General features: G+C 39.1%; 4 protein-coding genes, 1 long non-coding RNA gene and 1 other non-coding gene across 23 annotated transcripts; 3 read left to right on the forward strand and 3 right to left on the reverse strand.

Annotated features, from left to right (window-relative positions):
* Positions 1-247: 247 nt before the first annotated feature.
* Positions 248-4,342, reverse strand: LOC104022472 (uncharacterized). Its single transcript, XR_015708931.1, has 4 exons — positions 3,530-4,342; positions 2,682-2,800; positions 1,554-1,660; positions 248-410 (listed from the first exon to the last, which is right to left on the reverse strand). It is a non-coding gene; the product is annotated as an uncharacterized LOC104022472 (transcript).
* A 2,126-nt stretch (positions 4,343-6,468) lies between these two features.
* On the forward strand, positions 6,469-8,558 carry RPS27A (ribosomal protein S27a). Its single transcript, XM_009476137.2, has 5 exons — positions 6,469-6,661; positions 7,019-7,073; positions 7,221-7,306; positions 7,939-8,070; positions 8,376-8,558. Exons 1-5 carry the CDS (start codon positions 6,614-6,616, stop codon positions 8,523-8,525), a joined length of 471 nt encoding a protein of 156 aa, XP_009474412.1. The 5' UTR covers positions 6,469-6,613; the 3' UTR covers positions 8,526-8,558.
* Positions 8,559-9,171: 613 nt separating this feature from the next.
* Positions 9,172-22,818, reverse strand: MTIF2 (mitochondrial translational initiation factor 2). Of its 6 annotated transcripts, none has more exons than XM_087773882.1 (15): positions 20,995-22,818; positions 20,415-20,568; positions 19,494-19,725; positions 18,880-18,985; positions 17,439-17,610; positions 16,810-16,970; positions 16,214-16,390; positions 15,532-15,671; positions 14,146-14,270; positions 13,170-13,374; positions 12,044-12,296; positions 11,189-11,329; positions 10,190-10,354; positions 9,832-9,972; positions 9,172-9,425 (listed from the first exon to the last, which is right to left on the reverse strand). In XM_087773882.1, exons 3-15 carry the CDS (start codon positions 19,716-19,718, stop codon positions 9,256-9,258), a joined length of 2,181 nt encoding a protein of 726 aa, XP_087630008.1. In that variant the 5' UTR covers positions 19,719-19,725; positions 20,415-20,568; positions 20,995-22,818; the 3' UTR covers positions 9,172-9,255. The 6 variants fall into 6 exon arrangements, with proteins under 6 accessions (XP_087630008.1, XP_087630009.1, XP_087630010.1 ...); XM_087773883.1 differs by lacking the exon at positions 20,995-22,818 and adding an exon at positions 20,709-20,978; XM_087773884.1 differs by lacking the exon at positions 20,995-22,818 and adding an exon at positions 20,944-20,964.
* LOC148053063 (uncharacterized) lies at positions 10,349-19,692 on the forward strand. Of its 2 annotated transcripts, XR_015708043.1 has the most exons (6): positions 10,349-10,799; positions 14,949-15,044; positions 16,229-16,381; positions 17,870-18,175; positions 18,505-18,662; positions 19,558-19,692. It is a non-coding gene; the product is annotated as an uncharacterized LOC148053063 (long non-coding RNA). The 2 variants fall into 2 exon arrangements; XR_015708044.1 differs by lacking the exon at positions 16,229-16,381.
* Positions 22,819-22,955: 137 nt separating the features above from the next.
* On the forward strand, positions 22,956-24,379 carry LOC104022413 (prolyl-tRNA synthetase associated domain-containing protein 1). Its single transcript, XM_009476138.2, has 2 exons — positions 22,956-23,137; positions 23,851-24,379. The coding sequence occupies exons 1-2, from the start codon at positions 23,051-23,053 to the stop codon at positions 24,286-24,288; spliced, it is 525 nt and encodes a 174-aa protein (XP_009474413.2). The 5' UTR covers positions 22,956-23,050; the 3' UTR covers positions 24,289-24,379.
* A 150-nt stretch (positions 24,380-24,529) lies between these two features.
* On the reverse strand, positions 24,530-109,268 carry CCDC88A (coiled-coil and HOOK domain protein 88A). Of its 12 annotated transcripts, XM_087773869.1 has the most exons (35): positions 108,140-108,901; positions 107,921-108,021; positions 89,193-89,301; positions 84,878-84,947; positions 80,189-80,247; positions 79,322-79,405; positions 78,615-78,755; positions 77,268-77,437; positions 73,344-73,425; positions 72,553-72,711; positions 68,713-68,859; positions 67,540-67,684; positions 66,570-66,754; positions 64,243-64,380; positions 60,641-61,711; positions 59,949-60,076; positions 55,850-55,991; positions 55,002-55,178; positions 54,304-54,465; positions 51,119-51,396; positions 50,775-50,918; positions 49,562-49,748; positions 49,047-49,192; positions 48,320-48,412; positions 47,906-48,120; positions 42,111-42,194; positions 40,868-41,071; positions 40,486-40,557; positions 39,856-39,942; positions 39,655-39,711; positions 39,424-39,504; positions 37,740-38,005; positions 35,538-36,027; positions 31,133-31,232; positions 24,530-30,578 (listed from the first exon to the last, which is right to left on the reverse strand). In XM_087773869.1, exons 1-34 carry the CDS (start codon positions 108,200-108,202, stop codon positions 31,168-31,170), a joined length of 5,802 nt encoding a protein of 1,933 aa, XP_087629995.1. In that variant the 5' UTR covers positions 108,203-108,901; the 3' UTR covers positions 24,530-30,578; positions 31,133-31,167. The 12 variants fall into 12 exon arrangements, with proteins under 12 accessions (XP_087629995.1, XP_087629996.1, XP_087629998.1 ...); XM_087773870.1 differs by lacking the exon at positions 39,655-39,711; XM_087773862.1 differs by lacking the exons at positions 24,530-30,578; positions 31,133-31,232 and adding an exon at positions 109,137-109,268 and having other exon boundaries at positions 31,263-36,027; positions 108,140-108,521.
* Between the last annotated feature and the right edge of the window lie 24,715 nt (positions 109,269-133,983).

The raw sequence follows: 133,983 nt of genomic DNA on the forward strand, positions 1-133,983 counted from the left end.
CCGCAACCAAAACAAAACGCGTCCTTCAGAAGGAGCTGTTGATATTGCTGGTTTGGTCTATGCTTTTATTGAATTTAGGATTTAACAAAAGAATAAAAAGAGACATCCATTAATATATTTTTGGTCGTGTTTTGTTTGACAGGATTTACTTTGAAGAAAAGGCAAAGCCTCATGACTTGGGAAGTAACAGAGGATGGCACACCCCTCCGCCAATCTCAGTGCAGAAGAACCACAAACCTTTGCTGTTTAACCCAGTGTGTTACCAGATGGAATTGCTTTTCAGACAATGCACATTTGATTGCTTCCAGAGTTATGGCTGAATTTGGAAGGTGTCCAGCTGCAGTACTTGAGATTATCAGTGTCAAAATACTTCAGCAAAGGGAGATTTCTTCCTTTAGGGCACCTAACAGCTAAAGGGATGAAAACAAAAGTCATTGGCTGAGCACCCAGAGAAGTATCTTTCACTATTTAAGACTTCTGAAGTTTTAGACTTTGTTTGCTGATACCCACCAAATGCTTCTGACAAAATTCTGACTAAATCTTTTGTGAGGCTGAGTCATAGCAGATGCTTTGTTAATTACTCCAAATGAAGGCTGGTCAAAACTGAAGGCAGAGGGCTCATGACAGTATTTTACCATTGACAGGTAATGATTAAATCTCGGGGGTGGTTGTGGGGTGCTGGGGTCTTTAAAACATACAGTTTTGCAAGTCAGAATACAGAAAATGTAACATCTGCTGCTGAGACTACAAATTTTTTAATTCAGATCCTGAATACTAGCTTATCACAGTCTTTCTCTCACTTATTGCCTTTAAAACTTGAACAAAAGCCAATAAAATACGCAGAGGAAAAAAACCCACTGATGTCGTAAAGTTCAGCAATGCTCCCGTGGCTCCTTCCAAAGGAAGGACAAAATACTCTGCTGCTTCCGTCTCTGACATCACCAATGTCAGTGACTTTTGTGTTTCCAAATGCAAACAAAAACATTGAGAGGAAGATGAAATTGTAAAGACTATTTTGCATTTATCTGGGATATTTAAAATCATCAATAGTTTTTATATACCTTAGATTTCAGAAACGAATTTTAATGAATCTAACTACTTTATGACTTTATGACTGAAAAGACTAAGCTTGAGTAATTAACACACATAAGAATAAGGATGGGACTTTCAAACTAGCGGGTAGACCTTTGCTTTTGTCTGTTGTACACAATTTATCGGTAGAAATAAAACAGTTTCAGCACTGCGTTAGGAACAGCTTTATACTAGGCCTTAAGATGACTGCTTAACCCAACACCTCACCAACAGTAAGAAAAGCAGTGGTTGTCAGCTTGCCATCTCCCTCTCTGCCTCTTCGGGCATGTCCTTAACATACAACAAAGGAGGAAAAAAAAACCTTACAGCGTTTCTTATCTTCAGCTTGGAATATGAAACATAAGCTGCAAACCCACACAAACAATTCTCATTTGATAAAGCCCAAATTCCTAAGCACTGAAATTACTAGACTGACATCAACTAAAATCCTGTAAGAACGGACCTAATTATCAAGTTCTTACGTTTAAGATACTTCAGAGCTGCTTTGTTACAGAGAATTCCCCTCAGAGAGTTTTCTGTGTGAGTTGCCGCAGCATCATACTGACCATTTGAAAGTAATTCACTGAAACTAGGAAAGAGGAAGAAAAAAAATACAGAACATTAAACACTAAATAAATACACATATACATACATAAAATGGTTGGCCGACGGTATAGCATTCTAGTCAAGAAGCCCAAACACTGAGAATACATCCCTTTAAAATATACATATTTAAACCTAGTATATCTTCATCACACCGTTTTCCAGTACAAAGCAGCAATTTTGTTTCCAGACATCCAGTTACATGTCTTCTGCCTCCCTAGCTAGTGCTTCTGGAGGCGTCCATAACGAAAACTTGTGCATTTTCACCTGTGCGCACAGAAATATATTTCAGATTAGCTCGTCAGCTTTCACAACACACAGAACAGCCGGTCTCCTCAATTTCAGTCCTTTTAGAAAAAGGGCCAAAGAAGAACCTCTGAACATTGATAAACAATTGACTTCACATGCATGGCTGCAACCTCAGCACTTTTTACCAACAGCAAAAGGGTCACAAAAAGAACGTGTCCTGGAAGGACTGCATTCAATATGATGCATTAACTACGATACTGCAAACTGCTAATGCAGAGCACAATAACCACATTCTTTTTACCTTTCAAAATATTCAAGTGAATCTTCAGACATTTTACTAGGGACATCAAGAGCTACAATATAAAACATGGCAGTCGAGGATAACCACATTACTGTCTCAACAAGCAAATCAGTTAAAAGTGTTAGAGCATTTAAAAAATAACAAACAACAAAACAAACAACATGAACTTTATCAACTGATACATTTATATGAAAACTTATTTTTTAAACTGAAAATATTTTCTTTTTTTTTTTTTATTTTAAAAGAACTGAAACCATCTCCTTAAGCAGATAATTGTTTAGGAAACACCTTTTACAGCACCAGTAAACTCAGTTTTGCCGCCAGTGTCCTCAAAAGTTACCAGATAGGAATAAAAGATACCATCTTAGAGACTAAACTCTTAGCCCACTACTGCCGATTGCCTAGTCTCATACTCTTATCCTCAATTGTTCTGACGTTTCATTTTTAATGACTTTACCTCGTTCATCTTTTTTATTTTTCGTGATCTGAAAGCAGAGATCTTGCCAGGTGACAATCTTGTCAGAAGACAAGAAACATGCAGAAACAGCATTTGCAACTAACAAAATTCCAGCATATCTGTGAATAGTTAGAGGGAAAGATGTACGCGATCAGCACAGCCATCCAAATCAAGAAGTCTTCATCATAGTATCAACAGTACGTATGTTCATAATTGATCAATGTACGGAACCTCAATCCATAAGACCAAAAAAAAAAGTCTAGGCGACATAAGGAACACATCTAAATTAAAAATATTTGCAGATATGGACTTGAACCTGAGCTTCAGCTGTTCTCTCTTTGCTTCAGCTCTATCTCATAAGGCCAGTAAGTGCCCGAGTTTTTGTTCCAACTTAGTCTTTTTCTGCCGAGGGATAGACTTTTTTTCCCCCCTTTCTTTTTCAATTCCAGCACCTGTCAGTCTAACTGAGCGAGATGTTTAGAAAGGGAATCCAAGCTGAGTGATTCTTCTACGCTCAGGCCTGTGGGCGAAGAAAATGCCTTTCATGAGCTCCCAGCTGCGGGCAGCAAAGCCGGCTGGTAAGAGTAATGCAGGCTGCACCTCCCCTCACGGACAGCTTCCCACGACAGCAGAGACCTGCTGAACACCTTATTCTTCCAGTCTGCACCTCCCTCTGTCTACTGGGTCGCTGCTGTTCTGCATTCCAGCAAACGGATCTGCATTTTGCTGATACATTGCACTATTCTGGGTGGCTTAGTTTTTTTGTTTGGTTGGTTTGGTTTTATATCATTATTTAAAAAATACTTAATCTAGAAGAAACTCTCAAACCAGCAGAAGATTGGATTTACCTGGGATGGGCTTAAGAGGATGTGCTGTTTTCTCTGAGGTACCAAAGGTTTCAGAGGGTATCTTTCTTACATTATAAATTTCCAATATTATGTTTTTAATTTTTGCAGAATTCTTCTGAAGAGCTTTTATTCTGGAGAAAAAAAGAAACGAACCAACAAAAAGCCACAAAAAAGCTCCCCAAACCCCTGTAAAACAGGAGCTGTTACCTTGTTCTTCTTATGCATCAGGTTGCAAGGATATCAGTACCAAAAGCTGTTGAACTAGGCTTGCTGTCGCACTGTTCCGCTGTTCTCAGTGAAGCCTGTGCCCCCAGTTAGCCATATTGTTCTACTTCAGACTGCATATGGCAAGGTAACTGGCTCTCTTGAGAATCCTGCTACATACGTGCAGCTACACAATGTCCTCAATATAAGACAGTAAATGAGAAAAGTGCACAATTCGCTCACTTTTCTGTATTTCTCTACCTCAGACAGTGCACTTCAGCAACGCAATAGTCTCACTTGGAGGCTATACTGTTTTTACAGGTGGAGAGAATCTGTGTGTGTTTAACTTCCAAGCCGGATCCTCCAGTTTTTCTGCAAGCAAAGCCTTTGCTGATTACACCTCAAGTTTGACTGCACAAGAATCAGCACCAGGATGAGAAGAGCAGAAATCTAACACCACGTTAGCAAGGTTTTACACAATCATCGGCAGCTTCCATATAAAAACAAAACAAGAATTGAAACATTTAAAAAATACAAACGAGAGAAGCCAGCTACAACTAAATTATTCATGTACTAATTAAAACAACGTATTTTGCTCTAAACATTACTAGAGATAACTAACTTGTCTTCAGGCTCCGTTGCTCTTTTTCCTATAGTATAATAGAGTCGTGGACTCAGATTCCAGAGCTTTTAATCTCCTGTGAAGGAAAAATGCATTCCTTTGGCCATTCTTGATTCTGGCAACAAATGCCTCATATTTCTGTTTGATTGAAGTCGGGATATTCTTGTATGCAGTGACGTACTCTATTACCTGTGAATGTATTTTTGGACACTATATTTATATGGAGAGAATGAACAGAAGAACAACTTTCTGGAACCTTCTAATAAGCATGATAGGTTCAAAATAAAATAAATAGACAAAATAATACTCCTTAGAGCAAGCTCCACAGCACTGCTCTAATATAATAAAAAACAGCTCCAAAAGCAAGTAACATTCTTCAAGATGATGAAAATACAGAAAAACTTTACATGGTGAAAGACAGCCCCTAAACTTACCTCAGATTCGATCATCACAAATGTTATTAAAAACGAAGGCAATCAGCATTTATCTAGACAGCTGCAGCAACCATTTCCATGTAATAAAAGACATTTTCTCTAGATGGGCACTAAATGTCCTTAGCACTTACAGGTGTGGAAAACCAAGGAGGCAGGGGCTGTGCATTTTAATGTCTTAAAATAGCAGTCCAACTCAAGATTTAAAAGCAGACCCAGCAACCCATGTTCCCATCCTCCTCGAAAAACTGAGAATCTTTATTTATTCTTGGCATGTCTCATCTCCGTCAGCGTCTGAAAAAGGCAGACACAATGAGGCAGGCAGGCGTCCTTCAGGAACTTCAGCAGTAACAACTGAAGAGCCGTTAATGCTAATACAGGGCATATGGGGTACATGTCATGGGTCTTGCTAGTTATGTAGATTTTCTCCTGGTTTAGGACAGCTTTATAATGCTTTTATCATTTCAAAACTGCCATAAAGTTAGGAAAAGTGGTTATCAAGCATGAACCCCACTGTTAACTTCTGGTGGTATGAATTCATTGTAGTGGCTTCTATTTGACCGCAATATAGACGGGGCACAAAAACCAGGTGAAAATACACCAATCTTTGATTTCTGTAACTACACCAACAGGTCACAATCAGTCTGCTTATACCCTTTTCCCCCAGAAGACAAAGAAGCAGCAAACCACTTTTTATTTATTATTGCTCATTTACCTGAAAAATATTTACCTTGTCAAATGCATTACTGTATATAACATAACACTCCTCAGACGGTCCTTGCGCAGCACAACCCACTTTCTCAGTTTCTGTCAATATATACATTCGTACGCTCTCCAGAAATCCCCCGTCCTCCTCAAAAAGGGCGGGAGGGAAGACAGAATGTTTCCCTGCTCCCATGCAATGTTTGGCATAGCAACTTAGCACCTTTTTTACACAGTTTCGTTCCTCCTTTGTTCAACAACTGCCTCAGATCGAAACCTAGAAGAGTTGGAATTGTTAAAATAGCATCAGCGGATACTCATGTATTCAAGCAACTCTTCACTCTGCTTTAACCCTTCCCATATTCAATTCATAAGAATAAAACCACCTCACAAGTAATTTCCAAATTAATGTGACTCTCAGTGCTTCTCTATTCCTAACTCACCTATGGCTTTTCTAATTCCAAAAATATTCACCTACAAACCCCGATAATTTGGCTTTGATCTTGGGGAGCCTGCAGGTGGCAAGGCGGCTGTAGGATGTTTTTAAACTGCCTCCGCAGGGCTAGACCGAGGGGAGGACACCCATTTCTGGGACTTCACGCTGCAGCGCAGACCTGTGGAGACGCAGCTACCTGAAAAACCCGCCATCCCCAAACCAAGAGCCACCGCCATGAGCGGCTCTGGGGGGTGCAACGCTTCCCCGCCCGGCCAAGCCCGCCGCCGCCGGCTCCGCGCAGAGGCCCTCAGCCGCCAGGGAGGCTGAGGAGCCCCTTCCCTCACGGCCGCGCCCGCTCCTCCCCTCACGGCCGCCGCGCTGCACTCTGGGAGCTGCAGTTCCCCCTCCCCGCCGCGCCCGCTCCCGCCTACTCCTCCCATGGCGCCCCGCGGGCGGGACTACGGCTCCCGGCAGGCGGCAGCGCGGCCGGCGGCGGCGGGGCATGCCGGGAGCCGTAGTCCCGCCGCGCCGCCCGCCCCTCCTCCGGCGCGGGTGGAAACCCCGTGCTGGCCGGCGCCGCGCTCTTTCGGGGCGCCGCCATTCCGCGAGCAGGTCGCGGCTGAGTTCTCGCTCGGCGGCCGCACGCCGGGCCGCGTTCCCCCCTTCCCCCCGCAGGTGCCGGCCTCGCCATGCAGATCTTCGTGAAGACCCTCACGGGGAAAACCATCACCCTCGAGGTGAGCCGCCACCGCCGCCCTCATGGCGCTGCCCCGGCGGGCGAGGGGAGGCGGGAGCGGTGCCCGGGGAGGGTTCGCCCTGCGGAGGCCGGCAAGGCCTCGCCGCATCCCGGCCCCATGAGGCGGCAGGGCCGGGCCGGGCGGTGCCTTCTGGTGCCCCGAAATGCCGGGGTGCCCGGGGAAAGGCGGGCCCCGCCGCGGCCCGGAGCGATGGCGGCCGGGCCTGGCCGCCCCGCGGGGGGCCGCAGTGGCCCCGGCACCATCGGTGGTGTCTGAAGCTCCTCGTGGTTCTGCGGCTCTTCTGGGCGAGCGAAAAGGCGAAGTGCGTTCTGACCCCGTTGTTTCGTTTCATAATAGGTTGAGCCTTCTGATACTATAGAAAATGTGAAAGCTAAGATCCAGGACAAGGAAGGTAAGCTCAAGATGCACTTACTCTTCTCTTCTCTGTTGGGTTGCTGCGTATCTTACACAGATGTGATGCTCTGCAGCAACCTGTTATTTTATTACAGAATGACACAGTTCACGTTCCTCATGTAATCTTGATGTATGTCACCATTAGGCATTCCTCCTGATCAGCAGCGACTGATTTTTGCTGGTAAGCAGCTAGAAGATGGACGCACGCTGTCTGACTACAACATTCAAAAAGTGAGTAGGAAGGACGGGAGGGGGTGGTGTATACAGTACCAGCTGGCTGGCACTGTCGGAGCAGGCTGGCCTTTGCTGTTGAGCCTAAGAAACGCTTCACACAGATTCAACCAAATCAGTCGATTTAGGGGCGGGTAGCACTTCTGAACGGGCAGTTGCTGCGGCCCAGTCTCTAGTTTCAGGTCAGAAGAAAACATTTCTGACAGCTTCCAGTGCCAGTGCTTCCCTTCTGCCAGCCCTGGCGCCTGGCACTCGGCTGAGCTGCGTTAGGGGGCTAACGTGAGAAACCCCGCTCGCTTCTGCCACATCAGCCTGACAGCGGGGCCGGTGAGTGCCACCAGAAAGCAGGAGCCACAAAGAGCTGTCAGTTTGGCCTGGTTACATCACGAAAGGATTCTGCGGTTGCAGTTAGAACTGAGGAATATAGTCACGACAGATTTCACAGTAATTGAACCTTCTGGGGCTTAGGATGCAGCAGCCCACCGCTCTCTGGAGCCTGTTCATTTGCAGACTTGATCACAAATAATCCTTTTAGAGCTTTCCCAATCACCTGGCGCTCGAGATCTACTTTCTAATTGCTGCTCTTGTCTCGAGAAAGCATTTTGAGTCTGTTCCATGTGCTTTACAAATAGGAATCAACTCTTCACCTTGTGCTGAGACTTCGTGGCGGTGCCAAGAAAAGAAAGAAGAAGTCTTACACTACTCCCAAGAAGAACAAGCATAAGAGAAAGAAGGTTAAGCTTGCAGTGCTGAAGTACTACAAGGTATGTAGAACTACCTCTAGGAGAAGCTTGATGAAAACTTGGCTCTCGCCAGGCAGGACATGAAGCCTGTAACGCCTGCATGCAGCCTGGCCTATTTAAAGTCCTTCTATTTGCAAAAATCCCACCTCTTAAATGGAAGAGAAACCGACTGTTGCAGTCGGGCACTTCTGAACTTTGCTTCAAGAAGTTTGATGTAGTAACTGCCGCGAAAACTACTTTGCCAGAGAAAAATACTCAGAATTGTCACCGGTGCTAAAAGGTGGCTAGTACCTATATGTGAGATGTTGCCTCTTTGCCCTTCCCAGGTGGATGAGAACGGCAAGATCAGTCGTCTGCGCCGGGAGTGCCCCTCTGAGGAGTGTGGAGCTGGCGTCTTCATGGCTAGTCACTTCGACAGACACTATTGTGGCAAGTGCTGTCTGACATACTGCTTCAATAAACCAGAAGACAAGTAAATGTACTAGGCAATAAAAATCTGAAGTTCTGTACGGTTTCAGGATTTATTTCTGCTTCCTGTGGCACTGTATTTCCTCTCTGCTGCTAAGCGAGAAGTCTGTGAAACTTTGGATGCTGACTGCCAACTAGGATGAAATACTTTGACTCTAGAACTGAAGCAGCAACTTTTAAAGAGTGGCTTTGGTTACTTAAGTCTCCTTCGAAGGAGATAATGGGTAGCAATCACAGAGGGGGAAAAAAAACCACAAGCCTCTAGCTAACCTTAGAAGTGGTCTCTTTAAACATGAGAGGAGTAGACAGGACAGTAGTTCTGATCTGGGAAAACAGGAGATGGGGAGGTGTGAAGTCACGTCTACAAGCGGGTCAATGCTAGAGAAAAGGGTAGTAGGCTCCTGCTAACAAAATGCAAACTACACACTGAAAAATTGGATAGCAGCACCGAGGGGGCGAAAGAAGGTGGCTCGGCTGTTTTGGAACCAATAGACAGTCATCAGAAATAATTACATCGTGATGGCTTTACACACTTGAACTGCTTGCAGTTCATTGTTGTAGTTTATCCCACGTTCCAATGAGGTAAGCTGGTTGCTTGACAAGATTTACAAGCAGAACATTGTTAGACAAACATCAGATATCAAGAAGCTCATGTGCATCTCTGAAAGTTCATTTAATGTCAGGAGTTGAGGGCCAGCCAGGAATAATACATGTCCCTTAGTGTTATTCAAATGTTCTTTAAAATCCTGGATCCCAGGAAGTTGTCTGTTGAACTTCTTTTTCTTCATAACAGATAATTTCATCTCCAATATTGAACTCTAGATACTTGTCCAGACTCAATCCACAATCCATGCCCGCTTTTATTACCTGGACGTCATCTTTATGATGCTTCAGTGATGACAGAGATCCTACAAGGAGAAAACGTGTCAGAGAAAGGGAGCCCGCTAACATCAGAGCATAGCAGTGCTTTGGTTTGCCCTTCGTAACAGAATTAATGTTTCACCTTGTAGCTACAAAATGAAGGGTAGAAAAGGGATTGTGAGCACTTGCAGCTAATGAGAGTCAGACATCAGTCTCCTCCTCAGCAGGTAAATCCTGCGATGCTACTGCTTTCCCGGCAGAGTTGGTGGTTAGAAAAAGGCCCGGGTAACAGCACGGTGACATTTTGCAGCTTCTCTCTAGTTGCAGCAACTCCACCCTAAACAGCACGTGGGATCGCCCTACCATCAGCTGCCTACAGCTTGCGCTAACCTCACGGGGAACTAGCAGTGCCTAGTACTGGATGCAAATCTGTTTTGTGGCAATTACACTTACCTTTCCAAATAACATCCCCGTTGCGGATTAACTTAAATTTCATTTTTTTGTCTAGCAGCCCCTTATGTACTCTGCATCCAGCTACTGGAATTTTGCTTTTTCCTACTGTTACAGAGAAGATGTTGAGAACAGAAGCTTCCCCTAAAAGAAAAAAGAGAAGTTGTATGAAGTACACGAGAATAGCAAACTGGCAATACGTAGCAGCAAGCTACACTCTTCCGCTTACCAAGCTTTGTAACAAAACAGCAAAGCGGCTACAGAGGAATATAAAATATTTGATATAACAGGAACACTTCATTGGAGAATAAACTGCAGGCCACGTTGCAAAGCAAAAATTTAACAGTCAATGAAAACTCACCTATTGTATTCTCCACCACAGACGGGGGTAGTCTGCTATTTAGCTCCTCTTTCAAGTCGTCAATAAGTTTGTAGATTATATTGTGAAGTTTAATTTTTATTCCCTTTTTAGCAGCCAGCCGTTTAATACTTTCATTGGCTTTCACGCTGAATCCAAATATGACACCTGATAAATAAAACAATCGGCAAGTGATGACTACAAGAGATCACTTGAAACAGTAAGTGAAAGCGCCTCTTCTGTAATACTGAACTTGCGGCACAGATCAGAATTAGCGGTCAGCAAAACAAGAAGGAGCATTTTACCCCTGCTTCCCTTTTAAGGAGGGACCATTTACTTCTCCCGCTATCGCACATCGACTGCCACTAACCTTGGATCAAGACAAACAGCTCGGAAAAGCCCTTGCAGAAAGTTCCCTGATGACAGAACTGGAGGTACGAGAGAGAAACTAATGCTTGCACACAGCTCACCAGAGCTTGCGTACAGGGACGAGCACCTCCGATTTTGGGGCTGGAAAAACAGCTTGGTTGTCCAAATCAAGCTGGAAGTCAACTCTAAATCCTTCTCATCCACTTGCGGACTACAGCAGGTCCCATGACCCCCCACACAGCAGGTGAGAATTACGGGGTACGACCGGGAACAACTACTGACAGCGTTGTTCCAATCGCCTCCCTGAGCAAAAGGAAATTCTTTTGTAACCTGCTTTTCTAGCTTTGCCCTGTTTGAGCACCATAAAGCAACCTGAGCGAAGAGTCAGAGTTTAACCTTAACAATTCAGCTACTGGCAACAGCTTGTCAAGAGTCCTTCCATTTTCATGACATTTCTAGCCTTCCCTGCCTGCGCTACTGCTGAATGTTAAAGGAAACATTTTTAAGATACATTTAAGTTTACCTTATTGATGCTGCTAATTATTATTGAGAAAAACAAAACCAGAATGAGACCTACCCATTTCAATAAAGAGTTTGTACTAATTATAAATTGATTTTTAAACACACACTCACCATTAAATGCCTCAGCGAGACTTACATCGCTTTCACTGATATCTCCCATTCCAAAATGAATGATATCCAATTTACATTCATCGTCAGCATCATAGCTCTCCAGAATGTTCAGAACAGCTTCAACAGATCCATCCACATCACCTGCGTGTATAAACGGAAGTCCTGCTGGCTTTGTACACACCCAAGAAACGCTGAAGTAGAACTAAGGGAACGACAACTCCACGCTACGCAACATAAAGTCTTTTGACGTCTATCGTTCTTACTCTATTCTTACTATATTATATAGTCTGTTAAAACACACCTAACAAATCTACTGATTCCAAAAATGAAGTGAATAAATACAATAGGACCAGAGGCTCCACACCTGCTGTCATTTCCAGATCAAGTTTGCACGGTTTTTCAGCTACTACCATCACTGCTTGTGTATCGCTAAATGGGAGGGCAAGCCCAGTTCCTCCTGTCCCACTTTAACTAACACATAATTGTTCTTGTCCTCCATTTCGCTGATGCAGCACTGCTGCTCATATAGCTTGTATTTGATTTTTTTTAATATACATTTTTTTTAATTCACACACATATCTAGGCACTTGTATGGGTTTTACTCAGGAGTTCCTGGGTAAGGGGGTCAGGCTCACATTGTCCTGTTGCTCTGGCCCTGCTGGAAGCACATCATTCTAACCACCGGGTGTTTCCTGATGCCCCTCCCCTTACTGAGAGAAGTTCAATAATCTGTTCAGTTTTAAACCAATCAAACTTCTGGTAACGGAAATTTTGTCAATAGTTTAGGGCTACGCTTCAGACTGAGCGCTTGAGCAGCACAAAAACAACGGCGCAGTAAACAGAATAGGACAGCACCTTTAACAATGACCGACAGCACATTTTTGTCCACCTCTGTTCTCTCTTTAGGCTTTGAAAACATTAGATGCTTATTGGCCTTGTACAGCACCGCCTTCCTCTGTCTCCAGGTCAGATGGGCTAGCTTCTGTTGCTTCTGCTCATATTCCATCCTGTGTTCCTTTTGCTTTGCTTCAATAACTTCCACATCCCTTTTCATCCTCTCCTGTTGTTCAACATAGGTTCTCCAAGCCACAACTTCGTGCGCCCTTTGCTGGGCGGGAAGAGACAGAAACGTTACCTTTCAAAGCACTGCATCAGAAAGCTCCACATTAATGCAGTTTCATCCTTCTGCATCTTCTCTACAGGCTCGCTCACTTTCTTTCACATTTAACAACAGATTTTGCTGCAAGGATGGCAGAGAATGAGCACAACAGCTTCCTCTCTGGGCTACAATAATATGACTCAAGGCCTATTTTTATGGTATCGCTGCATTGCAGAAGAGAATTATTGTTCATTCTTTCATGTGGTATTTGTCCAGCTCTCACACCACCTATTTCAAGCTCTATTTTATGCATATTCTTTTGTCAGAAACTAGTTCTCTCATTCTAAAACTGAAACACTGATACCATTAAGTGCTGGATTGTTCTCCAGGTAGGGTGACAGTGTGATCATGTAAAAGAGAAAAGTCTTCTGTGCCTTTAGAAAGGGAACACGTTAGAACACACCCCAGGTTACCCTCGCAGAAGCCGCTCAGGACTGCAGTCACTGCAAACGAAGCATGGAGGAAGGCAGGATGACCCTGAGAAGCAAAAGCATGAACCAAAGGTGGCTCATCTGTAATTCCAGAGGCAGCCTGCTTTCCTCATGTGACTGCAGAGCAGGTTAATCTGGACGCATGGAGATGAGGAGAGGGCAGCCCGGCAGGGGAGAGGTGGGGGCAGTGGAAAAGAAAGAGGCAATATGTACAACCTCACGCCTTTTACAGAACACCTAGTTCGGGTCTCTTAATACCCATGCTCAGCCTTCGTCTTTCATCAGGTTACCCTGGTTATTTAGAGTGAAAGCTACCACTTATTTTTCACTCAGCTCCTTCCCACCCACCTTACTGCAGTGTAAGTTTTCCATTAAACAGCTCTTTCTGTACCTCAGATTCCACTTCAAGGATTTCATCTCCTGCCGAAGGGACTTCCTTCCAGCCCATGATTTCCACCGGGATGCCTGGAGAGGCTGCATCTACAGCTTTGCCATTCTCATCAAACATGAAACGCACTTTTGCCCAGGTCTTCCCTGCAACCAGAACACAGCCTTTTCTCAGAGTTCCTCTTTGGATGATGGCTGTGGTAACTGGCCTAGTGAAGAGCGGAGGAGAAAAATAACAGACAAAATTAAAGTCACTCTTCTCCCCGTTTTCACGGTTAGCGTAGGTAAGCAAACACAAAACAGAACGTACTTGTGATTGATCACAAGCAGAATATTCCTGTCACACATTTTATTAGAATGCTAATAAAATTTTAAAATTACTTGCAAAAAGCCCCAAACCTGTACTGTACTCTCTTCATTTCTGCAGATCAATACAAAATTTGGCATTTGTGTAAAATCAGTCTGTTGCTAATTTCACATTAAGTGACCCCCAACCAAAAGAAAAAAAAAACCAAACCCCAAACTTTCTAGAATTCAGTTCATTTTTAAGGAAGGCAGAACACATCTTGTTTACAGAGAACCTGCAAAAGCACTAAGGTCATGTTACACACAATTCACCAAAAATTGTATATGTATTATAACTATTACCTTCTTCATTCCTACTTTTTAATGACATTTTAAAAAATACATCTTTTCCAGCATTTTAAGCTAATTCTCTGTGCTTACAGGATTTCATTTCAGTCATATGATGAATTTTGTCCTATCAGTTTATAACTTCTTTTTCTGGCTCTAGTGCTGTAGAATAACATTTCAATGCTTTAGTTTACAAACACTGCAAAGAAACTGTTACAGTTTTATCTAACAACAACAACAAAAAGTTCAACATTAAACATAAATATTGAGGTACAAACCACCTGAACAGTATCTCTGCATTGTTACAAATTGCTTCATTAACGTTGTAACGGCGGCAGATTACTTACCCTTTCCCTTTGTCTTTGCGAGACTCAATTACGGTCCCCTCTACCAGGCCTGTGGAATCCGCCTTCAGTTCTAACATCTCTGCTAAAGCAACAGTTGCTTCTGCTAAAACCATGAGGTTTTCACCCTGCATAAAACCATACACACAAAAAAAATACATAAAGAATAAAGGAAGTGCCAAGTGCTCAATTAAACTAAGACCAGAAGTTGCAGTCTTAGAAGTTCTGACTGAAATGGGGGAATTTGGCACTAACAACGCAATACAGTCCAAAAGCACGGGTGCTTTTGCCTTCAAGGCAAGATGGCCCTAAAGCAACGAACCATTACGACCGCTGTTCTGCCAGTCCAGAAGGCATGAAACATTAGGAAGGGCAGTTTCCTTGCTTCTCTGTTCATAGCATCCAGGTTGCAAATGCAGAAAAAAACCTTGCAATATTCTGCTCCAAGTATATTAGGAATGCAAATTAAAAAAAACCAAAAAAACCCCAACTACCTTCCCCTAAAAAACCCCCAAACAAAACACCTAAACAGCCAAATTGAAACTTGATGACATCTACCACACAGTCAAGAGTCCAGGACATCAGAGACAAAACTGTTGGTCTGTTTTCTTTTTTTTTTCCCCTTTGTTCTAATCACATTTTATTTTTGAGAGCAGATACAACCAGCTAGCTGTCAGTCAGTAGATCCAGATCTGCGGGAATTAGGGCAACAACGCGTGCTGCAGAGGTGAACTGAGAAGACATTTTTATGTATGCCTATTTTTAAGTGTAAGGGCACGACTTCAAAAACTTTCCTTGAATTGTAGAAAATGACTTGGGATGCATGTAGAAAGACAGCAACGAGCCTAAGATCCTGCTGCATCGGTTTGGACAAAGCAGCTTTGGCCACCACAAAACTGAAAGTAAGTACCGAAGCTCAGATTTTTGTTCAGTTTTTAGCTATCCGTTGTTTGCAAGGATAAGATGGTAAATCTTGTAAGACCACTACAAAACTATGTTCCTGTGATTAGGCATGTGTTACGAAAATATTTATTTACCCTCATGTGATTTTCTCCCTTCATGCATAGCATTATCACCAACCTTGATTTTGCAATCATTTCGTACCATGAGCAAGTATGAGGAAACAGCAATTAGAATGAATCTGAAAAATATTCACTAAATTTCCAGGAGAAAAATGAGATATTATTGCTCACTGAAGGTCTGAGCTTCAAAATATGATAGGAGTGTGTTTCAAATAATTCTGGTGAGAGCCAGCAGCACTTAGCTCACGGTAAAGGCATCAAATACCAGGAAGATAAGCACTTATTTTCCAGCTGCCAAATAAAAATGCATCTGTATGCACATATTAGACGCCCACGAACACCATCATTTTTTCCACCAAAACTTTACCTTGAGCGCAGAAATATTTACAGCTTGAACATCACCTCCAAACTCTTCACAGACCACATCATGAGCCAGCAATTCCTTCTTTACTCTTTCAGGATCAGCTTCAGGCTTGTCACATTTATTAATGGCGAGGATAAGAGGAACTAAAAAGAGACGAAAAACAAACTCATTACCAACCTAACCAAAACTACCTGCTATTAGCACAACTGCAAGAAAAGGTTAAACCACGTTATGACCACTTTGAACAAATCATCTCACTTGGCGCCTATTCCCTGAGCAGCCATCGAGATCTGAGCTACCATGAGTAAAGCTGGAGGAGTTATCCTAGTAGGGAAGGGAAAAAAAACCCAGCAATAAACCCCCCCACACCCCATGAGTGTTTTTCTCGCAAAACTGCAAGTCCCGCAAAAATATTAGTATTTTAATGTCTTTACGTATTACTGCAACATTCAGTGTATTTTCAAACACCTTCCCAGGGGAGAAGGAAGGGGACTACGACAGTTACTTCCCAAGTTCCGTGGATTCCAATTCAAGGAGTTTCTTTTGAGAGGTGATGTTTGCAAAAGCGCTCATTATTTGAGCTGCACAGTAACGCACGTCTTGTGTATAAACTTGGTGTACTGGGCTTGCCACTCACTTCAAAATGTAATACTAATTAAGAATATTACGAAGGTAAACACCATACCTCCTGCGTTTTTAGCATGTTGGATGGATTCTATGGTTTGTTGCATCACTCCATCTTCTGCCGCTACAACCAGTATGACGATGTCAGTAACATGGGTACCTCTTGCTCGCATGGCCGAAAAAGCTGCATGTCCAGGAGTATCAAGGAAAGTTATCTTTTCCCCAGAAGGTAAATGCACTGTGAACAAATGTACGCGGCACATTTTAAAATCAGCATTTCACATAGCTTTATTTGACCTATTGTAAATCAAGCATCACTCCTTTGAGAATTTTTTTAATAATAATGACATATTTTAGGCAGACAGGTAACTGTTGGCATGGAGGTCAAAGGTGCCTCAGGAAAGAAAAAGCGTCCTGGGATCCTTCATAATCCAAAAGAATCTAAACATAATTTCAACTGTGCAGACAAAATCCACTTCCAAGTTCCATCCACATATTTATGACAGTTATCACAAGTTACGAGTTCCTTTTTCACTGCTTACATATAAACTGTTTATGTTGCGACATTTTTCCCCAATGAACTGGCAGCAAGTTAGCCCATTATATAAGACGGAGAGTAAACTGTTTTATACACGCGCACATAGGCTTGAATCATACCAAGAAAAGCACCGATGTGCTGTGTAATGCCTCCTGCTTCCATTGATGCCACTTGAGTTTTTCGCAGACTGTCAAGTAAGGTGGTTTTCCCGTGATCAACGTGGCCCAATATCGTAACAACCGGGGGCCGTGGGGTCAGTACTGCTGGGTCTGCAGGAGGCCTGCAATTAAAACAAAAACGTGTTTTTTAAATACCCAAAAAGTTCACTGAGCGACGTGCATGCCCACTATGGCTAAGGAAGAGCCGTTTACCAGAGCTCAGTGATGAAGAGGTGAGCCTAGCTTCTCCCCACTGAGATCACAATCTTAGCTGCACCACACAGTTAGCCCTCTTAGTACTCAGTCTTACTGCTGCATCAATTAATACAGCAATTCAGTATATCAAAGAAGAACTGGCTTTTCTTCAGAAAACAGCATAGAAAAAGCTCACCTAAAACAAATCAAATCCGAGTATCAGTTTTAGGGCCAAAGAAATCAAAATAGTAAACTCTACCTTTTAAATATTATCAGATTGTGACTATATCAGGTATTATCAGCATACTATCAGAACAAAGAAAATACAGTGTATGAAAAACACCTGCAGAAACAAACAGGATAAAAAGAGCCAGAAAGAACAGTTCACAACTTACCTTTTCACAGCATCTGTGTTTTCTCTTTCTTTTTCCTCCTTCAGTTTTGCTGATTTATACTTCATTCCAGATTTTTTAACAATTAGCTTGATATGGTCTTCATATAAGATGGAATCTGGTTCTAGTGAATCAAGGTCAATGCCTGTGTATAGCAGCGCTTCATAAATATGATCTGTAGAAAAGATAAAGGCATTTAACAGTTACATCCACAAAAACAAGTGGGATAAAAAAGCCCCCACTTCATGCAGTTTAAGACTTCTTCATTAGTAGCTTATACCCTGCTAATAAGTTTAATTCCTTTTTCCTTTAGATTTATCTACAAGTTCCTGTTATGCTACATACTTGCAGAGAAGAACTTGATTCAGAAAGACTTACTAAAAATAACCTCCTCATTAGATGCTACAATCTTATTTTCACTCCGATTTTCACAGCTTACTTTTCCCTAAGAAGAAAACAACCGAAACTCATCTAAACCAAAGAGCAAAGAAGTTATTCAAGGAGGAAGGAAATTTGATATATCCGTTCATACGCCACTTTCTTTGGTAGCAGAACTACAGAACATGCTGCAGTAATCAAAAAATGTTACACGTTGACCTGAGTACCATTGCAAATCTATCTCAGAAATGTACAGCAAGACATGACAGACTTTTCTGCTTCGCCCCTCATTGCTGAGAGGGAAGCTTGCCAGAGAAAGTAGCCAGCTGGATAAAAAGAGACTGGAGATGGGTATGATACAGGTATGGAATTATTTCAAATGTCAACAGTCAAAACATGCTAGTAACCCCCCCAAAACATCACTGGAAACTGGGCAAGCTGAGCCACTATACAACCAGGAATGGTTCATGGGGTTCAAAGAACAAGCCTGCTCCCGTAACCCAGTTGTTAGGGCGGTCACCTAAAGAGGGGAGTGCTTCCAGACAGGTCCTGCCCACTCCCAGTTAATCAAACGACTGTTTTAATGAAATAAATGTTGCTCCTGAATCCAAGATTCCTGCTCCCAAGGCTGGATTACGGGCTGAAGCTCTTTTGCGCCTTCTCTCTTTAGCCATGAATTCTTTATTTGCAGGGGTCCAGCTGCGACAAACCAGGGTGCAATGTTTTTCCTTCCAGAATAATTTAGCACTTAGGAAACAGAGTCAGAGAGAGCAGCCTACATGGATCTGCAGCCTTTCTGCTGGAGACGGAAGAGAGTCCTGGCTTCTTCACATTACAGCGTCTTGCCTGGTAATTTGGATGGCCCAACTTTTTTTCTCTTTAGTCTGACACTGTGTCTACCAACATTTTCTTTGGTATGGGTACGATCTACCTTGCTAAGGGAGGGATTAGCAACCACTAACTAATGCCATCGTAGACATCTTTGCCTTTACCACTCATGAAAGTGGCATGATAGATTTTAACTGTTGTGTCCCATTCAGTCTCAAACAACAAAGCAGGCTCTCACCTACGTCTTTACCCATAGCTCGTGCCAATTCCTCAAGAGTCATCTTCTGCCTTATCTCCACTTCACCTTTTGTCAGTGGTATCTTCTTTTTCTTCTTTTTTGTCTCCTACATGGAATTAGACACGTATATAGGAACACATAGCTGGCATAAACTAAGAAATAATAAAAACAATATTAAAAAGACAGTGGTCTCAAGCCATATGATGTAAACACATCTTTTTTTACTACGATACTAATGAATTACGATAAATGAACAACTTAACACATCATACTGAATATTTAAGATACATGGCATGCTACATTTAATCTTTTTTCATTTTTAATTTTTCAAGACAAGGAAAAAATCAACAAAATAATTATTTTTTTTTTGTTTGTAATAATTTCCTCCTGTCTCTGCAAGATTTGTGATGCTGCTGGTGTAAGCACTTTAAGTCAATATTTGAGGAGTCACAATACAGTCATAGATTAAGTACATTTTGTCTTCTTATAAATTTATAATAACTTCTCTATATTCATTAATAAAGCTCTTTTTTTGGTAATTAAAATGCTCAAACTGAGCTCTTGTACTTTGAAATTTCACATAAAACCAGAGATTACTGGATTTTGTTAATTACCTCCTTTGTAGCTAGATGTCTGTGTTGCGACGAGGCGACACTGATTAATTTGTCTCTTTGCCAGAGCCGCGGATACAGAAGAACGGACCACACGGGATGCGCAGATGACTGCACAGGCTTCCATTGTGCTCTGTAAACTTTTCTGTAGGAGAGAGTACACAGCTGCCGGCAAGCACCACGTAACTGGACCAGATTTTCAAACTTTAGTATCAACCCTCGATTCATTTCCTCGCTGAAAATACAAAGGACACACTGAAATCAGTCTCAAAGCTGAAAGATATTTATCTTTCCTATGATAATACGGACAGGAACACAACGTACAAATGTTAAGTTTCAAAACGGGCTTTTTAATGCTGAAAAAGTTGAACTATTTAGTAATTGTTCCAGTTTTTCAGTTTCCTTAAGCGCTTCACCTTTCTCCACTATCCCATTACAGACACACAGATCTGCTAACATCGCCGCAGCTTACAAATCTTTCACCTACCTCCAATGATCTTTAATACAAACTACTAAAATCCCCATTTCTGGTTCTCTGACACTACCTAGAAAAAAAGGGACATTTGCACTCCTCGTGCTATACTGATAAGAGTTATCCAGGTGCAACCCACCTCTCTAAGCCAGTAAAACACATTTGTAAAACCCCGCTTACACAAGCGTGTACCACCACTAAAAGCCTGCAGCGTTGTAGTAATATCAGTGTTGCCACATGGACAGAGGCATCCTTTGAGGCTAAGCCCTGGCTTAGCAATTAAGCTTTCCAAGATGCTTCTGTCAGATCATCCCATGTCTTGTTTTAACCATCTTAACTTTGGTTTGAGTCATTTTGCTCATTATTCCGTACGACAGTCTCCTATTCGAACTTCTGTTCTTGCCCAGAGTCGCCTATTTTGTCTTTCTGCTCAGTGACGCCATTCTCTGTACCTTCTACGCCTTCTCTCAAAGGTGGCTTTGTACCATCTTGCAAGCAGCTCCCAGTGAGCGAGAGGCTACCAATTCCTCTCAGAATGACTGAAATGCTACCAATTCCTCTCAGAATGACTGCGGTCCCTTTAAGAACTCTCTTGTATCCGGATACCTGCAGGAAGTGAGCAGATGACAAACTAACCAACCAAAAACAACTTTTTTTTTTCTTTTTTTTCCCCTGAAGAGTGCTTTAAAGGGGCAGAATCAGTAAAACCGAGGAACCCCTAGGAGCTGCCGCAAGACGCTGCATACCCCGTACACTAACGTAAGGTGAAGGCGAGACTGGCCAAGCTGACGGAGGAGAAGTCCCCGCGAGGTTGCGAACCGCAAAGAAACCGCTCTCGGGGCCCGCGGGCCACCGGCGGCCGGGACAGCCTGCCTCAGGGACAACCTCGGGACTACACCGCAACGACGCGCAGTGCGGGGCCGCCAAGCTCCCGGCACCCGCCAGCCGCAGCCTCCCCGCACCCTTCCCGCCCTGGCAGACCCGCCGACGGAGGCCCGCCGCCATCGCCCGCTCCCCCCGCGCCCTCCATGCCTGAGGCCGGGCGAGCCGCTCCCCGCGCAGGCGCCGCGGCGCTCGGCTCCCCGGGCGCGGGGGCGGAGCCTCCCCTCACAGAAGGCGGGAGATCGCCTCACTGGGCGGCGGGGCGGCAACCGGGTCTGAGCTCTTCCCCTCGTCCTGGCGTTTTATTTTTTTAATATACACACACACACACACACAAACTTAGGGTTCTCCTGCCTACCAGGGGATAGCAGCTTTTCTTTGCAATATTCTCCCACCCATCTCCAATCTAAAGCTTTAACACGGCTGGTTTTTTTTTTTAAGTTCTCTCTTAAGTTGGCATCTCTGAAACAGTATTGTTGTCCCCCAAAAAAGAAGGGTTCTTTTACCCGCTGTGCAAAAAGCCGAATAACACACAGGGTCAAGATATTTGTTTCTCTCATGCCTGCGCAGAGATGGGTGCTGGGCGGTAACGCCACAAAGCTGACGCACCTCGGTTAACACACGGCGAAGCTCTGGAAGCGGTTTCTGAAAAACCCTTAATATTTCCTCGTTAACGCCGTTTGTAAAACCCAGAGAGAATCCCCAGTTACATCCTCGGACATCCCTCAGCCTCGGGGTCCGCTTGGCACAGCACTGCTGCTACGGCGATCTCCATCAAATCGCGTGTTACGAGCAATAACTAATTTCCTCTCCGTACGTTGGAGTTGTGCGTTTTACAGGCTTTACCCGTAACGCGGGGCTTGCGGTAGCTCACGCAGGTGGTTTTCCACACGCTTGTAACAGGCTGCCCTCAGTACCTCGCTATTGCAAGTATTTGCTCGTTTATGAGGCCGAGTATTGACCAAAAAACGTGTCCTGTATTTGAAAGGCCCCATCTGCTGATGAACATGCCGGGCGCCAACAGAGATCTTAAAATGCACAGGGCCCTCGAGGGTTTCTCCAAAGGTAAAATGGGAAAAATAATCTCAAAAATAAACCGTAGTAAAAAAGCTTAAATATCAAAGCCTGTGTGCTGAGGGCGACGCGTCCTTCATGCGATGGGGTTGTCTGGCGAGTCTGGGATTGACCTGAAAAACGCTTTATTTGAAAGATAAATTTAGCACGCGAAACAGTCACCAGAGTTTACTGCAAATCTGCTTTTTGAGTTGATCTTCCGCTGCATGCCGCCTGGAAATCTTACTGTGCGCTGCTGTAAGGCTCTGGGAATTAGCGCGGGATCGTATTTTATCCATGTCTCCTAACCACAGATTCATACTGTTTTAATTTAAAGCTTTATTATAGGTTGCCTGTTTTTCTGAAGGGCAAACCGAAAATAAATAATTTCTGATGTCATAGGTCAGGATGACGGTTTGGGTTGTAGAAATATTTTCCACTTAACTATGGGGCCGTTAATGCTTGGCTTTGTCCCTTAGTTGCAATTCTTCGTTATTATTGGTTGGCTTTAAAAAAAAAAAAAAAAAGTTTGATTACGCAGTTGCTGTTTTTAGTGTGCATAATTAGATAGTTTACCTTATTTTGATTTTTCCGCCCCTGAGGAGACGGCAAGCTCTGGTCCCTGGCGGCTCCCAGGACTGCGGCGGCGGGAGGGCGGCCCTGCAGCCCGGCTCAGGCCCTGGCTCCGCCGGGCGCCATCGCGTCCCGCCGGGTTTGAGCACCTCGGCAGATGGAGGCCCTGCCGTCTCTCTGCGCACCCCGCTCCCGCCTTTGGTTTTAAGGCCTCGGCAACCGGCTCCGCTCTGCCCTGCTTTCAGTTCGACCCGATGGCCAAGACTGCGCGTTCTTTGAAGCGCACCCTGCGTTCACACGCTTCAGATCTAAATTAGAAAAAAGAAAAACCAACTCCCAGATTAGAATCTTAGAGCTAGAATCTAGAATCAGAGCTCGCTTCGTGCTCAAAAGCCGCCCGCGGCCCTCGCCCAGCCCCGCCAGGCCTGCCCGAGCCGCCGGGGCTCCCTCGCCGAAGCGGGCCCAGGCTGAGGGGGAGGCCGCCATTTTGCCGCCGCTCGGCGGGGCGCTGCCCGACGGAAGGGGCGGCAGCGGCGGCGGTTGCCGCCTCCCGGCCCGGCCCCGGCGGGGCAGGGGGGCGATGGCGGCGGCGCCGGAGCTGCGGGAGGCGCTGGGGCAGCGGCTGCGGGACTTGGGCATCGCCGCGGTCACCGCCGAGCACCCCCAGGTAGGGGCCGCCGCCGCCTCCCCCCCGCCCCGTTCGCGGCATCCTCCGGATCTTTGTTCAATCCGGAAATAAAACGCTACGTACTAACAGGACAGGCAGTTTTAGGCCCTGTATTTTTACAATTATTAATTTATTAATTATTTTTTAACCCCCCCCTTTTTTTTTTAGCATAATCAAATATCAATATGGAAAGTGTCGGACTTTGCTAAATGGACCTACAGGTGCTGGGCCTGGCAGGCAACTTTTGGGGTTCTGTGGGCTATTTCGCATCGTTCCCCCTCCACGTTTCTGCCCCCCAGACCCCTTCTTCCCCTCCGGCTGGCAGTTTCAGCAGCTACAGTGCATCCACTTCTTCACGGCGAAGCTGATGGCATCTGAGATGCTTTCCAGACTTTTTCTCGCTTCCAGTTAAAAGTGCATGTGCCACGTCATTCCAACGTGGCCGTGGCAGCGCCACAAAAAGGCTTTTTTTTTTATTTTTAAAGTGTGATATTCTTGCTGTACACGAGACAGAAATGATTCGGAAAGTGTGCAGGAGCAGTATGTCACATTTTATTTGTGTTCTTTTAAAATTTCTTCATAAAAGGGTACAGTTTTTAGGCTGAGCATAACATTCATTATTTTCTCAGTATTTAACAGAAGATACCTGCCAGCACGCAACTAAAAGGCTAATGGGATATCGAGTCTCACGCTACACTGGTTGTATTTTCCAGGTGTTCACTGTTGAAGAAATGATGCCCCACGTCCAGCACATGAAAGGAGGTCACAGTAAAAACCTTTTTCTTAAAGACAAAAAGAAGAAAGGGTTCTGGCTGGTGACTGTTCTGCACAACAGGCAAATCAATTTAAATGATCTTGCTAAAAAACTGGGTGTTGGAAGCGGAAACCTGAGATTTGCTGATGAAAATGCCATGCTGGAAAAGCTAAAAGTGGGCCAGGGCTGTGCGACACCGCTAGCCCTCTTCTGTGACCAGGGGGACGTGCGGTTTGTGCTGGATGCGGGCTTTCTGGAAGGTGGCCACGAAATGGTCTATTTTCACCCAATGACAAATTCTGCAACCATGGGCTTAAGCCCCGACGACTTTTTGAAGTTTGTGAGATCAACAGGCCATGATCCCATCATCGTACATTTTGATGAAGACGTTAAGTAGATGAAGTTCACATTTCTATTGCTACGCATAGATTTTGTAGAGCAGAACTGGCCAAAGTCTCATTACAAATAAAATTTGAAAAAGAAACCAGGCTTACTCCTCCTTTATTTTTTCAATTGCGGAAGTTTATATTGTATAATCTGGTGAGAAAAAAAAAAAATACTGTCTTGGGGTTATTAAAAGTTCAACAGAATATTCTTAAAAAGACAAGACATGTTTGCGATCTACCACTAAGGAACCAGTCAGTAGAGGTGGTGGTATTTAAGTAATGTTACACTGTTTATTAATAAAATGGATAAAACCGGAAATTTGTGTGTGGTACTGGCCTTGAAGGTCTAAACTTAAACCAACATCATCAGGAAATAACAAACTATCTTCAAAGTTCTAAACCATTTGTCAATACACACAGGGCAGAGACGTCTGAATTGTGTACCTGTACCCATTTATCCCCTACTACACGTTGTTTTCTTTTTATTGTTTTTACCTAGAAAAAAACCCCAACTTCGCTACACTACAGAAAACGCATTTGATTGTCTACGTTTTTAGTCGCATTTTCACTGTCACAGTACCCTCAACCCTTGGGAAGTTATTACTACGTCCTCTGGTATGGCTTGGCTACTGGTTGCCCCCCGAGGACGGGCACGTGCTCGACGCGTTCCTAGCGCTTCTCCAGAAACGGCGGAATGCGAGGAGCCGCCTGACAGCCGGTGGCGCGGGGTGCGAGCCCTGGTACCACCCTCGCTCCTGGCAGAAGAGCTCCAAGGAACAACGTTACCACGCATTCCTGACCAGGTGTAGTAGGTCCTGGTGACTTGCGGGAGGAAAGTTACTACAACCCGGAACCGTATCAACTTTCCCGCACAATTTCTACGGGTTCAGGAACCCAGGGAGGATGTGCCTCACCTCGGCTGGGCCGCACCCTTAGCCAGCACCAACAGGAACGGAAGGCATGGTACGACAAACGGCTGTGCTGGAGCTCTTCCCTTCAGAAGGGGACCACACGTACAAACACCCACGTGTTTAAGAGCTGGAGGGAAGGCTGATTTGGCTTTCAACAGATGGTATATATTTAGTATAGAAAATTATCTACTATCACAAGAACAAGACCAGTACATTCTCAACATTAAAATTTCTAATCTAATTCTTGCTCCTCCTCTCTCCTGCCTAAATGAATAAAACCCCCTTCAAGCAGATTTTTGCGTTGAAGAGGGAAGCAGCAGAAACTCCATGAAGTCCAGGAAACGTACTGTGGCAACGAGTGCCCACACGAGCCCAAAGACGCGGGAGCAGTGAAAGCGAGGGACAGTCTGGAGATGATGGGGAGAAGGACTTCTGGAGACAGCCCAACGGAAATGTCACATACAAACCATGCCTGAAGGCAAGCAACAGCGTCAACACAGGTTGCGACAGAACGGACATAAAGGATACAGGAGCATGAAGAAAAAACGCACAAAAGGACTTGCGATCTTGGACGACTATTTGCTGCTGCAGCACGCTAAAGGATGCAACGCTAACAGCGATAAAGGGAAATGTTTCAAAGAAACACAAGGCAAAAATCAGCCGATTTGACTCCGTTTCCTTCTAGACGGCCAAGACACTTCTATGAGCTGAGAACACCACAAACATTTGTGTGTTGGATTGGGTTTTTCTTCCCCTGTGAGAAAGTGAAATCTTTAATTCTACAGAATGAACACCTACCATTAACTGAGTAAGAAAAAGCGTCTTCTGGGGCAAGGCAAGTTACTTCACAAACAGCCTTACCACGGTTTCCTTAATTTCTGAAGGATTTGGCACCTGTTCTCAGAGACGTGACCTTAAAAACGGAGTACTTCATGACACAGCAGTTTAAATTCTCCCCTCCGCCTTAGAAAGACACAAACCAACCCCACCTATCACGGCAGTCGTCTCAAATGGGAAAGTAGTGACCTAAAAACATTGAAGCTATAGGAAGAGTCACAAGAAAGACGTCCAGATCCATGTGATTTTATGTTTGTTTTTAAATAAAAGGCTGAAAGGAACATCTGGTACTTGGGAATATTGGGTTGATTAATGAAGTCTGGATTGACAGATGCGTTACTAACTTAGCTAGATATTAAGATACAGTCTTACGTGTCTTCAAAAGTAAAATTTCTTACCCCTGTGGCTGCCACTCACTCTCCCTTCCCTTTAAGGCTTCTTCTTTGTGGTACCCCAAAATCCTTTATCACTTAAAAAAAAAAAATTAAAATTGACTTGTCAAGGTTTCTAAATCCAGAAAGCTTTAAATGTGAAAAATTGTTTTAAAGACACGTGCACAATAGCAGTTTACTATGCTTCACGAATCTTAAAATCTGTACTACCCGAAACTTAACTACCTTTGTCCTCAGAGGAGATTGAGACTTGTCTCAGCAAAAACAGCAACCAAGCAAAATCAAAGCTTCAAATACTACATTTGGCAAATCTATAGTGATTTCTTTTTGTATTTACTTATGAAATTAGTGTCTTTTTTTTTAAATAATATCAAAATAGTGTATAGTTAAAAGCTACACAGGTCTACACAAATAACACGGAACAAACTACACGCTGTCCAGAAGAATTCTGCTACCGTTTTATGGGTTTCCTTCCCGAAGAAATACTCACTGACCACACCAACTGACCACGACGCCATTACCGAACACCAATATCCTTCCAGTAACATCACTTTCCAGAAAAAGTGTGTATAAATGTACACACAAAATAAGAATAAAAATTATTTGGTTTGGCATTTTAATATCATCATTAATAAATGTATACAATGGCAAACATTAAAAAAACCCAATATGTAAAGGAAATTACAGTTTTAAATAAGAGCTTTTAAAGTTTTGTTTCACACCTAGGTACATTCCTTTAAGGCAGTTTTATTAATATCAAAGCGTTATTTACATATACATTACCATCTAACTCTAAAAATCATACATGAGCTCCTTTGTTGAGGCTGCCTCATGTCTTGGAAAAAGTTTAGGAATAATATGTGTTTGGAATGTTACTAAACCCTCAGCAGACTATCAGACAAGTAAATCAAAATTAGACACTGTATAGTACTACAGCCGCTTTTGTCATCTTGAACTAGCAGCGACGGGTTTGGCAACTCTTGCGGTAAAAAGCTGTGTGTACTCAGGTTGTATGCTGTCCAACAGCTGCCGCGTTCTTCCCCAGGAGTTTGTGTTTCGGAAAACGTGAAGCGGCTCCCAAATAAAATTTACTTTTTTATTTTAATGGCACAGACTGGAAAGATTAAGAAAGGATTTTTAAATTATTTTCTTTTTCATCAGAGCACAGATAACCTCCTGACTGCTATTCTGCTCTGAAACTTCTTTGCAGAAGAAGGTGCTAGCAGAAGTAGATTCTGACCTCTTAGCTGCGAATGGATCTGCAGTGCTGCTTTTGGCTCGTTTACCAAACAGAACCCCAAAATCCCACCCTGGCCTCCGTACTGATGCAGACCAAGTGGGTCAAAACCCGCTTACAACGGCGCGGACGGGCGTTAGCCAGGACTCTGGCACACGGATCTGACCTGCGCTGGACTCTGACCTGGCAGGATGAATTCTGCCCCCAAACTCCTCCCGATTCTCTCATACGAGGAAACTTTGCTTCGGTTTTTGGAAGAGGAGGGTTCATTTCTAATACACGTTATCAGTTAAATAGTCATTGTAACGTTTGTGACTACACCCTGGCTGCGATTGCACAGATGAGTTAAGAAGGCGTAATAATAAGCAAAAACACAAGCGTAGAAGTTGTGACGGGTAATCTTGGACAACGGAATGAATACAGAAAAGAGCTGAGCTAAACGAAACGTCAGGAGATGCCCGCGCGATGAGAACGACGCAGCCACGCGTGCCCAGCCACGCTCCTGGCAGAGACATGTGTGCCACGCGGCCACGGCGATACGCCGCTCTTGCCTGATTCCCAGGGTCTCGGAGAATCTGGTATACCCAAACACGCACAACTGCTCGGACGCTGTGAATACAAACAGCATTTGGCACTACAGTTTAAACCTGTTAATTCAAGACACGCGTGGTCTTTTAAAAATAGCGACGCTACTAAATGGTTAGGGTTTAATAGTTTGAAACGCATCAGTCCTCTGTTGTCAAAGAGAGCTAGGAGAATCCAGTCACAATCAGACCCTGAAATGAGCTTGACAATGTCATAATTTACAATCAGCTATTTTCCTAATATTTATGCTATTTCAATCCTCTTTCCTAACAGCTATGCCTTTAGTAGGGGCTACTGGCATTCCAGATTTTTGCCTATGAAATTCTGTAAAGGCAACTTTTCCTCCAGTCACTACCTATATTGCAGGGCAGCAATGGCACAGAAACCAGGCTTGACATCAAAAACGTGAAATCCATGAAAATCTTGACACTAAGGGACCAGAAATGGATGCTAGTGTGAGCTGGCAATCAAAATAAACCAATGATTTTAACAAAATACCAGAAACGTCTTCAGAGGAAGGATGGAAATTCTATATGGTGAAGAGCTGCAAAATTTGTCCTATTTTCACTTGAGGAAAAAAAAAAAGTTTAAATTCTCTGTGAAAACAATCCCAGGCTGAACCAAGTATTTATAGTGTAAAACCAAAATATTCTGTTTAGATCTAGATCTCTTAGCACATTTTATCATGAAAAGTATTTCAGAAGGAAGTCACTTTAAGGAAAAAAAAAACCCACGAAAATTTCCCCTTCTAAAGCTTATTGAATTTTCCTTTTTCCCCTCTTTTTGACAAAATTTCAGTAAAATAAAAAAAAAAATGACTTGCCAGTGTGCCTTTGAATCTGTTGAACTGCATTCTCTCTCCAGTGAAAAATGACTCTGTTCCAACTGTCCCTGACAGCTTGAGACTTCGTTAACGATAAAAGCTGTAAGGCTCAAGAAAGAAGCCGTCATTAAGCTGAAGTCGCCGTGGCTCTGCCGCACAGCCGAGGCAGCGGGCTGGGCACTTTGCAGGCAGCCTGCAACCCCGGCCTTGCAAATCTCGCATGCTTACCTTTACTTAGGTGAGTGGAGATAGCTGTAGGCGAAAGTTAGGTACAAGCCTGTTGGAAGAGGGGACGCTAGGAGGTTACACCGTTAATTTAACCCTTTAGAACAGGAATGTGAATGTGCTTGCTGGTTTGTAATAAAATGGAATTATGAGAACTCATTTTGGATCTGCTTATAAATTCATGTAGGCTTCCTTTGAGCTCTCTGCAAATGCTTTCAAGACACCAAATGTATGCAACCACCGAATGTACCAATAACATTTGTTGACTTTAATATAAATCAGTAACGAACAAAAGGTATCTTACTAACAAAAGATAACCTTAAGGGGAACTGATTGTAAAATGCGTATGATATTATTTACATTTCTTTTTGCCATCAAGAAACCTCCTAAGCCACGATCAGCTCATGTCAAAAGACAAACAATAAAAAAAAAAAAAAATATCAGTCAATACACAAACATCGTAAGACAGTCTTATCCTGGAAATGCCATTTGCTGAAAACAGCCTTATATTAAAATAAAAGTTATAGAAAAATCATACCTGACAATTTCCTGTCAGAAACATCTGAACATATATATGCAGAATAACTTGGGAATGTGAAAAACACAGATGACAAACCATTTCTGTATAATGCGATTATCCCAAGACTCCCACTTTTGTTAGTTATCGAACTTTTTCATGTATGTAAACAAATTTTTCTCTCGCAGTATGCAACAAAAACCAGCATAAACTTTTTAAAGAGCAATTCCATGCAGATTATGCTAACCAAATAAGGCAGTGAAGTGCCAGTAAGCTGTGAGGTTTTTGTATCTGTATATACAGTCAATTTCAACAAAATACTACAGCATTTATTTTACATTTACAGAAGTAAATATAAACTGCTAGTTATGGGTTTTTTTGGCTAATTATTAGCAGAAGCTTAAGCAAATCAGCGGCTAATTTCATAAACAGAAGATGAAAGAAGTATTTTTTTTTTTCCTGGAGTAATTCTTGAGACCTTAAAATTCTTGGTCCTTAGGGAGATGAGAACTGTCCTTTATTCAGTAGATCTTAACAGTGCAATGTGCAATAATTCCTAAGACCATCTACAAATTTTCGGCAGTAGACTCCAGTAGAGCTCCTTGATTCAAGGAAGGAAGGAAGGTAGGTAGGTAGGTTTTTTATTTCTTGCCTGCTCTAGTCACGAAGAATGTAAAAAATTCCCTTAATTTTTATTAATGATTCCTACAGTCGCTGTCTTGTTACTTCAGATATAAAGGCTTCATACTGAGATACTGAAGGACACTTTTCTCTCTGTGTTCAGTTGAAAGGCAGAAAGAGAAAAGAACATAAGAAAAGCTTAAAGTGTAGAAATATAAAATACAGAGTTAAGTCACTAACAGAACTAACAGCACTAATAGCATGCATCAAAGATGTTTTAATGAAGTCAAGAGGAGGACAGAACGCCAAAGACAATCTTTATAAAAAGGCAGTTTCCTTGTAGTATAGAATACCTTATATCTTTTGTTAAACTGGTCTTTTAGGTTTATCTGTCCCTTTCTGAGAACTGACTTCAATATTACTTCTTAATGTGATTTCGTTGAACTCTCTTCAAGAGATTTGAAAAATAAAAATAAATGAAATTTTTACAGGCAAAAGGCTAAATGGGATGAAGTTCCCTGCCTACACAGGGAAAATAACTGCTGTAAACCAACCTGTTCTGGCTTAACGAATAAGCAAGACAGAAGCCAGTTAAGCAAGCAGTATTTACATCTGGTTAATGCAATGTGCACTTGTTCTTAGATGTAATGCTGTTAGTTTGTTGTAAATGAAATTAATCTCATTTACATTTTGGGCAGGAAACTCACCACTTGGCCCACATCTCATGTAGTGGGTAATAGAATTAGGAGCTTTGTTGCTCCCTAGACCTGCTTTTTGAATTTCTGCTTTCTGGGATAGCTTCCACATCTGCAGAGAAAAGCATTTCATGTTATTCATTGTGTTTATCAGGACATGAAAAAAAAACCCTCATGCATAAAATACATTCTACTTATTAGTAGAGCAAAAGGATATATAAACACTTTTTTTTTTTTTTAGAGGAAAGGACAGGAGAGGGATAGAAGAAACTCACTGGAAGTGCCTACTCAACTACGCTCATTAAAATTCATCTTAGCATTTAGAATAACCAGGTATTATTTTCAAAGCCACAATCAGATATACTTCACTTTCAGATACACTAACCCTCAATTTCTGCCTGTATGAAAAGGGAAAAAAAATAATCAGACGTAATCAAGGCTGACTGAACCTAGCAGAGAACTTAACTCATCTTTGCATTTTTACCTGCTACACATCGACAGAAATGTTCACACTCAGTTCTGCAAAACGGAAAATTATCTTTGCATGCAACAGCTTGAACGTGCAAAAGGCAGTATCTTAATTTACTATTCACTTAAAGCAAAGCATCAAGCAAACCTGTATCTGCAAGCAAATTATTGAGCCTGAACAACAAAACCTTTTTTGGCCAGCAGCCACGTATTTAGTGTTTATAATTACCATGCAAAGTCCTAACTTATCATTTTTAAAGGCAGCAGGGACCAAGGAACGAGCAAGTGCACCAAGTGTTTTACAGTCCGCCACCTGAACGGCCGAGGAGCAGCAGTGATTGGGTCTGACAGGAATTTCACAGATCGTATTTGAGCATAGACCGAAAGAGACATCCATGATGTTATCGTTAAAGCACAAAGACCAAAAGGTGGAGGAAAAATAATCCCTCTCTACGTGAAAACATTTGTTTTCTTTCATATATAATAAACAAATGTTGACAATTTATTTTTCAGAGACATTAAAAAGTCTCTGGCAGCATGCTTTCGCTGCTGCAGCTGAACTCAACAGAGCAAAAACAGGAGCACAAACAGTTATTACCCTCAGCACTGCAGTGCAATTCATTATGGATTTATAGCAATGCAAACAAGTAGCTTGAGCTGGACAAGGTTAGTCTAGAACGCCCGTAGAGGATCCGAGACACCAGTGCTCCGAGACACTAACGCTCAGTTATTCCGAAGCCCTTTGGGTTTAAGAGAGAAGCAGTTTTAATGCTGCCCCCCGCAACGGAGTAAGGTAAAACACAGGCTAAAAAGGCATTCAATATCAGGCATAAATACTCACTATCAGATTTGCTTTGTATGTGAAAGCTTAGCGCTGTGAAAAGAAATGAAACAATGCAAACCAAAGTGCCCCATGGGCAGTGGTTGGGGGAAAAAAAAAAAAAAAAAAAGTATTTTGTTGCCTTGATAGCAAGCTTTAATTTCACTCTACAGGGGTAACGTTTAAAATGGCTCTTTTGACCTTGGCCTTGCTCATGATTACAACTGGGGTTCAGTGGTCATGCTGGAGAGTTCATAATAAACATAGCTGGAGACAATACTGGTATTTTTTTGTAGCTGTGACAAGGCTGCAAACGAGGTAATAGCATGCCTGAAAGCTTATCCGATCTCTCAAACAATAGCAGCTGATCTAAATAGAAGATACTACCTCTAGCTACAAACCTTGTTCCAATCGTTACAAGCAGTCTCACTGCAAGACACAGGCTTGCAATCAGTTAAGGAAAATACAGATACTGGTAGCACAGTACGAGTTTATAGTAAGTACTATCAGAGCTAAGAAGATTTTCTCTGTAATTCCTTAAATAACTTGCAAAATGTATTACGCACGCGTCACTTCAGGTAACAGCACTGTTCATCTCAGAGCTAAGTCAAACACATCTATAGATGAACAGAAATGAAGTCAAATGACATGACCCAAGATCAGAACACTGATCTCACTGTGTGACAGTAAATGTGTGTGAAATTAAGATTATATTTCAATTATTTTTTTTTTTTTTTAACGGTGAGACAATTCTAGAGGGAATACCGCAATAACTAACAGCACGCTGTGAACAACATTGAAGAGAAGTGAGAAATCTATCAGCCCAATAACCATGGCTGCCTGCAGACATGGTAAAGGATGGCTGCTTTATGTTTTGAAACAATAATTGTACCCTCCACAGAATGTCTTTGAAACATCCCGTCTTCTCCCCTGGTTCCTTTTCCCCCCCTGGAAATGCAGCTGGAGCTCTGGAAAGGGCCACCTCTGCATTTTACTAACAACTCTCCTGTAGGAAATGGAGGCCTTGCAGACTAACATACAGGACATCTGCTGCTTTTCCTTGAGGAACCGTCTGTTTGCAGCACTTCTACCCCTCCCCAGTTCAACACTGAGGAATTCAAGTTCAACCCGTACAGCAGTACCATGACTGCCACAAGACTGCTGGCAAAATAAATTCCATTGTAAAAATCAGAATATGACACTCATTATTTTCAATATTTATTTTCAATTTTAAATATTTTTCCTCTAGATGTATTTTCATTCAGGTTTTTTATAGCGTATGTAATTTTGGCCTACAATAACTGTCAGTAACTATTGCCTCTTGCAAAAAAGTGCTAATGTCTAAAGCCTTGTGTAATTATAGTTTAAGTATGATACAATTTTAAACTCTGTTTATATTTACCATTGAGAAGTTTCAAGCAATTGCAGAGACAGTGGCATATTAAGTAATTACTTTTCAACATTTCTCTTTAGCTGGTCATCTGGCATTTAATGAGTTATTCGCTTAAGCATTCCTCACTCCTGTAATTTTGCAAGCAAACTTTGTTATTTTTTCTTTTATTTAACTGTGTTAATTTAAGGTTTTCTGTTATTTCGTTACACATCTTGTTTTCTATTATATTAGCGTCACTTCTATTAAGAAAAAATGAATTTCCACCATAATCGATACAGGTTTTTATTACCATACATCACAAGGAGTCTCGTATAACTCCGTTATTTGACTCCTAATAAAACCGTACACTTCACCTCATTTGTACACCAGACGTGGAAAGACAAAGCATACAAAAGGGAAAAGGTGGAAAGGGTCATTTTTTCATTACAAGTGCTGCATATCATGTGACTATTTATTACCTCTTCATAAGAATTATCATTTATGTTTAGGATTATGAATGGTCTTTATGAACGTTCAAATATTTTAATAAGTATGAACAGCAATTCACATTTCTTATGCAAGCTGGAGGCACTGAATTATTGGGCTATAACTTGTTCCTTGTGCAAAGTGCATTTATGCCAGGACATGGCATAAATGAAAAGGGTAAGACACTGAAATCTCTCTAAATGCTTCTTTTCATTAGTATCTCATTTTTGAAAGGGGGGGAGGGGAGTATTTTTACTCCAAATACACAATCAATGTGTTACTGATACATCTGAAAGCACGAGCACAACTGAAAAGTACTGTCTTTGTACCAGAAAGTATGTTGTTCACTGTGCCATTTCTGGCAATGCAGCATGCGATTGGTTTAACATGCATCCAGTAACGTACAGGAAAAAAACCAAAATATTTGTAATGCTGACAAATAAAAATATAGCTTGTATTATAAAGACTTTTAAAGGCATGCAAAATATATACAGTGCAATTAATGTTTCATGCAAACTTTGGTGAGGTTACAATTTTACATTCCAACATGCTAGAGTACACAACTGAGCCCTATGCCACTGCTCTTCGAAAACAACAGATCTAACCCACCGAACTAACAAGAAATTACTTTTTCATTGTAGTGAAATTTTCTCTAAATCCAGTGGACATTGAGAACACCACCTATATGTCATATTAGACTCTATATATGTATATATATTTAGTAAAACACCTTCGTTATCATACACACCCATACTCATACCACACCGTTGTATTATCTTCAGAAACCAGTAGCGGGGATTCAGCCTCACTAGTGTTTACACAGGCGGTAGGAACAAATTCACTAGCTAGAACTGACCGTAGGTCACTCTGATCAGATTTCTGATTAGCAGAAGGCTGCTCTTGATTTTTCGGTTCTGATCTAAATGCTGACAGGTTTGCCTGATCAGTTGTTTGGGATGGAGATCGTTGAGGCAATCCGCTTATATTACTAACTAATTCAGTGTTAAGGGATAAAAATGGCTGAGTCACAGTAAATGATCCTGTGCTGTCATTACCAGCTATACTGACTTTATCATTAAACACACTTGTGCTTAGCAAAGTTCTCCCACGACAATTTGACCTTTCCATCCTTGAAGTCTTAGGCACATCAGAGTTACATCCTAAATTACGTGGTTTAACTGTATTAGCTGCATCGCTTTGCGGAACACAATCTACTCTGTAAGCCACACAGTGAAAAAAATTAGAGGATAACTGGTGTGCCGAGTACTCACTAGAGGTTGCTGGAACACTTCTGTCAGCGGTGGATGGTGCTGGATCAACTGATACAGGTTGCCTACTGTCCTTAGACAAAAAATCATGAATGCTTGTCCTTCGAGTAGTTCCTTCCGCCGTAGAAATCACGCTGCTTGCACGAGGTAAGGTAGCATAAGGATTGCAATCTCTTGATTGTCGCTGTGATACACTTGCTTGGATCTTTTCTTTAACTGATTTGGCCTTCCCTTGAGCGCCTGATGTAAATTTTATTGGGGAGCTAGTAAAGTAGGTATCTTCAGTTTTACGAAGGCTGGGCCTTACAAGTTGTTCTGGTTTAACGGATCGTCCATCTGAGAACTCAACTGTATTTTTTACACTTAGCGATCTCACAATACCGCAACCGGCAGACGGCTGCTTTCTTAGCTTTTCCTTCCCTGTCAGCTCCGCAGACTCTGATAAGCTTTTCATTACTTCATCTAAAAGATTTTCTTCACTTGCAGATTTCATCTGTCAAAAATACGAAACGTCTTATAAATTTATAAATTGTAAGTTTGACCTTTTCTTAAGCAGTCTTTGTGGACATAAATGAAGAACAACGCTAAAAAGTGTTTTGTTGGGTTTTTTTGTTTTTTTTTTTGTTTGTTTTTTTTTTTTTAGCTTCTCAGATGTAAAAGCAGCATTCACCATTTACGGTACATACTCATGCGTTTTCTGTACAGCTTACAAGCAAGTACTTTGAAAACTAGGTGTCAGACAGACGCTATCTGGAATTGGCTCCTGTAATACTGATCAATGCAACAAATCAGATGACCAAAACTTCAAGTTCATCTTCTCGCCCGCTTGCCTTCTGCCATCACTCATCAATACTTCCTATGCAATCTCATGTGGACTATTATTTTAACGTATACCGACCATCTGGAGCTAAAAGCTTAAATTCTCTATACGCTCAAACAATAATGAAGACAAAAACCTCAGAACGTAACACAAAGCACATAACCTTTAGGTACCCTTGGTGCCTAAATTTGGACAAGACAGCTCCCAATTTTTTCTTTTTGGAGAAAAAACTTCAGAGCTAGGAAAAAAAGTTGAGGTGAATACTATTCACAGACTCAGCAGAGAAGGACCACAGTCTCTTTCAAAATGGTAAAAGAGACAATTTGGAAAGAATTAAGCTAAGAGCATTAAGGAGATGCTCTGGGAGAAGACTGGAAAGAGACTTCTTGAATACCCTTCCAACCTGAATGATTCTGTGATGCTATGAAAGGGATTCTGTGATTCATGAACAGCAGTGGACTAGACTTGATGACTCAGGCAGCTTCTTTTATTTCTGATGCCAGGATAGAGGTACTGTCTAGTGCTTAAAAAACAAAAATCCTTGTCGGAGAGACCATAGGTGAGAGGTCATTTTAAGTAACTAACAAAAAATCCAGAAACTTAGTCCAGACTCAAGTCACAGACTACCCCAATCAATTCAGCTGTGAATGTATATTTTTCAATTTCAGTTGTGTCGTTAAAAATAGATGGAGTCTGATCCTTACTCTTGCTAGGCCCTAGTCACAGTAACTGGCTTGCTTTATCCTAGAGCACTTCTAGGTCTTGGACAGATCTCCTCAAGAACTAACGATGAAGAAATTCGAATACTAGCAGAGACAAGGTGATTTTGGGCTTTAACAAACTGTCACTGATTTAGAGAAACATTCTCTTTGTCTTATTCCTCTCGGATTTCAGCGAGCTCCAAGGTCAGGTTTTTTGCCCAGTAGAGCTAAAAAGATGAAACTGAAGCAGACAAGAGTCTCTCCCGAGGGAATGACGTAAAGCATCTTCCTTCCTATTGATGTAAGACAGATCTGACAACAGCTCTTACTGAAGCCAAGTGCTGAACTGGAAGAAGAGAAGTAAACCTACTCTGAGTGTATGGCCTTCCATCTGAACTCTGATGAGTGCACCATGCATCAGTACGCTGGACAATTTTGTGCAGTAGAGACCGACTTTCTTACCTAATTCACTAACCTGGAAAGGGTCAAGCTGCAAAATTCCAAAGGATTTTGTGTGCAATTCAGCAAGTACAGTTTATCAGGATACAATCCACACTACTTCTTAATGCAGGCATAACCACTATCTCCACAAAGTTTTAAAGCAATTCTACTCACTCTAAGTCTTCTATTAATTCTGTGCCCATCTATGGGATAACATATAGTTAAAATATTTCTTAAACTAACCTCGCTTGAGGTACTCTTGTTGCTTTCTTCTAAAAACTGTTGCAGGGTAACAACTTCGCTTCCAGGAGAACCAGTTTTGATCTGTTTTCCACGACTATCCAGTGTTTCAGGCGTTCTTTGCTGGAGCACAGGACTAGACCTCGTGTGACCTTTCAGATACTGAATAGGACTGCTGCTGCTGCTAGACCAAGCCTCATGTTCATGTAGCAGACTAAATTCTCCGCTGCTGTGGCTTTGCGGCCTGCTTTGATTGTTAACTGCACCTGCTTTTGGGGTAAATGGTATTAAGTATTCCATGAGAAAAATCTATGAAAGCTGTTAAACAGTATAACCGTACTCAAATCTGGAACATTATCAGATTTGGTTAACAACAATACTATTTAAAAATCCAGTTGTCCTTTTTTACTCCAACCAAATATATTAATACAATTGCACTCCCCCGACTTACCTCTTAGAGTTCTTTAAACATGACACGACAGCTTTTGAATGAAAAACTACCTTTCACTTATAATCTGGGCCTCCATTTACACAATACTATATTCCAAGAGGCTAAAGATACGCTTCCACTCTTGTTCAGCATCACTGTGAAGCACGCACTCTGATATACTGAGTTTTACATTAAATGAAATACAAAGGATGGAATGGAAAGAAAATATTCTCTTCAACATAGTTCTTCAACAAGAACTATTTAGGAATGCTTCTTCTCCAACAGTTTCTGCCATTACTTCTAGTTTATTATAACCATGACCTGACGGAAGCAGATGGCATTAAACGCAAAATAAATTCCACAACAGCAATTCTTTTTATTTTTCAATAATTGTGAATTGCTTAAAAATACTGATGACTAATCAAGTATTTCCTACTTCATGTCACTCCTACAAAGTGAACTTAAGCTTGAAGGAAGAGAAATTGTTTACAGCAGAAATTTCTAATACTGTATAAAACTGGGGCAAGGACTACCTCAATGAATCTTTTACAGAAGGGTGTAATCAAACAGACAGAAAATAAAACTAATAAAAATCTAAGCCAGCATTCATCTCTAAATTTTCAAACAAAGAGATACTGTTTAATAAATGCAAACCATGAATATTAAATGAAGTCTTGAGTTGGCAGCGTTCTCGTTTGGTATGTAGCTAGAATGGCCATTACAAACAAAAATATATCAAGGCTCGTAATATAGGAAATTCGGAAAATATTGCTAAAGCCAGGAACATTATTCATCTTTTAAAAACAAAACGTAAAAGTTTACAGGATGGTATTACATATGCCATGTTGTCTGGTTTGTGTTGTACCCTATAGAGCTTTGCAGCAGCAGCGCACATGTGGCAGGACGCCAGGAGAAAAAAACGGAGCAACTTCTCTGCTTAAAACCAAGCGATTTTAAAGTAATTTGGAGGAAATTCTTATTTTGTAACGTCATTACTTGGGTTAGGTTTGGTTTAAAATAGTTTGTATCTTTTATACTAATATCACCCTTTTAATATTTATTAAAAAAACCCCTAAGTTCTACTAATACTTGTATCCTTTCCTAATTTGGGGCATGAAGGCTATAAAATGCTTAAAGAAAAACATGCTGTGGTGTGTTGTGGGCGTTTTTTTGGTTGTTCTTTTTTCAACCTATATAGATGATCTCTCAGAAAAATCATGGAAATGAAGCATGTATGTAAAGTCACCTACAGCATACCTTTGACTTCATGGAGTGAAGCATTGTTATTGCTATTGCTAGTGGATGTTCTGCCACTATCAAGGCTGGCTGGTCTGGAAGCTAAATGGAAAATTAGGAGACACCATGATGAACAAAATTTTAGCAGATGACACGGTACCTTTACATTCTGATCACAGAATGCTCAGAGGCAGGAATCATGCACTATTTCATAGGCTGAGCATGCCCATTGTCAACAAAGTGGTTTCTTACAGATCAGAAAGCGAAGGGATTTCCAGGCAGTCCAAGAGGACACTTTAGAAAAGGGCACTACAGGAATAGTAAGGTACAAGGGAGAGGAAAAGAGAAATAGAGTGTACATTTAGAATTGAAACTGATTGGTTAGTGGGAAACCAGGATTTTAGAGATGAAAGGATCGGCATGCAGAAAGCTGCTCGTGATTAGGTCACTTACAACAGATTTGACAAGGAACCTTGCACATTGTTGAAATGCCACGAACAGGAGGAGCAAGAGCATCTGCACAGATAATGTCCTGTACTCCTATCCAATACAAGGGAAATGCACTGTTATTATCTCCAAAAATGTTTGTTGCTCATACTAGTTTTAAGTATTTACAGAAGAGTTAAAACTTCACTTTCTAAATAATCTATGATAGCTTTCACTTCATAGCTTTCCTTGAAAGAACACGTAATGGTTTTATAAAACAGAGTACATGACAAATTTAGGTTTCACTGAACAACAAACACTGAACAATCAGGCCAGATTTGGATTTGGGTTTTTTAGGATTGAAATTGGAACTTCTTTTACTATTAACTCCAAATAAATTTTTAAAAGGGAAAATGTTTTGATCCTGTTCAGATGCACTTCATAGATATTTTCTATTAGAGATATAGAACATCTATCTGATGTAGTAGTAAAGAAAGAGAAGGTTAATCGGAAGAAATGATACTATACATTCAAGAGATATGCAAATCACAGAAAACATGCTCACTTGTAATGATGCCATTCACTTTTTTTTTTGCAAACTTCATTAACATTCACATAATATATCCTTAATTCATTTAATTAAAGTTCACATCTTACCATGAACTCTTGATCCTGTACTAGAATCATCACTAATACCTTGTGGACTTACATCTTCAAAGGATGTTGTATCTATACACAGAGACATAAAAGAAGATGTAAAATAAAATAAAAATAAAATATTATTGAAATATTTATCAGCTGAAAAATATACTAAAGTATTTTTCAAACCAATCCATTTTTACTTCTGTAACATTCTGTAGGAAAAATCCTGAAATAGTTTATAACTGCAGTTATTAAACCTATTCAGTATCTTAGCACTGCAACTCAATTATTCAGGTTGCTTTTTGCTGAAAAACGTAAAACATAAGTAAACCCAATATTGATATGCAATTGCTGTTACACATAGTCACATCACAGTGCAGAAAGCTTCCACCTATACCTTTGTTATTTAGCAACTGCTTGGATCTGAAGCCTGTAGAAGAGTTGACAGTTGCAAAGTTGATAGCTGTAGTGGAGAAGGCCATAGCTCCCAATTCTTTCCTCCTTTTACCCGTAGATATATCATCAGGACCCTCCAGATGCTCAGAACTACCTGTCCATTGTCCTCCTGCTAGGACCATGGACTGCACCAGGTCATTCATGGCTGGGATGCAAATGAAAGCAAATGATCAGCATGGTCAATGTATTTGCTTCTGTTCTTATTTTGTATTGCAAAACATTTGACAGTTTTCTAAGCATTAAAGCGCGTTGAATACTGGAAGATATAAACACAAGATCATCCATGTTATGACATGCAATCAGCTCAATGAATGAGAAGTGTTATAAGTCAGAGACTTCTTTCGGCTCAGTATGGTTCTTAAAACTGATCTTATTAGGTCTAATCGCCATGCTTGCGCTGCAATGATGCGTAATATATATGTTAGAAGCTTTGATATACTGTTTGCAATGATAAAATGGAATGAACAAGGATAAAATGGGTAAAGGTGCTAATACAACATAATGTCAACAATGATATGGGATCCTTGTACAGTGCAGGTTACTGCAGGGATACTGTATTTTACATAATAACAAATAGAAGGATCTGAAAAAGATGACATCTGATGATATTCACCTTTACTTCACAGAACTAGAGAAAATTGTCCACCCCTCATTATAAAATAAAACAAAATAAATCAATAGAACATTTTGGCAACAACTGATGAATACTTGAAGAGTGACAGACCACCATATAGCCTTGCACTATTTTCTACACTTTCTTTAAACAAAAAATTACAGTGATTTCTTAACAAAAGGCTTATGAAATGTGTCATTTAGAACTATTTAGGTTAACACAGTGCACTGTAAACTTATATACACAGAGACGTGTATATAGACAACTACGTATACAAATATATGCAATCACAATGCACTGAATATATATGTATGTGCGTGTGCTTGTGCATGTGAAGGTGTGGGTACGTGTGTGCCCATGTGCACATATATAAAGTATTCAGTGCCAAGGTTTAAAAAAAAAAAAAAAAAAAGAAAAAAGAAAAAGCTCCAGCTCCTTGCATCGTAGCAGGACTCGCACATTGCCAAAGAGGAGGAAAAATACAGCGCAGTCCAGGGAGAGGTTAGTGAAAAATTAGTAATGGAAGCCAGTGTAGCCATTTAAAAGAAGCTGAACTGTCATAAAGTCTTACACATGGAGCGACGGTAGAAGGCCTTCATTTTGTCTTTTTCCTTCGGTCTGTTCCTCAAAAAGGGCAGTCTTTTCAGTGCAACCACTTTTATGTCATAGCATGAGGAAAAACGGAAACAGGGAAATGAAAGAAAAAAAGGGAGAAGAACAGATGGAAGTTAAATGTTGAAACTAAGGACAGAAATGAATGTCTGAGTTTAAGCTATGTAAGCTATGCTAAAAACTATCATTCTCATGCTTCTGTGTGATAATGAAATATGAAAACTACACTGAAATATGAAAACTACACTGTGAAAATTTTAATATACTCAGAAATGCACCGAAAATAATGAAGTGTAACACAGTTTGAAAGTTCTAACTGCCAAGCTCTTGAAAAAATAAACGTAACTTCTGCGCAGACGATTACAGAAATTGACGATGATGTAGTTTTTACTGTGAAAAATAACATTTCTTGAACATAAAGAAAAGCGTGAAGCAAAAAAAAGCTTAAAATGAAAGCAACTCTAAGTACAACTTCTACTTTAAAAGATGTTCACATCATTATTTTTTGAGATTAATAACTTTTGTAATATTTTGCCCTGCATCTCTAGTAGGACACAATCTAATATCAGTCTTCATTTGCTACACATTTTGTGCTCATTAATAAATTTTGGTCATCTGCTGTCTTGTGGAAGAATTACATGTGCCTTATGTTCAATCTGCTGTTTGTGTGCAGTGACTTTAACATTTTACTGAAATAATCCACTTCAAATCTGTAATAAGAAAAATATAATCAAGACATTGGCTGGAACGGTATACACCAAGTTTTTTAGCTGAAAAAATACCGAAGATTAAAAAAAAGGCAAAAGAAAATCCCAACGTGAGCGTTGCTGTAACATTTTGGGAGGGCTAAGAGAAAACTGAGATACGTAATATCAGGAAACAGAGTTAAAATTACAAATAGTATTAGAAGATGGAGGAGGGGGAAATCACAAGTTAATCCTGTCCTTAGGTTCAGCTATTCTGCATTAGTCACCGATTACTGGCAGACACCTGCATTTTGAAGCATCAGGAAAATGTGCCAGCTGACTGCCAAGCATACAGGAGCCACATGCAAACAACCAGCACGTAAAGATCCAGAAAAAAAAAATGCATAATGAAATTACCAAAAAGTTCTCATTTATGCAGATATGAAAGCAGCGTAGTCCAGTCTATCAGCCCAAGATCTGCTTATTTTATCTCTCTGAAGTCACTTTTGGGACACGTGCTTTGTCCTTTGCCTTGGTTTTCTGCTCAGCCAGCAGCTTGTTATACAGCAGTTTCTATTTGATACAGCAGTACCTATATACATACGCATTTACAAGTGCACATGAACCACCTTGAAAGAAATCTCCCTCTCCATCATATTCTTCTGTGTTTGCACTTCAGAGTGAGAAGTTTACAATGCAATATGTTTTACAGCTTCCAATGAACGCACGGTTGGCACAGCCACGAGCGTCAAAAACAAACACAAAAGTTTTCACAGTCGCAGAATATAACTGTCTTGACCAGAGAGGGACAAACACCCTCGTATGCCAAGTCCTTATGATGAAAAGCGGGGAGAACAGGTAGAAAAGAATGGCACACGTGCTACCTATGTAAAATAAAAGTACACAAAGTACAATTTCACCTTTGAGTTATTCACTACATAGGTATACAGATATTTTTTTAATTATGTAGGTAGGTACTTGTAGGTACTTCAAAACAACCAGTTTTTTTGTTTGTTCTGTTTTCAGATCAAGAAAGTATTCTTCCCCTTGTTGATCCTGAGGAAATAAGCCAAAACCAACATAAACACAGATGCTGACTGGCTCAAAAAAAAAAAAGCGGAGAGGCCACTAAACCTCCCATAAAGGAGACATGCACATTGTCTACCTTATTGTATATAGAAGTATGTAGCTTCCAATAGCTCCCTGCCAAAGGAATCTGAGGCACAGCATCAGCCTATTTTTCTAGCAGGTAAATAACTGATCAGTTTTAACACTAATGCCAAACCAAAGAGCTAATTCTGTCCTATTTCTACTACTTTTCATCATCATGGTGAAACGTGACTCTTGTAACTTCTATAATCCTTTTAGACAAGATAACTGATCCCTCTTAACTAAAAACGTCCATTCTAATCTTATTAAAAAGTAACCAGAGGATGTTCAAGAATCATTTGAGTCATCTGTGATGCTGGTTTGTTAACACGGATCACCTCCAAAAGGACCGATGTACGGCTCTCAGCAACTGTACCCAATAGAAAACTCCGCTGCAACTACTGATGTCCTGGAAATGGTACATCAAAACCTGACCTTTGGTAAAATGCAACCTCCTTGAGAGGCTACGTAAGTAGTTTCTGCATAGAACGTGACTAACGTCTTGCAAAAAATACTGGAATAGCGGAGCTACAGAAGAAACAAATGCGACACCACAAAGTTTAGCTTAGGCAGCTTTCACTCTTTACACCTTTATTCCAATAGACTTCAAAAATGGGATGGCAGGAGGACTATTTTGGTCTTAGCAATCATCTACTCTAAGAACTCTAGTTACGATTCATAACTTTTCTTTCTTTTTTCAGTATTCTATGAACACGGTCTTGCTTTCTGAGCTGAGAACGAGTGATGAGCATTGCAGAATTCCTCCACTGATCAGGAAATCTCCCATTTTGTAATCCTCCTACCGTTTGCTAGAAATACTCCGGGGAATTCTGTATGGATAGCATTAAAATTCCTAAATCGTTTTGTTCATCATGCACACAAGAAAATGTTAGGCAGACATCTTCTAAGTGTTTTGGTAATAGAAAATGGAGCCAAATATACTTATTTTACTTCCACTATGATACAATGTGTCTGCTACTGGTACTACTATTTAAAGATAACAGGCTTACTAATAGCCTTAATTCCTTGGGATGTTGTTAATAATCCTAAATGGCTAAAGTGGAGGCTAGCAATAGTAATCTGTTTTTCTCCACAGGAAAAAAAAAAATTTCCACTTGCCTGCCTTGGGTTTTCTATGCAAAAGCTCAGAATGGTATCCCACCCCCCTGAGAAAAAAGGCTCTGCACAAAGCGGATGTCAGATCTGTGCTACTCACCTGGGTCAGCCACTGAATACAGATAGAAAAAGCAAAAGTGCAACCCTGCAGTCAGAGGAGCATGCAGTACCCACACCGCCTGCAAGATTTAACTTGTGCTGCATGCGGTAGCAGCCAGACAGGCACCCCCTCCTTTCCAGAGGGCCTCTGGAATCAGACACGGGCTCCACGCACTCTCGGAGACCTCAGGTGCTGTCTTCTCTGCAGAACAGGGTAACCTGATTTTTGCGCCAAGATCACCTATCTTGGTAAGAGGATAGGTCTCTTGAAAACATTTGCATGAGAAAGCGTCCTGTATTAGGAAAACAGTCTCCATCACCACCTTCAAAAGAAGAAAATCTACAGATTTCACACAGCAAATCTGTTTATCCATAGTGGTAGCAGCAGGATAATTCACTTTGGAATCAATACGTCCTCTCGTTTTCTCTGACAGGTGATATGGGATAGGAAACCTATACATCTCAAAGATCACTTTACGTCAGATACTCTGTCCTCTAGCTTTTGAGAACACCACTGATTTGTGCCAGTGACTGCCTTCTCTGGCCTACTGAATGACACGCAGGACACTTCACCTCAGCAGTTCCCTCTGGAACCACCGCCATTCCCAGATGCAGGAGATCAGGGTGGAACAGAACCTGTCTCTTCCCGTACCCAAAACTGCCTCCAACCAGCGTGGAAAGCTACAATACCCGAGCATTTGCACAGACAGGCGGCACCTTAGAGGTTTTCTCTTTCTTGTAGCTTCTTTCAGTGGAAGCTGCGCTGCCAAGCCACTTCTTACAGAAAAGAAAGGAGCCACAGTATCTTGATATTTAGGATTTACAGTTATTCTAAGAGCAGAAGAAATATACTGCAAAATGTGCACCATTACCGGTACTTCTCACACTGAGATATTCTCTTAACTTTGTGAGACACAAACTGTCTCGGTAAGATTGTCAGCATTGAATTGGCACATAACTCATTCAAATTCTATCAAAAACTGTGGTTTCCATGGTGACACGTGCAATGGAGGAAGGCTAGGATCCAGAATTAGATCAGCCCTTCCAGTTTGTGGATAAATACACTGGGATTAAGGGGAACATGAACAAGGTCCACGGAGTAGAAAATTAATGAGGTCTGAACAACTTCAAACCTCTTTTGAGGATCAGGCACCGTAACTTCAACCATGGCTCCACCAGGAGGGTAACTGCACGCTACAAGGTCCCAAGTATCATGCAAAGAAAACTGTCACATAAAAGAGCCCTTCCAGAACATGAAATTGTTGACAGAGATGCAGATGGTCTGAACCAAAGCATGCACACTCTTGATTCAAGCTGACACGCTTGCAAACACATCCACTACAGCTTCAGTCACTCCTGAAGTTCACAAGACTTCCAGTTTATACGTAACAGCAACAGTTGCTTTTAAAAAAAGTCAAAAGTACCTGTTTTGAACCTTAACAGACATACACTGAAAAACACTAAGCTTCCCAAATTGACAAGTCAGCAGCTAAAGTGATAATATGTACCCTCAAACTCACTATTTTCTTTAGTTATTAAAAAAATACTCACAAATCTGATTTTAAGTTTCCCTGAAAGAGTGTTTTTAGATGTTTTTAACTTTGACTAAGCTTCTGCAGTAAGCACAAAAGAAAAAATACATCATAATGGCTTTAATAGTTTCTAACACAGCAAATTCATAGCTGGCACAAAACCCAGAATATTGATCTGCTGTCTTTCGAAACCTAAGACATTAAATTTTTAAAAAGTATTGCAAAGATTTTAAGTGAATGTTAATGCACATGTATTCTGATGCTTTTACATACACAGCCAAAATGCTATTGGTGCATAATTACTAAATAGAGCCATTACAACCAGATAATTTGGCTGTAATATTCTCTCTCAAGTTGTGAGAAACTGGGCAGTTTATGATTCATGCCAAGGGTGGATAACAAAAACCAGAGATAATACATGCACATGCTGCACAGAATCTGGCCTTTTTTTTTATACTGCGGGCATCCTAACATGACGGCTGTCAGGCTCTTCCAAGGTTAGCAAATTGTGCCTGGAATATTTGATCTATCCACACCTCTGTAACCCTCCTCAGTCTCCCTGTCAGCCACTTAACTCTAATCTTTAGGATCAGTAATGATTCACATCTTTTTAACAGGTTATGTCTCTACATTAACTCTTCCTATTGCATATTTAAATATTATCAAAATTCTTCATCGTTGGTTTTGTGAGCTGCTGGAGGAACACCTTCAGACAGAAGATCTTTTTAGCAACTAAAGGATGTTAGCACAGCCACAGCATGGAAAGCACTTCCAAGACAAGGGGAAGGATTCATGCTGGGACAAGTGGGAGAAACAAAATAGGGTACTGGTGGTGGCATCTGACATTCTATCCAAAATTCTGCTCGTCTGACCCAGTAACAGCACCTGCTTCATCTTACCCAAGCACTGTAAAGCACTTTAACATTTGCATTTAGAGCTACAGAAATGCTAAAAAACAGTTCCTGCCCAAACACTCAAGGAGTCTGCAAGAAGTCGGTATAAATCTGTCATTAATAAATGAGTTCAGGCTTCATTCCTAATGACTTTAAAAATTATTTTTAAAAATTCTCCAAAACACGCAGCCTTTTCTGAGCACCTCTTAATTTTTAATCATATCAAAAAGACATTTAGCCAAGGATTATCAAAAGAAAAAAATGTTTTGCAGTACTCACTACTACTCTTTTTTGTCCCCAAGGTCTGGCCATCTTCGAGAGAGTTTGAGCCCACAGAGGAACTATCCTGACTGTCCTGGTGGGGCAGCTGAAGAAATCCTTCACTGGATTCTGAACGGGTAGGCGTAAGGGTCACGGACTTCAAACGTTCTCGACTAACATCCTTCTTAGATTTTATCAGCTTCCTCATTTTCAGAGTAATCCAGTTGCCCCTTCTGTTATCAATAATACAGTACATTTATTGCATTTACAGTACGTTACTTACGCCTTCAGACTTTTCCTAATTTGTATGCAAGAACACAGACATGATTCTGCTCCCCTGAAGTTTAAGGAAATCTTGATTTTTCAGCCGGAACAGAATAGGTATGTCATGTTTTAGATTTGTGTTTATTTTTATATCATGTTCATCAGTACCTTCTTGGTGGAGATGGTTCATAAAATTTATACTGATCCATTATCTTTTCCTCCAATTTCTCCTTCTGTCGCCTTAATTCATTTAGCTTGTCACTGTAAACAGAAATTAATGATAATGTATGCTTCAAAAACATACATATATATGTGTGAGTAGCATGTTCCTTTGGATATCTGTTATCTGAAAGGTGTCACTTTTCATGAGGAATTCTTATATAACACTTGTTTCTTATCGAAAAACTAAGGAAGAGATACAGCAAACAAGCAGTCTCATGTTTAACATTATGATATAAAATTGAAAAAATTTCCATTTGCTTTTATTACACAACAGAATTTCCCCCCTTTTTTAATAATAAAGAAGTGCATATAGACTAACAGAATCATTTAGACAAGCACATTTTCTCTTCTCTCAAATTCACTAAAAAAGTTTACAGATTACAAACAAACCTAGGAACTTTGCTTGAGGTAGAACGAGGAACAAATAAGTTTCATTCCTCATTTGCACCATCAGTAATGAACACAGTTGCACTGATCCTTTAGAACTAGAACTATAATGTTCATAGTTTGAGTTACCTGCTTTTCATATATCATTTAAATTTTTATTTTAAAAAGATAAACATTTCATAAGTAGCAGACACATTAATTTCTATATAAAACAAGTTTTTTCAAAAGAGATAGGTATTAGTGTAACTGCCCTAATCACAGTAATTTCATTGTTTTAAAAACTCACATGTACTGCCTTTGCTCTACATGGAAGAGATCCTTGCTTTCCATATTCTGCTCAAGTAATGTTCTATTCTGTAGCATTAATGTCTGAATTTGATCTAGTAGATGTCTGTTTTCCTCCTCCAGATTTCCTTTAAGCTGGCTAAGCAGCTGTTAAAATATATGAAATGGTACATGCATATATAGGTGAGCATATTTTACACAAAGATAATGAGATTATCAATAAAATTTAGGTCTTCAAAGGATTCTGATAGTCAAATCAAACAGAAAACTAAATCATGACTCAACTGATAAAAGCCTCTTTGATCCTTTAAATAACTTAAAACAGTTTACCTCACATGTGAGCCCCCATTTTTGTATTGCCTGTGCAACAAGCAAATTGTCTTCAGACCAATTTCATTATCTATAAGCCAAATGACTCATTCTCAAGCACTTCATATAATTCTACGAATCTACAAATACACTTACATAAATATTACAGTGATACCAGTCATGAAAGATAGCGTAATTCTCACATACCTCACATTGATTATTTAGTTTTGTAGATGTAATATCCAGTTGTTGGTACTGTTCTTTGAGTTTAGAAAACTCAGCTTCTAACCGTGTTTGTTCTAGTTTGGAATTGTTCAATAATGTTTTCAAATTCTTATGATCAGTTTGGAGAACTTCATTCTCTCTCAAGAGCTGACTGTATGTATGAGCAAGCCTGGAATTAAAAGGCACCATAAAAGAATATGTGCAGATAGAAGGAAACGTATTCATGACCCGCATTCCCTCTGAAGCATGAAATTTCCAGGACTCTATACTACTCCACAGAATACATACAAAAATTTCTTAGTATCACATGCTGTAGCTAACTCATCTCTTAGTCTGATTTTCTGAGGTATGCATTCTGCCTTTAAGCCGAACACTCCAGGTTCTCTGTATGTTTAAAAATAAAGCAGGATTTCTAAATGCAGACATCACAACTAGTTTTAAGATGCCACTTTTCAAAATACAAGAATCTTCCAAAATGGCTTGAATTTCTTGCCAACACAAAATAGTATGGAAATAGGAACGGTCCAAACTTTGGTAACCATGAAGGTTGCACATATTGATTCTTGGGCTCCCTTTGTCCCTACTGGGCCCTGCCGGGTCCCTTTCTAAAAAACAACCTCCAGTTCCTACTAGTCGTCCTCACACAACAGCAAAGGTAGGAGGCATTTAACTGTGAGCCTCTTTGCCAGATGAACAGATCTTAATACCTCTTCTTGAGGGGGGAAGAATCATGCTATGTAAATATTACTATTCAACCTGACTACTTACAGCAAGCTCTACCCCAGCTGCAGGGGTCAAGCAGGGCTTCGCCACCCACTGCATTTCTACTCCTACCGGCATTAACCGCGGTTTATCTTGCCCGTTAAGCAACTCGCGCAGAGCGGCTTGCTCCCTCTACAGCTCACAACCATACTGCACAGTGCTTGGCCTGGCATTCCTCAAGATGCTATGTGGAATTCAGTATCCTCAGGATATAAATTTTTTTTTTTTTGCTTGAGTTTTTTTTCCTGTTCCGTTTTTCTAAAATGACTCTATCGCAGACCAACGGAGTGGAGTTGCTATAAGGTATGGATTGTAAGTGTCCTGTATTGCAGCATCAGGTGTTAAGAAATGGTGAGAGGATACAACACTTGTTTAGACTGTACTGGCAAGTGCTCAGAGCTCTACTAATACACGTATCAGACTTCCCCTTTACCTTTCATTTTCATCACGAAGTTTTTTATACTCCGCTGCTACAGTTTCATGTTTTTCATTTTGCTGCAGCATTTTCTCCTGTTCTGTCTTGAGTACTTTCTCCAATTCTTCCAGCTGCACTTTCTGTTTCAGCAACTGATTGTACCTGCGAACAAAAATCACATTTAAGTTTCTTTTTTTGGAATGACAAAAAAAACACGGAGTTTTTTTGAAAAGGTGATCTTTCAAAGTTTTAAGACCTTAATGTTATATTTAAGTAATACTCATTTTATTCATACTAATTATACAGCATGTTTTGCTTAGGAATCACGGACTCTCATTTTACTTATGCATATTAGTATTTACCTATCTTCTAAGTCCTTATGCTCCACCTCCAGATTTTTGTGTGCAGATTTAAGACTTCCATGTTTAGCAATCAGAGATTCATACTCGGAAGCTTGCCGTTCATGCAGGTGTTCCAGTTTTTCATGATCTTTGAGAAGTGAATCATACATTGATTTCAGATCCTCACGTTCCTTGAGCACGCATTCATTCTCATTTTCTAAAGCAGACTGCTGGATCAACAGTTGTGCATTCTGATTCATAAGAGATGTGCTTTGAGAATTAAGGGTGGAATTTTCAACCTGCAGTCATAAACATGTGACAAGAGTTGCAAATTAATTTCATAGCCTGGATTATCTTGTCTATCTCCTCCTACTGAAAGATTTCTTCAGTTTAACCCTTAGCATCTTAGCAACCTTCTAGTTATTCCATTACCTGACAACTTTTAATGGGAATATTTTTTTTCTTATATCCCAACAGACAATTCCAATTCAAAATATTCCAAGAATATTTTTATAGCAGTATTGCAAGAAAGCACTTAAGCATGTGCTTAAACTGGCAGGCGGGGAAGAAATCAAATTATTATTTATCTTCAAGTATCTGTTAAAGTGCTATCTAGACAAGAGGCACGTTTTCCTCTCAGCGTTGACAACTCTAGTATCAAAATATCTTAGAGAAATGGATCACCAGTGATCCTCATATAGAAGCCAAATAGAAGCCAACGATCCTCACATAGAAGCCAGATCTGTGACATGACTAAAAGGAACTTTCATATTGGCAGATATTTCAAAAAATATATACATCTTTATTGTACAGAATCTCTGTTGTCACCATAAAACCATTATTGTACCCACATATCCGTTACAATGAGACTTCAAACAGCAGCATCCATTTAACAGAGAGAAAGGGAAATAAAATAATAGCTCCTGGAAGGAACTACCCATATTCTGCTTTACTGAGGAACTGCCATTCACAGTTCTCTTCCAGCAACAGGAATGTCAGTTGATCACTCTATGTACGTGTTGCGAGATCTGGTGGAAAGGACTCTTTTATAGAAGAGTACAATTTCTCCAACAATTATGTCAGAACAGTATTAATGTCTGTTAGTACATTAAAGCCTTCAGCATTAGACAGATTAAAAAACAGAACAAACACCAACTTTACTTTGTGTGACTCTGCAAAGATTAACCTAATCTAATCCCTGGATATCTTAAAGAATTGATGATACCTAACATGCTTGTCATCTGACCTGTATGAGGCTAGCTTCCTTCTTCCTATTCAAGAGATGAAAACCACACACTACTGAGGCTTCTAATACCCTCAGGGTTTCTGTTGGGGGGGCGGGGGGGAGAGGGAGAATGATCACTCCAGTGCACGCTGTTACTAAGGAACAAATCCCTTTTCTGTGGGAACTGCAGCATTCTTTGTTACAGATGAGAAAGCTGAACCTTTCACTGGAAATGAAGTAATGTCTGATGGCATGTGTATGCTGTGACACTTCCCAGACTGAATCCCGAGTTTGATTTAGTTCAGAATTCCCAGTTATCCTTTAAGGCATCCTTTCTCTTGTATGGTCCTTACAGGTATCAGAAGGAACAGTAGAATTACAGTTGCCTAAGAACAGTTTTGACATAGTCCAGGTAGACCAGCGTAGTTTGCACTTCAGATTTAGCTACTAGTTAATCACTCTTATTTACATGAACATATTTCAGCATTCATTCTGATTTAGAGTTGATGTAGAGTTGTCTTGCAACTTGCCTGAAGCTATGAGCAAAACAGCTGAATTCTCAAGGAAGGAGAACAACTCCCTTTCTCAGTGTGCTGGGTATAACATCATTCAGTCGACCCCAGCAACAAAAATTACATTGCATGGTTGGGTTCAACACAAAAAAAAAAGAAAAAGTATTAAAGGTGGAAAACGCTTCCTCCTCCCAACTCACTGCCTCAATACTTTCAAATATCTACAGTTCATTCATTCTCCACCTTTATCAGATAGGAAAGGCCCGTGCTGTTGTGCAATTCACAAGGCAAAAAAGGAACTACATAGATATTCCTGGTTTTTTGACAAATGGTATCACAAAATACTCAAGAGTTCTGAATCCCAGAGATATATCCTCATCTGTTTAAAATGGTATATTTCCATGCCCACGTCCACGAATTTTTCATGACTAGATAAGCCACAGTGTGTGCACAAATGTTCTGTTTTGTTCATAGGCTTGCCACCCACAAAGGGGAGTACTGTGCACTAATTAGATTTCAATGCGGTAGCTAGAAAGTGCATTTGTGGTACAACTGCGCTCTGCTCTCCAGAAAGAAGCAGGATGATAACTTGAGGCATTCACAAAATGCATTATTTGTCGACTTGTTTAAAGACTCCTTCACTCTTTGATTTCTATCCCTCCTCCATCATTTCTCACATTGTTTACTATTTCTCCTGAATTGTGGACTTTGTATTCCCTCTTTAAGTAGTTTTGATTCTTAGAGCTCCGAAAAGCATTAACAAGAACATTACACATATCGGGGGGGGGGGGGGGGAAAGGTATGTATTTAATAACCCTGTTAAAGTATGAAGAACAACATCTGAATTTTGGCCGTAAGAGCTGCAAGACTCTGTGGGTGACCATTTTTCTAATTTCCACGGTCACACATTACCTTTTTTTGCCTCTGAATTATCTAAATTCAATCTTCACATATTTATGTAGTTTTCTACGTTTTGTTTTGTTTGGTTTTTTTTTTTTTTTTTTTCTCAAATCTTCTGTACTTACCAACATCTTGATTTTCCTCTTAGGTATGGCTTTTAGGTTTTTTTTAACTCTATTTATAAAAACAGATGAAATACTGAATTTACTAGAGCCTCGTTGGACACACTACTTCCCTGACCTAATTTAGAATTAAAAAAAAGAAATAAAAAAAAATTATCTTAGAAGACTGGGTAAGAGATCTACTCTACTCCTAAGTATAAAGTCAAGAGTTTAAATTGGACAAATATAAAGGATTAAACCCAACCTCTAGAAATGTTATTATTCATCAGCAAACATAGTATTATTTGGCTGCCCTTATGCAGATTATTTGCACATTACATTCTTTTCCATGTCTGTACCAGAAGCGAAATATGACTTACAATATGTTATTGCCATTAACTTTAAAGCTTTCATTCGAAAAAACTTTGAATTAATTTTATTTTTGAAAGCAAAATAGGAAAATATTACCTGCAGCTTGGCATTTTGAGTTTGTAGAGTTGTATTTTGTTCCTGTAGAGAAACAGTCTGTCTCTGAAGTGCAAGAATCTGAGCCTGCAGATTGCTATTCTGTGTCTCAAGTTGCTTTAATTGTGTCTTCAATGCTTGCTTCTCTGCCTGCAGTGTAGCATTCTTTGAACATTAAAAAAAGAAAAAAAAAAAGGAAAATGAGTTCACAGCTTCGAGAACTTCAAGAAAAAAACCCCTGTTTCTCCAAAACAAACAAAGCAGCATGACTTTGCTGAGATTTACAGGGTGGAACAAAATGGTACACCACCTTCTATGACAAAGTATCACACAGTGATATTATCACTACGGGTTAAGATTGAAGAAATGGGTAACTAATATTGTGCCTATGGAGAAACAGTTAGAGAAATCTCCATGGCTCACGTGAATATGGATTACAGAAGAGGGACTTAAGAGATATCTGTGGATTCAAAAGGGCAAATTCAGGTTTCCACGTTTCCTTTCAAATGCTGGTCAAGTGCTTTACAGCATCTGTCAGTGCAGAATCCAACTGCTTCATAAATTATATTTAATTCACATTCTGCTTGGTATGTAAACTAGGTAATAAATTTTATACTTTCTTAACAATACTCTCATTCGTATTACTGGATCAGCTCACAACAAATAATTCAAATCAGAATAATATTAAAAACAAATCTTACATTCCTTTCTACTTCAATTAATCTATCTTTAACTTTCAATAATTCTCTAGTAGTTTCCTGATTTTCTTTCTCCCACTTATTGACAGGTTGATTGTCTTCTCCGCTTCTTGGAGGAGAATTCTGAACCATCCTTTCTTCTTCTTGTCTTTGCTTGAGAGCTTCATAGTTCTTTTTTACCTGAAATTATTTAGGACAACTTACATTAGGTTTAGAATTTTCCATTTTGTACATCCTAATTTATTACATGACCACAACCACTTTAAGAACAGAAAGTGCTACATATATGTTACTGTATTTGTGAATTTGGTTTTTGTGTATGTTTGGGGAGATGACATACAAATAATTTATGGATACTGATAGCTTAAGCAAAATAAACACTTGGGCTTTTAGTCATACTTGTCTAACAGAAAGAGACCTCTAGTTTCTATTTCATTTCAGTGCTTTCAGCTGTATCCCCCAAGTTTTATTATGAAGTACAACCACCAAGGAGATTGTATTTCTTTTTTTAACCAGCCCACCGAGGCTGTTCAAGGTAGATCAGGAAATGTAACTTACTAAGAAATGACTATTTTTGGCATCCCAAATCAAATCAACTTCAGATTATTATCCACCTGACATAGTCAATGACCAATCAGTAAACTCATCAACAACTTTTCATGTGATTTCAACACTGGGCCTGTATTACTGCAGTCTTAAAAAGCAAGCAGTCATACCTTTGTCCCGCCTTACCCCAACAATGCCCATCTTTTGCTGTCTTACACAAAAGGTCAAGTGTAGAAATAACAATAGCTGGTATAGGAGTAATTTAATCTTATAGAAAAAAAAAAAAAAAAAGTCATTCTCCTTACTGTTTTAAGTTCCTGACGGAGTTGCTGGTTTAAATTTGTTGATTCTTCTAAACGAGCCTCCAAAGCAGCAATTTTTTCTTCTTTTATTTCGAGAGACTTCTTAAGTGTGGATTCTAATTTTGACTCCAAAAGCTTGTACCTACTGATCAAGGACATCACACACAAAAAAGTCTGTATTTCAAAAAATTATTTGAGGTATTTAAATTCTAAAACTTTCTGAACAGTAGCCTCATAGCTACATTTAAAAACGCTTGAACGCTGCCTCTATTCAAAAGCATGAAGACACCTCAGTATTAATGTCAAGTCCTATGTCTAAAACAAGCAGAAGATGGTAGTCAAAAACATTTTTGAATTCTTCTTTCTTCTACAACATATTAGACATACAAAAAGCCACGTTCAGCCACACCGGTAGGGTGCTGGCTTTATTTGGATCATTAGCGCGCACGCGTGTGTGTGTGTGATGACAGCACTCTTCCTTCTGGCTCCACTCCAGTGAATCCAGCGGGGACCTGAACTAAATTAGAATGTGAAGTATTTGGAGAGCAAGATTTTCATCAATTTCTATTTCCTGCCAGCTCACAAAGAGGAGGCGCTAGGGAAGGAGAGGGAACACAGTACTTTGCAGGTGCATACTCATTTGATGTATGAATGTGCAAATTGCTCACTCAGCCCAGCTGCTGATATTTTAAGACTGTTACCACTCCTGATGTGTAATGCTTCTATTTTTTACCGTATTTACAATATTGTAGGGCACCTGAAAAACCCAACCGCATATTTGGGAGAGAAGTGGTCATATTTAGAAGATAATCGGTTTAGAACAGTATCTTCTGAAAACTGCCAGTGCAAGATACTCCAATGCATTATAAGCCCTTTTAGAAAATACTGGAAACCACACTCGTTAATCACTTTCAAGCACTTCAATCACTGTACATGTGCTCAGAATGTGGAAAACATCCCACTTCTCCCCACAGCAGGATAAAATAAACCAAACCACTAATATCCCCCTTTTTAATTTTGACAACTGAAGAATCTATCAGTTTAGTGAATAGAATAGATTGCAAGAGACTCCTGACTGGACAACAGCATTAGAGCTAGTCAGGAACTGGAGCAGAAGACCAATGGTAAGAGAATTAATAAGCAGAAAGCTGTCCAGTAGCATCATGTAGTAGGATGAGAATCCTAGATTTTAAGGTATGACAAGTAATTCTCAGGAACTTAAGAAACAGTAGGCAGTCTATGACTAGTAGAATAGATGGCATTTCATCTTCTTCAGCTGAAGCATATATTCAGCTGCAAATAAGAATTTCTGTTACTGAGAAGTTATACAATTATGTAGAAAACAAAGAAGGAAAAAAACTAATAGCAGAGACCCAATATCCAGTTTCCTTTTGAACACCTAATAATTGAACACCTAATAATGGAAGATGGTACAAATTTTCCAATATCATTGAGATTTGGGTATTTCAGATTCAGGGTCAAAATCCGTTAAGTCTTGTATCTAAAGACAACAGTCATTTGAAAGGCAAGAGAAGATGGAAAACATTTCAAAGTTAACTCATGAACATGGTCAGCTTAGGCCCTAATAGAAAGCCTCTGAAGTGCTATCAGGAGCATTTAACAAAAGAACACAAGCAGCTCTCTCCAATCAGGGAGGGAAAAATTGTGCATTTTTCATTTCTGTCATCAAAATGAGAGAGGCAGACCAAAACCACACTGAGAAGTAATTTTGGCCATAATGAAGCTCGCTTCCTACAGACCTGATGAAACCATTGCTAATGGCTCACCTAGGTAATAATATTAAGAAAGCAATCCAGGTACCTTTTGGATGAATGAAAAAGTTGAGAATAATAGAAAGGCAGGACAGTGGCAGAGCACGGTTTCAAAGCAACCACTTGGAAAACAAATATTCCACATTCACAATCGTCCAGCTCTACGTGAAGTTGTTCAAGATGGGTCTACATTCTGGTTTGAAACAAAGCTCAAAACAGTAGCATAGCCCATATTCCTTCACATCTAAAACTATTTTGTCACAAGCCTGAGCTCAGAGGTAGGCTTTAGATAATGTTCTGGGTAAGCTTCAAGATACAAAGCTTACTGCACACCTCCCCAGAGATCAGCCTGCATAGGCACATCATAGCCAGCCTGATATCCAAATATCTTGTACAATCAAATATTCCATCTGCTTTTGTGGTGCTTTCACATGGTCGGTGCCGGACAATCAAGTTTGCCATGAACACCTTTCTAGACAGGCATTATCTCCTGCTGCAAGGCAATCTGCAAAGAATTAAGCATGAGCCTTTCTTACAACAGTGCAGCTGAGCAGCAAATTACAAGAGATTTAAGGCCAGCAGTATACACCTGCCAAGTGCAGGTCCACCAGTATGCAATGCTTAAGCCTGCTCTCTGGGCTGTGCTCTTAATATGCAATATATAAACAGCAAACAACATGCACTGATTCCTTGAAAAAGGAATACTCATTAGAAGGTGGCGGGAATGAAAAGAAAATTACTTATTTGTGTAATTCCCACACACAGCTAACCTAGAAGCAAAGGAAGAAATGAAATAGGTCATGACAGGTGCCAGAAGTACGTTAAAAGTTCATTTACAGATTGTAATTTCATGAAAGCTGGATAAAACTACCCATTCCACAGAGACATGTAACTGCATTTTCTTCCAAATTATAATTTATAGATCCATAACAACATCGTTCTGTAAAATGTGAAGGAAACACTAGTATTGTATGGCCCAAAGTCATAATTCACATAATGTCACAAACAACTAACCTATGAGAAGTGAACCCACAACATCTGATCTTTAGAAGTACGAGCACTTGTAAAGCACAAGTGCCATTGTTGCGAAAGTTGAAGACTCCTGAGTCTCTTCATGTAGTATAATTTGCAAAAGCAACTTTGCAGAACAATACTCTCTCCCTTTGCAGGGGTGCTCACTCCAACCACTTGAAATCTAGAGCGTGATTTAGAAAAACATTGCTCAATCTGGACTTCTTCATCTAAGCAGTTTAAGCTTCAACTCAGCTCAAGGACCGGTTCTTCTTTGTACGGTATATTCACCTAAGGACAATCACACTAGTCAAAGTTCTGAGGACTTTTCTTGACAGAAAAACTCCTCATCTGTGAGCTGAGAAAGGTAGATGAAGGACACTAACAGAAAACAAGAGGTGGTAACAGATTCTCCCTACAGGATTCTGGCACCACCCCAGTAACAGAGCACTGGCAGCAAGAAAGGGAAACCAAAGGATAAAATAAAAACATTGTTTGGTTTTCTTTTGCTATAGAAGGCCCAAAATCAATCTACATGTTCATGATAATCAGTTGTAGTAACAGAACATGATAGCATGACAGCAGCTTTTTTCCTTCCTCTTTTTTTTTTTTTTTTTAAGAGCACAACTGAATAGCATCGTGAAATAAAGATTGGCCAGAAGCCCATACTAGTCTCCTTTTCTCCTGTCACAAATTTTCCCTAAATCCCTGCAGGATAAGACAGAACACAACATACAGCTGAGGAAACAGATGTCAGGATAGCAGCTGCTTTATAATGGCAGGTGTGGCAGAGTGATAGAGCCAGTACGAAGTTTTGGAGACGCTCGAGTATTGGATACTTCCCAGCCTGTGTAAGTGGGAATGCAAACAGTTTCCTTTTGGTAGGAAGAATTAGAAGGAAATAGTTGTAAGGAAAGAGTGAGACAGTTTAAGGTAACCATTATGTGACAAAAGCATAAAAACCATTTCTATCACTTAAGCAGTCAAAGAGGAAAAAAAAACATTTTGGGCCCATTATCTTTTACCGCTACTGTTCCTGCTGCTAACTAGAACATAAAACGTTTTAATTATGCATTACCTGTACCTACTGACATACTCTTAGCAACAAAAAGTGGCAACTCACTTTCACAGACAGCTGAACGTAAAAGCATGTCAACTACCCTATTAATTTCAAAGAACAGTAAGTTCCATTGTGGGTCTATTAATGTGCCTTAAAATCTAAGAGCATGCACAAAACCAGCCTGTAAAACCATTTTATCTTTATGAATAAAAAAGACCCTCATTTCTACACTGTTCCAGGTAGGCCTTGACATTCTCACCTGTCATCACTGCTCTGTTCATCATGCAAGAGGCGTTCCTTGTTTAAGCCTATTTTTTCAAGTTCGTGGGCAAGTTTTTCTAGATCATTGTTCATTTGTTGAGTCTTCAATTTTTCATTCACCAAGTCCTTACACAGAAAAAATTACAGTCAGTATTATCATATAAATAAAATAATGTAGTCTTAACTCTAGAACTGCAAGGCAAGAGTATTTTATCACTACGTGACTCGAATAACTCAATTTTACCCCTCCTTTCCTTCCAATTGCGAGCTTTCAGCTATATCAGACATTACATTGTTAACTATAATATGATTTCACTGTTGTCGTTTACTCCCTTCCTTTTGTAGAACTTCCCTTGCAAATTTGGTCTTGAACATTACGGTGAAGGAGAAATGTTTCAGCCAGAACAAATACTAACACGAAGAATCTGACCGACGTTCATTTAACAATGGCTCCAGGACAGTCTGTAAGCAACCTCACAGAATTAAGTGTAATATGATTATATTATTCAGCTTATTACGATTATATAAATTTTGACTATCTAACACTTTCCCTACTGTAACCATTAAAGATGCTAATAGTATACAGATTAAAGCATAAAAAATACAAAATACAACCTTTTTTTCAAAAATACAGATATAATTTCTCTACATTACAGATTATGACGGGAATGGTAACTAATTTCTGTTTACCTCTCGTAAAGTGACAAGGGTTTTCTTATCAATGGTAGCTCTTTTCACGAGTTCTTTATTTTCTTTTTCTAGTTCTTTCAGGCGTACGCATGACTCTTTATATATAACTATTTCTTTAAATAGAGATTTATTTTCCTTTTCCAGATTACTAATTTTTATGTTGTTTTCTTCTAAAGTACTATCTTTAATTTCTGCTTGTTGTCGAAGCCTTTTATTTTCTTTTTCTAGCTGTTTCTTATCTTTTTCCAGCTGAGAAGTCTCCTGTTCTAACAACTTATTCTCCTTTTCCAATTGCTCTAGGCGCTTACTAGAGATTTTTAACTCTTCTAAGTTCTTTTGCAGAGTCTGATTTTCAGACTCTAAGTCTTGTAATTCACTTTCTAATTGCTGAATCTTCTTATTGCTGTTTTCAAGGGCTTTCTGTAGCCTTTGGTTTTCTGTGTCTAGGCCTTGGTAGCTGACTTCCAAGCGTTCCGTTTTCTTAAACGAGGCTTTCATGAGTTCAAGGCTTTTTTTAAGTTGCTCCTTCTCACTCTCCAGTTCCTTATTTTCTAACTGTAACTGTGCCACTTTAATGCTTGTACACTTCAAGGATTCAATCGTTCTTCTTAATTCCAAATTTTCTTCATCGAGTTGTGAATTCTCCTTTTCTAAGGATTCTAATTGAAAAGTGAGATTTTTTAGGCTATCCAAAGTTTTTTTGAGTTTTCTGTTTTCTGTTTCCAGATCTGAGTTTTCTTGTTCTAAGGCCTCGATCTTCTCACAAGTAATTTTTAAGTTAGTAATTTTTTTCTGTAACAATTCGTTTTCCTTCTCCAGATGATGAAGCTCATTCTCGAGTTCTTCTGCTCTCTCCCCTTTCTCTTTATAGTGTTCCAGTTCTTTCCTGACTTGCTTTTTTTCAAATTCAATCTTATTTAACTTACTGCTGGTCTCTTTAATAGACTCGTGAAGGATTTTATTTTCTTTTTCAATTTCTTTCATTCTCGCTTCAGCGCTGATTTGTGAGCGTTGTCTCAGAGAAGCTACGGTTTGATTCAAGTGTTCATTTTCTTGTTCTAGTAGCTTAATCTAATTTGGGGGGAAAAATTGTAAACTCTGGTGAGCAACACACCAACAAGTAATTACTTCCACATATAAACTGAGAGCTACTAAGATAATAACATTACATCATACTTCCCTTTTAAGTTTTAAAAAAATTTCTCTTACTCTACTGGTATTTATTTGCAGCATTACAAACATTGTATATGCACACAGGTGGAAGACTGACAGCAAAATAAGTCAAAGTGAATCTTCAGATATCTTTCTCTTGGATATTAGTAGATAACAGAAAAATAAAACTAATGAAGCACAAACCAAAACAAAGCTGTATCTATTTCTTAGCTTCATTTCACCTTCATTTGTGTTTACCCAGATATAGATTATTTTTCTTAAACTCTGTAATTTCCAGAGATGTGTGTCCACAAAGAACAAAACTGCAGTCAAGTTCTAAACCAAACTTGAGACGGAGGGAGGGGTGGGAGCCTCAAAAGTGTCTTTATTTCACTTGGGAAAAAAAGAGGTGATCTGTGGGATACGAGGGCATCCTGATCGCAGGCAGTAACATTTTGGGAAGAAACACAAAGTTACATTAATTTGTGAGTTTAAAAGAACCCTTGGACATGCTGTTCCAAAACAGCTTCCAGAGAAAGTAAATCATAGTAGAACTGCATTATTTTCTTAGGTAACATATTCCCAGATCTACTTCAAGGATAAAGGCAGCATTTACATCTTAATTTTTAGTATTTCTTGACTTTTTCAGTTACTCCAAACCATCTGAAATTATTTGGGTATGTAACAACAGATAGCAAAACTGTTTAGATCAATATTTAAAAATACACTAATAACATAGCATAAAGGGTGTTTCAACAATAAACTGTTTTGGGGAAAAGCAAAAGTGCTAGTTGCAATGAAAAACAGACTAAGAAAATTATAGACTGTTCTTTCATATTTAAGTCTGAAAGTAACTATTAATTACAGGATCTACGGCTCCGTTCCCAGCAATGACACCCTGTTCTGAAATGATTAATGAAAAACTAATTAAACAGGTGTCTAAAAACTTTGTAACACTTCTTTATATAAGCTGGTATGTTACTGAACATGCATAATTACTGTCCATGAATTCTGCTTCTATAATCCAAACTTAACAAAAAAATCATGCTCAACGCCTCCATAATTTTTGGTGAAATCAAATGAACCTTGTGTAGCTGACTCCCGTAAGTTTCAGCACAGGATTTACAAAAGACATGAAAGACGCTGCTAACACATCACAGTTCCTAAGTATATTATTTCTAAGCAGAAACAGTCCCACTGAAATGTTAGTCTTAGTCCAACACATTTAAAACAATATACATATCCCTGATGGCTGAATTGGGACTTACGACTTATTCCAGAAAGTTTTAGTCCTTTTTTCCCTAGAGTACACTTCTAATACAATGTATAAATCAATTATTGTAACAATGAACACTCCTAAACAAGACAAGCTGGCATATTTTCTTTAAAATCATCCCCACTGTTCTCTTTAAATGAAAGTAAAGCTTCAACGCCAAGCTTTTTTTTTTTTTTTTTTTGCCTTCTTTTCTAAGGCTGGAATTCCATTTACTGATAAAATTGGGCCTTTAAAAATTTTCAGGATTTTTGAAATACAATATTCTGTGTTCCAAAATACTGTACTTCTAAATTAAACTAGAAAATGTCAATCTCATCAAGAAGTACCAGTGGAATTTATAAAAGACAACTGCAGTTCTAATTTGGAAGGACTTGATTACTAAATATGGGTTTTCCAGAAGTTTCTGTAACTCTTGTTTCTTAGTGGCTGCCTTCCACAGGTCCTCTGAATTGCTCTGCGAAGACCTTTAGAAGGTGTCAGCACCCACTAGATACAGCTACGTCAGCGACATTCAGTACCCTCCCAAATACAGCTCAAAGCTTTTACGAAGACCCAGGTGCCAGTTTCTGGCAACCAAAAATAAATTCTGCTATCCACCTACAAGTCACAGCTAGAAAGTGTTCTAGTATAGGGGAATATTATGAAGCTGGATATGATGGTTCCTACCCCAGATAAACAAGACTGTGAGCGACACAGGAGGAACAGTCAGCAGCGGAGCAGCAGACCAGCTCTGCTACACTGGTCTCTGTCAGGTCCCTTCGAGGGACAGGCTGCTGTAATTCTCATTACTACTCCGACATGACTCCAAACACTGACCAGCTGTCTGGAACCTGCTTTCCTCCATTGAGTGGTGCCTGGCTTACCTCCAAAGTTCCCAATTTTCTATTTTGGCTGAGCTACACCCTCTAAGCAACTATAGCAAACGTACAGCTCATGAAAGCCACAGAAGCATTACAAAACACTAAAAAGTTCTAACACTAACAGTAAAGCCTCAGCTAAAAATGAGTCATGCCTCTCACTGGCTGCAGGTCTTAGACACGCTATTTCACGGCAGATATGTCCTTTTGGCAAATCTGCTACATTTACAATCCCTTTATGCCTGTAAAAAAAAAAAGGACGAAAGAAAAACAATACAGTACAATGCAGCATTAAGACTTTTGATTCTGCTACTCACTTGTCGCTCTGAGTTTTCTCGAAGTGCTTCAAGTGTCTTTTCAAGCTGCGCTTTTTCTTTCATCAGATCTTTACTCAAATTTTGACTGTTCTGAAGACTTTGTTTCTCTTGGCTAATTTCATTCTGTAGCTCTTCAAGCTAGGGAAAAAGAAGCAAAATTTTTGAAATGTACTTGAAAATGACAATAGTATTACTCTTAGCTGGGTTGAAGATACTCTTACAGAAATGAATAAAGAAGGTTAAAGGAAAGAATAAAATGGAATTTTCTATTCCTTATCTGAAACAATTCATCTCTTCTAGGAATAAGTTTACTTCTCCCAGAATTTTCTCCCTGGCTCAGAAAGTTATATCCATAAAGTACTTTTGCATAAAAAAATTGGTCAGATTTTATTAGGCTCTGGATATTTTCCCAAGCCTCTTTTTTTCTTTTAAAATTCCATCTTAGTGAGATTTATACTGCTCCTCCAAGTCTCTTTTAGCTTACAAGTGTCAAATGTTGTTTGATCTTACTTAACTAGTTCAAGAGATACTTATGATGATTCCTTGGGAATTAAATACACAGGTTTGTTTTGCCAAAGGGCTCCAACTCTCTTAATGTTGCCAGACAGCAAAACTATTTACCAGTGAAAATAACCAAGTGTGATTTTTCTGTCATGTCTAAGCTATAGTTAGTTATTCAGAAGCAACTTACACATTGTATTTTTAAACAATCATCTGCTGGGAAGTTTATATTCTATGTCAACTCCACTGTCCACATTCCCCAATCCTAGACAAGTCCAGACATAACTTGGACCTCAGGTAGGGGGAATACTTTTAGAAACAAATTATCTGAATTATACATTAAATTGCTGCTAAGTAATCCTGAGAAATAAAATTACAAAAAGGTAGTTGAATGGAATTTGTTCCTCCGTGAACCAATTCGTTGATCGGAAATATGCAAAAAGCACGGCATCAATTAGGTCAGTACCTGAATTAAATCCTTCTCTTAGGATGAGAATACTAATGTTTTACCAGTCTTTTGCTTCATTCTCCCTCTTCCCCTCAAATTCAGATTTTCCTGGTCCCTTGCCTAGCAGACCAATGCGTGTTTTACAGGGATATTGGCACTTCCATTCGTTTTTGCAAAGGAGAAGTAACTGGCTCAATCACCCCAGCAGGGGTGCAGTCAGCCTCCGCCTGGGAGCCAAACAGCCTGCCCAACTGGGCACCAGGAGTGGAGTTCCTGTGGTCACTGTATCTCGTATTTATAAGACTCTCTATTAGCGGTTTGTTTTAAGAGAAAGCGTGTCCAGATTGAGGTAGACTATGTATACGGGATTCATAACAGACGTTTTGTTCAACTTCACAATTTTGGCTGAAGCGATCACTGTTCAGAACATAGTTTTTAGGGGCAAGTGAGAAAAAGCACACGTTGCCAGACATCCAAAGTGGTAAGAACAGTATCAGACAATCACAAGGATCTACTATTGCTTGCTTCATATACCTGTTCCTTTCTTTTGTACCCTCCTAGCTGTCCTTCTGGTACTGTACAGAAACTCAAAGCAGCACACAGGCTGCTGCAAAAAATACCATATTATTAAGAACTCAGAAAAAGCATAGAAGTATGGAATACAGTATGGATTTCTTTCAATTTTTTTTTTATTATCTCTTACCCACTCTTCTCTAAGAATAGCCTAACATCTGAAGTATCTGCTGAAGTAAAAGCTATTTCAGAAACTTTAGACATTTCACTCCATTGTAATTAGTCCCTGTTTTTTTTCCATTTTTATTCTCTAAGTATCACTAAATTACTCTATTTGAGATACATAATTTGGAGAGTAAACTATTGTAGATCAGCACAGATAAATCTGACAAACTCCTCTCATTCACTTCCTCATCAATTCCTTGGCCCATCTTCTTTCTTTCTCAGTCATGAATGAGGAACCACGACTAAGTTTTCTGCTTAGACTTATCAGTCAGTCTTCACCTATGTACACATACTTTCCCCTGCTTAATAACTACAAAAATTAAAATAAAGTTCTCAAGTATCATAAAACACTTTCATTACTCATTGTGTCCCCAATATGTTAATACTTTTTCCCTCACTGGTATAAGACCTTTCTGAATAAAATGGCCACATTCTTATAAAAAGCATAACTAAAAAAAGAGAAAAATACCTCTGAGGTGGTTTTCTTTTTTACCATAAACTTACAGACACCGTAACACCATTTAGACCCTAGTAATACTTTACCCAAAATAACAGCAATTCATAAAGTTACCCTTTAGAAAGAAAATGGCAAGCAACATTAGGCAACTCACACACAATTCAGACATACACTCATGATTACCTTTTTGCTAAGTCTTTGGTTTTCTTTTTCCATTTTCAGAATCCTTGAACTACTGCCTTCTACAGAACCCACTGCACTTTGTAGTTCTTCCACTGTCTTCAGCAAACTTTGGTTTTCCATTTCCAGCTTCAGTAATCTGCTTGATGTCAGTTCATTTACTTCATGACCAAGTGATTTCTGTGGCACTATAAGAGAAAAAACACCATTAAGAAAAAAAAAAGGTTACTTTATTACCTGGAGTTCTTGGATTTTGCATTTTTAGACGTAGGGGATTTAGAAGCCTTTGACAGTCCTCCAATGCCCTCTTGGTGAATAGAGCTAGTTAGGATTAATGACCCATCCTCCTTACCCAAGAGATAATAGTGCAGATGCATAAAAGGAACTGTTCTACTCATCCTACAGTTCCTAATCACAGCAGAGATTTGTTTCTTGCAACTGAGGATATATTTCTACATTTCCACAAATCCCTTGTATGGAATCCAGCGTATGACCAAGCACGCTATATTGGAAGAATCAAAATTTTTGCCACAGCTATCTTTGCAAACAATTACTCTGAGAAGCCTTAAATAACAAACAAACCAAACTTTAACTTTGAGAATAGTAAAGCAAGACGACTCATGATCTGTACTGCAGAGTACAGAAGTTTGAATGGTAACCCAATGTAACTCCAAGGTATTTATGGGTTTTACACCTCTGTTTAACTGAACAAGAATCACCGGAACAGACTTTTCATGTAGGCTGTATCTCCAAGGCTACATGGGAATGAGGGGAAAAAAAACCCCAAACCACCCCAATAAACAACACCAAACCACAAGAAAAGAAAAAATCAAACCAAAACCAAACTGTCACATCTCTCCAGAGGGCAAAAGAGACTGTACTTCAGAAATAAGGACCTGTAATTTCCTAATGCTGTCCAGCCTGAGCTTTCAATCTTTCTATTTTATCAGTTTACAAGTATTAATACGTTTACCTTCAGAAAGTTCAGTAGTCCTATTTATCTGTTCAAGTTCCCAGCCAAGATGCAATGATTCATCCATACTTTGTTTCTGAGCCATTTCTAAAGTCATATTTTCCTCCATGAGTTCCTCAATCTTCTTTCTGTCCATATCACGCTCCTTAAAAATTATTTCATGTGTAACGTAAAAAAATAAGTCTCAACATGCACAAAATATTTTAGTATCTAGTATGCCACAGAGAAATGCAAAGTGCATTTTCTGATTTGCTAATACACAGTGAGACAGGGAGGAACAGACAAAAGTTTGGAGAACTTAGAAATGTTAACAACCAGTATAGAAAAATATGCAGAGAAGAACCTCTTCTCCTCATAACCTATGGCAATGACTACTTACTCTTCTTCAAAGTTCACTTCTCTCCAAATATCAGGAAAGAAAGTATACCTAATAAGCACAGCTTGGTAGCACACACAAAACCCAAACGGACAGAGATGCAAAATTTTACCTTCTCCAAACTATCATATGACTACTTTGACGCAAAAAGCTGTAACAGGACTGGGTCCATGGTGAGAGCCTCTCACCTGGCTCTTTATAAACCCCTCTCCCCACACATGCGACTTTAACAGGAATAAGTTGCAGCTGCAATTCTCAACATTTTGCAGAAAATGAAAGTAAACAGAAGGTAATGATCTGTCACCCCTTATGGAAAACAAACAAAAAAACCACCCAGGCAAATTATGACTTAATTTTTAGAATATTTACTTTTTGGAGAAGAAGTAGTTAAAAACAGAAATTATTTGGGAATAACCTTTGATACATATGTCACTATATTGCCAGAATTTGAAATATGAATAACCTGTTTTATCTAAGTATTTAAGTGACAACAGACCATCTTCACATAAAAAAAATTGATCTTATCATTCTTACTAATGAGTCTCTATTTCTTATCATCATATTTTAGCTATCCAATTAAACACTGTACTGCCTTCAGGAAGAGTACTGCCTTTGCAATTTTTCCTTCCCCAGGCAGAACCAAGGCTACTGTAGGAAACCGTATCTGAGAAGTGTTAGTAAATCAAGACATTCCTTCCTCCTCTCCCCCACTATTTTGACTAGAAGTTCTTTTATTAAAAATGGAAATGAAATTCAATGCATATCAGTTGTCTTTGTCATCCTCCATTTACACTTACCATCTCCATATCATGTAATTTAGCTTTTAATTGTAGATTCTCTTTTTCTAACTCATGTAATTTATCAGAACGGGCTCGGGTCCCCTCTAATTGATCTTCCAACATTGTCTTTGTTTCTAGCAACACTTGATTGTCTTCCTTTAACTCCTGCAAGAATTAAGCAACAAAAACCCCTCAAAACAAAAGTATTTCCTTATTCATACACACTTTGATACATATCGTAACTAGTTTTAGAAACATTGCTCCAATGCTGAAACATTCATTTGAAGCTGTAACAGACTTTTTATAAAGAACAAATTTACAACAACTTCACGTAACTGTAACTTAGGAAATTTTTATGAAAAGAAAATTTTACACAACTTAAGAGAAATGAAGTAGACCCTAAACCATTAAGAATAAGTAAGGTGTTCATAATTACAATCAAACCATAAACATCTCTGTGATTTGAGATGCGATCTGGAAAGATGTATTGCACATACATGGATTACAGCTAAGCAAAAGGCTGACATCAAATAAACATTACAGGCGTCAGGCTCAAAACAAACAGAAGGTACTTCACACACCACGTAACTGAATTGTGGAGCTTATTGCTACATGATTGTGTAGATGAAAAGGCTTACATGTGTTGAGAAGGTATCTAATTCATGCAAGAGAAGGCCAAAAAGCTCAAAGGTACCACCTCTGAGTACGATTTTCCTCAGCAGAGACTGCTGGAGGCTGGGGGGAGCACAATAGGAAAGGATCACCAAGTGCTCGCCCTGTTCTTTTACTCTCCTCCAAGCATCTACTATTGGCCCCTGTCAGAGCCTGGAGATTGGATGTAGATGCTCCTTTCAGCCCATAATTTATCTTATTATCAGATTGAGCTCCCTAATCTTTGGGTTGCAGGAAGTGGAGAACAAAACCTAAGAGAATCATTTTCTACAGTCCATAATTAGGTTTACAGGCCATTGGGCAAACTTACTTAAGCCCAAAGTCATGACTTGATGCTGAAAATGCAAGTCTGTTCTTAAAACACAAGCAGCCATATTCAAAGGTCCTAAACAGCTTTGATTTACGTACATGGAGAATTTTTTTTTAATGGCATCTGATGAAAATAATAATATGTAAAAACATATAATTGGCAATTTTACTCATGATATAAAGACAAAACTTTTCAAACTTCAGCACGCAGTCAGCTGCAAAATCTGAAAAAAGATCAGTGAATATACATAAATATTTATCCTTCATACTCCTCCCTACGCAAATATTAAATTAATTTATAATAATTATTATTATTATTATTATGAAGCAGAACCAACTAATTAACATCTGTCTCTATTCAAGCATGCTTGAAAAATCAGATAGTTTACAAGCTATGAAACATGTAAACAAATTTTAGGTTTGTTACTAGTTTAAACATTCTACGAAAATGAAATTTCCACTGTTTTCAAACCCTGTACACTAACCTCTTTTCCTTTACCAATTTTTTTAACCGTATGCTTTCAGTCCCTCTTACAACAGCAGTAGATATACACAGTATAAAGTCATTGACGTAAGACGATTTTCAAGTAGCTCACATACAAAGGTTCTCATACGCAGGCGGGCTGATGATGATGCTCACCACTCAGTACCTGACTTTCCAACAGACCCATGTACGCTAACCTATTACATCATATATAGGTAACAGCCAACAACTCTGAGGAAATTTGAGAACAGAAATCACAGCACTGGACCTCTATCACTGAGCTCAAGTTGAATAGCAGTATCTTGTTTAAAGTATGTCAAACACTGAGAAAAGATCCAAAGCTGGAAAGCAGTTACCAGCCTTTGTTTTTAAACGGCGTGAGAAGGCAGCTTTGGAGCCTCCTCAAGAATGGATGTTTCAATGACAGCTGTTAAGGTCTGTGTTTAGTATATCTTGAGAAAGTTTCTACAAATTTCATCAGATTATTTCACATTACATAGTAAGATGATAAAATTAACTGCCACAAACAAGGCTAAGAACAAGTAATCTTAAAAAAAAAAAAAAAAAAAAGCCTTGGGAACCGTGACTTCTTCTAAATTTCAGAAATGTCTAAAGCCCTTTTAACAATGTTTTAACCTGCACCATGCACCTTCCCTCTCACTGCAGTCTATTGTTAACTTCTTTACACTGCAGTTCACTTGGAAAAACTATTCATCTCGTTTTCCATTAAAAAGCTAATAACTCCCGTGTCAGTTGATATGCTCTATTTCTGATTAAAGCTATTATTAGAAGTTTTGGATGAAGGATCTACAATTGAACTTTAGAAAGATTTGGGTTTTGCCTTGCAGTTTTTCGCCTCTCATCAACAGTAGCTTTTGTCAGTAGTAGCTATTTTATGCTCTGATACATGAAGTATAGATTCATTAAAAGGTTTTAACTTTTAAACATTCAAAGAAAGAAGTCTCTTTCCAGAGGATGCTGTATCATTGCTCATTAGTATTACGACATTTTTCAGATGCGATAACCAGAATATTGGGGATATTGTATCATGCCTAGGCAGCAGTTCAGTGGGAAGAGAATCTGGAGGTTACCACAGATCACAATGTTGAGATGTTGCTTAGGAGTTACTATATTAGAAGGTGTAGAGAAGTTATTTTTCCACAGTATTCAGAACTGGTAAAGCCATAGAGTATGAGATCCAGTTCTAGGAACTCAATTTTAAGAAAGATAGGAATTAAGATAGAACCCAGAGAACAGAAAAAACACCTTGTAAGGCAGAATGCTCTGGGGCTGCAGAGCACAAAGAGCTAGAAGAGAGGACACATGACATGTCACAGTCTTCAGAGAAGAAAAAGGCTGCTACAAAAGGCTGCAGACACTTCATCACTCAGGTCTTAAAGCACCGATTAATGCCACGCTTTCATCTGGAGTGGTGTGGGTATATAAAAATACCTTGCTTAAAAGCAGGACTGAATGAGTTCCTGAGATCCCATCCAGGCCTGTGAATCCAAGAGGCCACATTAAATGAAGTTATGTAAAAATATTCTGTGTCATAGTTTACCCTAATATCCTGGTTTTGCTTTTTGGTCATTTTTACCCTAAAGAAAGGGCTTCACACCAGTATCTCAACAACTACATCTAGGCAACATAGTATTTTTTCCAACAAGCATTCATTTAGAGTCCTCCCTGCTTTTCTAGGAGTCTTTTTTTTTTTTTTTTTTTTTTTTTAAACGAGCGCCTTGAAAATGTCTTTAAACTTTCATTAGTCTTGACTCCCACAAGTAATTCTTTTTTTCACAAATTCTGCCACCTTGGCATTTGCCCAACAAATGTGCCACTTACAGACAGAATGATGGCCTAATAAAATCCTGCATGTTGATAATTTGTTTCCTAAACTTCTAATTCATGACAGAACTGTTAGTCTTTCTTGCCTGGTGTCAGTGCATCTTTTTTTAGTATATTTTATCCATGGAATGCTGTCGTCCTATACTCATTTATGTGTATAGCCACTATTTCCCCAACACTTTACTTAGAAAAATGCCTTCTCTTAGGAGACCCACAAGAGGAGAAAGAAATTTAAAGCATCTTTTTAATTAATTCCTCCTTGAGTTTCTCAATACATAGTATATATCCTAAACAGAGGCTCCTACTGGTCATGCTAGCTTAGAGGTATGGTGAATACCGCTGACTTCATGAAACTGCATGGCATTAAGACACACGGACTTTTTATCTAAAAACTGTAGTTTATCACAAAAGACTGACTATCATATATCCCAGAGCAAGAAGGTATAACACTGTTTTCATGTCCCAATGTTTAAGTCATCAAAATAACTTTGAAAAAGCTACAGCAAACAAAAAATGACGGTTATTCAGTATTTTTTTTCTTAATATACCTCCACTCTAGCTTTGTAGAATTCAATATCATGCAGCCTCTCTTTATATCGGCTGACTTCACTTTCAAGCTTGTCAACTCGAATTGCCTTCTCACGAAGAGCATCTAATTCATCTCTATACACTCTGGCAGAACGGGCATCTGAGAGTAAATTCATATTCTAGAAAATAAGAAAATACTGAAATTAAAGGCAAGAATACATAACATAGCCGCTTCATTATTTAAATCAAGAGTAGTGTAGAGGGATATCATAAGTTAATCCTGAGAAACGTAGAGAAAAAAACAACAAAAAAAATATTTTAGAGGCTCAGTCCAGATGATGTATTTCCAGGAAAACTGCGCTGGCCTTTTTCAAGGAGAGGTATGTACACGTTTGTAAATTGCAGAACAGCACATTTCTTTTACAGGTAATGTTCTCACGTGACTCCCAATAATTTTATACACTCATATCGTAATAATAAATGAATCAGATATTTTCCTTCGTTATCAACACACAGACTCACAGTATAAAGAAAACCAGCCAAAATTTGAGTGGATTGTTCTTGTGAAAAATTCGGTACATGCACACTCACAGGATATGTTGGCGGTAGATTTCTTTAATGTGGAAATAGAAAAATTGAAGAAATACTAACCTAACTCAGAATATTCTTCCAGCATACTAGACCAAATAAAGGAATAAATTATGCAAGATCATGTTCAGAGGGCAAAATAAAAAAATGCGTGAAAGCATACTACTTAATTAAAAAAAAAAAAAAATCCTTCTGGTGGTGGAAATTTTTACAAAACCTGTACCTCTTGCTGAAGTCTCTTTAGTTCGCCTTCCATCTGTTCAAGTTCTTGTTTACAGTCAAGCAACTGCTCGGTCTTTTCCTCGCTTAAAAGAGAAAACATAGAACACAGTTAAACATGACTGCAGAACTTGATCATTATCATCTCATTTGAGAACAAAATAGTGAGATTCACGAGACTTCCCTTATTTACTCCAGAATTTCATAGACATCAGGGTGTAAAACTTAGGTATGCCATTATGCTTTAGACATTCTTTAGGTTTTAGTCTATATCTAATCTTTTAAATTTGGTCAGATTTTTCGTAGTCCTTTAAAGTGTTGTTCACTAAGATCTCTTAGTGATCTTATGCAGGGCAGAAAACATTAGGGTGCAACAAGGGAATTTTTTGTGATAAGGGATACGGGATTTTTTTGGTAAGAACACCCAGACAATACACGTAAATGCATACCCGGAGATTGACATCCAAAAGTAAACTTAGAATAATTTCAAAATGTATGTTTCAAAAGGTCCAAATATTGTCCAGGGGAACCACACAATGACGCATCCTGTCACAGATCAGGTAAAGCCAATTTTAAAAGCACTTTTATACTTTTGTATTTTTCTTTCTCTTACAGAGAAGAATTAAGGTTTTCAGGTGCCTTTACTCATTAAAAGAAGATACTGCTTAATAACCTTAATAATTTCATGAAATGCATAATGCATTTTAATTTTATGGAAACGATGCAGTGTCCGTTTTAGTCTATTCAAAAATTTGTAATAAAAACAATTTGACATAGAATACTACAATTCTTACAGGACTCATTCTTAACTTCCAGCTAACACTTATTTCTCAGTGCTCAAAAAATTAGTTTGTTAAAAAATGAGTTCTTTGAACAATGAGTAAGTGCAAGAGAAATATTTGATTCTCTCAAAGACACAGAATACCTCATGTTCAAAATTCAATTGCACCTCAGAACAAACAGTATTCACTGTTGAAAAAACCTGCCATATCCAATATTGCATACCCCTAAAAGATGTACTGTATATTCAAACATGTTACTATATTATTTAATATTTTGGAATACAAGTATGAAACAAAACAAATAGAAAAGGGGCAAATAAGAGAATTTAATAGACTGAAGCGTATAATACAATCTAAAAGTAATCATACTAACAAAAAATGTTTTAAACAAAACTAGAACAGTTGTTTTTAAAAATGAGCCAATCTCACAATGAATGATCATTTTGCAACCATACATTGTTTCAAAAAGGTCTTTGACAGCCTACAAGTATACAAGTGTTCATCTATGTATAGCTCACTGCAACATCCCTGTCCACAGCAGATTATCAAAGCTTTCCCTCTACATGGGTGTTCAGAAACCATACAGAAATATAAATGTATTCTGTGTTAGATTACCATAAGCTTTCTATTAACATTCATATTCCTATATTATTGTTCTACATAGAAACTCCACAACTGGAAACAGCACACCTAATTTTCGATATTAAGTCCTGTGTGTTTCTATATTACAAGCCTCAAATCGCTGTTTTGCATCCAACTGTTGGTATATGGTGCTACAAAGAAAAATAATCTTTACAGACCTTTTGTATGAAATTACATTAGCTGCAGTGCATACTAAACCAGATATGAAAGTTCGTTGCCAAAACCAGATTATAAGTAAATTTTAAGCTGAGTATTTTCAACTCTGGAATGAATCTAATTTTAAATTTATCAAATACATGCAGCATTTAATACCAAATGCCACAGACAGAAGTTAATTTATCAAAGTCTAGTATTTTAAATACACTGCTACGCGTAAAGGAAATTTATTTACGAATTGAATTTAAATAGAGTGCAAAATGTGAAATGTTCGGAGCCATCACTGTTGCCCTAATTGCATGCTTCAGCTACAGACTAGAGAGGATTGTACTAAATTATACAGAACATACCAGTGTTCACTGTTTAGGCTATCTATTAACTGTCAATCAAACTAATAACAGCAATTTTTTCACTAATTTTCTTGGTGCAGCTGTTTATAGAATATCCTGGGCGGACTCATTTCAGCAGACATAATAATACAGACATCAGAAAAAAAGAGCCGTATCTTTTTGTCCTCTATTCTTCATGAACACCAAGATGTAGTGGGGGAAGGGGATCCTCTGAGTAAATCAACCAGATACTTAATCCAGCCAGCTAGAGATGATCTGATCAAGAGACTCTGATAAGAGCAGACCAGCAAGCTGATAATTGTGACTTATGCTACCTTCAGCTTTTAATTTAATTTTACCCGTCTCCTCTCTCCATGAGATATGCTGGATTAAAAATCTTTATGCTGTTTCTAAACTATAGGCAAGTTACTATACATACTGAATCTCTTCAGATTTAACATTTGTATTTTAAGTTCAAACTGCACATCGTTCCCTCTGCTAAAACAACATTACACATTGCTATAGGGAGAAACAGATTCTCCACCGGCCTGTTATTGTTCTTTTTAAATAACTCTTCACTACTGCTCAGATCTGTTCCTAGACTATGAAGACAAGACTCAGTACCCACTGATACTTAGTTTTCTTCATAAAATACAAGGGATAAAAAAAGGTTTTCATTAGAATATGAAAAACAAAGAAACAAAGATCTTTGTTATAATTGGACTGATTTTTTCCACAGTACTTGGATGAGGTGAAGGAGGGGAATGTACCCCTTCGCTAAGGGGTCAGCACCAGGGGGAGAAGAGAGCACTCCCTTAACTGCATGAACGTAGCAAGTCGGAAACCGCGAGAAATCATAACTGACCCAAGCTATAAAATTTACTCGTTTTACAAATTACTTTATTCCTTAGCCATAAATAACCACCCCCTGCCAGTAAACTCAAAGTCTGTTTCACTGCATCCAGGTTTGCAATGGGTCAAGAGATTTAGTGGAGTTTGGTTTGCACAATTTTCTTTCTTTCTTTCATTTTTCTCCGTAGAGTGGCGTGGCAGATAGAAGTGGAACAGTATTGAATGGCAGGAGAAAACAAGTGTTGTGCAGACAAGGAATCTTCTACACAGAAAGAAGCAGAAAGAGGGGACACAGGAAATTATTTTAATGATAATTTTTCTTCCTATCTGCAACAAATTAAAATGTTTCATAAACAAACCATAGATGACTGTTTCTTACTACATTTCCAACAGGAAACTGGTAACTTAATCATGCTGCTGATAAGGAATCGCTACAGCACTATCTCCTTTTAAAAAGGAGATGTTTGCCACTAATCCCTGAATGGTGAGGACACAGAGCTCTTGGTTCCAGTCCCTACCTGCCTGCCCCATGCAACTGTTCTTGAGTGTGTCACCCCGTAACTGCCTCAACTGCAAAGCTATTCTCTTAGAAACACGTATGAATACAGGTATATTAAAACCATAGTCAGATGTTCAGCTAGTGATAATGAACAACAGAGGAAGCACAAAGAACTCGCCTCTGAAACAACAATATGGACGCAATATGTAAAAAGACGAAGGCAACACTGCATTAGATTAGCTGTGAGTATTTCTAAAAGACAAACAATTTAGGTAGAGCAAAGAGCCCATTACTGTATTGTAACCTGCTCCAGAGATTACTTAAACAGAGAGTTTTTCCAGAAAATTGAGAGTACCAAAGATACAAAATTACAACAGCACTAGTTCACCGATTTCACTACGTTTATGGTTAAAACATCAATAGAATTCATAATACAAATTAAGACAAACACAGATGAAAACTTGTATTTGTCGTACTGGTCCACAAATATGCTTACATGCTAAAAATATGCTTCCTGAGGTGCAATAACTAAAAAGAGCATTTTAAACTGCAATTTAACATTTGAAAGAATGAAGATTTTGTCTATAGAGTAGTACTATTGCGCGAAATCGACGGGGTTTTAAAACCCTACAACTCTCAACACACTTCTGCAATCTATGTGTACTCACAGCTCTTGCCTAAGCCTTCTTATCTTCGCTTTGGCATCTGCTAGCTCTACTGACAGGTGCTGTCTGCTTTCAGTGCGTTTCATGCCAGGAGATCCACAAGGTGATTGTGCTGCCGATGCGTGAGGTAGAAAACGGAGACAGTCCCGTTCTTCTGAGAGTTCTATGATAGTCTAAGAAATTAAAGAAAAAAAAAAAAAAAAGAGAGGAAAAAAGCACAGAATTGCATTGAAAGTACCATTTACATGTCCGAACCTAATAACATTCAATGCCTTAATAAATCAAAGACTGAAATGAAGCAAGAATAATGGAAAAGTTTTGCCATAAAAGAAGTTAGAAGCCTTACATACACCTCTATACCTAAAGCAAATAGTCACAGCTATTTAACAGTACAATTTGGCTATTTTTAAACTACTCAAATTTAGACTTTTAAGTCCACAAAATTATCAGTGCTTAGAATGGACTGGGTAATGAAATGGCATGAATTCCTTGAACATGAGGATAAATACACATCTCTAAAGACTGGTGTTCTTTAGCGAGCAGCAGCATCCTTTGCGACTTAATAAAGCGTGAGACCTATAGGAAATTCCTATTTCATCATATAAATAAAGATGTTATCCTAATATGAAGGCCTCTTGTGTTTTAAAGTTACTTTTCCTTCGCGTTGCAAAAAAGGATTACCACACATCCTCTCCCCTCACAGTTAAGTTTCTGTTTTACTCTTATCAAGGCTGTGAACTGGACAGACAGTTGCTAACTGTCAAAGGAATATTTGGAATAATTGCAACATTAACATATCCACACTCAGTACTGAGCGGCAAATCTGGGACCACCAAGATGATTCAAACTTGAAATTTTTATTAAATACATTTCTGTTTCTCGATTCTCACACAGTACAATGATTGTTCCTCGTGATAAGCTTGTAAAACCTCCTCTCCTAGTATGAATTCTGCTCCAGTTCACTCAGTGCTGTACAATAGGATACAGTAATTTAACAGGCATCTTTCAGTGACTGGCTTGCAAACCGACGGGTTACGGATTCCTGGAAACTTCAGCTGATACAGCTTTGAATTTTCTGTTTTCAACTACAGATGAATGCTATTCAAAGTTGTTTCAGACTCTGGTTACATGAAAAAGAGCATCTGCTATTATCTTTTCTAGTTTGTCACAGCATTCAACAACTAGTATGCACACTGTAACTACCTGAAACACCTTTTTGGCAGCAAGGAATCCTTGCTTAAACATGCTAACAGAACATACATTAAACTACTAGCTATAAAAAGGTTAAGCTGTATCATTTTCCAGAAATTATTTCTTCTACTTCTCTCAAGCAACAAACCACATCCATACCTCTGAGTGCTCATCTCTTTCATCTATAAGTCTTTTCAAATGTAACGCCATATTTTTCAAGAGAGGTTCAACATATTCTTGTGTCAATACAATGACATCCATCCACTGCAGATCAAACACATTTTCCTGATTATGAGTTACCTACACGGAATGAAATGGAAGAGAAAAAACATCCTCTTTAAATTACAGGAGTAGAAAGGCAGCATAAGAAAATAAAGCTGAAACTCCACGGGTTAAATTCTCTAGACATGGTATGAAAAAACATTTAAAACAGATAAAATTGTACGTTATGGAATAGTTTCTTATCTACCTGAAAGTAGTACCTCGTGCTTCTGGCAAAATAAAAAGCAAACAGCAGCTATGACATAATATGTATTACATATCACATACATGGAATTTGAATTATATTTTATAAATAAATTTGCACGTGAAAATGTCATTAAACTAAAGTTGCTGTAATTCTAAGAAATTCTTGGAGCAACATTCTTGCTCCCTGGTACTGTTTTAACAATGTAATCCAAAAGAGCTTGATCGTGAAATATTTTGTGAATCAAGTTAAAAAAATGAAAACATTTTTTGCTTACTAAAAATACCAGATATACAAATCATGTATTTGATTTACTTTCTTTTGCAGAAATGCAATTAATCATCTTACAATAGGATATTCCACCTCCAAAAAAATTAAAAGCACAAAAATAACAATATACCTCTTGAATATGGGCTGCAACAGCTGCTCTAGTGTCAAAATCCAGACCTTGGATTCTTTCAATAAATTCTTCTTTTTTCTGACACTAAAAATAAAGGTATCTATTTTATATACATACATATATATAAAATCACAAGGATTTTCATTCTTCCTTTGTATTTCTAAAAGCTAAAAATGATAAAGCTGACATTACAATGATCACACTACTAAACTATTCACTAATTTTGCTGACCAATAAATACTTGGTTTATGCCACGTTACAGTAATTATAACAACTTTCAACACTAATAAAACGATAAAGAAAAAACAGTTATTGAAATGTGGCAAGGAAGAGGTTTCTTAATAGCTACTTATTCAAATTTTATGACCGTGAGTTCCAGAGACATTTTTTTCAGTGTCCTCCTCTAGTACTCAAGTTGCTTATTTAAGTTGTTAAGAACATAGGACTGACTGTTTTTTCAGTTTAATGAGCTGAATGGTACCAACTTTCCTAGTAAGAACAACAGTCCATCAAAAAGTTTCTTAAATACGTGAAACAGTTTCAGGGAGATATATCGGCAAGATAATTCTTCAGTACTTTACCATTTTCTTCCTTTCTTTACAGTATCAGGTGAATTAACAATATTAAAATTAATAAACTATTAGAAATCCTACATACACAGTTTGCTATATTCATACAATAAAATGTAAGAGGTGTACAGTTGTAGCCATTTGAACCGTAAGAATATCCAGGTTTTCAAGGAATGCAATAGTACCACTAGAGGAAGGAAGGTCAAAGTTATGTACAAACTCAGGTATTAAAATAGTAAGAAAAGAGATCGGTAACACTTAAACCATTCCATGCAGATGTAAACATAATTAAACTTACCTGAACTGCACAACCAAGTAAAAGCAGGAGGAGTTTTTTTACTTCTTCAGTACCTGGCTCTAAGAAGAAAACAAGAACAAAAAAATGGTAGGTGTAAAATGGTAATGTGAGTTTCTTCCCCTACCCCTCAGAAAACACCAGGTTTACTCATTATTTTCATATAATGTATGTTAACCAAGTTTAGAAAACAGAAAGAAGAAACCCCCATCCTTCCAGCTTTCAACTTAGTCCTTTTTGCCATTTAACTGCCAACTTTCAGTGTTAACAAACAGCTTAGCATCCATAGTAGTTCCAAATGGAAAAAAAAAAAAAAAAAACCAACATCATTGCAGCCCTTCATAAAGCAAAACTTAAGAGCGAAACTTTCAAAAGTGCTTTGGAGACATACAATCAAGTTGTCAACTGCTATCTCGGGTATCTCAAGATATTTACAAAAGTGCTTAAATTATTTGCCACTCCCAAGCTGTAAGAGTTAGGTGACAAGTTCATTTAAGTTATTTTATAAAACTATTAGGTATTTATCCGTACATCTAAAAATCAGAATGTATTTCCAAATCTGGCCTCAAGCATCTTAATCTCCTAGAGAAACTTAAGTTAAAGAACTCTGTTTACAGGTTAGTAAAGACGTATCTTACTTTTTACACTCAAAACGTCCTCATCCTGCTACTAAATATATGCTATATCTAGAATATAAATGCCATAGAGCAAACACTTTAAGGATGGCAAAATAGCTTAGGCTAGTTGGAATTAAACTCTATATGGTCATATATCATTTCACTTTACTGAAACAGAAGACACTAGCCATTGGGCTATCTAGGAATAAAAGGGTCCTAATAGCATCCTTTCTACAATATACTCTGGATTTTAGCCAATAGTTTATTTTATTGTTAGCTAACCAGACAAAAGCTATGCTGTCAAACATAATAACGCTGGGTCTGGCTAGAAATCTGACCTCTATTCTGCAGAACTGTACTCTGCAACACAGCTGGTGTAACTACTACCATCACCAACAGATTCACTCTCAGTCCAAACAGCAAACACCACAGTGAACGTCCAGCATGTACTAAGGTATGCACAGTCATTCTTGAGCCTGACCGAAGTTACTGAAGTCCCTTTTTTTAGAAGGACTCAGTTGGCAATGACAGATGATCTCCAATGATCATGAGACGATTACAAGCACCTAAAAGAAAACTCAACCAGACCTTCTTCCCAAAATGTCAATTTGCAATCAGCTTCTACATTGGGCAACTGAGTCTATTTTGGATGAACCCCCACGTAAGAAAGATGTAACCATTCACTTACAAGCGCTTGAAAAATTGTCCTTTGATTTGATCCACTACAGTACTTTGTAAGCGAAGTAAATGTAAAATCCTTCTTAAAAAGTTAGATATGAGGTAATCTTGATCAAAAGAGGAAATTAAAAAGAAATCAAGAAAAAACCTAAAGGGATACAGAACTCTCAATGATTTTGACTAGCTTTCAGTAAAGAGTCAAGCCTGCTGCCATAAAGCAGGGATAAAAGACAGATGCTAAGCTTCTCCACCTTCCTCATGGCTTCAAGGAGTTCCCTGTGCGTTATAATATTAAGTAGAGAGCCTTTTTTCAACATTGACTCAACTGCTTCTTTTAGAAGGAGATATGTATAATCCCAATGAACATTTAAATTTTTCAAAAGAGGTTTGTCAAGTAGATATGTTACAAAGAACACGAACTCAAATGGGAGATCTTTAAACCATTTATACAGATTTCTTGTATCCCAAAGACTTGAGTTGTGAAGTCTTTTACACAGAAATAGAAAACATGAATGAACATGTTTCATCAGAAGCACGCTACTTCAGCAAACGAAGGGGAATTCCACCTGGTTGCCTGTCTTAATCAATAAAGATTAACCAGAATATTGTAAGAGAAGGAATCCATCTCAACATCTTATATCCTACATTCATTTATCCCAATAAATTCATCACACTTTTTTTTTTAAAGCAATCCCTGAACTCCTCTTTGGATGCTCATTTGCTAACTGCTTCAGCGTCTCTTGACTGGCTTTTAAAAGCCCACCTGCATATTGTTTCCGTGTCTCCCCCCCACATTCCCTGAAGGAACATGGCAAAATATTGAATAACCTCAGCTTCCCATTGCTACCAACCATCTTGTGTGTTCTTCTTCCTTTCTCTCCATCACAAATACAGAAATAGATGATTCTCTTCCACCCCTTCCAACTTGCTGCTTGAACCCTGTCCCTACCCTATCCTACCCTTTGATCGCCCCTGCACTCGCTCTTACCCCTGACCTTCATACCCTCTGCAGCCTTCCATCCTCCCCTGGCTTGCTCCCTCAGAAATATGAACTGGTCTTAATCTCTCCTCTTCCCCTGTTAAAGAACATTCACCTCTTCATTATCTCCCTTCCCCTTTTCCTCTGTAATTTAACTTAACATTTACAATCACAGCCTGTAGCTCTTCTCCTCCAGTTTCCTTCTCAAACTGGCTTCCTGCCAACTCAACTGAAATGTTCCTTGATAAAGTCTCTGACGACCTCTTTTTTACCAAAGGTCAAATCCAGCATTCTCTCTGCATTCTCCTTGATTAGCCAACTGCCTCTGACAGTCAAACACGTTTCTCTTCCTGAAATCTTATGTCAAACACGTTTCTCTTCCTGAAATCTTATCTGTCTTTGCCTTCTGCAATTTGTCGTCTTTTGGTATTTCTCTACTAATTCCTTAAGTGCAAAGAAGCACAAAGGGGAAAAACTGGGAGACGCTCCTGAGAAAAATCACAGCTACAGCCTAAGCTTTAGTGGACCAAATCCTAATCATGATCAGAAAATTGACTTTTACAACAGGGGGGTCACCTTGATGCAATCAGATTTACACAGCAAGTCTCTCAAAAGGTCACTGAGGTTTGATTTCACTACACTTGCCCACCGAAGAAAAAAAATAAAGCTTAAAAATCCCTGTAGGGATGAGGTCCTCTGCAAGTTGACACAGCAAGAGCAGTCCTAACTTTCAAAGGGGAAAGGTTCTGGATGGAACCCAAAAGAACAGGTCTATCTTCTGGTTCAGCTCAGGCTCCATGATGAACTCAGGCAGGAATCTGAAACATCTTCAAGAATATTGTCCGAACACAACAAATTTTTTTGTAATATGTGGGCTATGCTGCAGTAACGTCTGTATTCTCTCACAAATCCAATAACATCCCCACAGGAGAGCAATGCATACGCGACCAGAGATTCCAGCTGCCAAACCACAGAAGCTACATAGACTTAGCTGAGGTGCCAAAACAGGAAGAAGCTTTCTTAATGACTAAAGCATAGGTTTTTATGTATACAACTGAATACGAAATTATCTTTGGGGGTTTTTGTGGTGCATTTTTAATAAAATTTCATCTTACACTACACAAAATATTGTTAGGACATACTTTGTCTCAGTATCTTGAAGAGAACGAAAAAATGTCACTACAAAAACAATACTATGATCAGGTTTTTTTAATCTGTTTTTCCACTAAATCTGGTCTCCAGGCAAAGCCATAGAGTCTTTCGAAAACCTTAAGTCTGGAATCAAAATACAAAAGCATGATGGATTCTATTCTTTTGGAAAAGAAGACACCACATTCACACTTCTTGGTGCGTATGATAGATTACAGCATCTACACATATAAAAACTTAAAAGGCTGTGACCTCGGAAGCAAAAGCAGCAATATTCAAAAACAGAAAGTAAAAATCAAAAAAATTAAATCAAGTTACCTACATAAATGGGATATATGCAGATGGGATATGGAAAGTATCAACGTTATGAACCCTGGAATTGAGAAGTGAGGTAACACAGATGGTTCTTCTTGCTCATGAGAAAAATCTTGTCTCACATACACGGAAGCATGGCATATAAGACATCTTAAATAAAGAAAAAAGCCAGGGGAAGCTACACAGCCTGTTAGAGTGGTTCCTAACCTCTCTGCTGAGGTGCTAGAACATCAGAAGTAGAACACCTGGGACACATTAGACCCAAGAAAATAAATTCTGCCCAATCCATAGTGGCTCCATGCAGGCCAGGTGTGTCTGCTCCGTGCTTCTGGAATTGAGAGCATGGTGCAGAGATTCCCAAGTGGCTGTGGATAGTCAGCTGAGTCCATACAGGCTAATTTTCTTGGTCTGAAAATTGCAACTCTCAGAGCTGGAAGCAGAGAAGGTGGGAGCATGGAAAAGACAGTGTCAGTTCAGGGGAGAAAGCAATAAGGTAATTGCAATATTTTTCAGGTAACGGTGCAAGAGAAGCAGGAAAGTTTTGGGGAAGTGAAAACAAGGATTAAGTGCTGGATCAAGTGAGATGCATTGAACTGCCAATTTTCTCAGGGGTGGTTTAGGTAAAGAAAGTTGAAAGCATAGTAGTTGGGAATATGTGAAACTTATACTGTGTCATATCAGTGGCTCATTGGTTGCTGGGAAATGCGCTTCGTTTCAGTATAAATCCTAATGACAGCCAGCGCTGAGGTTTGGACAGAACACATTTTTGTAAAGTGCAGACCTTCGGTGTGAACAAAGAAAATGTTACTCATCATTATTGAACCACTTATTTGCTAAAATTATTTACACAATCTTCTGTTGAAAGGCTCAATCCTATATGAATTTTATTTCCAGTGAAGTAATACAAATTATTACACTTATATCCATTTTCATCTTAGTTAAAAATAAACTTACCAGAAAAAGGATTTTTTCCAATTATTAATACATTTGGCAAAGACATCATGATCAACTGCTGTAAATTCTCCTATAAAAGTTAATTAAAATATTATTTAAATCACATGTATTGAACAAAAGCAAACATCAAATACTAACCACCGCTAAAGAGAAATTAGTATTACATAAGTAGTTTAAAATTTTTCTGGTCTTAATATATATATATTCAATACTTAATTATTTGGACTCTAATTAAAAAAAAATTACAAGTACTAATTACTTCTACAAAGGCCTTGTTTTATTGTTTTGCAAGATCACTTCAACATAGTAAAATCCTCTCGTAGCAATGAGCTGGCTTAGGGATCTTAAGCCAACTAGATGCCGTGTCTCAGAATGTAGCAAAACTCCTTTAAATTATTAGTGTTCGTGTTTATCCGACTAGCTTATTGATAGACGTTTATTTTATTTGCTCTAAGGTGCATTTATACTACAAAAGATCAATTTCCTCTGTTTCACATCCATAGTCTCGGGGGCCTCGCCAAAACACGGATGTGAAAATTACAGTTTTTTGCTGCCGTTATGCTGGGACAATCCTGAATATAAAGGTACAAAATCCTATTTGCATGATCAGGCCGAGTTTTAGTTTGGTAAGTCCCACATGCTCAAGCAGCAGCTTTGCCTATCTATTCGATAGATTGTATCAATGGATAGTTTCTGTCAGTCAGTAATGGCTGTAATCAGGTCAAATCCCCAGTCTAGACAGAGCCTAATTCTTCTGAAGCAGAATAGTCTTCCTCCTGTTCCCAGATGTTTATTCACAGCAGATGCCATCCTATCGGCAGCTCCAGAGTCATGCTTTTTGTTTTTCCACAGTGACAGGTTCATTAATACATAAAATGTTCATACTCAAAAGCAACGTATTCCAGAACCATCACCGCTTTGCATCCAAAAGGCACATATTAGGTGTCATACTGTAAGCTAAAAAACATAACATAAATCAACTCATTTTATGTCAAATTTGAAAAATGACAATATTACTTGAAGAACACCTGTGGAAATTATTAGCTATAGCTGTACTTGAAAGTTCTCACCAGTTAATACAGGACATGAACAACTGTATCTGAATTGATTAATACTAGACTGAAAAATATGTACTCTCATTGCACATGCCTAAGGCAAATTATAAGGAGGGAGAAAATAGCTTTGACCTACTCAAATATCATGACTTCCAACCAACCATGACTCTTGTACTTCTGCAATCTTGATAAAGACAATTTTCAAATTAAAAAAAAAAAAAAAAAAGCTGACATGCGCCACAGGAAGTTTTAAAGCAACAAAGAACAGATAAAATATAAGGAATTCAAGGAGCATTATAGCTACTACAAAAGAAAATCACATACTTTAAAAAGTGGGGGCTTGGGAGCTTTTTTGTTGTTTGTTTTTCTGCAATAGCTCAAATAATTCCATGATGCTATTATAAAGCTTTTCTTACTGTGAAGCAGAGTACAAGCAGGTGTAACCAAGAAATGTGTCCTCTGTGGACTAATGACATTATCACCTCTTTTCTGACAACACCTCTACCTTGCTTCAGAGATGTCTACCACCTTTTCTGTCACACGGTGTTAACTTCATCAGTAAGCTCCGTGCAATTGCTCTCAATTTGTGTTTACTTTTGAAGTGACTGCTTCTATTAAAAGCTTGAAATTGGAACCTGTGTGTCCCAAAATTCACGTATTTAACTGTTGTTTAACCTGCAAAAATAAACTAAGCTTATTTACAAAATTCTGCCTTGCTTGTACAAACCTTTAGAGTTCACTAGCATTTATTTTATTAAAGACTCACACATTGTCTGTCAAATGAGGCTCACAGAGCACCCATGGGAGTCATGGAAGCTCACTATATTAAACCTCCTGAGCCCACCAAAACTTATAGGGAGATCAGTTCTCCTGAATCAGCTGCTGATAAAAATTCCACACTTACGCTGCCAGGAAACGTATAGGCTCAAAAGACTGGTTTGGGAGCTAGTAAGGGTTTGGTGATGCTGTAAGGAAGTAAAGCAGCTTCATTGGAAAAAGACGACGCAATTGTAATTACAGAGAAGAACAAAGATGATGCAGGAACCAAAGAGACTTGTATAATCTAACATAACATTTTAATTTTGAATGTTATATGCTATCAGTGCAGGGTTTTTTGACAAGTACATATACAACACTGATGCAGTTATTTGCTAAATTGAGAGAACGTTTTCCACAGATGTTATAAAAACACATGGAATAAACTAGCACAGACAAGCTCAGAATAAAAAGTTTTAAGAGGCAGGATGACATAATGCTAAAAATTAAAAATCCCCATGTCCATTAGTATCTCATTCCTACTGTAATATTCCAGATATTAACTAATCTCATATCTCAATACAGTGATTACTTCCCGTGTTCCACTGCTCTCAGATCTCAGGCATCCCACCGAGAGCATTTATCAAGCATGATGCCTGAAGCACGCGGGTGCGAGGGCTCACAGCTCTGCCAAGCCGCACCCCAGGCCGCGAGAGGCCTCCCTGATTCCAAGGCACCCGTCAAGCAGTAGCTCTTCTGCCCTGGGTAACTTCACAGGTGACAGGAACTAAACTGACCTCTTCTTGAAACTGAGTTTGCTATGCTGCTTTGCAAACCCACGCACAGGCTGTGGGAAAACACCAGCTGCCAGGCCGTGCTAAGTTTGAGAGGAAACAAAGACTACAGCCCATCCCTGCACGCTTCTCTCCAAAACCAGTAAACTACCACGGTGCAGAAAGCTCCCTGCATGCATCTGGGCATATCTGAGTGAACATCGACACGTGCAAAAAGCAATTTTAAATTTGAACAAGTGTTCCAGTTTGCCTACTACATGCTTTTACTCCTACTAAGATGCCAGACCTGCAATGTTTCTAGGCTCCCTCACTTGCACTATCTGAAGAGGCTGGCGTCTCACAAGACCAGAAGCCTGAGAGACTGGGCAGGGAAAGGGGGGAAAAAAAGTGTCTGTAGTTCTCCCTCTCTCTCTAGCTTACACTTACACAAGACAAACTTGAACCACGAACAGCATGGTGACCAATTTTAGTGTTTATTGAATACGAATACTTTTTTATTTTAAAAAAGCTATAATAAACTATTTCTAACGCAAAGGTTTGGAGCACCATTCACAACCTTGAATCATTCAAAGGCCAGCTACCTAAATGCAAGCAATTCTGCCTGATACTGTTGCACTAGGACTGGCTCATACCGTAGGGCCAAAGCAGCACAGGGAATGCTTTGTATTCAAATGAAGATCAGTCCTGTCAGTGTTTGTGCCTTCTGTTGCACCAGGTGTGAAACACTAATGCCTGGTCGAAAATGACTACCATCAGAAAATGGAAAAGCATCTGGGTCTTAGCAGGCAGCACTTAAACCCGCATGTAGTAGCTGCCAAGAAAAGAACGATGTGAAGTATGCACACGCACAAAGTGCAAGCTAGAAAGATGTACAGGGGTTGGCCACTGCAGCAGGTGACAGCTGGGAATTTTCACTGTACCTTGGAGTTTTTGAGAACACGCGCTACGTGCGTACGCCCAAGGAAAAGCATACAACAGTACAGGCTCTGTCGTGATGCGCTCACTTTAAGAGGCTGATCAAAAGGAGATTTTCTCCCAGATCTGGACTCTCCTGGCAGAAAGGTGCAGGGAATTGTGGAAGGGTACTAAAAGACGCACTATAAGGGACACTGGTGATATCTGCAGTGTCCTGCTATAGCATGTCCATGTGCACACCGCTCTATCCAGACTGCATCTAGAAGGCATAGTACCAGCTTTAACCTACTGCACAAAACACAAAAATTCAATGGCCATTTTACAGCTCTAAATCAGATTATCACCGCATTTACTATGAATTCCCATTTGATTATCACCTCACTGATTTTTTCCTACTGAAAAATCAAATTAATTTTAAACCCAATAAATTTTATCACATTTTTTCTTACCAAGATTCCATTGGTAAAGACTAAATGCACCTTAATAATTTCTCTCATAGGCACAAAACTTGCGTCAATTCAGAAAATACCAACCGATACTGCTTAATGTACTATATGAGCAAAGATGCAGAATATCTATTATATAAACGTATCATTCACATACAAGTGTTTCCAGACTACTACTATACCTGTAAATTAAGTGTGATAAAAAATTTGACCAGATGTATAAACAAACCACCATCCATACAATATCTCAAAATATTAATCTTATTATTGTTACCCTTAAAGGCATAACTATAAAAGAATACTCAGAAACAATTCTAGGCAAAACATAATACAAGAAACAATTACTGACCTGATAGTAAGTTTTTATTTGTTTCACCAAAATAGACAAATTTTGAATCCTTAATGATGCATCATTGTTTACTTTTTTGTTTATCCTCTGATTAGCAGACTTTGGATTACTGGGGGGGGAGAAAAAAAAACAGGAATAAATTAAACACACCGAACATTAATCTTTAAAGCTCCCTATATAACAAATGATACAGTTAATGTACCAGCATAACAACTTCTTCTCTTGGTTACCATACCTTTTTTTGTTTCCCCTCTACAAGTAAATAAGGAGTTGCAGAAGTGACTGCCAAAGGCAGAAAAAAGTAACTTGAAACATCTGGCTCTGATACAGCTAGTCAGATTAGCACCCTTTTTGGCTATTAATGCAGTACGTAACTGGGAGCACCCATCAGAATTACCGGAGAATGAATATAAGAAGAAAGTTTTTGTGGCTCTGCACTTCTCCACAAGCAGTCCCACCCCTGACACAATACAGAAAGCAGAACACAGCCATAATGTAAATATTCCAGCGCACACTGCAGACATCAGGAATCATTCTTGCTGATGCAGATAATTACGAATAACAGAATTCAGACTAGCTACATTAACAAATGTCTATACACTGAAAAACTATACGATGCTATTTTACTATCATGAGGCACAAAACCAGAACGTAAGTTCTCACTTTTAGAACAACGAAGAATATGAAATATATCACACTAACACACGCTAAATTATTTTAAATTTATTTACAGATGACGGAAATCTGTCAACAAAGGAACTATTAATTGGAGTTTCTGTCATGTATTCTCATACACTACCAGATTTTTCTCTGGTTTATCTTGGCTTCAGAGAGGAAATCAATCCCTTTTTCCTTCAAAAAGCAGAAAGGATCTGAGGAAACGCAGATGAGTCATCCTTTTTCAATACCTCATAACATACCAAGTTATTAACCACATACGAGACAGGATGACAACCATTCATTGTGACTTTTCAAGGAAAACAATGCAGAACCAATGCGACTCCCCCACAACACCCTGTAAAAGGCTTACAAAGTTCACGAGAGGTGGCCAATGGTGAAGTTTCTTAACTTTTACAAAGATACTCGATACAGTTGCACAACACAACTTTTGATATTTAATTATATTCTTGTATTGTTTAATGGTATTATTGTCAGATGAATGCACAGCTGGCTGGAATACTGCACTCAAACAAGAAACTACCAACTTCTCACTGTCAAGCTGGAGGTTCCCGCAAGGGTGTGTGCCTGCTGGGTCTGGTTTTATTCAACATTGTCATTAATGATTTAGACAATGGAATACAGAATATACTTACCAGAACTGCCACTGGCAAAAACTGGGAGGAACAGAAAAGAAACTTCAAAGAACACTATGACAATTGAGAATGATCTTGATAAAGTGCAAAAGTGGTGTGACAGCAGTATAATGGAATTCAGTAACACCACGTACAGGCAAAGGATTATACTCGGGAATCAAATGCAGAAAGAGGGCTAACTTGCTGTAATACTGAAGTGACCTGAATGTTGTAGTGGACACAACTGAATACCAAGGGAAAAGAAATGCCATTGCCAAAAAACCCCCAATTCTTCAATTTTTTAGTACAAGTGTTGTCTAAACGAAAGGTAGTTATTCTACGCATGGTACAGATGATGCTTCAGTTACTAGAGTCACACTTGAGGGAAGGTCTGTATTTATATTTTTTCTGCAGGTGAATCACCTGGGTTCTAAGCAGCATGCAAAGGCTCATCACAGGCCTTCCCTCAATTACTTGGGCACACTGTATCGCCAGGCAACACGCAGGTACATCTGCAGCTGGAGAACAGGAACTGCCTGCTGAAAAGCACATCCATCACACCGTGTATTCCTGCAGAGTTCCTCAGAAGGAAACTGAAGGGAGCAGGTTACAGGTCAGCATGAATTGCCTTGGCAGGACGCCTAGGACTTACCACCTGAAAGCCAGATGCTACCGATGCACACAAACTGAAGGCTGTGCAGAAAAAGAATTTGCATCATACAGAATAGATATATTTTACCTAAAGAAACTACAAGTAAGTAGTCTACAAGACCATTGATATACATGTGATTCATACATTTCTATACAGATACTCGATTCAGCTGTAATGGGTAAGTGTAAATAACCAACCCCCCAAAATGAGCTATTCCCTCTACTCCACTGAACACAGTAGTATCAGGATCTATTTTGATGCAATTGATCACTTTGGTAGTTTCACATGCTCTCTGTAGGAGTGTCACTATAAACAAAATTTACATACTTTTCTTTTAAATTTAAGTTACCTAAACAAACTTTTATTTGCCTTTTACAGCTTTCTTTGGTTTTAGCATCTTACAATTTTTAAGAGATATATTTATGTCTTTTCTTCAGTTTATTGCTATTAGAATTTCCTGGCTTGTAAGCATGAATAGAAATAATGTAGAAAAAAAAACATTGCTGGGAAAGGAAGTCAGATCATATATAAAATGCACCTCCAACACACAGTCGTTTTTAAAAGAAAAGCAGTAAGCATAGCATCTTCTTTCTCGTATATATGAATATTAATCTAGGAAAATTAGGACACGGGTTCTTACATGGGTAATTGCCTCATTCCTAAATGCTCATCACCACATTCCTAAAAATACTATAAAAAATTAAAGTGCATTTTAGAATATATCAGCCAAAACTACATGACTAAGATATCGCCTTGGATTTATTAATTCAGCCAACTCGTAGCTGCACAAGGAACTAAATGGGCTAAAAGCGTTTATGCTTTGCAGATGTGCAGAACTGAACTCCTTTCCAAACTGAATTCATTCAAATTTGTTAAAATCGGAAGAGAAAATCCAGGATAAATCCTGCTGACCTGATGGCACACAGAGATCAGCTGAAGTCTCCTATTTCTACATTCATATCTCCAAAAGGCCGATTTGGGCCCTTAATCTTCATCTGTAATGACTATCGGATTATCTCCAGGCTTTTTCATCATCTTCAGCAGCATTTCTACAGCCATGCATTTTAGATGACTCTCCCTTTAGAGCACTCAAAACAGACGGCATTAGAGTTTCCTGGATATTGTAACAGCTCTTATTTTAGCATCAACACAAAAATTAGCGTGCAACCACAAGAATTCAAAACACAAACGTCATAAAAGCTCAGGCTTTACACTTTCTCATTTCAAAAGCTGTATTAGAAAATTTAGACAGACCTTGTAAGAGCAAAAACTTTAACATTTGCATAGCACTATGTCTTCGTAGTGGTATGTAAACATAAATCTTTACACACTTTTAAGACAAATTGTTACTATCCCAATACTACAAATGGGAAATGAACACAGAAAGAAATTCCTGAACAGCAGCAGAAACAATCAATGCTGAGGATATCTGTGTGGAGGGGGAAAAAAAAAAATGGGCAATTAGAGCCCAAGATTTCTTAGGACACAAATTCCTAGTTCCACACTTTTGTCACCACTGCCATGTTCATGTTTTGCAGGACAATATTTCACTACTGGGACTTGCATACGCCAAAGATACGGCACATTAGCTTTGTGTTTTATTTGACGATATGAAAATGATTTTTTGAAATCAGAAGTCATAACATCTGGGCAAGATCAGGAACTGTAGGGTGTCATTATACTGGTACCTGGACTTTGCTCCTGAATACCAGCATTTCTCCTCAAAGTACAAAAATATGTAATTCACATCTCTCCAATGATGCACTAACAGATACTAACAGAATCTGAGCACTTTTACAATACTTTAGTGGACACTTGGCAACAATACTACAGCAAATCATTCTTATGTTTCATCTTCTCCATCTTAATCCTTAGAAATCCAGCAGTGTATGGATCAGCTCTACCAAATTATGCATTTAACAAAGATAATCAGAAATTCTGTGGTATCAGTCTTGTGTCAAAGTGAATGCTGATACGTATCAAAAGATTTTTTTTTTTACCCTTTCAACTACTGTTGAAAGTAAAATAACATTTCCACTAATTCACCCCATGTATACCCCTCCCTCCATATATATACTTTTCTTTTTTTCTTTTTTTTTTTTTTTTTTTAATGTGGTGCATATATTCATCTATCAAGACTAACTGAATGGCTGACACACATTCCTTACATTTTATGGAAGCTCCAGGCTTCTTTTTTGACAGAAGTTACACTGTTTTGGGTCAAAACGATTCATTCCTGTATCTTAAAACAGAAAGCATTCAACTTTTTTTTTTTCTTTGGCATGAATTGCAGGAAACATTTTACTGAGACTGTGAATTTTGCTGGGAAATCTTGGGCCACAGATGTGCTCTGGAACTGCATCTTCACCACTTGAAAAAACTCACAGCCCAGTTATATAATCCTCTGCTAGTACAGACTATCAACAATTAAAATCACAATGTCAGCCTCAGGACAACCTGGTGCACAGAATGAATTTATTTTGATGATCTTAAATTTTTCCAAAAGATTACGGTGACAGGTCCAACAGAAACAAAACTCAAAGTTCCCTTAACACTTTTCAGTAGAACTTTAAAATAGATTATGGTAACAAGAAGTTTAACTCCTTGCTCTTGAGGATCAATAAAATTAAGTTACTTAAATATCAGTACTAACACTACTAATCTCTGCCAATCATTTTTAATGTAATTAAACAATAATTCACTATAGCTAGTAGGAATTTTATTTCTTTGATTTTGTCACTTTTTTGGAAAGATTGTCGTATTGGCTCGTTATTCTTCTGACGAGGGAGGTAAGCTGTCTCTGACACTCTCAATCAATACATGTTAGCAATGACTAGGATGACTTTTACTTGGAGAAAAGTTGTTTCTAACTCTTCCCGGAGTGAAACCCTGCTCTCAATACCTTCCTGTGCAAACGGGACTTCTCCTCTGTACTATGGTAATTTAACCCTTTCTAACCACATTATGTCATTAAATGATTATACATTATAAACACAGAATATTAATAGGCTACCTAGTAAAATGACCCACTTGTTGAAATGTAAACATTTAAAATAGAGGCCGCTTGGTAGAGGAATCCTTCAGTGTTTGTATCTACCAGTGTTCCCTCATTTTCAGTCACTGATTTCTAGCTTTCAGATTAGACTTGAACTTTCCATTTTGACCTGCAAAGTGTATTAAACAGCCAAGAACAGGCCTGACAGATCACTTCTCACACCATGTACTGTTACCAAAAGAACTGTGATTAGGTCCTTCAGCAGGAGATTCATTATTTCAAAAAATAAACCCACCTTCATTCCCAATACTGATAACAAGGCCTCATTCTCTCAAAGCCTCCAACTTAAAAGCTCAGTAGTCTCCTTAATCCACAAAACACCACTTTAAGCAATCTTCATTTAGTCAATATAGTCCATCTTCTTAAGTATTGATGTCTTGACTCGTTCCTCTCAAAGAGGAAATAACATAGCACGATGTTAGCTAGACATTTGCCATTGTATGTTGTTTGTCTAATTGTATTTTGTCAGACTGGTCCAAGTCAGGAATAGACATACTAATTTTCTCATCAAGCATTTGAACTAGCTAATGAAAAAAACCTAATGAAATACAACGTGCAAACATTTGTCACACAGGAAGATAAAATTCTAAACATAAATCGCCAAAATCTGTACTGCTTTCAAGAGCATGCATCTTTAAATTAGTTTACATTTTTTAGCAACTAATTTATTACAGATTTTAATAAGTTACTTGTATCCATAGGTTGAATTGTTTCGTTTTCATGACCAAGAAGTTTTTTACAATAATTACATCTGTATTAAGACTAAATGCTTCTGTTTATTAGAATACATTTGGTCCAATACCACTGAAATAAACTAGTACATGCTGTTGGGAATACAACAAGATGCAAATGAAATAATTTTGAAAATAAATCGGTTCTAAAATAGACCTTTGTAAAAGATAGCTTTAAAAACCAGTTTTTTAAAAACATAACATTCTAGTGGCTACTGTGCTAGTTAGACTGTAAGCATTTTTAAGGCAATACATGCTCTGAACTCTGAATTGCTCCTTTTATTAGGTGGAGATACTGAACTGCTTCAGTGCCAAATAGCCTAGCAAAATAGGGCAAATCTGTCTAGAAGTCAATAGGAAGCAGAGCAGTAAAAGATACCCTTAAGCAATTTTACATTTAAGAGCAACCTACTTATGACAAGATACATTAATTTCAATAGCAATAAAAACAGACAAGAGCATCTATCCCAATAATGCATTAGTTTAAAACTACTGATTACAGAGAGAACTTCAGTGATTTTGAAATACTACCAGTGTCATGAATTACAGATTGAGACTTCATATAATCAGGGATTATGTGTCTTTAATTTTTCATTGACCAAAATCTATCAGCGATGGGAATGTGATAGCTTAATGGCTTCATGCTTAAATCTATGCAGACTGCAAAGCAGTTGTGTCCTCTCTTGCCATCTGTTCCTTGATGGTACTTAATGATTAAGTCTAGTATTATAAAGCACCCTAATTTTAAATATATCATTGTTTGAATGTATTTGTTAAGTACAGTGAAATGCTGAAGCAAGCACTTTGGAAAAAAATTCTACACAAGTGTACATTTCAAAGGGTAATAAATATTGACTGTTACTCTGGGTTTTAGCTTACAGTAGCATCGTACTCACTTTTACACACAGATGTTGCTTGCCTAATAAAGTTATATTTTTTGCAAAGTCCCTTTAATTCGAATACTGAGGCTCACTCTTGCTCTCTGCCAAATATTTCAATAATTACTGATATCAGAATTTTTGGATAGATTTCAAATACTAAAGCAGCATTTCCATTATTTACTATTAGCAAGAAAATAATAAACACATACCAAATGTGTTTTACAAAGAAATTTAATACAGCAGCGTCCTTTTACCGTGAAAGGTAAAATAAAACCAGGGCCTTCACTGGAGAATAACGGATATTCTCCAATTTGCTTTAAACATTTGAAGCAACACCAGACAAAGCAGTACACTGAGGCAATGAAGTTACCAGAAGCACCTCTGCACATGGGACGAAAGGAGCACCAGCCTTCACCAGCATACTGTTTGATCAGTTTTAAAATCAATCACAGTCAAAGGGTCGGTCTGCGGGAGTTACAGTAGCAAAGAACGGGGCAGATTCTGACGTACAATATTGTCAGTATCTGAACCTTGTGATCAGGCATGTTCTAGAAACGCTGGTACAAGATGGCATACTTCAAACTCCTCCTGCATCTATCAGTATGATCAATTTCTGCTGCCAAAAAGTATTTCCATGCTAAACCTATCAAAAAGATAAAGAAAAAAAAAAAAATCTTAACTTCTCTTCTATACCTCTGGCACATGTTCATCCCAGTTTCTGTGTTGATAGAAATGGATTTAAATGGATGACTTCCCTGAAGAATAATTCATGACACACACTATCCACTGCTGAAGCGTGCAGAGAACTAACTCAGCACATTCTTATCTGAAAAATAGAGGACAATAAAATCCTTCCACCTCTTGAAGAGCATCATGCACGACACGCAAGCCCTGAGGCTGCAATGTATTGATGATATTGAACAACATGACGGCCCGGTGATATTACACAACGCACACAGGACTATTACAACAGGAGAGCCGCAGCCTGACTTGCTGAAGACACGAGGGATGCACGTTCTAGAGTTGCTCAAGTGTTCCCTTTTGAATCCTGCTTAGCCACTGTATCTTTGTGCATTTACATAGGATCCAGTAAAAGGATGCTCTAATCCTAACTTGCAATAAGCAAGCAAATGTTGTGATTTCTACTAACCACTCCTCTCTGCCTTTTTAGCAGGCATTTATGACAATCTACCTCTTACTTGTAAAACACAGTTAAAATGTTCATGTAGTTCTGCAGAAATCTGCTCAAACACCTAAAGATACCGTTACAAATGCTGAGATATCCCTTACCAGAAAATAAGGTGCATATTAATATCTCCATTTAAGGACACTTTGCTAACTCTGCACTTAGCAAAGATTGACTATATGTGCCAAAATTTCAACAGTTGTATCAAAGGTTTTTTGCCTCATGCTAACGTGAGTCTTAGAAGTAGGTCTAACATCATAAGCCTTTTGGCCCTTGCACAAAACCCCCTTTCCTAGGATTATGTCCAACATCATAAACTATTAGGAGGCTGAAGCCCTATGCCTACTTGAAAAAAAAAAACACAACCAAGTGGCCTACAACAAATCGACTGGCTGGTGGGATCACAAGGAACACTGCCAAGAACACATGAGTAGATACTGAGCACATGCAGACAGCTTTCCTACTCCCTCCCTTAGTTTTGCAGCATCTGACCAGGCTGAACTACTCGCAGGGTAGCTCCACAGTGCCTAAGCTCTCTTGTTGGCGCTCACAGCAGAGGAGCTGCCTAATTACTCATGGTTGAAGCGTGCTAGAATAGCTGTATCTGAAGCAGTGCCACAAGCCTTTGTGCCGAGTAACCCTGTCTCTCCCTTCTCCATCAGTATGGACCTGCTGCGCTTCACGATCTCGGGGCTGCTCTGACCAACTGCTCTGCTGGGTGGTCCCCTGTTAGTGGTAATATCCACATGAAGAGACATCCCCTCACATCTGCACACTTGCAGGCTTACATGTGAATGCGCAAACAGCCAGACAAAATCATAGTATGTTCAAGAGGTCTTGTGACTGATCTTTAATTTCTCCCTCCTGGGATTTTAAAAAAGCAGAGACCAGAACAGCCCAGATTGCTTTTTTGTCCTTTCTCTTTTCCTTAATAATAATAAGGAAGATGCGTGCAGGTGAGCAAAACATAAGAGAAAATAACAGAGGAAATAAAACAGTTCACCTGTCATTTACCAAGCACACACTCGTATCACTGAATTAACACCCCCCAAAAATCCCTAACTTCCAACCTTATGGAGCAACAGCTGTCTTTATCATCACATAGCAGGAAGCAACTTTTCTACTAGCGTTTCAACTCGACTACCAGACGTACTCTTTTCCTATCACACTAAAAGGTACTATGTAAAAAAACCAAAAAGCTTTCTGCCAAAGATTGAAAATAGTGAATCACTACTCACTGCACCGAGTAACCTGGGTGAGCTCCCCGCAACAATCAATGGGAACATGGCAGCCTCTGCTCCACAGCTAGCACAAAGCAAGCTGGCTTCCACCAAATTAAAAAGTTTCACTGATGGAAAGGAAAATTTATGCGATTCAGAGCATCACAGAACACTTAACACTGTCACACGAAATAAACACTCCTGGGTATTAAATAATTGAGAATTCCTAGAACTTGACAAACAAAACTTTTTTTTGAGCAAACAGATGAGAACCAGAGAGTCTGACAAACATACTTTACTACTTCAGCAAATCTAAATATCTTACAAGGGTCGTCTTGTTCTGGTTTTGCTTTGGTCTTTTTTTTGGGGGGAGAGGTCTTTGTTTGTGGCTTTTTTAATTACAAAAGGCCTAGTAGCAAACATTGTTTGAAAAGGTAGAATTAGACTGCTGGAGTACTTGCACTGTATTATTTTCCAAACTAAACTAAAACAAAGAGGCAGCACAGGATGCAAGAGCACAGAGTCTACAAAGAACAAGCAAGCAAGCAAGATGGACATACCACGGAAACAAAGTACGGAGGATGATCAATACTGAAGTTTTGCTTTCTACTGTGTGTTATTTTCCCTCTCAAGCTCAACGTTTTTTACTTCTCAAATGAGTTCAAATTTTAAGATCTATTCAGTCCAATACTTATTAAGAGTAACTGAAAACGATTTGACTTTGTGATTAACACCTCAATGTAACTGACCATTAAAACACTGCAAACATTTACACCCACAATAATCCTGTGACAACAGTAAGATTAGCTTGACATAAGTAAGCACTCACAGATCTGGATCACAAGATGCAGCATGACTTGATACCAAACATCAGAGGGCATTAAAGTGAGAAAATGTTTTTACAATCTACCTTGGAAAGAACATTCTGCAAACATACGGGTAGTAGTTTGGAAGAAACATCAGAAACAATTATAAAAGAAGCAGAATAGGGCCAGAAAGTTGTCATCACAGGTAGGAAGCAGTAAGCAGTACAGAAGAGAGGCAAATAAACACTTATTGCCCTTAGCAAATGACATTTGTGGAGCTAACATACTTTCTAAGGTATTTAAAATATTAATATAAGGGAAAAAACTTATGTAAGATTTAAAAGCAATACACATTTATGCAGTCTTCTTTATTTAAGCTTAAAAAACAAACTCTTAAGAGATTAAGTTTACATATACAAGTTTTTCTCTTCTACCCTAACCAACTTCCAACACTACAGCAGTATATACTTTGCTTTATTTGATAATCATAGCACTGCCAAAAATAATTTATCCTTTGGAAGACTTGGAAAAGTGTTCGCTCATTTTAGTCTTTGTTTTGAACTTTGCTGAAGCTATAAATTCTCAAAAACAATTAGTTAGTACTTAGATTCAGAATAGTCTGACCACAGGTAAACACCTCAGCACACCAAGTATTAAAAAACGCAGGAAGTAGTGATGTGAGATCAGCCTACTGAGATAACACCAAAGCTACCTGAATCTTGCAGTGTCAGTGACTAAAAAGATCTTAAGTCACAAAAATAGTGCCACACAGATTTCCATTAAATACTTTTGGTTAGAACACTATAACTCCAGAATTCCCTTTCTTATGAAGTACAATAAACATTCTGTAAGTAAATTCATAACAATAAAATATACATCTTTATCTTTTCCCATACCAATATTTAGACTACCAAGTGACAGATCTGAGCCCTTTGTACAGATTACTCCAGACAATGAGATAAATTCAAATGCAAGGCTCCTGGATATAAGGGGATTGCCAAAGAAAATAAGTTATGTTTCTTGTAAAAATTTTAACCACGTGAGCAACTTTATTGCTTCCGCACACTAACTGAAGTGTGTCACTAATTTTGCATGCACACCATTACATGTACAATCCCCTACTGATTTAGATATAAATAGAGCAGTACGTGAAGGACTTTACCCCTGTTAACTACCCAAAGCTACAAGATAAGCATACATATAAGGGCCTGTAGAAGTGCATTCTTTTCATCTTAAAACATTAATATTAATGTCCTTGCTAAGATGCAAACCAGCACTTTGTAAGTATGACATTTGTCCATGTTCTATCATACATCAACCAGTATCTATATTTCATCTTTGTCTGCCATACACAATGCTCTAAATATATAGCAAGTATATTCCCAAGCTACCCAGGAAATTACACTGGGCACTTTTTGCTCAAGGGCTTATTTAAGAAAAACAAAGATACCACACAAGCAAAACCTAGAGCAAACGTTTCTCTGCAGCTTAAAATAAGGTTTATTACAGAATTTTATCTAAGTGAATTCTATCTCCTATCACAGGAAGCAAGTTTTCGAGTATATCTAAATGCGCAACACAGATTCAAAGATTCACCCAACAGCCAGGAATATAATACAAGCCGCTTATGAGTTCGTCCCTTACTATTTCCCCAGTCCAAAAATACAACATAAGATAATTTTTGCTTTATCCTCAGAGTAAGCCAATGGGAAGGCACACCAACCAAGTCTGGGTCAAGCAGTAGCCTTGCTTTGATTCGGTGCCTTAACATCAGTTAGTCCAATGAAACGAAGGGAGGGGGAGGCGTTTTGTAAATACTGCTTAATAACAACTGCCTAAGATGCCATGCCTCTTTGGAGCATCTTAAGGCATAAATGCAGGACTCTCTAAAACAAAGCAAACAAACAGAGACTCCCCCCCTAGTTATTACCAAATAATCTCTGACCACTGAGGTCATGTGCTCTAACAAAGCAGCATTTCGAAAAAATGTCTTGATCCCTAAATAATTACTACATGGGGAAAAGTGGTACAGGATGAAAGACAAGGAAGGCAACAAATTGGTATTTAGTTTAGAAAAAAAGGAGGAGGAACCAAAAATAAGAGGAACATATGAAAGAACACAAAGCTAAAAAGTCCCTTCTTCACAGAAGAAACAAGTGAGGAAAATCTAGAAGTAAGCTTCTCAAATTTAGCATAGGATTAAGATGTGCTTGATTTAGCAACCAATTTGCCCGTTAACTAGATTAGTTTTTAAAAGAAAGATCAGAGCGCAGCAATACTTTGCAAAGGTTTGTGGTGTAGAGATCCTCAAACTAGCCATGGAACCTGAAGAAACACAGCCCTGCCAGTGAAAGATGCAAGCTGGTCAGCCCAGGTAAGGCATTTTTAGCTAACCTAAAACTTTGGAATTTACTGCTGCTATACTACAAAGAAATATGGCAACATTGTAGGGTGGCTCAGGGCATCTCAGCCACCTGGGCAAACTGACCCCTCCGGTACAAAAATCAGAGCAAAACAAGTTGTGTATTGGCTTTCCTTAAAACACAGGGAGCCAGGACAGCGGCAGCACAGAAGCAGAGGCAGGTGAAGAGCAAAGTCAGCCCCGCAAACAGAACTATTACAGCCAGCCATAACTGGAACGGGAAGGCTCACCCAGCCTCAACGTTGGGTGCTGCTCAGGAAAAGCGATGCCTAGATGAGCCGCTCAGCCATCACCTCTGAACCACTAAAGCGCACAGCACAGCCACTTGCGTGAAACCAGGAGGTGTCTTCCTCTGGCTCAAAGTCATACTCGTGGCATTCCCCACGTGGTCCTGTGCCCGCAGCTAAAGCCCGCTCTGCCTTGTGTAAGGGCAGCTCTATTCAGTAGCGCTGCACTGCACTCTGTGGCTCTGTCTCCTCTGTTACCTTGCTCAGCCATCTCTGCCCTATACTCTTCAATGCAGTACACGTGTCCCTACATATAAAACAGCCTGAACTGAGCTACGTCATAGAAGGCGCCAGTTTCTCAGTACACTCTTACTTACCTTTCCTGACAATGAAACACACAAAATGTGTGCCTAGAAAGCTATCAGTAAGTTTATTTTATTATTTTTGTAGAGTGCTTTGAAACAGCACGTAGAATGTGAGTGAAATGTAAAATATTCCAAAAATAAAACTGGAAAGCCATAGTGAATATATGTTGTTTCCTTGCCAGAACATTTTCAATGCTGAAACAAGTTACTTTGATTTTATATCTTTCAACTAAGATTGCTATTTATGGAACAGGTAGATTGACTCAATAGAGCACCTCTGTACGTATTAAGAAGTCTTTTTTAACTAATCTTTTATTCCCTGGACCCAGCTACTAGCCTAGACCACGGATAGGATAAGTAGTACATTACCAAAGGAAACAAGGAGACAAAGAAAGATACTGAAGACAGCACATGGAGAGCAAAAAAGTGGATGTATACATGCAGAGGAAGATGAGATTATTTACTTCCTCATCTTCCAAATACTGCAAGAAACAAGAGTGAAGCACAGAATAGTTTACTACATGGAAATAAATCAGAGGAGACAGGATGAAGGTACAAAAAAAAAAGTGGACATCAACTGTGGAAAAGGGTACAAAAGCATAAAAACCTTAATAAAACAGAGACATAAGCAAAGATCAAACACTAAGCATTCCACATTCAACCCACACTTTTTTTCCCTTTAGCTATCAAAAACCCAAGCGCCTCAGAAGTGCAGGTATCGGCCTATGCCCACCTCATTTGCCCAATTTGAAGCTCACTGCAGGCAGATGTTCAAGTCTAAAATTAATCATCATCACGACCGTAAGAACTACCTTTTCTTTTTTTGTAAAACGTTTGAATTCCAACAACCTTGACCATGGTGCACATTCTACTGGACCAGTTATTGAAGCATTTGCTTCTTTACAAAAAAACGGAGCGTTATAAATTCACCTTTCCTTAAGAAAAATCTGGGCCCTATTGCTGCAGAACCACTTTTAAGAGCAAGAACTCTCACAAACTACCAGAGTGACATCTACCTTGCATCTGTGGAAGCCTGACAGAGCACGTCTGAAAAGCGTGAATCAAATCCATTCGCTTCAAGAAAGCAAGAAAGGTGCACACTTCATAATATTCGACTTTTTTCTAAAACACGTACATATATTTTTACTGCCAAACTCACCGATTTTATTTTCCCCAAAACTCTCTTCCATTTCCCTGCCCAGCCAGAACCTGGCTGAAGCTGCCTCTTGCTATTTGGTCTCCTTCACAAGAAAGAGTTAATTGGATAGGAGTGCATGTTCCTGCACTCTTTCACACAGCCAGGCAGCTGGCTCAAGCGCTAGAGATGGAGTCCAGTTTTCAGGGAAAGATACAGGCAAGCCAGAAGTATGGGCTGGCAAGCTCAACTGTTTGGAAAAAAGCGTACAACTGAAGACTAAGAGCTCAGAAAAGGAGTCAATGAAGCAGTCTGCACATTCTAGGCACACACCACCAGAGTGGTGGAAGAAAACAGTCAGCGGGTCCACCTGAAAAATTCTACGGGCTTGAAAGGCCTGCATGTGGATCTAGTCAGTGAAAAACAGTGGGAGAACAGCAAAAGGGAGAAAAACAGAACAATAAAATACTTTATCCTTTGAAGTTGTTTTTGCCATGTCTGGATGCAACAACTGATATGGATAGTATTGATTAATATGTTCAATTAAGACAAAAGTTATGAATGGAACACTGTGATGAAAGTGGATGGGTTCTCCAGACAGTGGATTAAATTAACTCAGTTTCAGAATTTGGTTCTATATATTACCGATTCTGCATACAGTATTTGTCCAATAGTTCCTTTACAACAGATTCATTTCCACAAATACAAAGCACAGTAAGATAAAACCATTAAAACTAAAATACAATTTCAAGTTTTTGTTACTTGACCAAATATTAATGGTGGTGCTAAATGAAATGGAAGTCCCAATCTTGTAATTATTTGCAGTTGTCTATTTTTATTCAAAGGAGCTAGTAGGACTCTTGTCAGTTTGGGAACCACAGTTTGTACTACAAGACTTTCAGCATTTCTTACACAATCCTATTGGAATTCAACTAATAAATATCAGAGAACAAGATTTACCAGAAATTAAAATAAACAACACTCAGAAAAATGAGTGTTTCTGTAAGAATACCTTGATCTTTTTGGATCAGAAGAGTACATAAACAGTACAATATTATGCCAAAAAAAAAAAAAAGGAAGTGTTGTTAGTCAGGTTCTGAAAAAACATCTCTAGGACAACTAAGTATTATTTTACAGTAATTGCACCTAGATGCGCAACACATGACTAATCCATTGAATTATACCATTTCATTTATTTTAGCAGTATACACAACATATTTTACTCAAGTACATGAGCACTCCGTAACGTTAGAAGTATTATGATATAGAGGTATAATAAAGGTATAAAGTATTCTTGGTATGTTCCTCCATATCGCTGCCATGGCAGAACACCACTGCAGTGATCTGTTGCATTTTGATTTATTTCCAGGAAGCATGACCCCTTTTTGTATCAAAGAACACAAAGATAAAGGCTCAGATTTAGAAAGACAGATGGGTTTCTATCCAGAGGTATCAGATACTGACTGATCCCAGCAGAAGGTAGGTAACCGAATACTTTTGAAGAACTGGACCTAAATTTAAACAGGAAATGAGAGACATTCTCTCAAGTTAGGAGCTAGTACTATAACACTGGAACTCTCCTTAATTAAAAATAAAATACAATTTAAAAAATAATAATAAAATTGGCCTGTAGCATCTCCAGCAAAGGAAGAGCTCTTCAGATGTAACTGGACACTAAACGGAATCTGTGTAATTTTCACATGTACTAAAACATCCAAAAAGTCAAAAGCAAAAGACATACAAAGAATGTAATGAATTATTCTTTTCTCATGTATGAGGTACCAATAAACTCAATGCTGATAAAACCTGACCATCTTGGTACCATTATCCTGCAACTATTCCAATGCTGACATCCATTTCCTCTGTCTGAATCATTACAATTGTGGAAAATAAATTTGGTCTAGATAAGCACAATGCCACACTAACAAACTCTCACTCGTAGCTAACGGAGGGCAGGATTAACTCTTTAATGGAACAAAAAAACCTTCTTAAGTAACAAAGCCACTTTTTTGATTGTGTAACTGTTTACAAACCATGCCTAATCCAATATTAACACTCACTTTTCTAGTCACAGCATTTGTTTTTTCAATATTTGGCAAAAATAAAGTAAATATTAAAGAATATATATAAAGCAGGACCACAGCACCTCTAACAGCCTCCACTTGTTCATGCTTTTAATGCCCTGTAAAGCATCTAATGCTGCAATGGCTTTCCAACCACAGGAACTGACATACAACACCAGCCCATCACAAAGTCCTTAGCTGACAGGTACGTTCTAGCTGCATTCTCACACCAAAACATAACAGCCTGAAATATCTCAAAACTAGTGTAAATAGTAAGCACCATATAACACAACTCATGTAAAAAAACCCAACTTTTAGTAGTGCTTTCCACATATTTCTATGAATGGCATTCCTGGTGCCTTCTGCAAGAACAACATTTCTATATAGCTTCTAAGAGTGCCATAGCTCCTAACCACGGATCTCTAGCTCTCCTGTGAAGTCAGTCATTGAGAGCTTTAAAAAAAAAAAAAAAACAAACCAAACATTCCAAAGAAAAATATTTTGCTTTTGAAGTCACGTCATGCAAATTTTTCTGCCTCATTTCCTCAACATATGGTAGTTAAGACTGAAAGGAAAGACAGAAATACTAATAAGATGGAAAATACTGAAAATAAGTAATACTGTTGATTAGTTGGAGCTTTTAAATATTTTGGCAAATGAAGTTACATGTTTAATAGGTGGCTATTCAAAGTGATCAGGACTAGAAGTTAACACAGGTTTCCACAGTGACTTCACCAGAGACTGAATCTGTCTGCAAAACATGAAACATTTTTTCCTCTTTCAACCCTGGCAAAAAACCCAAACCAAATAAAACCCCTCCAAAATAAGAATACAGTTCTGGAAACTTTAATTCGAGGCAGTAATCAATCGTAATACATTTCAGTCCCCCAAAAATGCATTTTAAATACAATACACCTTCCAGCATAGCTGCATATTTGCAAAATGAATTTTATTTGTACACCAGTCCTTCTACACGCACCTCTAATTTAGGGCAGTTTTTAATTGTTCTGACTACCAAACAATTTTATTTTAAATTTACATGCCCCATGTGTATTTTTTATACACACAACTCGTCCTAAATAAACTACAGTAATCACGCTTGGGGTCAAAGCTGCACATACAGAGTCAAAGCCAAACTCAACGCACAGTGCCTTAAGCATGAGAATGTTCCCTCTCTGCAGCTTTCCATTTCAGGTATGTGTCTCCCACATAATGTATCAGGTATCAATTTATACTGTTAGTATTCCAAAAACTTGCTGAGAAAGTTTAATTTCAAGGTTATATTCTTCAGAATCACCTTATTCCAGCTCCAGTACTAATTTGCCTTCCAGCTGTCAAACATTTTTATCAAATAAGAAGGTCTGCATGTTAAATGCATGGTCATAATTGACAAGCTACTTAATTTAGACGTAGTCCAAGAAAAAAACCTAAATTGTAAAATAAAAATAGTATGCTTCAGTGAATGCATCACTTAAAATTCTTATTAAAATATGCCAGAAATACACTCAAGATTTTTTTCAAAAAGCTCAATTCCACCCAGTTTTCCATGTTTCTCAATATTACAGAATACTTGGAATTCACAGAATTAGGTGACAAAGAAAATACTGGTTTCAAAAGGATGTGAATTCAAACTTAAATGTAGTAACGTGTAGAACTTTCTACATAGATTAGTTATACAAGCTGAATACCAACAGCAAAAACTTTTAAAGTACTAAATAGGAGTAAAAACTATGAACAGAGTAAAAGGATGCCCATCACTGAGCAGTGCTCCTGAGGAACAGCTGTCATCACAAGCTGCTCACGCACCGATGTATCTATCCAGCCATCCATAAGCCTACATTTTTTCATACCTATGCAAACAAGAGACGTATTTCTCTGTAAAGACTTAAAATATTGGGAAAAAAAATATGGCGAATTTTTTTCCACTAGTAACATTTTTATGATTGTATCACTAGACACTTGACAAAAGTGCTACTCTCTAGCCTTACAGTAGTGGGCAACATTCCAGTCAAAACTATGATTAACAAAAAGTCACTATAAAAAAATTTTTCTAACAATCAGTTTTCAATAAACAATTTATGAAACCATGTAAAAATGTTTCTTCAGTGGTTCATAGCCAGAAAACATTCTATACTCTCAATTAAAATTTCAGCTTTACTGCACAGCTGCTATCTATAATAATTTGGAACTGTAAAAAAATAAAGCAGAAGGAGTTAAAGGATGGTCCATTTGCTCAGTAAACAACATTATGTGACTCGCATACAATCCTTAAGTTGCATGTCATGTGAACTAAGACACGTATTAGAATCTTATTCTTGTATTGGCAAATTTATTCAAAATTCTGTTTATGAGCATGACTTACAGCAGAATGAACCTTTATGCTTCTCAGTGGAAATCTGGGAAGCTATTTACAGTCATCCAATTTTCCAGTAAGTTCTATATCTCATGATTCAGCCTGTATTACACTATACATCCTGCAAATACATCACACTGACATTAAACTGTGAAGAGTATCTGCCATGCTCTGAAGTCTCCTCTTAACTGACCACATGACTACTTCAAGTAGAAAAGAAAGAAAATTACCAGGGTCAATATGGAGGGGAAAAAAAAAAGAGCTTTCATAAGAAAGCAAAACATACAAGAGAAACAAAACAGGGAAAAATAAACCCAAGGCACAACTTGCACAGACTTACATTTGCAGCATGACTTCGTTCAGAAACACGCCATCCACTAGCGCCACATATTCTTCCAGGTTGGTCCCATTTCCTCCAGCTAACGGTCCAAATGTCTTAACCTAAAACATAATCATCACCACCGTGACACTAACTCCACCTCATTCTCTGCCGCAAGGCATTTATCTTCAAACAATGAGCAAATAAATGAATAACGTGGGAGAAAAAATGAATGCTTACCCAGGTGACAAGAGGGCTAGACATGAACTGCTCCAAAAGGGGTGTGAATATCTCGTTCTCCATTTTACAAAAAAATGATTAACATCAATGTAGCTCCTCTGATGCAAAAAATATGAGAAGTCCTTCACTGTAGCAACTCTCTGAAACGCTCCAAGGATTTAGCTGGAGTAAGCGAACCGCATTTTTACCAAGCAATGCAACAGCAACAAAAAGTCAGTGCACTGGCAACTGGGATTTATCTTCCTCTTTCGAGAAAAAATGCATTTGAAAGTCCATCTACGCGTATTTCAGCCTTTCCATTGATGTCTCTCCCTTCCTACATACCGAAGGGGTAGAAGGAAGGCAGGAAAGAAAAGAGGGAGGCTGCCTAGCTACTGGGATTCTGCATCAGACAAAAAAAGAAAGGAAGGAAAAATCGGCTTCAGCAGCGGCAGCTCCTCAGAAAGGAAGGAGAAATTCCAGTAAAACTCTGCAAGCTCATCCTGCTCCTTCCCACCCAGAAAAAAACCAAACGAGGGGAGGCAAGGAAGAGGGGCAGAGACCCCCACCCCCACTCACAGCTCAGCCCCCCAGGCTGCTTCTCCACACAAGAGAATCCCTCTGCCCTCCCTGCGATGCACAGGCAGCCCGCGGAGAGGGAACCGGCCCCCGGCAGGGACGAAAAGCTATTTTAAATCAGTTCTCTTTTCTAACCCCTTCCCTTTTCCACTGAACTACGACGCAACATAGGGACGGGACCGGCACACGCCGCCTCGCCCCGCAACCTCGCCCTTCCCCCGCGCTGGCCGCTCCCCCGTCCCCTCCCCTCAGCTCTCTCCTCGGCCCCCCCGGCGCCTTGCCGTCCCCCGGAGCCCCCCGACCCCCTCCCCAGCCCTTAACACCCGGGTCCAGCTGTTCGCCTGCCGCCTTGCCGCCACCACCACCCCCGACCTCCGCCGCCGCAGGCTGCCGCGGCACCACCTCCGCTTCCCACCCCCTTCTCCCAAATAACGGCCACCTCGCCTCAGCCAGCCCGGCCGCGCCGCATCACTCGCTCGCTCACTCCCTCCCTCCCCGACGGGCGGTTCCAGCGTATGGATCCCTCCGCCCCGGTCGCTGTGAGGCAGCCCGTTATCCCTCCGCCGGCCCGGGTCCCTTCCTCCCCGCCGCTCGGGGATGGCGGCGCAATTAGAAAGGGGCGGGGTTGGGGGGGGAACCGCTGCAGGGCGCGCGCACGGGCGTTGCGGCGGTGGCGGCGCGCGAGCCCCAACGGCCGCGCCGCGTGAGGGGGGCGGCTGAGGCGGGAGGGCGGGCAGCCTCTGCCCCGCAGCATGAGGAGGAGGAGGAGAAGCGGCGGGGGTCTGGCACAGGCAGGTCTGCCCCCCGCCCCCGGGGTGCGGGAGGGAGATGCTCTTCGGTTCCCCTTTGGGGAAAAAGGTGGCCGTGAGGAGAAACTCGTCGTGGGGGAAGAAGGGGGGGGGGGGGGGGGGGGGGAGAAGGGGAGTTGTAACGTCCTTGAGGAGAAAAATGGGGGATTAATTGCGCGATCCGCACCCCAGCCACACACTCCTGCCTTTCGGGGGAGGAGGAGGGAGGAGAGGTTTTCTCCTAAGGAGGTGAAATCCAGACACACCCACGTTAACACAAAATCCAGCTTTCTGGAGAGATTTAGCGGGGAAAGAGGAGCGCGGGGAGGGGGGCGACCTGGTTACAGAAAAGCAAATGATGACAAGCAATTTGCTTGCCTAAGCTATTGTCCTTAAGCTATCTCTTGTCACTTGTGTTTCAAATCTCAAATACTGCATTAACATACGGGACCGTTTCTGCTTAATAGATTATGTAGTTTATAGACAAAGCATTTTACAAAATCTCAAAACTAAATCCAGCTTCTCTTCCATGTAGTATAAATTAAATTGCAGCAGCATTTTTCCAAATATTTTTTTTTTACCATGTGTGTAAAACTAAAAAAACCACACAAAACAGTGCAGTAAAAGTGACTGAAATTAAGTCCTTTTGAAAAACATCACAGTAACAGCTAAACAGATTAGTTTTTTTAACCCAAATACTGGATATAGTATTTGTCCTAATGGTCCAAGATTTGAAAAAAATTCCGATCATGATCTTTTCCCCATACGTGAAACTGAAGAGAATGTCTAAGTAAAAGATTAGAAAAATAAATTATGGACCTTGAAATATTCGTATGTAATTTGTATTCCAGAGATATTTTTTTTTTTTAAAACAAAGTTGCACAGTTGAATGACTGTTTTGATTCTCACAATTACACCTTTTCAGCAAAAATCAGGTCTTTCCCTTGCAAACCAGATCTTTAGAGTGAACTCATAGTCCTCCTGTGAAACAAAAGAAATAAGAAAGAGCAAGGGAAAAATCTGCAGTCTTGGATCTGAATAAGAATCTGGTGATCCATGGGCAAAATAACTGCCAATAAACTACTAGCCCTTAAAGACAACTACAAAAGCATTTTTGTAAAAGCCTGACTAACCAACCGCTAAGCTCCCTGTATCTGGCAACAGTATATAATATGCAATTGTGCCTGCAATACTATGGAACTTCCCTGGCTCATCAGTTTGTTTCTTGTGGGCTCTAATTAGGCAGTAATGACTTTGGCACAAAGCAATTTCTAGGAATTAGAGACTGGCTAGCAGAAGTTGATAGCCCATGTAGTAGTCATGTGTTAACACCACCAGCTGGCTCATGAGTTCCTGAAAAATACTTTATACTGAGATTTCATAACATTGAGATAAAGATTTGATGAAACAGTTTTAGATGTTTTGACTTTCATCCACACCATCCAGTTTGCATGCATTTTCAGCATTGCTGTTGGTCACTGTTTCTGCAGAAAGACTATTATATTTTAGATAAATACTGCATAATGCCATTATGAAATACATTGTAAGCTGGTTTATCTCAAATGATTTACAATTCCTTACTAGAACTGGAGATTAGTACAAGAGAAAACTAAAATTTCAGAAAAGGTGTCTGGAAGCAGTCATGCGAGTTTTTTTTTTAGACTAAGACCCCTCAAAACCTGTGAAGAAGCTCTGTAGTCTCTGTAGCTTACATTTTGTCAAACCAAGTCTAAGAATTGGTTTGACAAATCTAAGAAATCTACCTCGTTTTCAGGTATACACAGACATCAATCAGAACAAATTGCTGAAAGGGTAGCTGTTTACAATGGAATAATAGCTAGCAGAAATAGGACAAGCTAGAGATTGTTCAGTTGCCTTCAGCATTCATCATGTAGGCACCAGCAGGATACCTATACATGGTAGGGACGTTGTTGGTGCCTGCTGGTGTAGCCAGGCTTGACCAGTTGTGGCTCTCCTGGACCAGCTCGCTCACTCGCGTGTGCTCAGCTGCAGAGCGATGCAAAGTGGTTATTTAAAATGCAGCCATCTAAGAGAGGTGAGACGACTTGCCATAGGGCAGGAAGCTGCCTGCCTTTGATTGCAGAGCCCTTGTTTGACAGACATCCCTTGAAATGAATTAAAAGGTAAAAAGAAATGTTTGTCTTTCGAGTTGTGTTTCCGATCCCAAACTGAATACAGAAGGCTTCCATTTTTAACATAGCTGTCAGGAGTCATCAGGAGTATTGATCTAGGAAATACTTAGAAGTCACAGCTCCGCTTCAAGTGGCAAGGCAACATCACTGTAACCTGCAGCTTGTGATATATTTGGCTGCATTGTTTTAGCACTTTTTATCTGGGAAGACTCCTGAAAGCTAGTTTATGACTACACTTATAGTGGTAAATCCAGGAACTTTGTTATTACAATTCAGTACCAGCTGAGGAAGTTGACAACTTGAGTTAACGTCAGAAATAGGGAAGGCTGGTAGCAGGTGATTGCTTATGTCTCAAAGTGTGAGCTGACTGAAATCCTCCTCCCTCCACTCCTTTGCCCCCAGGGTGGAGCATCGGGTTCCTCAGGTGTCTGGTGAGGTGTATGCTTAGACCAGTACCACTTCCTCAATTAGCAAACAAAATGCAGAAACATTATTGTTAAACTTAAGTTTTAATAGTTTTAACTATTCTAGGAATGCATATTCAAGAATATTTTGGAACTAAAAAAATAATCCTTGTTATAATTTGAAAAAATGCACAGAGAACAGTCTGGTTCTTTCACATATCCATTCTCTAGAACAGACCTGTCAGTATTTAATACAGTGCGGCCTACTACTTCTGAAAGTACAGATTTAGAGACTAACCTTGTTATTTGAAGCGTACTGTTTGTTCTTCTACGGGTAAAGCATCCCCATCTCATTTCTATTGCATCTCCTTAGGTACCACAAAGATTCTACACAGAAGACATGGAAATTATAAACAATCTGTGCCTAGACCTCAGATCTGCAAATTACAGAATTACTTCATGATCTCACTTCAACTTGTTTTTCTCATAGCATAAGAAATTATGCCTGTTGTTGCAAAGTAACAATTGAAAAAGAATGACTAGAACACAAAGTGATGGCTTAAGTCTGCAGACAGCAGGAAGCATAACTGTGTACAGCCACATTTACCTCGTCAGAGTTTGTTAAAAGATTTCTGGTCAGCCCTGCCCACAGTGAGCCAAGGGAGGGGACTGTTTTGGGAGGAGAGCTTGAACAGTCTACCCGTCTGTAGCTAATGCAAGAGACAGTGGTTTTCTCTTCCTCTCCTACGTACGCAAAGAAAAGGGGTGGCAGAGAAAGCTCTTGCTGCTGTTTTTGCCTGCTGATCTGCACTGCCGGGTTGCTAGGCCTTTGCCTGGCCTGATAAAACTTCAGAAGAGGACAAAACAGGAACCAAGTGTGGATGCTTGGGATCCACAGCAGGGCTATAGAAGTGCAGTCAAAACTAGAATTTTCTGAATATGGGCTGACTTGACAGGACTTGGCTAGGGAATACTGCAAGCTAATGACAAAGTCACCTTCCTTGTCCTGTGTTTGCTCCCAGAGAAACCTGTTGCCCTATCAAACCAAGGCTATAGGAATAGGTGGGGCAACAAAGGGAAGAGTAAGAGCACTGAGGGGTTGAGTCTTTTTAAGTATGGCTAGGAATTCCCAAAGGTCCCACAAGTACAGTAGACTAAAAGTTACTTCTTGTTCCACAGGAGTCAAAAGCAGGGGAAACCCCTCTGTAACGTGAATAATGAAGTGGAAATTCCACAACAATTCTTGAAGATTTCTTCCCTGCTACTGCATCTGCTCTAGTGTGACCAGAATTCCCCATCAACTTGAAGGGAACTTTCTGAGCAAGAACGGTAAGTAACCTCAGAATGAGAATATTTTGAGTGAAAAATTAAGAACAAAACAGTAGAGCCTTGGGGAAAGTGGCTGTTGTCCATTCAAGGTTTTTTTTACAGACCCCAGACATTTTACAGTTTATGTCCAATTATACTAAGTAGGAAGAAATAAGTGACAGCAGTCAAGGAATATCCTGTATGGATATCTGTGATCCAGAACAGTTCTCTGCATCAGCATTGATGCAAATGCATCAGAATTTCCTGTCAGGCAGAACGCTAATTGCACGAACAGGTATTTACCATTTCCAGCCATGCCTAGCTAACATATCCACATCAATCCAATTCCTTTTTAGCCATGTGAATATTGCATCCATCATTTTCAATTGAATTACAATTAAAAGCACAATCTAGCAGATTCACACAAATCTAGTGGTGACTTCCAATAATAATTTTTGTTATTAAAAATAAACAATGACTTGATTAGAAGTTCTAACTTTAAGTACTTAACTATGTTTTTTTAAATACATCTTAAACTCAAGAGGAGTCAAATGCAGTATATTGATAGGGGTAGAATTGCAACAGTAGAGCCAGATTCTAACTCCTACTATATCACTGAATTGCACATTAGACAAGTCTTAATTTACTTGAACTACATTGCTACTTAAACTGTGAAACAGTTGGTGAAAGTATTATATTTAATACTGCTGTTCGTCTGAAGACGGAGGTGTTTACAGCTTTGTGTTCCTTTTCAATCAGTTGGACTGGCAGGAAGGATGTTACTGTGGCAAGTCAGCTGATGTGATCAAAAATAAACAGCAAAGTATCTATCTTGATTTTTAAATTTAATAGCCATTCCTAAACATTTCCATAGGCTTAGACTCCTAAAGGAATGTCAGACAAATACTGCCTTACAAAAAAATTCATTTGAACTTAGTATTAAATTAATTCAGATATTTTCCTGCTTAGCCAATAAAACATTTACCTGTGTTCCTGACTTTCACCTGCTAACTATGAGACTGTCTACTAATGTTGTCTACCAACTTCCCTTTGTTATTTGCTGCACACAAAGCAAATAGGTTGTTTTTTTTTTTCTAAAAGCAAGCCTTAAACATTACAGCAAGAATAGCAGTTATCTAGGACAATAGCTTTGGTACTACAGTTGTGGCCAGTGGAGTGAGACTGAGCAAAAGCTCTTGCTGACATCCCTTCTGTCAAACAAGTTCCTGCCAGTATGAGTAGTGTTTCTTATGAACCAGGTCAGAAGGATGAATTATAGGGCATGCTATGCATTTCCTCTGACACGGAGCAAAGGGCAGCCCCATCTGCTAATTGTTAGCAATTACAGCTAGCTGTATATATGCAGACAGGTGGCTAGAAAAGCAAGACACTAATTGTATCAACAGCACCATGCCATCTTGGATCCCTAACGCGCGGAAATGTTGAGCTGATTTTCTTCTCTAGCATTTTCCTTTAGTACAGAGCACTCTTGCCATTCAGCTTAACAAAACAGAAGAGGTTTTGTATCCCCGTGAAAGACTTGCTTACCCCGTCAAACTCCAGTTGCCTCAGTTTCATTTTATTATGACATTAAGTTTGCTTTGTTTCACACAGCACCACGTTACTGGTAATTGCCTCCCTATCCTTTGCCACAGTCTCTTGCTGGTGCCTCCCTACTTTCATCCACGTTTCTGCAATCTTAATGTCACTTGACCCCAGTAGCTTGGGCAATGCTGGCATGAAACCCATATTTATCAGCTCAGGAGAGGTTATTAGCTTCCATTTCACATGGAGCCCTGCATCACCTTTGATGTTGGCATGTCTCATTAGAGAGGCATTCCTCACCAGCTGGAGATGGTGTTTAGGATCTTCCCAGGGTCAGTAAATAATGAACTGGATGGAGTACATTTCTGTGTTTGAGATTCAGTTTGTGTACATGGACTTAGTTATGCCCACAAAAGGAATGAAAAATACACAGAACTAAGAATATAATTGCAGTAGAACCAGTTCTGTTCAAATCTCTGTTCTTCTGAGTTCCCTCCCTCAGGATTATCTATTCATTTTCATGTCTGATTTTACCCCTGGTTATTTGTCAAATTATTTACATGTGAAAACAGCTTCTCTCCATGAAATGCTAGTGAAAAAATTAAAAGCTCTTAAGAAATCCCTATTTTCCCTTTTGGAAAATCCTTTGACAAGCTTGTAGAACAAGAAAACACAAGTTATTCTTTTAAATCATTACTTGACTGATATTAAAACATTTGAACTAATTAACAGAAAAAATAAAGGTCAAGAAAAAATAGCTAATGCCAAATAAAAATGGTAATTACACTTACTAGATAGCATTCCTGATTAAGCTTCTTGCAAAAGTGTGGATCATGAGCCACCTAAAACTGGGAACAGCTTACTCATTCACACCTCTTTCAGAAGCCACTGTTAACTGTAAGACCCCTTTGTCTGCATTATGTCCAGATGGTTCAATTCACTGTGATAGCAGTTTAATTGTGAATTCAATTTAATTGGAGATGAGCACAAAATGGGAATCCCTACCTATTCCTGTTCACCTCTGGAAAATATGCCATAAAGGTTTGTAAAGGCACCTCAAAATTCCAAAGCATTGATTCAGAGCAGGTTTAGTGAATCACAGTAAACGCTAGGGCTGTTTTCAGTAGCACACAATTACTGGCACATTCATACTGTCTTTGCTTCTATTACATCTACTGAATGAGCTAATGGTGTACAGTAACAATACCTAGGTTATTTTCTATAGTCTATTAGAAGTAATCTGAAGAAGGAACTCCAAGGTTCCTATTATGTGTATACAATCACAGTGTGATCACTACCATTATACTAAATGGAAAAATGATGTTAAGTAGAAGAAATTAAAATACTGACCGCTATCATGTATTAACAAATGTGAACTTATTAGCTATTGCCCTTTCTCTTACTTTCTGATATTTTTACCCTGCCATTTTTTTACCCAAATCACCTCATTTTTAAAATTTTTATTCAAGTATTTTTCTATGACAGTTAATTTTTCCTCTGCTAAAACCTACAGTGACACATTTGGTCATTTTGTTTAGACTTTTCTGAACCACTGTCATATCAACAGCAATTTCCTGTATATTCCTTTCCAGTGTTTAAATATCTTCCTTGGGTGGATTCTTCTTGCCAGCTTTATATACCTCTAAAATGCTTTTTTCCTAAGGTGGTCATACAATACTGAAGTTCTTTAGGATTTTTACATACTGCTCTGTAACAAAATTTCTGAGATCGTCTAAGTGAAGGGTATAGCATAGTGTGCTGGTGGCTTAAAGGTCAAAGGACCGTTTGGCAAAAGAGTAATTTTTCCCTGTAATTTCAGGCTTATACTGAGATGTCAGATTTTTTTTTAATCTATTATGAAGCAATTTCACACACTACTGATTTGTTTAATGCTTATATTAATAAACAATCTGCTAAAATTATTTGCTTTGGTTGATTTTCTTTTTCATAACCTGGGTAAGATTAGAATTCTGATTTCTGTGTATATCGGTCTTGATTCCAGCTTGGTGATTCTTGTGTGGGCCAGAAAAATTAAGATTGCTTAAGATTATTATTTTTAAACATTAGTAACAGGTCAAAAAAATGTATAAAATATTAACCGTAAGTAGGAGAATATTGTAGCCTTTTTCACAGGGTTTTTCAGAAAATGCTATACTAAAATAATGAATAGTTCAAAATTTATTCCTTACGATTCCTTCCTGCTAGTATGACCTATAGGATATTTTTGATCATAGAATTAGTCCACCTTAACAGTCTACCTTAAAAAGATGAGATTATTCAGCTTGTTAAGTCTGTATCTCTGCAAAAGGAAAACACCTTAACAAAGAATGGTTTGTTGCTGACCTGCAGCTGGTTATGGTATTTCATCTGAAAGCCTATTTAAGTCCTTAATGGTAACATTTATTCCCTCTCCCTCAGAGGAGTATTTTACAAACAAAATTAATTAACAAACGAGGATAGCCAATTTTGTGCTATAGTTTAGGCTGACAGTCACCCAAAAGGGGTGTTGGCACTAATAATAATCATTATCTCAAAGTATCAAGAGGTCTTCTGACTGATGAGATCTCTGCTGGAGCTGCAGCTTTCATCCTGGGGTGATGCATGTGGAGCACAGCAGAACAGATAGCAGCTGGCAGAAGAGCAGAAGCTGTTGCAGAGGGCACGGGTGCTAATAGTGGAAATAGCATACAAGTAACCTCTGACTCAAATTATCAGCATCTGAACCCTTGATACTTTACCCAAATCATCCATAGTTCCATTAAAAAGATGGCTGACATGCTTCCAGCTCGTGAGGCTTTTTTTAACATTTCAGAGCTGATCCTTCTACATGGAGTGGATATACGCTCTTGCAAATGATTCAGATTGACTTGACTTCATAACTGTTCTGCTCCGAGCTCAGATCTTTTGCTCTGTCTAGTTCTTTCTTTTACTGCTTGTCTTGATGCAGTTAAGTGGAAGCATGTAACAGCAAAGTGTTAGAAGCACTGTAGTTTCCTTTATAGCAACTTGGACTGTGTTTAAGAAATTAGTCAGGCATTTAGGAACTGGTGATCCTTCTTGTGAAGAATACAAGGCTTGTTTCTTCGAAGGAATTTCTCACTCGAGGGCCCAAGACATAGTTCAGTTTTACCTACTAAATGCTCTTGCAGCAAGACAATGATAAAGTAAAGACAGGGTTTTAATGTAATTTTCTTTCCTTACTGCCAGTTTTTCTTGGGCTGTTTTGTGATGGCATCGTTATGATAGATAATATCATATTTATATGTCTGCTCTTTGAAGAGCTAATAATTATCCCAGTGCTTAATAACCACGATAACAAAGAGAAACCCAACTGTTCAAGAGGTAGTAAAAAGAAGCTTAATAGCATACAGGTTTAGAAATCAATTGCAGTTCAATTATCATGGGTTTGGAAAATGGTCACCAAGCAGGAAGCTTCCTCTAAATTACCAAATAAATTCTTCCCATAAGTATCACATTTTTCACTGTCACTACGGGTCTGCTCAATTTATGTATCCTAGTCTGTAACAGCAGGAAATCCACAATGTCACATATAGTGACAGTTGATTTCCCCCCTGCTTTTACACCAAAAAAATAGTAGTTGCAGAAGGAATAAAAAAAATAATGAAACAAGTCAGTCAAGTAAATACCAAATTTCTAAATAATGAGCCTTCATTCCTAATATGATCCTGTTTTAAGTGAAAGTCAACATTCTGGCTGTAGACATTATGTAACTAGATTTCCTTTATACCAGAATTATAGAACTGAAGATCCTTTACCTTATGTAACACTTATTTTAGCTTATTTTAACTGTGACTTGAAAGTCATTCTAGGAGCTCCTTAAGCTTTTTTGTCAATGTACTACAAAGGAAAAATCAAGATGAAACAGCACCTACTCTATATTGTGCTTAAACCAATAGTGCCCCCTTGAGGAGATTTTTTTTTTTAAATATGCATAGGAGTAGACGGCTTGAGGATGACTGTTCAACTACAAGGTAAGCTAAACGTAGTTCTTCTATCTACAAATAAGGCCCCAGAAAGTTGCACACATTTATGATATTTCTCCAGATTTTCTATTAGGCTAATGTGGATGCAAACAAGCCTCGTTGCTTCCAACCCTCTCTAATTTTGGCCCTACCTAGAAATGCATAACTAAATTGTTGTATCCAGCTATAGGACAAATTCTGCAGTTTTGTATTGAGGATGATACTTGTAGGATCATTAAAGTAGACAAAGGTCTCGCGCTCAACCCTCTGCAATCCCAACGTTTTGAGAAAATGACATCACAGGTCTTCTATGCCTTCTACTTTGCCTTGCTAACGCTGATGAGGCACTCATTTGGCTCAGGATACATCTGTCTGCAGAGCTCAAGTGTGCCTGCAGCTCAAAGTTCTGTCCAAACTGGAAACCAATAAACCAGTTAAAATATTAGCAGCATAGCTAGAGTAACTCTGGATTCATCTGCTGCATGTTTACTGGGAGCCCCTAGTGGGTTTGCACAGCCTCTAATATTACAGCTGAATTTCTACTAGTATCTGAGCAGACTCATTTAAGCCTATCTCAGCACATCTACACAAGCTCTTACCACGTTGCCAAATAACTATCTATAGATACTGTTAGAGGACTACAGGAAACGATCATTGAGAACAATCATTTTTTTCCCCACTTTGAACATCTGCCATGCTACGAAATATGAGATCTAAAGATGATAGAAAATACTTTCAAAACATTTTTCAAAACTAAAAAGCACCCTAAAATGCCAGCCTCCCAAAAGCAACGTTCTCCCTAAAAGAGGAAGGGGAAAAAAAAAAAAAAAGTCTGACAAATCTGGAACAAAAATAAAGATGCTGGTTTGCAGTAAAGACAACCATAAAAATGCTTTGCTTCAAAAGATGAGAATGGGAAAAAAATCAGAAATCTGGGCAGGTAGGAAGGATTTCAGAAATAAACAGGCAAGATGTATTACGATACACCAGATTATTAGAAGAAAAGGAGAAAGCATGCTAAACCAAAAGTTTCCTGACATTGAAAAAAATACAAGAGGAATAGGTTTCTGTAAAAGCATACGAGAAATTCTGAAAGCGTCATGTGTATAAAATTTAGTAAGAGAACTGCTGATTTTAAAATCAAGAGTTGCTGCTGTTACAGGGTGTGCCCACAAAGGGGAATGGAACAAATTAATTGTACTGAGCTCGATTACTACTTATTGAAATGATCTGCATCCACACGATGCAAATCTTAGTTTGCAGCAACTGGCAAGATACTACACATATGCTTCTGTTAGAAAGGAGTTATTTGATGGCATAGCAAGTTGGTACTAACTTTCATATCGATGCCTCAGAGCTATACATTATTTTGCAGTCCTCCAGGTGCTTTCCCACACAACTTGCCTTCTCACAAAACCATGCAGTTTGCTTATGTGATCCAGTGCCATGATTAGAGCTCTACCATCCTTTGTACTTCTAGGACTCACATTAGATTCAGATATCAAAGAATCTTATGCAAGAGACTGGCCGAGTCCTGAAGGAGGAGCAACTTGCTGAAGCAGACGCTGATAACAAATCTTTCAGCCCTTTTACCTGCCAGCTATCCATTCCTATGCACACCCAAAGATCCAGTCCTGCAATTGAGACCTTGGCTTGTTGGCATTTATCTTGTGACTCATTACACCTGCCATTGCTGTATGCCATTAGCATTACACTTCATGATACAGACTCGGTATGCACTCTAAAAAAAAAAAAATCACATCAGATACTAGCGTATTGGGTAGACAGGAGTTTTTGCTCCCCTAATCAGACACACAGAAGCGGTGACTACAAAGGATTCTGTTTAGAATCTGTCTTGCCCTCTATATCTCAAGTCATCTGCTCCTAGCCAACCAAAACATCATTCAGCCTGTCACAAACTATCACCTTATCTTTTTGAGCTCCCTTTCCTGACTTCTTAGTGTCAAACCTGCTCACTTGTGTATTCAGTGGTGAATGCACTGAAGGCCTCGCACAAAAAACCCCATCGCTATAGTCTTCAGGATTAAATAGTACCTTTCGCTCAAGGACTTACTCAGCCACCATCCCATCCTTCCGTGTTGGTTCAGCTTCAGTCTGCCACTCTGGAGTACTTCTCTTTCCCATCCATTATCTACCTTTGGCATCCTGGATTTACAAATGAAAATTCTACCACAGAAGTTATTCACTGGGCATATAGCAAGGAGCTAAACATTTTGTGAAGGTCAGTTTGAATCATTGCATCATAGTATAGATTAGTATACAGCACAGAACACCACATGAGGCCTTTTGGAGGCATTTTCCAAGTAATAAGTACTGCATTTCATCTGTACAAAAGCTTTCAAGACATATTTTTCTCATATAAAATTATTCTGGCACAAAAATGCATACAAACAGCAAGGAGCCAATAATATTAATACCAAACATGCTAAACTGTATTTATTTCACTGAAAACCATGTGTATTTCTGCAGGGAATGTAAAATTGAATTTTAAGTACAGGAAGTGCTCTGTTACTGCTCTGGCACTACAATGCAGAGTTGCTTTCTTGTTCGCTCTGAAATAGTAAGCTAAGCCTGTCCAGCCAAGTAAAGTGTCAGGAAGGAGTGTTCTGATCTGTAGCACCACAACGGATCTTACTGGTCTCGTCAGCCTTCCCAAAGAAGCACTTTTTCTGCTTTATCACACTGAACACATTACCAGTATTAAGACTCCCAGCAGAGTCTCAAATGCAATTTCTAACCTCCCCCAACCCTTGTCCTTCATCCAACTCTCCTCATGGCCTAAAGTCCTGCCAGGATTTCTGCAAGAGTGCAAAAGCATGGATTAGCCTCACCCCGTGAACCTCAAAGGCCTGCTTCGCAGCCCACTACGGTAATACGCAAAACAGCAGAACACGATAAAACCTTGCGGAGAGCCATCTACTACAGCGAATCACGGCAAGCATCTTAAGAACAGATACTGAGCTTCAAGGAACCTTGGGTGTGGTAGTATCCCAGTATTCAGAACCGACTAAGAAAACATCATAAGCATGTGTCATTCCCTGCCGCTCCCCCCAGATAAAACAAAACCAAAGAGCGAAGGAATTGTAAGCCTGGTCTTACAAGATCCTTGAAGCCTCTTCGTATTGGGAATGGCGGTTTATCTCAAAGACTGTCCTATCGGCCTCTCTACCTACAGGTTATTGAAAACAAAAGCTAGCAGCTGACCTCCGATCCCTTCCGCTGAAAAGCAGGGTGGCTTTCAGTCTTCCACTGAGAAGCAGAGCTATGACTAGAAAGAAAAGGCCACAGCAAAAAGCTTTATGCACCAATAACTTCACACTGTCTGCCTTCCATTGTTAAGGCTAAATTGAAATCACTAATTTTTGTACCACTCATTTCACTTTGCTTCCTGTCTTTGTTTTCTAAAAAAATCTAAATAGCCTTCTTGTTCACACCTTTGCAAAGAGTGTTTAGTTTATTGTTGCACAATAGTTCTATACACTTGCCATACTTAGGAAGTTTTCGAAGGTTAAGAAAGCATCAGTACGACATACAGTGGGTGAAATAAGTCCTGTGCAGTGACAGCATAGCTCCCAGCTTTGAGTTCTACTGTGAGGTAATCGGTGATACAGTCACAGAATAACCCACAAAGTTAGACACAGCATCACTTGATAATGAACATTCTATAAAAGCATAGCTTCCAAATTTTTTTTTTAAATCATAACATTAAAGCACAAGTAAAAATCCTATATCCTGAATACATAGTCCACAAATGTAAACTACTTAATAAATGACTCATGGTGCTTTCACAAAAATCAACTATAAAAAGTTACACAAAGCTTAATGAAACCGGTGCACGCACTGGAATTCTACACTCGGTCTATCCTCCAAGTAGGAACACAAGCAGCCCTGCTTATGCTACTGACCCTTAGCCTGTTTATAAATTGTTGAAAGCTCCACTCTTCATCTCCCAGCTCCGCTTTATTGTGCCTTCCTGTTCTCACATGTGCTGGTATGGCAGTTGCATTCAGATATTCAGGGAAACACTGCCCAGCAGCACCTAGCTGTGTACAACACAGCCTCATCTCCCCCTCCATTCCAAATGGAGCCTCTGGTATAAGCCTGATTAGGTGGCACCTTAGCAGACAATAAAAAGCAAACACCAGAGTAAGAGTGAAGTAGCAACGCCGCAGCAACACCATTATTCTTCGCAGTGCTGTCTGTGGTGGCAAATCTTTTCCAGTGATGCTAGAATCAAACCATTCCCCTCATCTGCCTTTGTAATGGGTAATGTTGGCTGACAAGTAAACCCTGCCAGCGCAGAACAGCAGTGCAGCTTTTTCCTGCTTACAAATCGAGAGGCCTAACATTAAAAGTGGGAAGAAAAGTAGAAATAGGAACACTGGTTCCATCTACTGTCTTAAGCAACTGGAGAGCCCCTTAAAACCTTTATTGACCAGTGCCCATCAAACCTGCAAGCTTTTGGGAGGCCAACTGCAACAGTGATGAGAGCTAATGTGGTGATGTGATAAGTTTGTAATTTATGAGCTTTGCTCAGATCTCCAGAAAAGTCACCCTGACACTACCGTGTCACCCTGAACTTCCACATGGCTTAATCACAACTGTGAGCTGTCACAGCTAGAGCATTAATTGTTAGCACCGAATCTCTTCTACACCTGGAGAACAGATAACACACACTGGCAAATGGGATAAAGTTATGCTCTCTAGCATATGTAATTTGCTAGTCTAATTTGCATAATTCTTCCAATATCTGACTTGCTACAAGTTCTGTACATCTGAAAACTATGAAACAGGACAGACTATGTTCTATACAAAACACTTCCATCTGTATCTCCCCTGAAACATTTCTTTTTTGTATATCCAACTGATTTTTCTGTTTCAGAAGTATAAAGCACAGTTTCTGTGAAGCACTCTAATGCATTGTCTTTTTTTGTTTTTCCTGGCTTTCATAATCAACAATACCATGCGATTAGCCAAAGTTCTTGGGGGCAACTGAAACATGTGGATAATAAAAATCAGAAATGCAAACTGTGCTTAGGTTCTTCCAAACAGCCCCCGGAAGCAGCACCTTTGTCTGTGCGGTACTAAATGCCTTCTTGAAAGCCAAGCCCTGCAGTAAGACTGAATGACTCAAACTCACGTCCCTAACCGTTGCCTGTAAGATTCTTCCTTGCACTATGCAGACTTTAAACTCCAAGGCTGGGCAGCCTTCAGATCTGTTCTAGTTTGACTCTCCATATATCCCCAGGTAACACCTCAGTCATCCTAATATTGAGTAGCCTCTTTTACTGGAAGTTCTAAAAAGAACTTGAAGTGCATATTTCCTGAAGTGTTAAAAGCGGAAGAGAAAATGAAACTAGCTGGTATGTAATAGAAGTCTTTCTGCTTACCTTGCATGACACTTGGCTGAAGATGTTAGAGATTCAAAAGAGCGATCTGGGACTTGTATAGAAAGTTTCACAACCTCAAAAAACCAGACAAGGTCTTTCCCCAAAATCCATATACAACTTCTAAGGCTAGGAATTTTTTTTTTTTTTTAAACTATTATTATCAAGGACTTGTTAATATCCTTATTAGTATCAATAGTATCAATAACTGTTCTTATCAGGGAACCTGACTGGGGTTCCCTGGCCTTTTCCTGCTCTTATTCTGCAATAAGAAAAATGCCCTAGCATCTGGCAATTTATTCCTGCATTCTTTAGATTGGAACATGGGGCAGAGTGCAAGTTAAATCAGCTTAGATCAATTTATCTTCTCTTAAAGCAATTATGAGCATAAGTTTTCTAGTTAGGCAAAAATCAACAACAGTGTCATGCTTCTGTCAGCTTTCAAGGAGTTTAAATACTATGTTGTCAGTAAGGTTAACAGTGCAGACTATGACCAAAAGTAAGGCTGTATTAGTTACTAATTTAGTACAATGAAATAAAATCAGTAGATAGTGCTGAGAATACCACGTAGGCAGTTCAAGAGTTTTCACTAAAAGCCATTTTCAGCTGGTCCCCCACACCAGCTCACACATAGTTCAAAGCTGGCCCAAGGACCATCCGTTGTTTTGGAACTTTTTAGACAAAAGTGATAGCGATTTGGTGCTCAATTGTGACAAACCTTCTGACAGACTAAACCAAATCATGCAGTAAGCGGGCAGCCTGAAGAGTCACTTCAAAACTACAATAACCAAAATACAGATTAGACTGTATAAAAGACATCTTAACATGCATCACACAAAACTGACAGACATGAGAGTAAAGCTGTAAAGAAGTGTGTATCCTGCCCACCTGAGGAAAAAAAATAACATTTGCACCATCTAAAGAATTCTGGCTTAATCTGTCACTGAGCTGTAGCCTCTATTCCATCCTCACTCCCTGCTCTAATCTACTTCTAGTTGCAGAGCAGCAATGAAGAGCTCACTTCATGAAATACATGAATGATGGCCATTTTCAGCACTGAATAACACCTGAAAACCCTTGTATATTTAGCTTGTAAATATAAAGCCATTCTGAATGTTTCATAGGAATAACACAGTGTTAGTGAGGTACTGTATTTGTGAAAGGCTTGCATGATGCCTGTGGGCAAAGGTTGCAGCAGGCTTGTTTAGGTTTTTACTTTAGATGCATCTGAAATACAGATAGAGAGAGCAGCAGAAGCGGGGCTCCTCCAGAAGAGCCAGGAGCCAAGGGCAATAACAACACAAGGAGGGACACAGACCTTACCGACCAGGGTACAGTCCTGCAGCAGCCAAGCAGGGCAAAGTTGGTGATAGCAACGGTGCTGTCGCCCCAAAAAAAAGCCTCAGACATGGCAGAATAACAAACACAACCAGAAAGTACCTCAGGAGCAGCAAGAGACTGGCCTGAGCACAAACCTGCTCACAGCAGAGCTCAAGCAACAGGAGCCAGGATCAAGCTCAGGCTAATGAGCTGGGGGAGTGGAGGGAGGGGTGTGGGTGGGGGCTCAGGTGAGGCTGGCAAGGGTGATTAAGGTGCACCCAGGGCCCTGGCAATACGGGCAAATCAGCTGAAATCAATTTTATCTACTGTGAAATCTATTTGACTCTAGAAGTTGTCAAACAACTTCTAAATACAAAATTAGAATGTATGCCATGTATTGCCAAGATGCTGGGTAAATAAAAGACACTAACACATCCTGAGAAAGTAATATATCTAGGAACGCCTTAGATTTTGTTATCATAATACTGCATTAGTCAAATGAAGAATTTGGTTTCTGACTTCAAGCAAAAATTTTAGTCTGAAAAATATGTTAAAATATGTTCTAATATGTTATCTTCAGACTACTTCAGTTAGGGTTATCTATATGTTATCAATATGCTAAACTAGATAGTTCGCTAATGTCAAAATTAGTTAATCATCAGAATTTGACAAAGTAAATTGCTGCGTTACATTGAGCCATCACACTGTGCTATATCCAGAGACCTTTGTTCTGTGTGCTGATCTTCAGATAAGATTTCCTCCCAAAACCAAGTCAAATACTCAGCTCCGGTGGAGAAAGGATGCCGTGAATAAATCTTATTAAGAAAATATACAGTTGCTATGTGAACCCAGGGTTCTTATTTTCCTTTTTATTAAAAACAGCAAAATAGTTTGTATTTCCTGGGACAGTATCATCCTGCTTCCACTAGATTTGGGATGGAGCTGTGATTTTTCAGGGCCTGGACTCCCAGAGGCAGTAACTCTTACTGTCTCTTTCTCCTGGCACTCTCTGACAGCTTGTTCTTTGGCAGAGAAAAGCAGATTCTCTGTCTCAGTCAAATTCTTGCCGAAAGAAACAACACCTTGTGAGAAAAAACATCCTATTTTAAACTTCAATGTTTTTAATAAATCACAGATAGTATGTGGGCTCAGGATCTATGTTCAAATTTAAAAGGAAAATGACAAAACTCCAGTCAGAGCTATCTTCAGAGCCCTTGGCTGTAACCCATTACACAATAATCAATCCTAATCTATTTATACTGATTACATGAAATTGCTGGTGAGACTGAAATACAGTATTATCTCATAGAGAAGTTCTACACTATTTAAACTGCTATTTTACAGCAGCTGTAAGCATGTAGTGAAATACTACTAATAATGTCAGAAATTCCTTTAAGACCACTAGATACCTTGCTGCACGCTACCAACTTTTACTGACTATGGTAGCGTGGACCCAGAAGATGCTTCTTCTGCTTGCGTAATACCAGTGCTCGAACCAGGCCACGAGACTTTTTTTAATGGCCACAGCTACAACATGTGGCGATGGCAGGACAGTGGAAGACACTGCCGAACTCCAGAATGGCAGAGAAACTCTTCCAGGTGCAGTCTAATTAAGGGTCATGTCTTAATTTGTAATTAAGAATGAAGAGTCACGAGGGAACATTTCCCAATTTTGCGAATGCTTGAGGTCAGTTACTGGCAGAATAATGAGACCAAGTGTAACCCTTGCAAGAAAGAGGTGCTGCTCATGAGAAGAAAACTCTTCAAAATGCTTAGAACTATTACAGCAGCATTCAGCTTCAACTCGATGTATTTCTGGAATTTAGATTTAGACTTGGCCATGATTACACACATTTTTAAACTTTTAGACTGGAATATGGCAATAGTATAAAGCAGTGAAAGCATTAACCTTGGAAATTTTGCCTGATTTATAAAACAGCAGTGTCACAACCATAGGGTGAACTACTCTTATTCCATTCTTTGCCTCTGGCTGTAATTTCACATGTGCCAGCTTCCAGCCCTTTCTCCCTCCACTCCCTCCACTGGCTGCCAGCATCAGTCAGAAGAACCCTTTGACAATTCAGAGAACCATTTCTTAATTTTCCATTGAAACAAGGAGAAGATACCAATTTGTTTAAAACATGTATCTTCGATTTAGATTAAACTTCAGCAAAGTTTTCTCTGCTTTAGGGCGGAGTATCTTATCAGGTTCTTCTCTTCTTATGGGAAATCCTATCTTAGTGGTAACAACCTATTCCAAAGCTGTAGGAAAATGGCTTTCCTGATTTATTCCAGGGACTTTGACAGCCACATCTATAGTATATATCTATCTATCACACCTATCTTATGTTGTATAAACAAGTATCAGCTGAAGTGAGGACTGGACCCTGGTAACCTGTGGTCTAAAGATCGCTGCCTTGAAGGTCCTTCAGTTCTTCTGAACACAACATAAATAGTTTTACAATGGCAGCCTAGAGCAATCTTTTTGTTATAATTCTTAAATCTGCCAGGACTGGTGCATGTCAGAAATTTGTACATTTATGTGTATGTCAGCTTTTGTCATTTGCACAATTTCCCAAAAGGGCAGTTTGGCCATTTTGCCTTCACATTATTGTCTATAGGGGGGAAGGGGGACCGGAGAGGGGAGAGGTAGCCGGAGAAATGGCTTATTTTGAGCTATCATTCTCTGACTTGCTTTTCATTTGTGTAGTCTCCTATTAAATAATTTCATGTATTCAGACGGTAAAGACTGCAGTAACTGTAATAACAGAATGCATCAGGTATTTCAGAGGATTTCCATTTCTGTCACACACAGGGAACCAGGAGAATAAATAACATATTTATGTTGTGCAGTGACCAATGAATGTCAGCATTTTGCTCAGGGTCTCTAACCTCATACCCTTATTGATGCCACTTCATACTCCACAGTTAGGGCTTCCCATGCTACCTTTCCTGGTTCAATGAAACTGTCTGCTTCAGGATGAAGGAGACAGGGCATGTCCTTTTTCTATTTTTTTTTTTTTAACTTGCTTATGGCTGCAGAAGTTGGTGCCAGAAGAGATTAGAATAACAAAGCTCACAGGCTTCAAATCAGACCACAGAATTTATCTTGCTCTAATTTGTCTTCCCTCAATAACAATCAACTGAAATTGGGCAGAAAAATCTAAAGCGTTACAAGGCTTTTTAGAATTCAAGATGTGCAGACACCACAGAAAAATTAACGGTACAAGCACTACAGCAATTACTAAAATACTACTAAAATACTTAGTCAATGTGTGGAGAAAATTCCTATGAAGAGCATACATGTATATATGTGATTAAATCCTTTTTTTGGTAAATGAAGAACAAAATTTGCTTTGGGAAAATACATGAAATCAAATGTAATCAAATGTAGGGATGGACGTTTGGATAAATGCGTGGGTAAAATGTGGACGGTTTACAGTTTGTGGCAAGTATACAAATGAAAAAAACTAAAAGAGGGAAGAAATAAGTACTCTTGTACTTTTTAGTATCTCTTATTTCCACAAATGATAAGGTGAACAAGCATTAGACGTTGGACACTCTAGATGCTTTTCAGATTAGATAATTTAGCTAAGCAGCATTATTATCATTATATGAGAAGCTTAAAATATGAATGATAATGGCTCTTAAAAATAGGGTTAGAGGGGTTGGAGTCAGCAGGGTCAGGTAGTTTTGTAGTAATAAATCACTCTGCTCATTTTTAATAAAACTATTCAATTGTCATTTCTGACATTTTTATTGGAGAAGACAGTTGAAAAATATGACAGGATAAACGAGAACAGGGACTGCATTAAGAATATTTTTGTGTCTCTATTAAATCCTTCTTTTGGACTTATGCACAGATTTAGCAGGGAGTAAGTAAGTAAGGAGCCGAGGTGCTACTCCAAACCCCATGCTAATGGTGGAATACAGTTTTGGTTCCCCCTTCAGCATCCCAACCACGGGAAGGTGTGGGTAAGCGAGCACCAAAGGAGAACTTGTACCTGGAACGGGGCTCTCATGTTGGCTTGCTCTGCCCCAGGGCAAAAAGGAACGGTTTGCTGGACAGTGACATTCCTGAATCTGTTTGGCACCTGCCCTGCTCTTGGAAGAGCAGAGCTAGGAATGGCATCTGATGCAGGATGAATGCCAGTGAAACAGCCTTACATTTGTATAAAATGTTCAAGTCACAAGAGAAAAGACAAGCTTTATAAAACGGAAGAAAATGACCTAAATAGGAAGATCTTGAGAAGTTCCTGCAGGAGTTCAATATCCCTAAGGGGAGGAAAATTAAGATAACTCATGATTCCTTATTTGACTTTAAGCACTTCTTCAATGTGTTTGCGTCTCTTAGAACCAATTTCACTTCTATTTTAGCTTTGACTAAAGTAGAATGAAGTCACTGAAGTATACCATATTTGACAAAACAACTCATCAATAAGTAATGGCAAATAAAACCAGACTGATCAGTATTTTAACTTTTGACCTTTTATTCAAAAGTCACATTTAACTCTGCCTAGTAGACTTGAGAATATTACTGGGAAAACCCAAGAATGTTCATGTGTTAAATTAGGTGCCAGAGGCACACTGTGTTGTACAAACTTATTGATATTGGCAAACAGCTTAATTAAACATTTTATGTAGGGACTGCTGAGTATAAAGCACTTTACTAAGTAAGTGCATGTTAAATTGTGCACATAACCCCCCCCACACACACACTTGCTAGAACATAGTCAATTTCTTCCTGCTAAAAAATAAAGAATAAAAATATGAAGTTACAGTTTTAGTATATGTTTGCATGTGCTGTTGTGTAGGGAAAAAAAAAGAGAATTAAAAATGCGTGCAAGGAATTGCCAGGGAATATGTATGTTGACATTCATGTGAGACCTATGTGTGATAAACAGGATACAGAGCTTTAGCTCTGACCATAATGTTTGCCCTGTGCATCAAAATACATGTGAGAAGATAGTGTTTGGTAGATGTTTTTTCTGCTCTTTTATATAAATATAGATTCCTTTGGAAGAGCAGTCTTGCTGCCATAAAGCAGACTCCCATGGTTTCTTTTTTCTCATAGTAAATATTTTGCAGCTGGGTAGTCAGGAAACAAATCTTGACTGAGTTCCCAGACAAAAGAAATGTGCTACTCTTTAATCGTCGGGCTACTGACTTCGGGCGGCCTTTCTCTGGAGAGGTCAGATAGAAGATGAAGGGAAAGTGCATGCACATAAGCACGTCAAACTGAGCAAGCAAGCTTGGAGTCATAAGGCTTAACCTTACAAACTAATGCTCAAGGGAGCTACCCCGCTGACGTGAGAAGCTCTGCCCATTTTCCTGTGACATACTTGTGAATAAACCTTCTGGCCTACAATTTGCAGAACCGTTCGTGTTTTGCTGAAGTAAAAACAACAGCTTAAAAATTTATGAACACACAAGTTTAGAGGCCTTAACATGTCATGATTTTACTTGAAACCCATTTAAATTTTTTTTTAAAGTAACATAGGAGAACTTCACAGTAGTTTATACATTTTAAATACAGCGTACGATGTGCCTTTTCCCCCACATTGTTAAAGATACAATTACACTGTGTTCCCATAGCCTTTCCATTAAATTTAATAACCCTGTATTTGTGGGTCTAGTAGGAAAAATTGGATACGGGGAAGGTCATAGAACCTCTTTTATTAGAAGTCCTGAAGAACAAGTTAGATAAAAATATGTCAAGGACAGTCTAAGTATACCTTTGCTACACAGAAAAAGTGGAGAGCACTACAGCTTCTCAGGGTCCGCTCCCGCTCTGCAGGCCCGTAGTTTCCATGAAGAAAAAGGCCTTTGCACCACAGCCTTCCAGAAAACGGCTTGAGATCAGGGTTCTCTTTGAGGTCAGATTTATAAAACAAGACTGGAATTCCCTTTCAGAGAGATAAGCATTCCCTAAAAAAATCCCTCCCAAGCTCAAATTTATAAAAACGAATTGGAGAAGTTGTATTAGGTTTACCAAGGTGAAAATATGTATAGTTGTTATGGTTGTAAGACTATTTATTAGCTATTACAAATTAGGTGGATGGAAGAATTAAAGCCTAAACAAAAGAGACTAATAATAATAATAAAAATTATAATAATATAATTATAAGAATTATAACTAATATTAATATAACAATATAATAAGTATAAATAATAAAAATATAATAAAGACTGTTACTGTAACTGTAAATCTAGGTATTGCACCTTTGCCAATATCCTCAAAACTGCTCAAACATCAACAAAATTATCCACATTGAGAAGACTAAAAAGAAGAAATTAAACGTGATGTAAAAACTAGCTTTGCTTTGCCAATAGGTAAAAGCTCACCTGCCTCACTTTTTGCCTCTTTTTTATTTTGTTTTTCAAATTCATTAGTTTTGATCATCTGCAATAAATTAAAAATTAGGTGCATGGGTATACTTGTAACTTTTTCACATACCAAAACTAGCACAGATAGCACCAGGACTGCCTATCCTATAAATATCCTTAGGGCCTGAATATGTACAATAGTGAAACAAATACTGTTAAACAGTGCCTAATAAAAGAGGGGAGATTGAATTATTTTTTTTTACCCAAAGATAAATAAATTTAAAAGTGCAGTAACAGATCAACAATGGCATTCACCAATAAGAAGTCAGATATTCTCAAGATTTTGGAATTTCAGGCTTCCTTATTATGGTGCTGTAGGTCTAAGTGCAGACAAAGGCAGGCAGCATTAGACACGTCAAGACTCAATCAGAACAGTTACCAGAACTGCTTGCCTCTTGATCTTAGGTGCTTTTTTCAAGGCCGTTTTCTCCAGAGCAAAATATTTACAAGTTGTGCTGTTAGTATAATTTGGTATTTTGATGCCAGAGAGCAGTTAGGCTAGCCTCTTAATGCAGGCTTCACTTATATCGATGAGATGCAATCCAGTAAAACGTTCATGGATTGACAAACTGTGTTCAGAGACAGAGCTATACTTGGACTGTAACTGTTCAATATTTCTGTTCTGATGACACACAAAATGAACCATTTATAACCTTAATTTTTTACTTCATGCATTAGGATAAGAAATAACTTTTAGGAGGCATTAATAAAGTAATAGAAATTATATACTAGCATATTTTTCCAGATACTTGTGGGAAATGAAAAAAAAGTTAGCTATTAATGCAAGAATTATTTCATAAAAGAGAGACTGGAGAAAAGATACTTTGGGCTTTGTGATTTGCTGCATTATGCATATGAGTGGAACCTATTGGGGGTGAAAAGAATCGGGTGCTGACATAAAGAATTCAGTGGTATGCAGAGACTGGAAGGCTTGAGAAAATTTGCTTGTCAGTATATGTATAAAGCAATGAACCAAGAGTATGTCAAAATGTCTGATACAGTAAGCTGTACAGAGGAGACGGAAAATTGAGCAATAAGAGCTCTTTTGTGAGTCAGACAGGAGAGCATCTCCTGCTCCATCGTTTGTCTTATTACCAAGAAAAACACTAACGCAGGTGTCCCCCTGACATCTAAGAACAGAACATAACAACATTGGGCAGTTTCATATGAGGTGACAAACTGGTTTTGATTATAGTGGACAGAACTCCCTCATAGTCATTACTCTAGCGATTTTTCTTGTAACTACGACGAATGCTTTACATTTTATGCAACAAATAAAAAGTGAAAAATAAGATTACCCATGCTGAAAGAATAAGGGGATTTTTCTCAGCATCAGAGCTGTGTGTTACAGACATCTCAGCTGACCTCGGCAGAGACAAGCATATTGCTACCAGAAGCAAGAAAAGTCAGATGTTTTTGGCGTGTCCTATAATACAGCTATGTGCACTGACACGTAAGTGTGCGATGCAAAGAACAACATTGGTTTTGCACTATGACCTCTTTATCACAATTAATCTCAGTATCAATAGCGATTAGAGAAATTATGAGACTCTTTAAGACTTCAAATTAATTCTCCCAAGTGAGGTACACACTGTGAGCTCTCTGATACGATGTACAAAACGCGCTGTGTCTTGAAATACACGCTACCCTTTTTGAGAAGTCACATCTGAATGTTAGATGCTCCTTCCTTTCCAAGCACACGTTTCTGTTATGGGTTTTTACCTACTTCATTCAAAGGAGGAGAAACATATAAAACTCCAGGATTTTCTGGTCTGAGCCCTGCCCGATTCCTTTCTCAGGTTTTCCAGTTTCATTTCACGTTGAGTGTTTACTGCCTCTCTCTTGCGAAGCTGTCGTCAGTAGGGATTTGCCAGCAGAGCGGTGGGTGGAAGGAACGGCTGACAAGGACTGCAGGGGTGCCGTGGCAGTGAGGGGCTGCGGCCGCACGTCCTCCCGCTTACCTGACACCTCTGACATCCCTGCGACCAGC

Source organism: Nipponia nippon, unplaced genomic scaffold, assembly GCF_047370975.1.
Source record: "Nipponia nippon isolate SJK-2023a ecotype South Korea unplaced genomic scaffold, ASM4737097v1 scaffold_4, whole genome shotgun sequence".
NCBI classification, from domain to species: domain Eukaryota; kingdom Metazoa; phylum Chordata; class Aves; order Pelecaniformes; family Threskiornithidae; genus Nipponia; species Nipponia nippon.

Excerpts from the sequence above, each read along its gene's own strand:
- MTIF2 (XM_087773885.1), bottom strand. The coding sequence starts at position 19,718 with ATGAATCGAGGGTTGATACTAAAGTTTGAAAATCTGGTCCAGTTACGT. Across the intron at positions 16,391-16,809 it reads GCACATCGGTGCTTTTCTTG|TGCATTTACCTTCTGGGGAA; the intron begins GTATGATTCAAG and ends ATTTGTTCACAG. Across the intron at positions 12,297-13,169 it reads TCCTTGAAGTGGAATCTGAG|CAAAGGGCGCACGAAGTTGT; the intron begins GTACAGAAAGAG and ends CTTCCCGCCCAG.
- LOC104022413 (XM_009476138.2), top strand. The coding sequence starts at position 23,051 with ATGGCGGCGGCGCCGGAGCTGCGGGAGGCGCTGGGGCAGCGGCTGCGG. Across the intron at positions 23,138-23,850 it reads TCACCGCCGAGCACCCCCAG|GTGTTCACTGTTGAAGAAAT; the intron begins GTAGGGGCCGCC and ends TGTATTTTCCAG.
- CCDC88A (XM_087773862.1), bottom strand. The coding sequence starts at position 108,202 with ATGGAGAACGAGATATTCACACCCCTTTTGGAGCAGTTCATGTCTAGC. Across the intron at positions 79,406-80,188 it reads TACTTGGTTGTGCAGTTCAG|TGTCAGAAAAAAGAAGAATT; the intron begins GTAAGTTTAATT and ends CTTTATTTTTAG. Across the intron at positions 60,077-60,640 it reads CCCTTGTCACTTTACGAGAG|GACTTGGTGAATGAAAAATT; the intron begins GTAAACAGAAAT and ends TTTCTGTGTAAG.
- RPS27A (XM_009476137.2), top strand. The coding sequence starts at position 6,614 with ATGCAGATCTTCGTGAAGACCCTCACGGGGAAAACCATCACCCTCGAG. Across the intron at positions 6,662-7,018 it reads GGAAAACCATCACCCTCGAG|GTTGAGCCTTCTGATACTAT; the intron begins GTGAGCCGCCAC and ends GTTTCATAATAG. Across the intron at positions 7,074-7,220 it reads TAAGATCCAGGACAAGGAAG|GCATTCCTCCTGATCAGCAG; the intron begins GTAAGCTCAAGA and ends TGTCACCATTAG.